Here is a 121,896-nt window from a genome sequence, read left to right as displayed (position 1 = left end):
GTTCCACTGCTCCTGACTGGAAGCGGGGGGTTGTGTGGTCCTCTATCACTGATCATGTAGAATGACAGGAGCTGCAGGTTTATTAGAACACATTGTGATGAAACCTTTAAAACGCCACATAATTAATGGCAGTCACTTTCCATAACAACAAACTTGGACTTCCTCTGCACTGGAAATATGATATGTATCACGTTTTGATAAATCCAAACAATTTGCACTAAGTGCAACATTAGACAAGTTATCAAACAGCCGACTGAACACTGAACCTCTGCTTTGTTGCAGATGCCAGAGAGAGAGAGAGAGAGAGAGAGAGAGGGAGGGAAGGGCAGTGGGGGTAGGAGGGAGGGGGGAAGGGGGGACTCTACTTCCCCATGTTGCTGCACACAGTGCAATGGGACAGCAGCAGAACCACAGGATCAGCTACCAGAATTTAGGAATAATCACCCAACAGGTCAGACACACGTTTAGTTTCTAAACATTTCTGTTTAAATGTTAAATTCTTATCATATGCTGGGTTTTCTACTTTTGTAAACAGATTTGTTAAATTGTGAACAAGTTTCAGTTTTCAGAATTGATGTGTAGACTTCTGATTTCATTTTTAAAGACAAAATTCAAGTTGAGTTTTTAATGTTTTGAACAGATACTGAGCTAGGATGCTGAGGTGGGCCCTATATGGGATAAATGAAAGCAAACAATATGGGTCCCAGAAGATTTTGACCATGGTTCCCATGGAGCCGTACATGGTTTTGCCAAGATAGATTGCTGCCCTCACCTATCCCATATGGGACCCATCTAGGTTTGCTGGCTGGGTAACAGCAAACTTTTTTAGCCAAAAGTATCTGGTGAGGATGATTAAGTGCTTGGTTTATATGTACAATTGAATCCAGATATTTACATGCATTGAGTAAAAAGACAAACACATTTTTTCTTACTGTTAGACATTAAATCAGATCAAACATTTCCTGTTTTAGTTTAGTTAGAATTACCAAAATTTTTTCTATTTGCTAAATGCCAGAACCTTGGCAAGAACAATTTTTTTAGAATTTTTTGTAAAAATTCTTGCAACCCATCAGCAGAAGGGGTATAATTAAATTGAATGAGTTGGTTTACTTGCACAAATGCAGCATTTAAGCAAAGTATTCAAAATGTTTAATACTGACAGGGTCAATTTAACTCCCATAGCTAAATAGTTTAGCTGTGGGAGCATTGATCAGAGTAAAAGTCAAAGAAATGCAAAGCCATGCACCCAAACATTTATTCAGTTCATTGTTTCAGTGGAATGTCGTATCATCATTTTCCGCTTCGGATCTAGACAGTAGGATCCAGACGTCTACATTAAGACTCAACGTGGGAAACAAGCAAATGTGCTTATGTTGCAATTCTGCAGATGATTGAACTTGCAGAGTCGACCCGGTGCAGCTCTGGCTCAGTGTTGAGGTCAAGAGTGAAGGTGACAGGGTTTGAGAAGATTAGTCGGCTTAGGCAGCTTTTCAAAAAGTGAATGCAGTGAAACAGAATGTAGAAGCAAAGCAGTGTCCACACCAGCTTCAACCATCCCCCAAAGAGGCACAGGTTGAATATTCATACTGCAACTGAAGACAAAACACGCAGCGGTGCATCAGCAAACTGAGTTTGTTTTTTAGAGCATAAAAGGTATGAAGTGCATTCGTTCCAAAAGGTGAAAAAACACAGAAGATATAAATAATGAATTATTTGAAAAATGATTTAAAATGAAGTAATATTAACTGACATTAACAGTCAGTTAATGTGGCTTGTTATGACGCCTGCTTGGTGAGGCATTCGGGTCACGTTTCACAGGAATGAAACCCAGAAGCAATTTCTTCATCAAATTCTGTTAGGTCATTACAAAATAGTTTGCATTAAAGTAGTTGGACCTGCTTCCCTATGATTCTGGCTTTTATGCCAAAAAACGGTCAGAAAAATGCTGCACATAACAACACAGAGTGTCAACACAACCAAATGTGTAGCACGATGGTGAAGAGATAAGGCTGCCATGCACTGACTGGCACCACCAGCTTTCTGACCAGCACCAGCAGGGAAGGTGTGTGAGATGTCTCGCCCAAGAACACAATGACAGAGGGAGCGGGGATTGAACTGGCAAACTCCAACCACAATCACCACCATCACCTATAGCTAATATTTCTATGTATTTATAATCTACTACTAAACCCTGTGGAATGCTTCATTTATGTTCTCTATCACCCCTGTTACTGCCTGTTGTGCTCTTCTACTTAGATGGCTCTATAAGACAGGAGGAGATGGCTTCCACAGAGAGTGGGCTCCGTAAGTCAAGTCAAACGTCTCATCCTCACATAATTTTAACAATAATGCATTTTATTGACTTCACTTACTAAACTAAGCATTCCTGTGTATGTGAATTCCCAGGAGGAGTGTGAACTTCATCTGAGCATCTCTGCTTTTCTTTTCTTCTCAGGTATTCAGGGGGATGAAAACCTGCAGTCCATGCTTGTGGGGACCGTTATGAGAAAAATTAAGTCTCGTACATGGAAAAAACAAAGATATTTCAAGCTCCAGGACGACTGCATGACCATCTGGTACAAATCCAAGAAAGCTGGCAAAGCTCACTCCACCTGTAAGAGTTGACAGTTTAACTATATTACAGATAGTTACAAAAAAGGCAATAGTTATCTTACTTTCGTCTGGTCATAGCTCTTGTTCTGGATAAAGAAAAAGCCAATTTTACATTCAGATCTTTGTCTGCATATTATATTTGCGGTCTATCCACGTGATACTTATACAGAGCTTTGTGTGCAGTTTCCATGAGGGATGTGGAGGTAGTGCGAGAGGGACATCAAAGCGAAGTACTTCTCAGCATCGCAGACGAGTTCCCTGCTAACCGATGCTTCACAGTGGTGTTCCACGGTCGCAGAGGAAACTTGGACCTGGTGGCCGAGTCAGCCGAGGAGGCCCAGTCTTGGATCAAAGGCATGAGGAAGCTAATTGAAAACCTGGAAAACATGGGAGAGAGGGAAAAACTAGACCAGTATCCTTTCTTATTTGGAATTTACTGATACAGAGTTTCTGCATTTTGCCTCAATGTATATTGCAAAAAGTACAAGGTCAGCAAATCATTCAGTTTATGAGTATTCAAATCACTTCTGTGGTCACAGATGTATAAAATCCAGAACCCTGAAGACTTATTTCAAAAATCTTTGAAAGAATGGATTGCTCTCAAGAGTTAAGTAAATTCAAGCACAACCAGTCGTGCAGTAAATTCAGTAATTAAATGTTGCTTCTAAAAATCGCAGGGCCAACTCGTGGTGTCATAGCAAAAACGAAGCAACGACAAAATACAGCAATTACAAAGTTGGAGAATTTGGTCACATGAAATCCCAGAGTTGGAACAAGACATTCTGATAAACGAATCTGTGTTTGTCAGGAAATTGGGAGAATGATTGTGGTTTTTGGGTGTTTGGGTGATTTCCAGGGTTGGTGTCAGCACCTTGTTTCCAGTAACAAGAAATCTAAATATGCTAAAGCAAAATGATTAATGTTTTCGGTACTATGCTCTTGACTATGTGGGAACTGTTATAGGGATGGTTTCTTCCTGTTCCAAATCCAAGTGTGAACTGATGAAGCAAACTCCAAAAGGAATTGATGTTGGGGCTGTTGTGGAGGAACTTGACCTCAACCAAACAGAAAACATTTGAACTCAATTAAAGAAACTTGTGAGATCTAGATTTTTGCCTCCAAAACATCTTCACAAACCTCACAAATGTTCCCATGGAGGAATAGTTTTCCTTATAAATTTAGAATAATTTCAAGAGTGATGCTTGGTATACAATTTCCCCAACTAACTGGATAAAAACACAGTGACTGTTGCTTCTTTAAGCACGATTCCCAGATGGATAGGTGACTGGTTCAAAAAGGCTGACAAGAACAATGATGGCAGGATGAACTTCAAGGAAGTGCGAGATCTCCTGAGGATGATGAATGTGGATATGAATGAACACCATGCTCACCGTCTGTTCACAGTGAGAGCCTTTTGATGATAAAAACCCAGGTACATTTTTGACAGTCATTGCAGACCCACACCCTGAACAATATTTTCCTTTCATCAGATGGCAGATAAATCACAGACTGGTGCTCTGGAAGGGGATGAGTTTGTCTTGTTCTACAAGATGTTAACCCAGAGAGAAGATATTTTGAAAATTTTCCAGGAGTACTCATCTGATGGTCAGAAGTTATCCCAGAGTGACATAGAGGACTTCCTGAGAGAGGAGCAGCTGGAGGATGTTGATATCCAACACCATGCTCAAGAGCTAATTAAATACTATGAGCCCTCAGATACAGGTACATACTTAGGAATACATGTTGCCTTTGCCTTCCAAACACAGAGCTGATCAATTCTTGTTGCATTCCAGCAAAACAACTGAAGGCTATGACATTTGATGGCTTCTTGATGTACCTGGGTTCTGCTGAAGGCTCTATCTTCAGTCCAAAGTGCAGGGGCATTTTTCAAGACATGAGTCAGCCACTGTGCCATTACTTCATCTCCTCCTCCCACAACACATATCTGATGGAGGACCAGCTCAGAGGACAAAGCAGTGTGGAAGGATACATCAGGTTGAAGAAATCATTTTTAACTGTACATTTGTATCACAGGAAGAGTAACGAGAGGCTGTGATTTTAAAATGTGATGAGATTTATTGTGAAATTAGAGTCACTCTGACCTTGCCCTTAACCTTAATAGTCCACCATTTTTATGAAAGCTTTGATGTCTAAATGCTCCAAGTTGATTAATTTTGTTTCATTACTCTGATATTGGGATTAACAGAAGAGATAAGCTCTGCAGAAGAGCTTTTCTTCTGATTAACGTTACCAAATGGATAAAAGATGGATTTGTCGTCATTGTTTAGGGCTCTTAATCGCGGCTGCAGGTGTGTGGAAGTAGACTGTTGGGACGGTGCCAATGGAGAGCCCATTGTCTATCATGGACATACATTCACCTCTAAGATCCTCTTCAAGGATGTGGTCAATGCAGTGGGAAAATATGCTTTCAAGGTAATGCTGTCTGTCATGTATTATCTTTGATGCAAATATTTGGCTGACTGAAATTATGCTATGCAAAAATATGCTTCCATGTAGGCAGGTTAAGGATTTAATGCTACTTCAAACTCACAGCTCCAATTCTCCTTTCCACCAGCATGTATCATATCTGTCTTACTTTTTCTATGATGTGTGAAGATATGCATCTCTAAGTGCATGGCCTTCCAATAAGTCTGATGATGCAGCAAATGTAAAAAGGTTCACAGGTTTTGGTGGAAGCTGTGTGATGGTGTGGGGTGGAACCACTCTTCCTAGAAAAATAAGGTTTGTCAACATAACTGGGCAAGCTCATTCCAGATAGATATTGAAATTAGATTTTGCAAGCACTTTGTGTTGCCTTGTTGCTGAAATGTGCTATTTAAATAAAATTACTGTTACTTTTAAATTGTAACCAGTAATCTTATATCTTCATAGTCTAAACTATTTGTCATCGTGTTAATTTTCACCCCCACTAAATGGGGTTCATCACAAACTACCTCTGGAATTGAGGAGAAAAGAGAATGGAAAAGCCATTCAACACTTCTGAGCTGAGGTGGGTCAGAGTGACAAACACAATCACATCGACTGACTTCCAACAAATGCTGGTTGAGGGATGGTGACCAACATGGCAACCAGCATGAGTGTGATGTTCCAGGTTGTGTATTGTGTATGGCTTTCCAACATACTACTGAGGTCCCTATAGGGTGAGTATCATGTTAAGCTATATTTGATATTTGTTGACTTTATTGTGCTATGAAATTGGAGTTTATGGCTTTAAAACACATTATACGGTCACCTTGAACTAATAAATTGATGTCAATCTGTAATCAACCAAACTAATAAACGATACTAACTGACTAAAAAGCAGAATATGATGTTTTTTTCCTTTGACAGAGAAGAGAGGGTAAAGCTGTGCAGTGACACACAACAGATAAAGCAAAAGCACTGGCCAGAAAAAAAAAAGCCAGCAGAATCATATTCATGTCAAACAGTATTTCAATCCAGCAGAAGATGCTGGCGATGTAACCGCTTGTGTTTCATCTTCAGGCCTCACAGTGAACAAGGCAATGTTGTGCACAGTTCATGAGTGGAGTTCACAGTTTTGGGAACATGGAATTGAACGATGCTGTTTGTCAAGCAATGAGAGTAATTAGCTCACCCTGACCTTATTAAACCGTATTCTGTTTGAGTGTGAATGAAAGACTGTCTGCATTTTTTCAGGATAAATAGTTCACAGAAAAAGAGTAGAAACATTTCTTTTGAGGCTTAGTTTCAAAAGAAATTCTTAGACTGGAAACAAATCTAGAGGTAGAATTGTTTCCAGGCTATAAGTTTTGCTTTCTTAGTGTGTTGAGTGAATAAGTGTGGATGGACATCCTGTTTTGCTCACATGGTTCTTCATTTACATCACCCTGATTTCACTTTTACCCTTGAAATGATAACTCTACAATGAGTGTTTAAAATGAATTTAGAGCTAGTTTCTGTTAAGAAGCTGCAAGTACAGAACTAACTGTACTAGCTGCTAGTTAGCTGTTAAGGAGCAGCTTGGAAATTTAGCTTGGGAAAGATCAATGGTTTCCATTTATGATTCTGCAATCCTTCTTTTACACTATATGCTTCCCATGTCTTCCTTTCTCCAGATATCAGAATATCCAGTTATCCTGTCAATCGAGAACCACTGCAGTGTTGACCAGCAGAGAGTCATGGCCCAACACCTCCAGCACATTCTTGGTGATAAGTTGCTTAGAGGAATGTTGGATGGCAGGGCTCCAGCTGGGCTTCCATCTCCTGAGGTGAGCTATCTGCCTCTGTTGATTAGGGAGAGTTTAGTGCAGATGTTCCTTTGCTGGGCATTAAAACGTGCAACAAGGTGCATTGATAGTGTGTTGGTTTAGTCAAAAAGAAATTGTGTAATCTTTTCTACTTCCTGTGCAATCAGAATTTTAACTTGCCTATCTGAGAGCATAGGATATATGCAGCTGTCCAGGTTTTTGCAGGTTTTTGGATCATTTGTTTTGTTTTGTTTGTTTTCTTAGTTTATTGTTCATTCCAAATCAGTAAGAATCAAATACAATGCAATATAATGTAAGTTCTTTAAACTTGATAAGAAAAGAAAACTAAATACAGAAAGAAACTAATATTTAAGTTTTATTTAAAAAGATAATTTGTCTATATCTGTCCATGACTTTAGCTTAAATTGTTAATCCTTTTTATTATACATTAAAATCCCTATAAGCATCACTTGGTAGAATATGGTGGTGTCATCCTAAAATGTGAATTTTTCTTAACGATTTAGATACATCAAATACATCATTGATATAATAATTGCATTTTCCTCTAAATTCAACAAAAAATTATTGTATTATTGTACTATTCAGTATTGTATCTTTTTCAGGAACTTAAAGGGAAGATTCTTCTGAAAGCCAAAAAAATTGGTGGCTTAGAGGAAACAGTCAATGGGACTGTTGAAGACTCCATGACAGGAGAGGTCAGTGATGAAGACGAAGCGGCAGAAATAGATGAAGATATTCTACATCGTGAGAGTATCCGGCGCAGAGTGAAGGTGGGTTTGCTCACATGTTCAGTTTCTTTTACACAGTCTGATGAACCTCTCAGAACCATCTGTTTTATTAATTTTTAAGCCGCTGTTGAGCTTTTAATCAGGAAGTGGCGTGTGATGAATGAATTAAACATTTGATAAATTAAGGTAATCCCCAATATATTCACCCTGTTTTGATAAAAGACATCAGAATAGTTGATTGCTGTCTGGCCCATTATATTTCCTGGACTAATTTAACGTTTTCTATCATTTTAGTATTTATGCAGGACATTGACTGTATTCACTTATGAGTATGAAAGTGAAGACTAAAACCCATGGAGCTCTGTAGCAATTGGAATTTCCCACATCTTGTCTTCAAATTTAAATTCTTGTAACAATAATAAACCTGGGTGGATTTTATTGAAGTTTAAAGTGACTATAACTAAGCCACACTTTTTCACAGCAATTTACATAAATAAGAATGTGAAAAGTCATTTCTATTTAGCTCAGTAGCATCATCCTGAAGTTCTTCTGAAGGAACACAAAAACATGTCAGAATTGATGGAGTGAAATCCAGGAGAATCTTTGATGAAAACTTGTTACATTCTACAAAAAACTTGAGCCTTGTGTAGAGATTTACCTTCCAGGACAATGACTCTAAATATACAACCAGAGCTACAATGGAATGGTTCTGATCCAAGCACATTTATATGTCAAAATGGACTAGTCCAAGTCCAGGTCTTTCAAATTTACATATGACAAATATGTAAAAAAATCTGAAAAATTTAAAAATCCTGCCCTCCGTCGGCACTATCACCTTCACCTGTCTAAAGACAGGGACACAGACACCTAAACCATGAGCAGAGACACTGCAGAGCTTATGTCACTGTCCAAAGCCTCGTCTCTGAGGAAGGTGCAAACGAGTCTCAGTAGCAGTTCCTGTTACTAAAATCTTTGGAAACTCATAACATTTTAAAAAATGTTTGAGTTGGTGCATGAGTAAAGGAATTCAAAAGTTTAATTTCTAAAAGCAGAAAACAGAAAGTTTTACATTAAACTAAATTATATTGTTACATTTCATTATAAATATTATTTCCACATTGGACATGGGAAAAAAACCAAGAACAACATACTCAGCATCCAGATGTATGCCAGACGTAAAGAAGGTGAGTGAACTATTGATAAGTCATAATCTCTGTTACTACAGATAAGTGGAGGTAGAGTTCAGGGGATGAGAGGCAGGTCAGACACCCATCCTTATACACAGACTCATACAGTAACTAAAGGCAGTATAAAGCAACAAGTTAACCCAAAAGTTAAGTATTGTAAACTGTACCAGAGAACCTAGGTATGAGGACAGAACCTGCAACCTCTTCAAAGACAGACCTCAAGCTGGGATTCCTTCTTGCAAGGAAGCAGCATGAACCACTATGCCACTGGGTAATCCCTCCCTACCCTCTCATGAAAAATAAAAAAGGTTTGAAAGGCAGAGAACAGAGACAGGCTGTTACATGATGTGATCAACTTGCACACTGGTGACCCACAGATGCAGAACAAGCTTTACTCCAGACTATGACATGTGACAATATATTTAGCAAAACCAAAGAAATAACCAAACTATGATAACAGCAAAAATGACAGGCACCTTAATCTTTCAGACTTAAATGCCTTAAACATCTAGATGCCATTTAGTTCTGAGACGGTGTCTGGTTAGGTGAAGGTTTGAAAGAGAAGACTTACCTTCTCTAAAATTTGTAAGTTGGAATAACAGTGCTAAAAAACATATTCAGTTCTTGAATCTCTTATTTTATCTTTAGGTTCTCTTCTGCAAAGAACTGTGCCTCTTTGAGTCCCAAACTCACTCACTCAACTTGTTTTGTTAAGCTGTGGGTAAATGCATCTATTTCAGCAGACACAAACCCACTGAGCTGTCACAGTCCTGTTTGGTAAAAAGCATCAGAACATAACAGGAACTGCTACTGAGACTCGTTTGCACATTCCTCAGAGACGAGGCTTTGGACAGTGACATAAGCTCTGCAGTGTCTCTGCTCATGGTTTAGGTGTCTGTGTCTCTGTCTTTAGACAGGTGAAGGTGATAGTGCCGGAGAGGGCAGGAATGCCCTCCCAGATTGGTTTACATGTGAAAGCAGCCAGGAAGCCATGCATACAGAGGTGCTCTGACAGTCTCACTGTGCAGAACCTTTGATCTGAACAGTCATGACAGGAACCATGCCGACACACCTCCTTCACATTGCACTGGGGTATCACTTCCACTCACCATGGGATTTGTTTTCAGCACAAGGGTTCATGCTATCATGTGATTGGACTGAAATAACAGTCAGGTGATGTTAATGTACAGCTAGTTCATGGGTATAATAGAGAAACCTCGTGCTGTGAGAGCGATTGAACATTCAAAGTTGGGAGATCAGACAGGATGGCTTTGTGACGTAAATATTCACATTAATGACGGGAACATGCATGAGTTGTATGAGTTTTTCACATTTTCTCTCCCGATTTGTTCTTATTGAGTTGAATAGTACAATATGAGCTGCAATGGCTGCTTGTACATTTCAGTCAAAGCGACTATAGAATTTCAGTTTCTTCTGGTTTATGTTTATTAGTTTGGTTTTTAGCTGACATGTTCCACCATGTGCCACATAAAGTTTGAAAGAAAATACACTGTTTTTTTTTCAAAAAAAAATTATTTAAATAAATATTTACAACAAAAAAGTAAAGGTGAGCTTTACTTTTATCTTTCAGCAGATATAAAAAAATTCTTAAGTCTTGCACAGCATTTCACAAATAAAGGTCAAAAATCAGTATGGAACCAAATTAACATCCATTTTATTCCTGATCTGGCATGCAGCACTTTTTCAAGTATTTCCACTAGGTGGCGTTTTCACCTGGAAACGTACTAAAAGCAGATCTTTTCTAGCTAAAAAACAATCTAAATATACAAAAGGTATATTAATAATCATACTCAATAATTAGCAATGTTACAAAATGACCATTTTGTCTCATACATAAATGTTTCCATATGTGGAAAGTTTGTAAATAATTTAGTTAAATTTCAAACCCCTGGCACTTTAACTGTGGTATGTTGACCAATGACAGGGAGCAATGCAGGGATTAAAAGCCGTATATTTTTCTCTCTGCTACCAAAGTAAAAGTAAGCTGTGATTTACTGTTACAGTTGTATTTCTGTCATTTGTTCCTGTCCATAGAAGTCAAAGCAGCGTTTGTCTAAAGAGCTTTCAGACTGTGTGGTCTACTGCAAGAGCGTCCACTTCAGGAGCTTCAAACATGCCCGCATCCACTCCAAGTTCTACGAAGTGGCTTCTTTCACAGAGTCCAAAGCTCGCAAGCATCTACGAGAGGCTGGTTAGTTCCATGCATCCATCATAAATATCATACATTTTTCATATTTAGCATTGATGTCTGGACAAAATATCTTAGTTTTTGTGTTGTTGTGAATTGCACTGGATCATTTCCTTTCCAGGAGCAGAGTTTGTGCACCATAATGCCCGGCAGCTGACCAGAGTATATCCCACTGGGTTCCGAACTGACTCTTCCAATTTCAATCCCCAGGAAATGTGGAATGCTGGGTGCCAAATAGGTGACTACAACCAAAAGATTACTGGTCCTGATCACACAAATCACACGATGTGTTCTGCCTGCTATGTGTGTGCTTATGACTGAACGAAGTGCAGTTTTGTATGATGATATCTTCTGCAGGACTTTTATTTCTAGGGTTCTGTACCAAGGTCTTGTGTGGTATGCACAAGACCGAGCCTTTAAAGGGATCTTAAAGAGATCCACAATTAGTTGAACATGTTGGCCTGAAATAGCTGTTTGTTATACGTGAAAAAACTCGGAATTATTTAAAAAAAAATCTTTCATGTTTTTCACCCATTAATGTCACAATTTTTTCACCTGTGCAATGCATAATGGGTTAATGACGCAGTTGCATCTGTCCTGGAATCTACAGAGTAAAGGCTAGAAGACTAACTGTACCACACTTTGTTATATTGCTCTAACCGGTGTAAATTTCGACAGTATCACACTGCATCACTGTTGGCTGTAATTTGACAAAAGAAATAGTCAGGTGAGTTTGGATTATTTCTCACATTAAAAAAAACGACAGTGCAGGAGAGAGCCGAACGCAACTTCTGAAGGACATTTATGTCCTCAACATTTTTCTCCAGAAGATTTTGAACCCTTTGTTTGTTGCTGGCTACCAAGGGAAAGTCGCTGGGCAGAACAGCAGAGACAGGCAGCACTGGGAACTATTTTAAATGATAATGAAGCTGTTGCTATTGCCATCGGTACTGAATGTGAAACCTGGGACCCGACACTGGCCTGGAGACTGGGTGACTGTGGTTGTGTGGCAGAGTTGTTGTCATGCAAACAGAAGGTTGTAGGTTCGATTCCAGCTTCCTCCTGCCACATGTCGATGTGCCTCTGGGCAAGGCACTTAATCCCAAATTGCTGACCGGTCTGCGTATCGGTGTATGAATGTGTGTGTGAATGTGACTCTAGTGTAAAGCGCTTTGAGTGATCAAAATGACCGGAAAAGCGCTACATAAGTTCAGTCCATTTACCATTTTACCCATAAACAGCTACATACACCAGACGGTATGTAGAACTTACTCGATCACAGTCCGATCAGAGGTTTGTGCCGTTCATGGTTTCATTTTATGATTCATTGTGTCATTTATGAAGCTGAAGGTGACAAACACCAACTACTTCTGCCAACACTTTCCTCTTCCTCCGTTTGGTCCTCTTCATCTTCATCTTGTGATTTCTACATTTCTGTCGGTTGCAGTGTGCTCTGGTTCAATTTGAAAAGGTTTCATGACATTACTCATTGCTGTTTTGGCTGGACGGAGTTAGCGTCCAGCCAACTGGACTTCTACTTGGTTAAGTAGAAGTCATTTGCACAGAACACATTGCTGTGTACACTACATGATAATGTTGGTGTGACAATATTTTATTAAAATTAATCAAAACTAAACAGCCTACAATATGACTGTATTGTTTTCACATCTAAAATAAATATTTCTGAAATAAATCTATTGTTACAACTAATAGTGGATCCCTTTAAGTCCCTGTTGAATCATCAGAGTTTTAACCACCATAAAACTTGAAAACACACTCAAAAGAGAGCTCTCTTTCCCAAACTTGGTTTTTATTAGCCAAAATGTTGACTTCAAACTGGATGCACAGACCTTACCAACAAGGTGAAAAGTCTGACTACTGACTTTGCATTCTGACCTTTGACCTTCTTTTCAAACTGTCTTGCAGTCCCAGACCAACATCAACTGTTTCTCTATAAATGCCTGAGAACTCTGTGTGAACTTGCCAGCATTCCAGCAAGGATTTGGTGTTAATCAACTGAATTTCTTTCAACATGATGAAGCAATGAGGGACAAGACCAAAGTGATGATCTAGTGTCTCAGGGATCAAAACTTTGAAGATCCATGTTAGGAAGCTTTCCTGATTTTAGTTGAAGTGACGTCCATTTAGCACTTTTCACTAACTTAATGTACAATCTCAATACAACCCTGTGAAATAGTGCTGGGTGATATAATAAGTATATCACACTCTGAAATATGATAGTCCTAGATATGAATAGTTTACTTAGGTTTCTGGCCACATTGTTATGAGTCAATTTTACATTTGAAAAGAATCTGTGTATTTACATGGCTGTTCTTCCTCCCACTGGTTCATGAACATTGTTTCAATGCTTAGGTTGTTTGTGTGCTATTATACTGTCAACTGCTTTTGTTCAGTTTTTGTGTGTTCTTTGCCAATAAATTTGTGGGTCTTGTCACTTTTGCATGGTCTAATGATTAGTCAGAGGGATTTGTATTTGTCTCATATGGTTGTAGTGTATTTTTGTAGAAAACAGCTGCAAAATGTGTTTCAGGATTGGAGTTTGAGTTTACAGCTGGATTTAAGGTTAAACATCGTTCTAGTTATGAACCACACATTTTTTAACATTGTAGTACAAATATTATGTCTGGTGTTAAATACAAACTACATCCTGATTATTGTGGGCAATATCATCCAGCTGTACTTTGAATCATCATTTTTTAATTAAGGAACTTCATCATTAAAAAGCAATATCTTGTAAATATATCTACAAACAACAACACTCACTGATTTTGGGGGGAACAAATCAGAATTTCTCAAAAATGTTGGTCATGACAGCCCAGTTCCACCTTGTGTTCGGTCTGGATCAGCTTTATGTGATCTACTGGGAATTAGAATGAGTAACATTGTACATTTCACCACTTGTCCATCCAGTTGCACTGAATTTCCAGACAGCTGGAGAGGGGATGGATTTAAATGATGGTCTGTTCAGTCAGAATGGCCGCTGTGGCTACGTCCTGAAGCCAGCCTTCATGAGAGACAAAGCTGACAGGTTTGACCCGGAGCTGCCTCAGAAACGAGATGACTACCAACCCATCGTCCTCACCATTCAGGTATGATTTTTGTTCTCTGGAGTTGGCTTCATGGGCTGCACAGAATCCTGCATTGACTGCATGTGTTTTACTGCCCTCTCATAAAGGTGATAAGTGGCCAGCAGTTGCCTAAAGTCAACATCAAAGAGGATTCTATAGTGGATCCTCTAGTCAGAGTGGAGATCCATGGAGTTCTGATGGACCAGGCCAAACAGGAAACCAGACACATTGAAAACAATGGTATGACATGTTGAGCTCTGCACTGTTCATATTCCAGTGACCCTACTGCTAGAAATTCAGAATTAAGTTTTTGTTAAAATAATACAACATTGTATATTTCTTAAGAACATGTTATAAAAAACAGAAAGGAAAAGAATATATATGTCTTGAGCAAACTTTTCTGATAGGAGCTTCTCCTACATTAAACTAATTGGAAAATAAGTAAAAAACAAAACAGACAAGAAAACAAAACAATTTTCATTAGACTCGCAACGCAAAATCCTGTAAAGTTCTTCAAATTCTATGGACTTTTTCACAGTTTGTGTTTCACTCTTAATATGTGATAGAACATCACAAAGCAGTCCATAATTATAACTGGAATGAAAGTGGCTCATGTATAGAAAACGTCTGTAATCATCAGTTTTCAATTCTAGCCACAGTTTCTCCGTTGAAGTTAAGTCTGGACTTTGATTAAGCCATGCTTTGTACCTCTGAGGCCTTAAAGGACAAGAGGATTTATATTCAGATTACATCGCACATGGACTCTGTTCACTATAGTTGATGACTGGGGGTAATTGGTTGGATTTTGCTCCAAGGTATTATTGTAAAGGGAACTAATTACACATTGCTTTGGTTAAATAATAGTAGAAAATCTCGTATCAAGTTCTTTCCAATTTATATTGGTTGGAGACATGAAAATCATTGAAGTTTTTGCTTTTTATCCAACAAAAGGTCTAAACAGAATAGATGAGAATACTTTTATTAGGTTCTGTTTTTCTAATGAGACTTTTGTTCCTCACAAGCTGAGTGATATGTGTTGCAAAATATACCAGTTGATTTGTTTTCCAGGATTTAATCCCCTGTGGAATGATACTCTGCGCTTCACCATCCACACACCAGAACTGGCTCTGGTCCGCTTTGTGGTGGAAGACTACGACAAGACATCCAAAAACGACTTTGTGGGGCAATTTACACTCCCACTCAGCTGCATGCAAAAAGGTCAATCTTTTTAATCACCTTGTTCTAACCTTCCTCTTAAATTGAAGAACAAAAGGAGGAGAGGTTACCATCAAATGTGTTGTTGTATGAAAAATTCCAATGTTATTTTTCCACCAGTTTTGCCAGTATTTGGTCATGAAAAGGATTTCCAACAGAGAATAATAAAGTAGACAGAGCACTGTCCGCCTGAAGGATTATTAGACGCAGTTATTCTTCCTGAAGTTGGATTTTTAAAACAACTGAAGTGTTTCTGTCAGACAAACAGCTGTTTCCACTCCTGGTACCTAACGTCCATGGTTTGGTTTTGTGTTCTTTAGGTTATCGTCACATTCACCTTCTGTCCAGAGATGGAACCAGGATTTCTCCCTCATCCTTGTTCGTTCATGTCAGGATCACAGATCTGGAATGACCTGAAAGAAGAATCTTCTGCAAAGAACAGCTTTCCACATTTTATTTAATAATGGGAGTCCATTTATATTTGTCTCATAAAGCATTAGATTAAATGTTAGTTTTGCAATATTCTTATTTGAAGTGAATTGAAATTTTATGCCAAATGTGAAGAGATTCTAAAGACCTGATGCAAGGATGACTGCTCTCCGTCTTATAGTGTGTGTGTGCGTGTGTGAGTATGTATGTGTGTTGGGTTGTTAGCGACTGAATCCATGTGCTTTTTTGCTGTTCATGTTTATTGTGCTGTAGTGGAGAATGTGCCACCAGATATTGGAGTCAGGAAATTCACTCCCTTGCTTCATGTTTCTGTCTGCATTCCTCCTGTCTTCAGGTTCTCACACAGTGTCAGTGGACAGGCTTTTTCCACCTTCTCTTTGAAGCACGTTGGTCTGAGTTGAAGCTGAAGTGAGGAAGTCCTCATGGTTCAGGGTGTGTACATAATAAATAGTTGTGTGAATTTATTTTTGTATTTATACCATAATATTTATAGCAAACTGTAAACCTTTTTGTTTGTTTTGTATTGGACATATTTCCATTGAGCAAAATCAAGAAGAAATAAAAGACTTTCAGTGAATAGTTTATTTTCTTTATAAGGTGGATCAAATTTGATGTCACTGTTATCTTGGTTAATGCAACAGGGCTTGAAGTTTCTCAGAAACTGCTCTGGGTGACAGTGAGACCCTGAGTCCAGTGAGATTCCGCTGCTGAATTAGATGTAAAAAAAAAAAAAAAAAGAATTAAATATCCTTTCAAATCCTAAAGCAGAAATCACAATTCTCCATATTCCTCATACAATGTAGCTAATTCAAACGTCTGAATCAGCCTTTCATTAAATGCAGCTGCTTCATCAATCTAATGATGCTGGCAAAGTCCATGAGACAAACTATATGGTAACTAAACTTTGAAGAACCTCAAATTTTGTGTTCCAGGTTACATTGTAAATTCAGCTTATTGTATTTAGCAGAACTTTGAACTTCTGGTCCAAGAAAACAATTTAATATTCTTTTGGAATCTCATCAGAAAACATAAATGGAAAACGTTCCACATGCTTTTTCCTAAAAAGTCCCGAAAAAAAAGTCTTCAGAATAAGTTCTGAAGAACAAGAATGTTCTTCGGAATAAGAAGAACATCATCTTTTATTATTATTATTATTATTATTATTATTATCAGTAGTAGTAGTAGTAGTACTAGCGGTGTTACACATTCTGCCCTGTGACAACATTTTATGCTGGGCATGCGGAACGTTTTTAATTTGTTTCCTATCGACGGAGCAAAACGTGGCACAATTGGCGTCAGGTTGAACTCAACACAACACTTCCGTTAACTGTTGTCAAAATAAAAGATCTTGTATTTTTGTGCTTTCTGTAACGGTTTTAGTATCTTTCTCATTTCCAAATCGTGTTGCTAAACATGTGTAAAGTAAAAATATGATTCACTCTGAAACCACCAGAAATGAATTTAGCTAATATTCGTATGAAGGAAGTACACACGCGACATTTAAAATGTAAAACATGAACTTCCGATAGTTCAGACAGTCAGACCCCACGTGGTCTGCAACGCGCCGTTGTAGAGTAGAAACGACAAGTCCAAGAAGTCTGATCGACACAAAAGAAAAAGCTGGAGGTGCTGGAGATGTTAACATGGTTGGAAAGGTGAAACATGTCCGTCAGAAGCTCCATCAGGAGGCCGTGAAGCTCCACGGTTCCCACATCATCACTCAGCCCAGCGGGACGGAGCGGTCCCAAAGTCCGCCAGAGCTCCACAACACACCGCCGGGGCCCCGCAACACACCGCCGGGGCCCCGCAACACACCGCCGGGGCCGCGCAACACACCGCCGAGGCCAGAGGACAAAGAACCGAGCCGAGGCGAAGGACAGGTCAAACATCATCTGTCAGAATGTCAGCTTTTAAAAGCCATCGCCAGGAAAAGATCAAATCTTATATTGTTATAAATCAACTTAGGGAAACATCAAGTGATATTCTGCTGAAATTGTATAACAAGGTTTGGAAAAAGGGGAAATACAATCTATTAACAATCTATTGCATGAACTTCTAATATGTGCACAAACAACGAAGGTTGTATAGAAAGTAAACAACATCTACATTATAAAGTAGTTTCAGAAAAGGAAGGAAATGTGTGGTTCTGTCTGAGTGTGGACCATAAGATTAATAAAGCTTTATAAGCAGAGAAAGTGGCTGAACTTTTGATAGAACTGGAGAACTGATGATCAAACTGTCCAGGTTGGCTGTTAAAGCTCAAATGTACAGCTGGTTAAAAGATTTTATAAGCCTAAAACAAAAAATAGGATAAAACTAGTCAATAAAATGTATTATTGAAAATGGAGCCTCCAAACATTCATCATAATCCCTTTCCTCTACAATGATAGTAATGTGTTTTGATGTCATTACATTTTTCCAGGCTGTTTCTCAGAGCTTCTTTCCTTCTGGGATATTTTCTGCCACAAAGATCTCTGCAGAGTCCCTGGTCCAAACACTCAGCTTTGAGGAACGCCCAAAAGTACAACCCAGCAACACAGGTAAGATTGACGCTCTGCTGCACCTTACTGAACTACACTATTGCCAAATGTATTTTGTCACCCATGCAAATTATGGATATCAGATGCTCTAATCACTTCCAAAGCACCTATACCTGCAGACTGCTTTTACAAACATTTGTGAAATAATTGACTGAGTTCTCTCTGGAGCTCAGTCAATTCCAGCATGAAACTGTGATAGGATGCCACCTGTGCAACAAATCCAGTCATGATATCTCTTTGTTCCTAAATATTCCAGAGTCAACTGTCAGCTGTATTATAAGTAGAAGGCAGAGTTTGGGAACGACAGCAACTCAAAGTGGTAGGCCATGTAAGCTGACGGTGTGAGGTCAGCAGATTCTGAAGCTCATTGTGCAAAGAGGTCCCCAACTTTCTGCAGAGTCAGTCACTAAGACCTCCAAACTTCACGTGGCCTTCAGATTAGCTCTGGAACAGAGCACAGAAAGCTTCATGAAATGGGTTTCCATGGTGACCAACTGCATCCCAGCTGTACATCAACAAGTGCTATCAAAGCATCAGATGCAGTGATATGGAAGGCTGCCACTGGAGGCATGTTCTCTGGAGTGATGAATCGGGCTTCTCCATCTGGCAATTTGATGGATGAGTCGAGTTTGATGAGGACAATGGTACTTATCTGACTGTAAAGTTTGGTGGAGGAGGGATCATGGTGTGGGCTTGTTTTCCAGGACCTGGCCTTGGCCCCTTATTTCCAGTGAAAGGAACTCTGAATGCTTCAGTTTACTGAGATATTTTGGACAATTCCATGCTCTCCACTTTGTGGGAACAGATTGGAACTGGCCCCTTCCTCTTCCAGCTGACTGTGCATCAGAGCACAAAGCAAGGTCCATAAAGACATGATGGCAGAGTCTGGTGTGGATGAACTTAACTGGCCTGCACAGAGTCCTGACCTCAACCCGATAAGATAGCTTTGGGATGAATCAGAGCAGAGACTGAGAGTCAGGCCTTCTCAGTATGTGACATCAAAAATATGTTTCTGGAAGAATGGTCAAAAATTCCCACAATCACTCCTAATCCATGTGGAGAGCCTTCCCAGAAGAGTTGAAGCTGCTCGAGCTGCAAAGGTGGACCACAAAGATCTCTGGGTTCAATATGACAATATATCACTTAAATTCATATTTCAGTGACAGGTGACAGGTGAGCGAATCCTTCTGGTAACATAGTGTGCAATGTACTGTCTCCTTATAACCACAAATCACAACTGATTTTATGTGATAGACCAACACAAATTGGTGCCTAACTATAATCCTTTGGATTTTACACATATTCATAACATTTTCAACATTGTTTTTCCTAAGAAAAGTCTGAAATCTGTGACTTGAATTTGTATTCAGCAAACCTAAATGGGTCACCCTAAGAACTCCAGAACTGCTGATAATCTTCAGAAATCATCTAGTCAGTAAAGAGTCCAGCTTGTCTAAGAATATTAGCAAACATCAACATCTGGTTCGGTGAGTCCAAATTGAAGATTGAAATGTCGTTATTGTCTTACAGTTTGCTTGGCAGTCTGTGTTCCAGTTTGGGATATAATAATGTAGAGACAAAGTTTTCTCTGGATGTCAAAAAAGATCAGAATTTTTATGCCATTGATACTCAGGGCCTGGTGCAGCAGAAAACCGTTCAGATTTTCTCCTCAAGAAGGAATCGCAACAAACCATTACAGTCTTTGTTTTAGACAGAATAATGCTCTTCTAGATGTTTTTCCAACTGTAATATCTACAAAAAAAGCCAACACATTTTAAAATCCAGGTTTATTTAAATATTTCATTCCTGTGAATGGTCTGACTGGAAGAATCCAGCAGGGGGCACCAGCAGGCTGGTCACTGAACCTATGACTATTTGAGGGCTTTGCCTGAACTCCACACATTTCAACATCACAATCAGCAGAAATGGTTCATTTTAAGGGTGAAATGGTTCATAAAATCATCTGTTTTGCTCTGTCAGTGGTTCTTAAGCCACCCTTTGATTCACTCACTGTTTGATTCTGTTTCTGGATTGAAGGATTCAAAGTTATTGAGTGATTTGTTTTTAGGATTCAGTTGTCTTTATTGTCTTTGAGGCTTGTTTTTCTATTGCAAGTGCAATAGAAGTTTTATCACAAAATGTCTATTGTCCTCTCTTAAAACAGCTCTCAAGGTGCAGCATGTGTGTTGAATTTGCTTGCAGTCCAGAGCTGCAGACAGTAAACATGAAGTTGTTTGCTGATGAAGACCACTGCTGTAAAAGTCAGCATACACAAATGATGCTGAAACATAATGAAGCCAAACAAGTCAAGGTGTTTGTGTGCATTTAGTGTGAAATAAAATGAGTTCATTTCAGCCTTTCTTCATATCTTGCAACCAGTGAACCTTCTATACACTTCAGATGGTATTTCTCTGTTTGTTGTTGATGAAGCGACAATTCTGAAATATGGTTCGGCATATTTCTTATCTGGTGACTGTCAATAAAGACGTCTAGAGCCAATAAGTGTCTTTAGTCCCAGTGTTTGGTTTCATTAATGAAATGAGTGTTAATCTGTCTACCTGTGATCTGTCCAGAGTGCTCCAGTCCAAACTTGACTCCATATGGTGAGCTTTTAAAGCTCATCTGATTCTAGGTGGTCCTCTTTGTCTTTCCTCTAAATGGCTAACTAAACAAATGACCCAGACATGAAGCACATTGGCAGATTAAAGACTTTAATGCATCTTTAATTCGTGTCATTTTTTCCATTGAAACAATTGGAGGGTCGCCTTGTGTCCATTCAGCCAGAATCACAGCAGGTATCCATTTCATCTAACAGTAGAAAGCTGACCCTCCTCATGGGAGCAGAGTGGTGGTAAACCCCCCCACCCCTCCTATCTATCCCAGTTTCTGTAGTCAGCATCAGATGCTTATCTTTGCCTGTTCTGACTGCAAACACTTGTGTTGTTTGGTTCTGTGGTGGCAGATAAAAACCCAGCAGGTGCAGAGGACTTAACTACTGGAACCATTTTAGCCTGAACCTGCTTAGCTTTTTTAACACTATTTTTTTTATTTTATGCACCTCAATTATTACTTAACAGAACACTGAGTGTTTTTTTTTTTTGGGTGTAACAGTTTCTGTTCAAAAAATCAACAATGGCCAATATGAAATGCTATATTTACATTATTATTCGTCTAGAGAGGGCAGTTCTTCTTTATCACCGGCAGTTTTTAAGTTAATCGTCTGTTTTCTAAATTGAGTAAAAGTTGCTGGATGTTTGTAGTCCTGTTTACTTTTAATTGAAATTGAAAGAAAAAGTGATTAAAACACTAGATAATTACTACAGCATCCAGCTGCCTGCAGGTCAATGTGTGGCCCAAACAAGATGATGTACAGATCTCCAAATGGCCCCTGTGCCACACTTTGAACCTTCTTTATCTAGATAATTGAGTGCAGGTCAGCTCCATTCTCTCCTGTTCAACCAGGTTTTATATGTGCTACCATGTAACTGTAATTCTGTTTCCACAGGACCAGAGACAAAGAAACTCAAGACAAAGAAAGAGAAGATGAAGGAAAGAAGAGAACGATGGCTCAGCAGTAAGTTCATCAGATGAACATGTTTCAACCCTGAGGACCTGCTGTTCTTCACTGAAAGCACACATGCTTTAATGTCTGTCTTCATTCATAAAACTTGATTTCTCCACATTCAGCTGAAAGCACATATTTACATTAACGTTTTAAGATTGAAATCAAGCAAAGCATGTTTCTGTTTTAGCTCCCATTCTACGTTTTATTTGCTAAATGCCAGAATAATGATGACTTTCTTTAAATTCAAAGTTTTCCACATTATTTGTCCTTTAAATGATCTATCAGTGCAAACTAATCTGGTTTTTATGTTGCTGTTTGAGTCCTGGCTTCTTCCTCTCAGAGTGGCCTTTCAGCCTAGGACCTGATTCACTGTGGGTCCAAATCAGACGCAGTAAATGACATTTGAAAATTGTCTATTCTAATGTTCAGAAACTCCAGAAAAATGAATTTATCAAAACTTTGCTGTATGACAACACATCCAGTCTGCATGTCAGAACAATCGGGGTCGCTGATATCTGTAGAGTTTTTTCTTAGCTTCAAAAATAGCACTGTTAGTGCTAACGTTGTTTTCCTCTTTAAAATCCATCCATAAATGTGACACATGCTGGCTGCATGAGTGGGTTTGGATTCACGGCCGTTATTGTCTCTGTAATTATTGCTGCTCTCTAACTCTGCGGTCATCATCTCCAGTAATTGACATGAAGCCTGGAACCAAAGCCTTCTGCTGAGCCGATCAATTCCTCAGTAACACAACCTGCAGCTTCTTCACACGTATAATTAGGTGCTAATGGCTGCTGCCTCAGACCCGCTGAAATCCGAGCCCGGCTCCACAGAGGACGCTTTTCCAGAATTAGGGAAGAAATTAGAAGGACAGCTTGTTCCAGGTCCGTCTACAAAGAATGAATATATGAAAGGACAAAAGAAAACCTAACAGTTTTACTGAAATATTTATTAATTTTATAGTAATTCAACAAAAAAAATTGCACTCTTGTGGTTGCTTATATAGTTGGGAAAATAAATATTTTATCTAGCTCTGATTTTTCAAGTTTCACCACTTAGAAAGAATGGCGAGGTCATAGGTACCCAAAAAATTCTAATCATAATATGACTTTTGAATAATTATCATTTTCTTGCATGAAATAAGTATTTGATATAGTAGAAAAATAAAAGGAATATTTAGTACAGTAACTATTGCTGGACAGTTTTATCAACTTATAGATTTTGAGGTTTAAGAATTAGATTTTTGGAAAACCTGTAGGCTTTTGAAAAATGTCCGTAGTTCAGTCAATGTTTTTCTTCTTGTCATCGTTGTTTCTGTTCTCACAGAGATCAGCTTCATCAGGCAGACCAAGGAGAAGCAGGCGGCAGAGGCCCGGCGGCGGGCCACCCCTGTGGTGGGAGACCTCAGGCCGCTGGTGGACGCCCTGCCGGAGCTCTGCCAGCTCATTAGGCCCCCTGCTGCCTTGGGATCCCGTCGTAAGACGAGGAAGAACAAAACGTAAGTTACAGCTCAGAGCTTAGTCTGTTCAGCTGTTAATGACAGGTCCAAGAAAGCGCAGGAAGGTTCATCAGAAGGAAAATACAAAACTTGTCTTCAGACACTGCTAAATCAAAGAGAAGGTTGTGAGATGTGTCACTGTAACATGTTTTTGTTCATCTGTTTCAGGCCCATGAAGAGGCCTGAGCCGACGGACTTCAGCCAGATGAAGCAGTCCCAGAAGCGTAAACTGCTGTAAGCATTGCTTTTCCATTCGATGAAGGCAGTGTGTCTCACACTGCGGTAGCCCCCAGTGATCCGCAAGGTTTTGCATTCGCTGTGACATGATCTGAAAGTGTGTACAGTTAGCTTACTTGAGGATTGTGTTTAAAAATTAGAATGAATAAGTGTCTTGAATTCAAAAGCTGAGTATACCGGTGGAAAGAAAACAAAACCCTGACTGCTTGCATGATTGGAAGAATTTATGTCTGCAGGAATATTTTTCAGTTTGTTTTTGCGGGTGAGAAGCAGAACGTTTGTTTTTAGAAGAGACCTGGACTGTGGCCAGGTCTGACCTTGACCTGGAGCTGCTCTGCTGCCGCTGTGCTGAGTGAGATATGACAGCGACGAGGCAGTGAGCAGCGCTGCACACCATGCTGACTAACCACACTGACTAACTACATATGAAACAATTATTTAACTTTCTTAGGGCTAAAAGAAAATATTTGTTTCTGCCATAATAACTAATGTCTTTTTTTTGTGATCCTTCTAATTTACAATTGACTTTAAACTTTCAGTAATGCACACAGCATTTGAATTTTTCGGAGTTTTTCATCATTGGGAAACTTAGAATCTGCTCTTTGAGAATCTATAAATAACTCCAAACACCCGGACTGGACTCACTCATGGTTCTGTTTTGACCAGACACATTTACAAAATAGCATCACTTGTCATTAAGACAAACAAAGAAGACAACAATACATCAGTTAAGACTTCAGGTTGTAAGATGAGTGTTTGTTAAATGGGGAGAGTGATCTTCAGCCTGAAAACATTTGTTAAACACTGGACTAGGGACAAAGGGCCAGGTCACTGAAGGTCAACCTGTTCTCTGCTTCCACAGGGAAACCGAAAGCAGCCGCTTCAGCGACGCAGTCAGGATACTCTCCGGCAAACAGAACCCACTGCTGGACATTGGAGAGCAGCTAAAGAAGAGGATGAGGCATGAGGAAGAGCAGGGCCCCAGTTAGTAGCAGGTGGACGCTCAGACTGGACCCCCTGATGACTGTAGTCTTATGCTTTCTGTTGTGACTCTGAGTATTATCAAAAATGACTTTCCAGTAAGAGTCCACTTCTGCTTGTCCCTCTCAAACATCTTTAGAGGATCTTCTTGTTCTTTTGTTGTTCACCAATAAGAGTCCTCCGTGTTTCTGGAGAGGATGATGATGGCCACAAAGCCATCATCATCCTCAAAGATGTTCAGCATCTCAATTGGTTCCTCTGGAAATGTCATGCTGAACTTCTTCACAGCTGGAAGTTCTAAGACCCTGAGCATTGTCTGGGTGGTAAGCTGTGGTTAGATCAGAGGTAAGACAAACCTAATCAATAGGAGCTTCAGGGCTCATGTGGACCATTAGTGCTCATTAATAATGGATGCTACAGGAAGAGCAGAGGCTCAAATAAAGTCATTAGAGCTTTGCAAAACCAAACATTGACTTTCTGAACTTAGAGCTTGCTAACGTCTGACGATGTTGTGTTATGTTGTCATTTTGGTATGATTGGAAGCTTCAACAACAGCTTTTATTGGGGTTAATGTTGAGCGGTGACGGTATCCTAAGCCAGTGTGTCTCAGCCCTGGTCCTCCACCCCCTGCATGTATGAGCTGCTGCTTTTCTTCAGCCCAACTGATTTCAGGTATTTGCTGAACTGCATTCACCTGAATCAGGGTACTAAAGCAGGGAGATGTCTAAAACATGCAGCACAGTGTGACTTGAAGACCAGGCTTGGGAAATGCTGCCTTTAAACTCCACAACTTTCTCCCTGCTGTCTGTTTTCACATCAAGTTCACTGAAGTTTGGAAAACACAGAATCATGGCAATAAACTGATGAACATGTTTTTTTTAACTAATTTGTATAAGATGTGGTGCAGATATGCTGAATGAAGCTGAAGAGATAATCAACACCTTCCTCAAAGAATGATGATGATGATGATGATGATGATGATGATGATGACGGGACGGGCTTTAAGAGTAAACGAGTAAATAAAGGAGCAGCTCATTGATGACTGGAGTCATTTCCACTGAAACTGGAGTATGTTGGTGTTGTGCTCCTGAAAAATTAGAGTTTATATTTATGACCTGAACTCAACTGCAAATTTGGCTCCAGCTTTAATAAGCCTTCATCGTACAGAAAGCCAAACAAGAATGAGCTATGCAGTGTTAATCTAGCTAATATAGTCTAAATGAAGAAATAGGCAGTTACCCTGTTGACAAAAACAGTAAGGTGAAGATGTTCATTAGATTTGAACATAATTAGCATTAGTGACCCCACAGTTGCCAACTCAACAATTGTCTTGCTTCATTGAGCAACAGTTCCGTAAAAAAAAAAAAGGTATTTCCCAAAATCGGAATTGGAAGGTTAAGGTTTTTAAAAGATCGGTGATTGGCCAGAAAACTGCAATCGGTGCAGCCCTGAGTTACAATTAGATCAGCCTTAGTTTGGTTCTTAGCTGTTTTAGTGTATGTTCATTTCTTCCCTATGTCTAGTTATTTGTTAAATTCATTTTGCAAATAAATTTAATAAATATTTCTTTGTAAATATTTTTGCTATGGTCTCCCCTCACATCTGCAGCTCCTTTCTAATGAGCCATCTGTTCCTTGTTCTGTAAATCAAGTTCCTCATTATGTCATTTATTCAGTCTCACTTTGCTGCCCCCTCTCAACAGCTACCTTCCTGTTTCTTCCATGTAATAACCTGCTGTCTTTCCACCCTGGATTCCTGATTTTGTTCTGCTCTGGCTTTGTGTGTGTGTGTGTGTGTGTGTATGTGTGTGTGGGTGTGTGTGTGTGTGTGGGGGAGGGGGGTATGTTTTTTTTTAAGTATTCATGTCTCTGCTGCTCCTACATTTGGGTCTTCCTCCACCACAACATCATGATATTTCTATTGCAAATGTGAGCAAAATGTTCTCAATTTGCCGCTAATGAAAAAACCCCCACAATTTTGTAATTGCCGTGTTTCTATTAAATAAGAGACACAAATTATGCGTGAATAAGTTTGTTCATGTGATTAGTAATTAGAAAACATGTTCCTCCTGTCTGCTGGTATCATCTGGTCGTTCAACCTCCAGTTGATCATATTTTGTTACGACCAAAGAACCACTGCATCCTTGTGCAAATATATATATATTTTTTTAATTAAAAAATCTTTTTTTGAAATTGATATGTTTCCATTAAGCAAATTTATTTTTCTAATTCCCATTTCTGCAGCTTTTAGAAATATCTCATTCTTCCTGGGAGAGAAAATATATCTATGTGGCGTTTAGAGAAAATGACAGTGGGCAGTTTTGCAGAACAGCTATGGATTCAATACTTTCAAATGACTCGATGTTAGACCTCTGGTGCAGCCTGCGGCGTTTCGTCCTACAAATAAGCTCCTGTCTCATCAGACACACTGCTGCTTTATCCTCCCACCCCTTTTCTTCTTAACCTGTCTCCTCCTCTCCAGTCCTCAGTTCTCAGATAAGACAGGCAGGTCCTGGAGGAAAGGACGAACCAGCCGGTGCCGGGATCTGCAGAGCATCTGGAACCTCCTGCACACAGTAAGTACCAGAGCATGGCTCACCTCTTGTAGTGGTTCTGGTTCTGAAGACTCACATATGTGAAAATTCAGCTTGAACAATGTTCTGGATTTGAACTGGACTAGAACCCAGAGCTCAGTGTGGTTCTACTGAATGTTCAGATGAATCTAAAAGAACTTTATTCTGCGTTGATCCACCACACAGAGCAGCAGTATTTACTGAACCGTCCAGTAACGGCGCCGATAAAACAAACTTGTTGGACTTAAGCATAAAAAGCTGGGATGCATATTTCTGCATTCCTGAAGATGAATACACACTTCAGTCAATTCATTTCCAGAAAATATTTTTTTATGAGTGAGTGATTAGATTAATCTAAACTGACACATTTTTTCCTTGCTTAAAAAAAGGCAAATGTCAATTCTATTAAAAAGCCGAGCAGCAGAGCAACGATTATTAGACTCCTATTGTTACAGCATAACGACGGGTGACATTTGTATAAAAATTGATAAAAAAAAGTGGCTTATGTGACGGTTTCAGTAGGTGTTGTTTTAAATAAAGTTCAAGTTAAATGTAGATGGAGAAGAAATGTGACTTGACAAGAAAACATGATCATAATCATCATATAATGCACATTTAGGCAGATCCTTGGTATTTTCTGTATTAAAATTACTTTCAAAAGGAAAGAAAAACAAAGTGAACCAGAGCAGTGGGATCGTCATAACAACCACACAGTAATTACAAAGGATTTTTCAATTAATATATTATTAAAAGTGACAACTATTAAAAGAAAATATACTGACAGTGATCTGATAAAGAAGGTACTGATTTGTTCATTTCTCATAAATCCTGTTGAACTGATGGAACCAAAATGGCTCCAATCTGCAAATGAGAACTTTAACATGAATGATGCAGCTCATCAGGGTTACATATTGTTTTAGAAATATAGAAATCATTTTTTGGGAAGGGGAATTTGTGTCAGTGTACCATGTAAATTGTAGCGATAAACATAGAAAAGTCACCAAATATACAGTTAAGCTAAAAATGATTCATATTTTCATCAGATATTGGATTTTAATGGAATTTAAATTAGTTGGTAGATAAAATCCACATTAATTAGCATTTTTGTAAATGTGTCAGAATTAGCCTTAAGACTGTCAAAGGTTCACTAAAAACAAAAGTTATGCAAACAAAATTAAAATGAAAAGTTAGTCAATAAATGCAAACAGTAAATACACAAAAGGGAAACTACAGTTATTATAAAAACGTAGAAATGTTTGCACAGATTATTGCTCAGGGTCATTTTAAATGAACTATCAGAATGTGAATACAGACTGGCTCCTGCATCGTACCGCGTTGTTATTGTGCTCCAGTTTTTTTTTTCTGTTTTTTTTTATTCACTAATTAAAACTAAATTCACCACTTAACCAGAAAGTGTCTGTGAGGTCTTTGTCTCTTCAAGACAATAAAACACATAAGCATCATTAACAGATTTAGTTTTGTTATTATATTTATTCCATTAATTATTTGTTATGTTAAGATTTTATTCCCTGTTCTGACAATTTAATCTTTATGGAATGGACAACTACACTTTAAACACTTGAGTTCAGACAGTTAAAATAGAAGTAATAGCAGTTATTTCATTTTATGGTTCAGCCTAATAAAATAAAATGATTTTATTAAAGAGGAGCATCATGGTCAAACTTATCCAGGAAGGAGCCTGGATTTATTTCAGTTTTATAGAATTGTTTAAAACTTCTCAATGAGCATTTATGCATCTTTTCTCCAAAAGCCTCAAGTTTCAACATCTGGATGTTGTGCAGTGTGAATGTGTCTACGACCGTGTAATAATCATTTCAAACACTGAAGCAAAACTTCAGTCTGGCAAAAAGGTTAAAAAAGATTAAATATTTCCAATGTCAAGCTGTATATATATTTGAATGTTTAATGTATTTTTCCCATAAGAGTCATAATCCTTCAATATGTTGTTAAGGAGACATTTTGAGTTAAATCAAGTTTCAAGTAACATTAAACATTAAAACCTCTGCATATGGGTTTATGAGGGAAGTATGTTTGTGTAGTTGAGTCTAAGGAGATCATTTAAATGTCGAGAATATTTTTTTGTTTTTAGTTGTTTTTCTTTCTCATTCTGCCCAGTAATGATGAAAACAGACATTGGAACGACTGAGTTGACAGAACTGAACTAAAGAAAGAAAATGAAAAGAAAAATTAGATGTGAGTTCAGTTCATCAGCTCAGCAGAATATTTTATTTCAACTTTAATCACTTCAAGTCATCGTAGTTCTGATCAACTCGACTAAATCTCACACCTCCATTGACTAAATTGAACTGACTACAGTTAGTCACGGTGGGATATTTTTGGGGCAAAATGACCTCATTAAAGAAGATTTATTCTCACATAAAAAATGTTTCCTCTGGATCGGATGGAGATTGAGTTATATTTTATAAAACACTGGGACAGATTAACGTTTAGTTTCTAATGTTATTTTATGTTTTTCAATGTTGTTGACAAATGAGAATCCCATCAGATCCAAACTAAAAATGAAAAATAGAAGCAAATCTGATCACAGAAGTAATTGTGTTTGCCCCGTGAGTAACATTTATATTTATGGAATATGAGCATTTTTCTTGCAAGTATCACTTTGCTGTGAAATTCAGAAGAGTGACTTTAAGATATTTGACAAAAATAAAAATGCAGCCAGGAAGCTGAAATATCTGCGATTTGCAACCTGTAAAAAAATTTATCTATGTTAACTGCTGTTTGTCAATAAGTGCGTTACATGACGGTAGCTAAGGACTTATTTATAGGTTATTTATTTTTTTCCAACAATCTACATAAAATGTCCTGGCAGTTTATACATATTTTTATTTTATAAGTTTGAGGTTTAAATTGAGATTTATCATAACTCTTTGAACTATACTACTGGTTATTGTTATAATGCATCTTAGTTCAAAATCTTTCCAAACTGAGTGCTGCACATCTGATAAAGCGGCATTTTAAATTAAGTAGACAAGTTTTGATTTCATTATTGAATTAAACACAGATGCCAGGTCAGGTCATTCTAATAACGTTGGAAAGGCCTGACTCCACTCCTCTGTGTTTCACCACAGCGTCTGCTGCTGTTCATCAATATTGCTTTTACCATCTCTGAGACGCTGACTGGAATATTTCTGCAGTCCTTCGTTCAGTCAGCATTTCCTTGTGGGTTTTTCCCGTTTCTTCGTGTTTTATTACTCTATTCAGTTTCCATGCTTCCAGAAGCAGGATTTATGTCTCTCTGCTGCTTTATGAAACCCAAAGAGTAACTCATGGACAGCAGTCAGGTGATTATCATTTCGTCCTCATGTCTTTCTGATGTCCTCACTGAGCCTGCACTCAGTGCTGCCTCCTGCTGGGACTTTAGCAAAGAGTCCTGAGCTGCAGAAGCATCGCCGCTCCATGCTGCTCCGAGTTTGACTGGTTTCTTAAAATAAGGTCCAGATTGACTGGAGATGTTTTTCTTTGCCTTTGGCACAGTTTGGCTTCATCCTTTCATTACTGGGAGCTCAACTGATGTATAAAAGAACAAAAAACTCGAACTGCAAACAGTTATAATGTGTTCCTGGCCCGACTCAGCAGGTTTCCCTGTGCAGCGCCCCCATCAACCACACATCACAACCCAGATTGGAACCTGCAGCCTTCCGATTCAGAGCAGTGTTTGATTAACTGTTATGTTGTAATTAGGCAGAAAGAAAATCTAAAATCCGCTGCAATAACTTTTTTTTGTTTCTCTTTTAGGTTATATTGTGCCAAGTTTTATTGGGCTCAGAGTTGAACTTAGGGGGTGATATTAGTTTGGCTAATGCATTCTTCATGGCTCTTTGCTGGAAAATTTTTTTAAAAATTGCACATGGACTCATCTGTTGAAGAATCTTTCTTGGAAACTTTGCCCATATCAATTTTGTTTTGATTTGCCCATATCAATTGGCATGCCAATTTTGAGTTATAAGCATAAACAATTATTTTCTACCATAGCGCCACCTGCAGGTGCTCATACCTGAATCAGTGTATCTGAGTAGGAATACCAGGACAGTCTCCCATTCTGACCACAGTGTATCGTTCCTTAACCCGCTTTCCCCCTGTGTTCTTGTATTAGCATTTATCGTGCGAGGTGAGTGTGTGTGGCCCAACACACACACTTTGACCCCACTGCTTCCATCAAGACTGACATTTTCTAATGCGGAAAAAGACAACCAATCACACGGTTTCAATCAAGAGTTCTCTGGGGACTCGTTCAGAGGAGATGCTGTCCAGATAAACGATCCCAGCATGTAGAGAAAAGCCTGAAGGACGAGACTGACGCGTCTACATGAAGAGAACTGAAGACATCTGTCAGCCAGAGGACAAAACGAAGAAGCAGTTGTTCCCTGAACACTTTGAATCCCTGAATATCTTGGAGCCTTCGAGCTTTATGTCCAGCAGCTACATGTTTGTCGGCTGTAAGACTTGGATGACATCTTGTGGATCAAGAACAGCCTCCCATCAGAACATGATGAAGGAGACTTTTATTTATTTATGCCTGTGTTCTCTAACAGATTCATTTCTAAACTTTGATTAGCCAGCTCCAAAACATTAATATTACTTCTTGTCAGATGAAACATATTGATCTGATTGAAAGATCAATATGTTGATATCTGAATCATTTGTACTGAACTGCATACTTTACTAGTAAAAGCATTAGGTTAGTTCCCTTCACACATGCAGTGTGAAGTTGTGTGGCGTCCCATTCCTGATCCACAGCGTTAAACAGAAAACATGCACACCCTGCACAGCTATCGCAACTTCAGGAACATTCAGATTTGGTGTAGACATTTTGACCATGTTTTCAGAAGTGTATATGTGAGGTCAAGCACTGATGTTGGACAAGAAGGCGTAGCACACAGTTTCTACTGTAATTCTATAAGGTTGAGTTCAGGAATCTGTACAGAACAGTCAAATTCCTTCACACCAACCTGGCTGATCTATTTATTTGTGGACTGATGGTCAGTTATGTTGAAACAGGAAAAGATCATCTCCAAACTGTTCCAACAAGGTTGGATAATGAAACTGTTCAAAATATTTTGGTATGATAGGATAACTAAGAGTTGCTTTCAGTGGAACAAACAGAGTGAAGGACATGCTCCCATGGTGGTCCTCCCTCCACCAAACTTTACCACTGAGGTCAGACAAATCCTGTCAAATCAAAAGTCACAGAGTAACAAACGGCTTGTTATGTGGAACAATGGAACAATAATGCATTATTAATAAAGTAGGATTTTTGATGGATGGAAAAAAAAACATATCAAAGGTCCTAATAAAGGTATTTTAATCAGAGGAGCAGCATCAGCATTTACAGTAAGTACAGAAATTCATCAAACTCAGTAAATCTGCAGAAACTGATTTCAGTTCAGAGTTGGGACTTGTTGAAGTGAACAGTAGGTGGCGCAATTTGTCCAGTTATACTGGAAGTGTGACAGCAGGAGGCTGCTCTCTGACGTTTTCAACTTTAAACAAACATGAACTTCAATGGTTTGCAAGGATTTTGTGGAAAAAACCCCTGAATGGTGTGGCATGCATTTTTATTTAGCCAGCCTGATTCAATGCTTTGTGGAAGCACATTTTTCTGCAATTCCAGCTGCAGCTCTCTGGGGTTTGTCTACAAGTTTTGAGCATCTATAGACTAAAGTTTTGGCCAATTGTTCTCAGTGAGATTGTTTGGAGAATAAATATTAATCTCAGTTTTTAGCTTTTCACACAGATCTGGTCATTTTAGGTCTGGACCGATTGGTTTCTCTGTACAAGAGAATCTTAAAGTTCATTACACAAATAATCTTTTGTCTTAAATATTGAATAAGGTTCATCAAACTTAAAATCAGTTTTTTAATATTTTTATCCATAACTTTATTTGTAGGCTAGCCTAACTATTTTTTGTGCAGATTTATTCGACTGGTAAATTCAATCTGAATCTCTGCTTAAACATTAGAAATATTTAAGCAGAGATAAAAGATGTTTAATGCTTATTTTACCAGCTGTTTTTGTAGCTTCTCATTTTAAAGTATGCTGTCTGGTGGGTTACTGGGTCAGATTGATCCCACATGAAAACAGTTTTTTGCTGAACAAGCTCTATGAAAATGTAATAATTTATTGATAACTTTTAAAGTTCACAGCTAGATTTATTTTGAAACTGGTGCTTTAAATGTAAGGGAGCTTCATTGCGTGAGGCCTATGTTAAAGAGATTGGATTTACTGGTTTAAAAAAACTGTTAGACAATTTTAAATAAGTTCAGTAAATTTGCCTTACTGTGGAAAATATAAAAATCTGCGTGACTTTCAATTTTCTTTTTTAACATTTGGACCAGACAGTAGTTGTGGTTTAGAGCAGCCGTAGACTCACTGCTTGAACTTTTCTTCAACATAAGATCTGCTTCTGCTTGATGTTTCTTCCTGTTAAAACAGAACCTTGTTCTCTCTGAGGAAATATGAGGAAAGTCAATGACACAATGGAAGCTAATGGTGCAGTGATGACTTGGATCAATACATGTATAACAAAATAAGACCTTTTTGAAGTAATTCAGTAATTCAGTTCACTGTCAAAGTGAAATGTGATCTAGATTATTTCTACTCCGATGTCTTTCAGAACAAAAATAAAATTCAAGGCTTTAGTAAAATAAATAATTTATTTTGATAAATCAGTCTCATTAGAATGCATATTTAAATTTTTTTAATGTGACTGTACTTTTAAGCCTTAGTCTTTTTTTGAATGCACTACATAAGTTGGATATTGTTTTATTTGTAACATGTCTTGAGACAGTTATTATGAATTGATGCTCTATTATCCTCCCAAACAAACACGTTTGAACATGGTGGTTTAGTTCAGCCAGCTGGGCCTGTAAGCTGCAGACGGATGTTGAATCTTACATTATGTTGACATAACCCTTCAGTATTTTAGCTATAATCCACTGCAGGCTATATCATTCATCCTCTTATCTCATGTTTAATTTTCCTTCTCATGTCTGTTAGATATCTTCATATATAAAGCTTTATCTCAGGTTTTCCTTTTCATCTGTTTTAGAAATTGGATCTGTTTCATTTGCTTGGAATGTTCTCTGGTTTTAAGCAGTAAATAAAAATCCCAACACATTAATCTTCATCCCTCCAGGTAACAATGATGCTCTACTTTGTGCTGTTCTGTGAAAAGGGACAAAATGTCATCAGGTTACATCAAAATGTTGATCTCAACTGGAGCAAAACAAATCGGCGATAAGGAGAAAATGAAATGAAAGAAGGTGGAGGGGAGCTAATCCACAGGTCACTAGTACTGTTAGCAGCAACCTTTGATCCATGTGTGGGTTAAGAAGAGTCAGTGTGGCAGGCGGAGGAAGGAGGTGGAGAGATATCGCAGCCCATTCATCTGACAGCCGTTTACCACAGCAGTCTTCTGCTCCTCCTCCCTGTTCGGTCCAAAGTTGTCGACAGTCTTCCAGAGCCTGCAGGGGACGGATCAGCCATGGCTCTGCTGCCAGATGTGGCTGCACACTGCTGCCTGATCCGCCGGCGGTTCAGGAGGAGGAGGAAGAAACGCTCAGAGCGTAAAGGTAGGAGTCTACCTGCTGCTCCAGTTTCATGCTGTCTGCATGAGTTTAGAAGATGCTCTTCACTTCATAGGAGTTTCAGTTGTATTTGTGCTGCGCTGTAGCAAAGCCAGTGTCTTTTAGTCATCATTTATTAAGGTGTGTCTTGTTCAGAGGAATATATCTGTCATTGCTCATGTTTAATGAGTGCTGCTGCTCTAGTTGAACCATTGAGCACAAAGTCAGGATGGATCTGAGGATGAGATGTTTCTGTCTTTCTTCTAAAGTCAGGCAGAAAGAAATGTTTGATGTTTGATCCACAGCTGCAGTTTGACCAGTTTCTGTCTGTTTCTTTAGACTCTTGTTTCCTTTCGTGGCGATAGTTTGCTGCAGTTCTGCTGTAAACCTCCATCTCAGGTTTACAGGGTCTTGCAGGTTTTCGTCCAGAAATGTGCTGCATTTATAGAGTAGTGATTCTGCAATCTCAAAGTTGGTGGTTTAAACTTAGCTTCTTCCTGGCACATGTTGATGAGCAAGGCACTTAGCCCCAAGTTCCCTTTTGATCTGTATCCAGATATGAATGGAACGTTGTAGATAGCAGATCCAGGGTTAGTTCTACTTGTCCTTCCACTTCAGCCATCATAAGGAATCTGGGAATTTATTCCAGATGTTGTTCTGAATGTGTTCTTAACTAAGACAGAAACATCAGTCATTGTCAAACATGGATGTTTCTACTGGAAGCTGTTGAACTTCTAGGATACAGAATCGTACAGCATCATCAGCTGCTTCCTCTTCATTCATATTCATTGGCTTTGAGTGAGATTACAAGCAACAACTACTATCCACTGGGAGCAAATGCTCACGTTTACTTAATCCCCACATTTATTCCAATTGTAGCTGCTGTACCAAAAGCCAAGGCAGCAGATGTATCGTGCTTCCTCTTCCCTTTATTAGTCTAATGATAATTCATGCAGTGTGGTAAACAGCAACATCGTATGAAAAAAGAAAAACATACTCAGCCATACTTTGCATGCGGGGAGAGTATAAAGCCCATTATTTTCATGTCCCTGCTAAGCGAGGTGTTGGGAGATGAACTGAAGTGTGAGTTTAATCTACTGGGAGCAAAAGTGATTTTCAGACGAGCTCTAAGCCGATGTGCTCTGTGAGGCGTGCATGCCATGCCGCTTCCATGAGATGTGCTTGTCGGCCCAAAACTTGATCTGTCTCGCACACAGGTGATGTGCAGGAACTGATATCGTCCTCACTCCTCCCTTCCTCCACCCTGCTGCTCAGCTCTGTCATCAAACTCTGGCTTTAATCAACAGGTCTGTTAGACTTCCTCCATGACAGCCCATCAGAATGCCTGTTAAATCTCAGAGCCACTTTTCATTTCAATCATTTGTTAAAACAAACATTAATCTGATTGGTACCTGAAATTTTTCTTCTGGAAAAAAAGTGCCCTTCTGAAATCTTTTGACTGTTCTGATATTCCCTGCTTGTTAGGCTTCAGTAAACAGCTTTTCCTGCCCTTCCACCAGCTACTGCTGGCCTTAGAGCCAAAGCCTCGGAGTGTGAAATTCAACATCAGTCCATCACAAGCTGCAGGGGAACAGGAGTGGACCCGGCCTGGCCGTGTCTCGGCCCGGGAGAGCAGAGATAACATCTGTGCTCAGTGATGCAGGGAGAACAGGGAAGAGATGGGTCAGTGGATGGCAGCAGGAATCTGAAATCACTCCTAGAAACTTCTCCATCTTTATTAAAAAGCTGAGGTGAAGGCGAGCGGCACGCCTGCACCTTTTTGGATTGTTAGTATTCCACTATATGATTCCCCTTCGTCAACTTGTTATCACACAGATTGAGATTTTACAGGCGAACTTTCTCTGTCAATCTGCTCCTTAACCAGCAACACATGCTGCAGCTTTGAAGGCTGTGATGAAACTGTGCTGGATGGGAGTCCAGCAACTCTTCTGACTCTGTGCGTCCGTCGCTATAACAACGGAGATGTGCAGTGATAATTCACAAGACACAATCCAAAAATGCATATACTTGCAAACTCCTTAATAATTTATGTTTTATGAAGAAGGAAACATCTTTTTAAGAATTATTGTAAACTTTTTTTTATAACTTTTTGCTCTTCAGTATTTTCAGGTTTTTCTATGAAACGTGACTCAACAAGATTTGTTCAAAATCCCCCTTGTATTGGATTTTTGTCATAGAGCATATCTATAAAATATAGCTTGGGAAGCGTAAATACCAAAGCACAGCTCACTGGCTGCTGAGTGCGAAGCAGTAAACCCAGGAGTGTCATTTGTTTTCCTAACTGGCTGAACCCCAAACACAGCAATAAGGAAAACTTCAGATATTCTGCACTTCCTATTAATGAATCTATTGTGCATGTTAAGGTATATTTGGGGTTTGAACTGTTAAAATTGGCACTTATATGCATTTTTAGGCAGAGTCTCAAATCAACCAAGACTTTAGGTTTTTGTGGTTGGCAGTGATTCTTAACTCCAGCTGATATTGAGGGTTTGCTGGAGCACATGTTCATACCTTCATAGTCCATCAAAGTGTTCTCTGTCTGCATCTTCTAAAGGTAATCTGCTTGTCAAAAAGTTGCTCAGTCCTCCTCAGCGCTGTAAAGAGTCCACTACAGCGTTTTAACTCAGTTGCTGTCAGCAGCACTAATACCTGTAGGTGGGGGTTCTGGTTTGGGGCCAAAGTGACTGCATGGCTTTAAGTGTCATTAGTACCTGAAAATGACTCTGGCCCTGCAGCCACTTCCAGAGTCACACAACAAATTAAAGCTGTCATAAAGATTTCACAGAGCAGAAGTTTGGAGGATTGTGTTCTGAGTCTAAACAAGCAAAGAAACTCAGAAGTCATTGAAATATATCAGCTCAACCTAAATTGGAGAAAATTAATCTAACATTCCTGTTTTTGGACTGCTGCCGCAGTTTTCACCTGCTTTCTTAGTCATTTGTAGAATTGCCTTGTAAGCTGCAGGATTTGGGTCAAATGTTTCAAGCTTTCAACCACTTGAAATACCTGAGTGGGCTTGTTCATCAAGCTTGACAGCCTGCCACACTGGCCAAACCGCCCTGAAACTGAGTCTGTTGCAGTCTGTCTGCATTTGATAGATTGTGATGTTTCCAACTGTCAGTAAGTATTTTAGCTTAGGAAGTTGTAATAAATGTTTTCTGTCTTTTGCTGAATCTTTCATTCTGGTTTCCCTAAAATCTGCAGTAAATGTCACATTTCCATCCAAATCTAAAAAGCCTGTGAAAAGTTAAGTGCATTTTAAACAGAAGCTTCCTGTGAACTGCAGGTTAATCAGCTTTCTTTTTGTCCCGTTTCAGCTGAAAAGGTCAGGCAGTAATCAAGGAGAATTAACTCAGCTTTACAGAAATATGTTTCTTTGCAATATTTTTCTTCATTACTTAAATGTCACATTTCAAACATTTGTTTTATTTACATTGTAATTAAATGTCAAACCATAGATATTATGATTGGATTTAGAAAAGTGTGTAAGACTTTATTTGAAGGGGTATGTGTGAGACTGATGCCGTGATAAACATAGCAACACCTGTTATGAATATGAAGGGTACTTTGTCAATGTTTGTGACTGATAAAATGAAGTAATATTTGGTGAAAATATGACTTTAAAGACAAAGATACCAGTGTTGTAGTCAAGACCACCTCACCCTAGACCAGACCGCCTTGAGACCGATTAAAGACCAAGACCAGAGCGCCGCGCTACCTGACACAATAAAATGTGAAATATGACCAAAGTTGCTTCTTAAATTGATCTGAAAGATTCACATTCCCATAAAAGGACCCAGATATTAAATGCTTAGAGCTGAAGTAAATTAAAATGACCAATTCAAACTTTTCTTTATTCTGCTTTGCTACCATCTCTGTGCCACAATCTGCAGAGGTCTCATGTTGCCCCTGACAATATCACGCCCTGGGAGGTTGCTCATATGGCCCACCACTGTCTGCTCCATTAAACATAACAATGCACTAAAGGTAAACTATGAACACTGACCAATGAGCACCAAGCAAGAAGTAACCATTGTTGTTGTCCCTCTGTCTGTCTGCATGAACCCAGGTGCCAAAAATAATCACAGAGCAATGTGCTGCGCTGTGGCTCATCTTAGTTCTTGTATTTTATTTATTTGATGATTAAATAAATATATAAAATCGAATGATTAAAACAATGCATTGTGCATTGCAAAAACTAAGAACGGTTCTCAGTGAGGCTTCGGTCCTATTGTTCTCAGAATGATAGGAGAATCGGATCGTTCATAAATGACCGGATCCGATACATGCAGGCATCTCTATATTGCAGACTTTAGTCACGTCGTAGCACAAGTGTGACACGTCAGTGCGACACACCAGTCAACACCTTCGCACAGCAAACACAGTGACAGCATTATCATCACAATTGAAACATATCGGTCCCTGTAGCTAACTTTGCTAACATCACTTCACAGAGCTTACCATTCATTGAGCTTCATTACAAAATCACACTAAAAGTTGAATGTAGTCCCACCGTCTCTGAAAGCGAAGCGCTGCTGATGTTTTCTTATGATTTTTGTAAGTAAATTTAGTCTCCTCACTCTGAGATGAGTACTGCATGTCCTAGAGAGAGTTAAAGGGCCGATGACGCTTTATAGGGGGACAGAAACACTAATTACCAAGTCAAGTTACTCTATCCAGTGAAAACCAGGATGTTACCAAATAAGCTGGACAATCTAGTGACATTTTTACAGTTGTGGTTTTGACCGAGTAAAATCCTGAGTCCTCAATGACTGAGACCAACACAAGATTGAGACTGGTCTCGAATATTACAACATTAAAAGAGGCATCAAGTTGTAGTTGGCAACATGAGAAACGAGAGAATCCAAAGAAAGCTGACTGAAGTTTGTGTTTCCTGCAGGTGGATCAGGGAACCGGCCAATCCGAACCCAGCAGAGGGAGCCCGTCACAGAGCGGATGGAAACACAAAGCATGAGTGAGTCCATTTTACATCTGATATCTTTAAGTCAAGTTCTGATTTATTGGGGAATTAAAGGGACTCTTTGCATGCTAACTCTCTGTTAGCTTGCAAAGATTCTTAGCAGAATATCATCACAAAATGTACCATTGAAATTGTTTCAGGGGAAAGAAATAGATTTCAATTATGTATGGTTTCAGACTATTGTTATGTTACAATCTAACCTCCATATTTAGTACAAAAATAAAATACAAGCTGTGATGAACAATGACTTATTTTGGAACATGTAGGGGATTTAATCAGCATTCATTGGGGCTAATGTCCATTCTACCGTAGATAACACTCATGATAGTTCCAACTGGTGATCACGTTCCCATATTTTCACCTGACACAATGTGAATTTTGAGGTCCGTTAACAGAAGGAAGATGTTTAATCTGACATATAATCCAGCTCAACCCAGTGCAACAGACTGAGACAGTCAGGGAAATGTAAGTGAAAGATGATTGCTTTCAGTGTAAGACTGATAGTGCAGTTATTCTCCTCTGTGGTGTTGCTGAGCCAACAGCTTATTTGGTTCAACACTAACACAAGCAGCCTCCTTACACTGGTTATTAGTGCTGGGTAGTAATAATCCCATCCCTGTTGGAGGAACATGTGGATTATGGCTGACAGTGGAGGAGCTCAAGGTTATTGAAGGGCTCAATGCAGCAGTTTGTACAGGTTTCACTCAATGTGAATCATATTGTTAAACATGGTTTGACAATATTAACATATTGTTTCACAATAATTTCACAGTTTTCTTGCTGAGCTATCCAGCTGTTTATCTAAGAGGAATGACTTCCCCTCCCCCTCTTGTTGCTTAGGGCTTTGCCCTTTTTGTCGTTCAGTTCCATCCAGCCCTGCTGTCTTTATCATTGTCTTTGCATGCTGTCCATTTTGCTGCTAAAACCCAAACTTTGTCTTGTTCAGTTCCTCCACTCCTGTAATTTAGAGTTCTTATTGGATTACATGAAGCTGAACTGGTAATGAGTTTTGGTTAGAAACTGGTCTCAGTCCCATTTGATCAATCTGGACCCAACGGGTCAAAACAGGACATTAACCTTTAGTAGTGGAAATAAAAGGGCAGCAGTTTCAGAAGATGTGACTTTTTTCCACTTTCAGGTTAAACAGTTTGAACAGAATAACTTGATGATTGTTTCCTTCCTGGACAACAAATTTATAATGTCAAATCATTACTTTTCTCAAGATGAAGCTTGAATTAAACTGAAGGATATTTTTAAAATCTAGATTGCATTGTAATTATTTGCTATAACAATTTTAATGTTGTGCAATGTGTAATTGTTTAATGTGAAAGGTTTTTATACAGTTAAAATTTGAACTCTGATCCCTGATGACTCCATCCAGTGGATGTTGACTGATGAACTGATCTGTTGTTGCTGAAGTGACGAGGATTTCCAGAACACAGAGGCTTCTTCTGCTAAGAAACAGAAAAAAACTGTTAAATAATTTAGTTTCATTCCAAACAAATCTTGGAATTTATCCATGAGGATTGATAATGTTTAAATGTTACAGAGTTGATACATTTAGTTTTATCCTGAATTTTTCCTGACAAGCACCAAAAGCAGTAACCTATCAAGCTTTTGCTAGAGGATGTTATAAATGGAAATTTATGTAGCATTCCAAGGACTTTGTTAACAGGGTCTGGTGATATGTGTTCCTAAATGCCATGAATGTCTTAAGAAAGAAGAAACAATTCAATTGGAGTTTGGAGCTTTAATGTTGATATGAACTTTACAGTTTAGGTGCAAATGAGATAGAGGCAGCATTATTTTTGTCTTAAAGAATAACTTGCTGGTTGTAAGTTTTATCAGTCATAAATTAAGAAAATACTGTTACACTTCAGTTGTAAATTTAATTCTAAATATGAAGTCAGACTTTCATGTTTCCTAAAACTTCTGGAACACACATCACTGAACTCAGTTGCACAGAGATAATAACGGACTCTAAATTTTACATTTACAAGATCCTGCAACGAAGGCATTGTAAGTTACTCTTTCTGGGCACCGCAGGTTCATGCAGCACAGATGTTAAGGAAAATCACAACTTGGACAACCTCTTCTCAAAAGAAGGGGTTGCATCTGTTGCTGTTCAGCTCCGCAGTGGAAGGACGGGCAGAGGTAGGAAACGTCCCTTAGCGGAGGGTAACAATGGCCGCACAGCCTGCAAGTACTGGCCGAAAAAGCGTAAAAAGGTCTCAGGACCCATTGTGCCCAAGAATGCCCTCATGCAGCTGAATGAAATAAAGCCTGGACTTCAATACAAGCTGCTTTCTCAGTCTGGCCCAGTCCATGCGCCTGTGTTTGTGATGACTGTGGAGGTCAATGGGCAGGTATTTGATGGCTCAGGTCAGACCAAAAAGAAGGCCAAGCTAAGCGCTGCGGAGAAGGCTCTGCGTTCCTTTGTCCAGTTCCCTAACGCGTCTGAAGCCCACATGGCCATGGGTCGCACTCTGGCTGTTCACACAGACTTCACCTCAGACCAGGGGGACTTTCCTGATGAGCTCTTCAATGCCTTTGAGACATCCAGAGCTTTAGGTGACCCTTTATACCTGGCCCCCAGCAGCAGGAGATCGTTCACAACTCTGGGAATAGAAAACCCATTTCTCTCTCCTCCTACGTCAAACATTGTTCAGTCTCCCCTAACCCATAATTCATTTGGCTTCACTTCCTTGACAAGTGGCAAGAACCCTGTAATGATTCTTAATGAAATGAGGCCAGGACTCAAATTTAATACTGTGTCTGAGAGCGGGGAGAGCCACGCCAAAAACTTTGTCATGTCAGTGACGGTGGACGCTCAGAACTTCCAGGGTTCTGGGCGGAACAAGAGGCTGGCCAAAGCTCGAGCCGCCCAGGCTGCCCTGTCTGCACTCTTTCATATTGAGCCGGACCGGGTATCGTCCCGGCAACCCAGACCCAAAGAGGGATTGCAGCTTCATCAACCACAGGTGAGCAGGATTTTACTTTGTTTTACTGTCGGTTACTATAAACCAGGGATGAAAGAATTTATCATGGGGAATCAATTATTGAAATAATTGTCAACTAACGTAGTAATCAATTAATTGTTAACAGACTTTAAAAACAACCATTTGCTGCAAGACCAACTAGTCAGAGCTGTAATTAAGCTAACTAAAACTGTCTAATGTAGCATAAAAGTGGTTTCAATGAGAAATCTGCAGATTGAATGTCCATTGAATGTCCATAGTGAGTTATTACAAACTGATTTTCACTTCTAGCTCTGTGCTGCTGCATCAGCACCTTCAGCTGCTTGGTATCTTGTTTCTGATCACATATATGATTTAAATACATAGAATTAAAGTAAGAAAACTTTATTTAAATAGCATCCTCTTCATCCACAAACTGTATTCTAAAAAAATGAATGCAAAATTAAAGTCTGTGCCTCATCATTGACATTTATCAATAAAGAAAATCTAGTTACCTACTATAAACAACTTAACACTTTGGAAACATTTATGTTTTAAATCATTTTATGTTTTATAAAATTGTAAAATAACTATAATTTTTTTCTTTAATTTGTTAATGAAGTTAATATTTCAATTATTATGTCAATATCCCCTTAATTTAGCCAAAGTCTGATTTGCCAACAGCAAATTGAACTGATGCTGATTTCTCTTTAAGAACTTTTTTCTAGTCTTTCTGCAGTGATTAATTATTAATATAAGCTATTCATCCATATCAGCACTTTCTGTCAGTTTTAATTGATTCATAGACGTTGTGGCAAACTATAGAAGTTTATTTCCAGGAGATGAGCATTGAAAAAGAAAATACACCTAAAAATATTTGCATATGAGAAATGAAAAGTTGTGTGTTTCCTTCCTGGTTTTCTGTCAGGTTTCATATAAACTCCACCTCCTGTAGAAACATCCATGGATTTTTATGAAACTGAAGGAAAACTGGAAATTTGTGTATGGGAATGTATGGAATTACTAATTATTATTACAATCATGAAGAGATACCTTCAACTGATGATAGTTTTATTGTAAAAAAGCTTTTGTTGTGACCAGTTTGACAAAACATGATTAAAGGTGACTTCAGGAAAGACGAGTTCAATTCACTGAGAATCTATTTACACATAAACTGATCCATACCTGTAATCCCTGCACACTGATAATGAAGCTGTTATCTTAATTAGTATCTCTGTCATGGCTGAGTGCTGTTCACACACTGTTGTTCATCAAGCTGCAGCTCTCAAAGCGTTTCGAGTGGAGAACCTGCCTGTCATTTACACCAGCAAAAAAACTTTCCATTCAAATAAAGTGCAGAAGAACTGCCATAGCTTTTTACCTCGTCCAGCTTGTTGTCTACTGCTGCTTCATAATGGACATTAGTTGTAATGAGATGCGAGTTCTTTCTTTCAGAGCTTTGTGTCTTGTGTTGCTTTAGGTTCTGGCCGACGCCGTCTCTCGTTTGGTTGTCCAAAAGTTCAGTGAACTAACTGATAACTTCAAGTCTCCACATGCTCGAAGGAAAGTCTTGGCAGGTGTTGTCATGACAACAGGTATTTTCATTTTCTCCACATACAGTCAACCCAGTTTGATTAAATCTGTGTTCCTTGTTAAAGTACTCTGTCCTTCATCAGGCACTCTGTCAAGAATAAAGAAAATGTAAAAGATAAACAATGGTTTGAGCTTTTGTACAAACCGATGTTATCTGAGATTTTGATTTTCCCCACCCAGGTTCAGATGTGAAGGAGGCACAGGTTATCTGTGTATCCACAGGGACAAAGTGCATCAATGGTGAATACATGAGTGACAGAGGACTCTCCCTGAATGACTGCCATGCTGAAATTATAGCTCGGCGCTCTCTCATCAGGTTTCTGTACTCCCAGCTGGAACACTTTCTCAGGTGATTTCTGCTGAGTTGAAGAAAAAGCAAAAAATGAAATTATGACCAATATTCCCACTGGCCAATATTAATAGAAGAGAGCTATGATCTTTGCCTTGCATCTTATGTGTTGACTCAGTTTCATATAAGCTGATACCAGTTTGAAGCTATACTTCCTGTCTGTTGTATGAATTTGAATCTTTAGTCCTAATGAAGAGGATCATCACAAATCTCTCTTCACCTGCTGTGACAACAAACAAGGTTTCAGACTGAATACAGACGTCCAGTTCCACCTGTACATCAGTACCTCGCCCTGTGGCGATGCCCGCATCTTTTCACCTCATGAAGCTGCTGCAGACGGTGAGGACGGCTTCTTCAGCTGCCTTTAGCAAAAGCTTTTCTCCTCATTCCTCAGAGGTTGTTGCTCCAGTTTCCTTGTTTCTCTCTTTGAATCTCTCAGACCAGAGCGACAGACACCCTAACAGGAAGGCCCGCGGGCAGCTGCGGACGAAGATTGAGTCTGGTGAAGGAACCATCCCGGTGCGCTCTGGTAGCATCATCCAGACATGGGATGGGGTTCTTCAGGGTGAGAGGCTGCTCACCATGTCCTGCAGCGACAAGATTGCCAGGTCTGTCTTCTGGCCCCCACACACAGACAACTGACTAACTCACTTTTGCTGTAAAGTTTTTTCACACCTTGGGATTCATCAGACTCTGTACCTAGATGTCAGTACCCTCTGTGTGGCATTTTAATTGCCCACCTTTTGTTCAAATTCTAGCGTAGTATGCCTTGTGAAAGTATTCAAACCTATAAGACTTTCTTAACCAAAATGGTTGGCCACTAACGTTTGTAGACCAGGTTATTGCATGCATCATGTAGGGATGATGAATTAATCATTCTTACTCTGAAATGATGAAATAATGTCAGTCTTACATAGTGCTTTTCAGGACACCAAAAGATGCTTCACATGATTGTGCTATATCACACAGCTAGCCCTTATGAACACCAACAGGTAAGGCAGGTGAAGTGTCTTACCTGGGGATCGAACCCAACAGGTTGAAAAGTGAACTCATTGTGTCTCTAGACTTTGTGCAACATGTTCTCGGATTATGCTTTTTGATGAGTCAGCAGAAATGTTATTACAACTACCTTACCCTGTCAGAATTTCTAAGATACATTTTCATGGCAAGAATGTTCAATGGGTGTTGTAGATCTGTAATTTTTCTTGAGCTTCTTTTCTGTATTTGTCTTTTGCGATCATAAAAAGGTGGAATGTGATTGGATTCCAAGGCTCTTTGATGACCTACTTCACTCAGCCCATCTACTTCTCCAGCATCATCCTGGGCAGCTTGTACCATGCGGACCATCTGTCCAGAGCCATGTACCAGAGACTTACTGAGATGGAGGCGCTACTGCCACCTTTCAGCCTGAACAAGCCTCTACTCAGTGGTAACAGAGTCAGACTTACCATCCCACAGTCCTCCAGAGGCGGCCATGTCTGCAGCTACTATTCTGCTACTTTTTAAAGCAATCCTTCTCCAACACTCCAGAAGCAAATGAATGACTCTTTTCCAGTCCTCTGTAGAGCTAAAGGTCTGCTGATGAGGGAATTCAGATATGTTGGAGAAGATGATAGTTCTTCTCAAGGACTGGTCTTCCTTACAGATTCCTGTAAATTTAGTGGCAATTTGTGAAAACTTAAAAATAACCAACTAGTTGCCATAGTATTAACTCACACTGAAACTCAATTACAATTCAATATCAATTAACTTTATTGATAGTGCCAACTTTCTATACAATCATACATACATTCCAAATGATCCCACTTATCAAACTGTGCAGTCAAATTCAATGTATCATTCAAATTCATATAAAATTGCTCTGTCTAAACAAAACCAGTATACTGAATCAATCGACTCACACTAAGCAGGCATGAAGTCTTGTCCATGTAAATCTGCTGTCATGATGTAAAGTGCAAGTGCAATGAGCAAGCAGGACCAAGACAGTAAGGAGAAGGTTTTGTTCACTGCTGGAGACATTTTTAGTGTGAAATGATGATACTGTACTGTATCATTACCTGTTTTATACCTGTCACTATACTGATTGATTTCTAGTTTCCATAAAAATCAGAATACTTATGAGTTGAGGGAACATTTCTAGTTTGAGCCTTGCTTTGAAAATCATCAACAAATCTAATCAAATTTGTAAGCTGTGCAGTTAACTTTTTTATAATGCTTTTAGATCTAACCTGTACAAAAGATAGTCTGATGAAGAACCAGAATGAGCAACACCCTGATTTTCTCCAGGAATTAGTAACACAGAGGCTCGTCAGCCTGGAAAAGCCCCAAACTTCAGTGTGAACTGGACCATCGGAGACCAGGGTTTGGAGGTGATTAACGCCACCACAGGGAAGGATGACCTAGGCCGACCCTCAAGACTCTGCAAGCATGCTCTGTTTACCCGCTGGATTGACTTGCACAGCAAGGTAACATACTGACCTAGGAGACAGAACACTGCATGTATTGTGACAGAACAATACATCTGAGCAGATCACATACAGAGGTGATCCCAATGCATTTTATCTTGCAGGGTAACAATAGCTCACCTGAACTGAAGCATGTGTTAGCAAAGCCAGTGAACATTACAAGGCTTATCCTGTTTAACTACTTTGTATTCATCACTGATGTTGTGCTTTTTATGCAAGAGCAGACTCTGTGAAATCATTAATCTTTTATGAACTTTTCTTTAAAACATCTCTTTTGTTTCTGTGCTTAACAGCTGTCCTCCACCCTGCGCATTCAAACACTGCAGCCCAGGAGCTACCATGAGGCTAAGCAGGCCGCAGTGCAGTACAACTCAGCCAAGCAGACTCTGTTCAGAGCCTTCCTCCAGGCCGGACTCGGCGCCTGGGTTAAGAAACCTGTAGAGCAGGACCAGTTCTCTTTCAGCAATTGTGTGTGAGCTGCTCATGGATCTTAGGTAGAGAAGTATGTTCCCTATTGATGTTCTATAAACTGAACTCTTAAATTATTCCATTTGTCATTATTAGTATGTTCAATGGAAAATAGAACAGAGGGAAAGTTGAAAATAAGATGCAGTCTGCAGAAACAGAATATAGCTCTGTTCTGCGACATATTTGACTGCACATCCTCAGTGGATGCAGCTTCACATTTAAGGGAACAACAGGACAGTGGAACCATGAATTTGAAGAAAGTAGTAAAATGCCTCTCTCTGATTTAGCATTTACCAAATAGAAATAGTTTTGTAATATTAACTGCCCTAAAACAGGGGAAAGAAATACAGGGTTTCACATAAGAAAAAGAGAAACTATTTGTGTATGGTGGATGATTGGTTCCAGTTGTGTGCAAGGCAGGTGGAAATCCTGTAACCTTAATATTATGACAGTGAAAGATGATGTCTTATTGACTGAATCTATTTTAGGCTAATCAACATCACATGAATCATATATGATTATTATTTGCTATAAACTAAAATTTAATGCTAAATATGTCTTCTTTGTGGTGGACAGACTCCAGACTGACTCAAATATACAAAAAAAAACAAAAAACAATTAAATTTAAGTTTTTATCTAGTTGTCCACTCAGATGTGATTTTCACAGACTTAAAAAAATGGTTTCATAAAACCAGTGATCAGCCCTGATGGAAAGTTGAACACATGTAGGAGGAATTCTAAATGATTTTCAAGGAGTTAGAACAAGAGCCATGAGGGTTAACAGGGAGGATTTTAGACGTCTTCTGCTCACCGTCATCTAGATGCTCTAATCAAACATTTGTTATCCATGAGGTTTGACCTCCAGTTTTTGTGACTCTTCAACCTAACAGGACTAATCTCAGCCAGAAATGTAGAGTTCTCTATAAGAACCATAATTATACATAAACGGTGTTCAAAATATTTTCTTTCAGCCTTCCAAGCAGTCATCAGTGATTTACTTCAGAAACCAAGGCAACATCACAATGTGCATGATAATAGTAGTTACTGGAAAATTATGTTTTATGATTTCAGAACAGAGACTAACTGATTAAACTGATATCTAAAGCTTCATTAGCATTTTATGTTAGCATTCTGTGCCACTTTCATGGTAAACAGCAGAGCAGTGGCTCTGCGATGAGGTAAAGGATGCCAACATGTCTAAAAGTTACAAGATGGCAAATGAGCTATCTTATTATTTAATTAAATTATTACTCCTAAAAAGTCCCTTCACAGTTTTAGGATAACATTTGGGTAGAAATTTTATTAGGATGGACCAAACATTTTAAAGTATTTCTGTTGATTAAAATATTTATAAAAATTTTATGTCTGTTTTTGTGTTTAACTTATTTTACAAACTCACCAAAAGTGATGCAATGATCATTACATCATGAATCCTCATCTTCCTTGTTTTTATTAATGTTTTCTGTCTTTAACAATAATTTGTGAAACTTTTTATATGTGATGTGGATTTTCATGTAGTCTGATTTACCCCCTAAAACATTAAAAGTTGGAATGAAACAATCTTGTATTTCCTTGAGCATGTTTTACTTTGCCTTTGCAGGACATATTTTATTTCTAAATTAATTCCTATTTGATATTTGTATTTAATATATTTCAGTCCTTTATCCTCTTGTTTCTAACTATTTTCTTTTTGTAGTCCTGTTTTCTTCTGTAGGCATAAGCTGGATATTTGCACAAACTCAATGACTCTAATGGCATTGTGCTTGGCAGGGTGATGCGTTCCCTACTGTAGCAAAGTGCACTGGAGTGGGTGAAGTGAAGGGAGAACGATGGTTATCTGTGCGTCGGTTCTTCATTAGCAGAAATAATATCTCTGTTGCTCAGAACCTGCTGTACCTTTGTGGATGAGTCAGAAAACTTTGCTGATGATTGTTTTTTCAGCGACATGATAAAGTCAAACTGTGAGGCACAATGCATGAGCTATACATGTAAAGCACAAAAATCCTAATATAACAGAATATGTAAAAACTGACAAAATGTTTAATAAAATATATTACTGTTATTTTCTCTGGTTTTGTTTTTTTTGACTAGTTGTACTTTGAAACAAATCTAAAAATATGTATTCATTAAAATATTTATTTATCCATTCATTTTCTGAACACCCTTGACCCTGGTGGGGTCAGGAGGGGTGCTGGTGCCTCAATAGGAAGATATTTCGGGCGAGAGGCGGGATCAACCTGGGCAGGTCGCCAGTCTGTCGCAGGTTAACACAGAGACACACAGGACCAACAATCACACACACACATAGCTAGGGAGAATTTAGAGAGACCAATTCGCCTGACAGACACAATTAACCTTAAATTTGAACTGTGGGAGGAAACCAGAGTACCCAGAGAGAACCCAGTATGCACAGGGAGAACATGCAAACTCCATGCAGAAAGCCCCCAGGTGGATGGCCATGCTTGGCCATCCAGGAAGAAAGAAGGGATAGTGGGAGTGGGCATAGATGATGATTGGATGAATTGAATGTCTATTAATTGCAATTTATAGCCAAACCACTGATGCCATTTCCAAGAATTTAAAAATTTGGATTTGGAGTCCAAACTGCCTTCAAAGTGATGGTAGCAGATGAGTTTGATTTTTAATTTATTTCATTTTGGCCATGGGAAAGGTACTATCTCAATAGGGTAATGTATAACGGTAGAGAAGCTGCAGAGAGGCAATTTTTCTTTGATTTCTCCAATGCATTTAACATAATTCAGCCTGATTTGCTTTGTCAGAAATTCCAGAAGACACAGGTGAAGGCCTCAACAATCACTTACTTCATGACTACCTCACAGACAAACCACAGTTTGTGAGGTGTGTCTAACCAGGTGATCAGCAACAAAGGAGCACCACGGGGAGCTGCTCTCTCAATGTTGATTTTCACTCTGTACACTTCATACTTCCAGCACAAGGTAAGGCTTATGGGTCTGCAGGTCTCGGCGTATCAGAGATGGACAAGAGGCTGAGTACAACAAGTGGACTGAAACAATCATTTAATTGTGAATGTAGACAAAACAAAGGAGATGATTGTTGATTTCTGGAGAAACAAGGTTTGATCAAACCCTATTTCCATCATGGGAGAAGAATACCTTGGTATTCACCCGGACAACAGACTGGACTGGATTTGCAACTATTAAGTGTCTATAAGAAGGGACAGAGCAGACTGTACCGCTTGAGGAAGCTAAGATCTTTCAAGAGACAGATCTTCTATAAGTGTGTTTTCTCAGCATCATCTCTTCTGTTGTCGTCTGTTGGGGCAGCAGCATCAGAGCCAGGAACCAAAAAAGGCTCAACAGCAAGTTAAAAAAACTTGGTTCTGTTGTTGGAGGATTCTTCATAAAATCAACCGTGACCATCCTCTTCATCAGATTGTCTTGGAAAGGCAGAGTCTTTTCAGTAAGAGGCTTCTTCAAATTTTCTTTAACACAATTTACAATAAGAGATCTGCTCCACAGCAATCACTATCAACAACAATTATTGAAGAATCTGTGTTAATATGACTTACAACAACTTTTGATTTTCCTTTGGGATTAATAAAGTATTTTTGGATTGAATTGAATAATTTATGCTTCAGGACATCACATGACAACAGTGCAAAGGCTTAAATGTGTTAAAAAGCATAAGAATGACCTAATCAAAGTCCAGGACTAAATCTAATTGAGGGTCTGTGGAAGGACTTGAAACTGATGTTCTCCATCCAATCTAATTGAACGAGAGCATTTTTTTTTAATGAAGGAAGGACAAAACCGTTCAGTCTGTAGATGTAATTTGTAGATAATTTTACACATCAATCACTAAGGGGGGCGAATATAAATGTGGACTATTTAATGGTTCTGGTTGAAGTGTCAGTAAGTTGGATGTTCCAGGCTGCATCAAGGTTATGTAAGCAGTTATCACAAATTATAAAATCATGCAACACAGGTCAGAGGAATCCTTGACACTGTGAAGGCTTAAATTTCCATTTTAATTTTCTGCTCAGTGAAGATGATGCATGCAGGGACACAGTGAGTGGCCAGACTCTTTGCTCTCATCTATCCATTAATAAATTACAATGACCTTTGCTTTCTGACTCCATGGATACTCCAATCCCTCATATCACCATACTGACATAAGAGATTCCTCTGCTAGAGACAAGAAAGATCAGACATCATGTGGAGGGAGATCCTTTTATTGTAGCACCTTGATGTTTTCCTCCACTGTAACATCAACTAGTGGAGTTCATCTCTGTAAATAATATGATATAATATTCGTTCTATGATTGAACAAGTGTTTAAAATAACCCACCATGATCCGTCATTGGGACTAGTTTAACTGTCATGTTATCGCCATCTTGTGGTCGTTGGGCAGTACTGCGCTGTTTTGTTGATTCGTCAGCGGATTGGTTCACGTCCTTTGTTTCCAATAATTGCGTCAGGACGCATAGTTTGAACTGCGGAAGCGCGCTGCTGTTTGCACCAAGTTATACGGACATTGTTGGCAAGGTAATTTATGGCGTTTTGTATTCCTAAATGTTTATTATCATTATTGTACCGAATGTGTTGTTTCATTGTTAGTTACAGATGCTATTCGGTTCGGTTTCCCTTTAGCTTTAGCTACCTGAACTCACCAGAGCCAGAGCTTGAAGGCGTCGCCTTTAAGGTCCGTTTCTCTTTTAAGACGGTTAAAACTTTAAATATATTAGTAAAAAGCTCATTAAAGGAACGACCTTAAAATTCAGCTTATAATTCAATGGTATCAGGTGTTACGTAAACTGACTGTTTAGAATTAGTCTCATTCCAAGAGTTTTTCTTCTAGAGTGGCTCCATGTAAAATCCGCTCTGTACTCTTTACACTCGAAGGCATCACGCTAAAAGACGGCTGAGTGTTGACCCCGCTGCTTCTGCTGTGTTTCCAGCTGGAATGTAAAGAGGATGAAGCCGGTAAGATTCACTCACCTTTCAGTGTGTGTGTGCGTGTGTGTATGGGTGAGTGTGTGTGTGGGTGAAGGATCACCTTTCCTCCATCTCAGAGATAGGATCACTGACAGGAGGGTCAGCTCCTTTACACATTGAAACATCTTTACACATTTATCCAGGAGTCAAACTGGTAACAGCTGCATGCTGCTTCAGAATGGCTACAGAATCCAGAACAACGCATTTTCCATGCTTTACAAATAAGACTTATGTTTATCTATGGACCTATGGGCAGTTTCAGGTACCACTTCAATCTTCACTATGTATGTGCAGCAGGTTTGACTGATGCTGACTGTGGCTGTGTGTTGCAGCAGGAGCAGGTAGAGTGGGATGACGTGAATAAACTGCTGCAGCATCACGGCTTTAAGCCTGTGTTCTTTGCAGACCCTGTGGAGAATAGGAACCTCACAGGTGAGACTTGTTTCTGAATTGAATGTTTCACAGCTGCAATGTGTGCTGTGGTTTTTCTTTTTGCACATTTCTTGATGATGGGATCTGTATGTGTGCCACAGATTTGGTCCTGTTGGACAAGAAGTCAGCGAATGAGTTGAGGATGACTCTGAGGATGATGCTGATGGACTCTGAGAGGAGACAGACGCTCATCCAGGAGCTCGTCAAGTCTAACAACCAGCTCAAGTACGGCTGTTATTCAAATCACCATGTTGGTAATTCACTACTAACTGTACCGCTCATGGCAGCAGCATGTCTGAGTACAATTTGTTCCGATGATATTTGTGAATTGTTCAAACACTGAATGTTTGGACAATTTATAAAAATAATTCCTTCTGGTGTTTTACAAGTCTTTTTTTGACTTTAGGACAGTTATTATTCTGTATAAGCATGGCAACATCGGTTTTTTTGTTTTGTTTTTTTTTTACAACTGGGAGCCACGTATTAGAATCTCAAAAGCTCAAATAACATCTCAACCACAAGACAAAATCCTAGCTGAGCCAGAAAAGACATCTTCAGTCTTCAGTTCTTGAGATTTGTTGACTGACTGGTACTGGAGTCAGTACCAGTCATGGATCTTTTCTCACTGCATTCATAACAACTCTTTGAAGACACTTGAATATGAGTTGAGGTAACATTTCATTTTCCTTTCAGATAAATCAGGTATTTTTGAATTTAACCAGAAGAGCACCAGTAACTGGAGGAGCTGCAGAGATTCACACCATGTTTGAACAGATGCTCTCAAACACACAGTGAAACAAGTTGTGCAGATGTTCTAGCCTTATTAAGCATTATATATGCAATTTCTGGCAGGACTTGTGAGAAAGCACAGCTTTAAACTCCAATAAGTAGAATTTGTGTTTAATCAGCTGCATTTTTTCTATGTTATGCCTTAAATTTGATAGCAATACCTTGCTGGGCACAAAAAACATTTTTGCAACTCCATGTCTTCTCCAGTATTTAATCTACAATATGAAGTAACTGAAACCATCAGTTTGGTTGGCAGATTTCATCCTGCAGGTAGTGTTCTACCAAGCTCTGGCTCTTTAATAATGGATCTGGTTCTGTGTGGACCACCTGTCTTCTTGTCATCCAATCTCATCAGCATCTGATGGGCATTGAGCGGTGACCATGGAAATCAGCAATATACTCTGCAACCTTCAATGCAACCATCTCTCACTCTAATAATCTGTCAAATATTTAATTTCCTCTTCATTAAAACCATTTAATCAAGATATGGGGACATTACAGAGTAAACTAAGTGACACTTTTCTGTGTGTGTGTTGTTAGAGAGGAGGTACAGAAGCACATGAGTCATGCAGCTCAGCAGTCCCAAAGAGCCACTGAGCTGCAGGGTCTGCTGGATGAGGTGAAGAGCAGAGTTCAGCAGCTGGAGGAACGCTGCCTGGGGAAGGCGGTCCAGCAGCACAGCCACACCCAGCAGCTGCAGAAGGAAAACAAAGAGGCTAAGGTGGTTTACTGAGTTTTTCTTCTTCTTTGGCACATATATGTTGACTGTTGGCAAGAAAAAATGGAGGCACAGAATTAGGCCTGTCCCAATAAAACATTTTGCTGGACGTTAACTTACTCACAGATGTTTTTACGATAAACGATAATATTTGTTTTGTTTTGAGGCCATTTTGAAGTGATATTATTGCAATAGCACAATAATGCAATAATCCCTTTTGAAGATAAACTTTAAATTCTAATCAACATTTAACACTGAAACTTGAAGTCTTTTCAAATGTCCAAAATAAATAAAACAAAAGAAACAACAAATGAAATGAATTATAAAGTCTTTGCAAACAAACTCGTGCTTCAAAAAAGGCTGGTTAAGACTTTGTTATCCAGTTTTGGTAGAAAGACAGACAAAAGAGAAAAAGGATAAATCATGAAAATTGAAATTATTGAGCTTGTTTTAATTTATCATGTGGTTAATTGATGCAGCTGGTATACTGAGATGTCCAAAGTCTTCTTTTCATTTACTCAGCTGTGACAATTGGTAGTTCGGATGACACCTGTTTGTTTTTAGAGGAGGTATCTGTTGCTGGAAAAGAAGGTGGCCAATCTGGAGGAAGAAACAGCCCAGCTCAGGAAGAAACTGTATTTGACTGTCAAAGAAGAGGAACAGCGACTGGCTCGACAGAGTCGATTACAAGAGTCCAAACATTTGGATCAAGCTACTAAGAGGACCTCCGCCTCTGTCTCCCCGTCTTTCAAAACCATGCTCAAGGTGATTCCCTAAGCCGTTCCTGTTGTTCAGGTTGTTAATGCAGGTCTGATTCCTCAGCTTGTGTCCAGACATATCAGGATCAGCAGAATGAAAGCAGCTCTCGCATACAAGAGTTGGAGGAAGAGGTGGAACGGCTCAAGACAGAACTGGACACAAGGTGTGTTTGTCACCAAAGATGGTTTTGAACTAGACTTCATGTGACTGTGTGTTTAGGCCAAGAAAAGAGACACGAGGTAAAGTGAACATCTATGAATAGAGTGGAATAATATTTTTATTGGTCAAAAAGGTTATGTAAAGGTAATAGTATTCACAGAGGCTAGGAATCACATTTATGAATATCTATTTCAATAGTTCAAACAACAAATAAAAACACTAATACACACAACTTTGCATATTAATACTTAATATGCAAAGCGTAAGCCACCTTGGCTTGACAGCAGCTAACACTTATGCTTCGTTATCGGCCAATCAGTACCAAAGAAAATAAACAACGCTTCTGGATTAGCCGCTATGTAAACACCAACCAATAGCATGTTTATTATCAGTATTGCTCTTAGGTATTTCAGCTTTCCAAGATACATTTTCTTTTACATGTATTAAATAAGCTCCATGGAAGAATCTGCAAATGTCATCAATAATTTACTTTCCACTGCAACAGCTGATTGATTCAAAATGTGTTTGACTGAAGAGGGATTTATCTAGAGCTCAGTACTGAAGCAGGAAATAGTTTTGTTTTAAAGCAATTTGCTTTATTTGTGCTGATTAGATGTAGAAGTGACATCACTGGGAACAGCAGGGACCAGACCAAAACCTCCAGGCAGTGGGTCCAGTATCACCACGTAAATGAGCTATTCTCTGAGATCTGCTCAGTTTGTGGTAACTTCCTGTCTGTCAACGCTTTGTTCCAATTTTTCTGCTCTTCAGCTGTTGACTGAGATCAACACGCTCGTTATCAATCCCAGGCTGCACCAGTATCAACACAGACCCAGAGAATTGGAGGAAGCAGAATTCCAGGCTGTCCTTCCCACTCTGGAGCTGTGGTCCCAGCAGCTCCACATGCTCAGGGTAAATACTCTGACAGCCTCGGTATTTACTCAGTGCTGGAAGCTGCTTTGACCAGACTGTTCCTGTGTTCAGGATCTTCATTGCCGACTGAATAAACTTAGTGCCACATTGATGCCACTGCAGCCCTGTGCTGTTGATGCAAAAGCACTTAAGGTGGAGGACATGATGCTGCTGGTGGAGGCGCTGCTGGAGAATGCCTCTTCTGACGATAAGCAGGTTAATCTTTACATTTCTGAGACCTGAGATTAGAACTCAGCTTTTTGTTCCTGGTGCTGAAGTCTTCATGATTGTCCTGCCAGAAGCTCAGGAGTCCCACTCGATACACCTTGGCTTCCATGGTGGCTCACTTCCAGAAACTGTTTGACGTTCCCTCCCTCAGCGGAGTTTACCCTCGAATGAACGAGGTCTACACCCGACTGGGCGAGTTGACCAACACTATGAGGAACCTCCAAAATGTTCTGGACCTAGGTGACTTTCAAACATCTGCTTTAGTTGTCCATGTTTTATGTAAAGCCTCGCTAACCTTTCCATTGGATGTTAGACAGCAAAGCTTCTCCTACTGAAGTTGTGAACCAGGTCTCCAGGCTGGTCTTGGTGGATCCAGGACTGGGACAGGCTGACATTGACAGGTTCAGTGCTCCACTAGCAGCACCGTGTTGTTTCTTGTTACAGGTTGTGTGCTGGTCTTCATGAAGCTGCTTTTCTGTTGTCTCCTTTTGTTTTTCAGCATCATTATCAAAGTGAAGCAACATGATGAGTTTTTTCCTGCTTTCCACAACCTTGTGACAGAAATCTTAAAGATTCTTGGTATAAAAGTACTTTGCTTTACTATAGCCAAACCTTAAAGTGACTACTTGGTTTTCTTTCCTCTGCATGATCTGCTGACATGGTTCTCTGTGTGTTGCAGGTGTGAATCACCTGGACGACATACTTCCTGCTCTGCAGTCTCTGAAACAGATGGCTCAGTGATCCGCCTTTCTCCACTGGACATCTGCTACTTACTTATTATGTTGTCATCACAACTGCAACCATTGAGTTTCAGACATTGATGGCTGTGGAACCACCCACTGAGGCCAGTAGTATGTTTCTCATCATCAGATGGCAGCACACAATGACTATGTGCCTAAAATAAAGCAGAAATCCAACTGAAAATGTTTCGTTTCAGATACTGAGACAGGAATTACCTTTCCCAGGAACTACAATCTGTACAGGATTAAATTCCTGTGAATCACTGTAACCTCTAATCCAACCAGGACTGCACCACAGTCTGGAACAACATGGTCATAATATTTAGTCATTTCAGTGGTGAAATGATGAAAAAATCTTGAAAGCAAGTTTATAAACATGAGTAAAATATTCTTACATTATTTTACTCTACATAACATGCATTTTACGAACAGGTGTGACGGGTTCTCTTATGACTTGGGCAACCCACAAAAAAAAAGACTTCCCCAGGCGGGAGATCACTTCAGTCAATTTTATTATCTATTCAGTGAACAAAGATGGCAATAATTAATTAATCAATAAGAAAAAAAAATAAACTTGTAATCCAAAAAATACAATAATCAATTTAACAGCATTGATTATGCTGTTAAATATAATCAAGAAACAATGATGACCCTAACGTCATCATTACGTTAGGGTTAGGGTTCTGATGACGCCACCACATCACGCAACTCTCTCCCGGTACGTCACAATCCGGAAACAAGCCAATTGAAAATAAAGCCGGGAAAATGTTTGAAAACAGATAAGGATTAATGTGAATTAATTAATGTGTGTGTATGTTGGTGTGTGTGTGTATGTTGGTCCGTGTGTGTTGGTGGGGGTGTGTGTGTATGTTAGTGCGTGTGTGTATGTGTATGTTGGTGTGTGTGTGCATGTTGGTGTGTGTATGCTAACACAGGTTGTAGCTCATGACGGCTCCTCCATCACATCAGGGTTTTCTCTTTGCCTGGAAAGTTGTGTGACAGTTCCCAGACAATGCTGAGATAAATTGGCACCATAGACAGTGCTGTGCTTGAATGAGTAAAGATTTTAAATCTTAAGCAATGTTTTCCAGAGCTCATCTGGCTGATAAAATAGTTTTAATAAATGAAGAACGCATGTTGATATCTGCTCCTCATTTCTTTTAAAGAATTTGTTATAATTTCATTGTTGGCAATGAGCCATAAAATGCTGACCAGTCATTGTGAAAGCCTAATTGGAAAAACATCTAAGTTGGAAATTATATTTTTCACCCATGTGGAGAAACTGGAGCAGCTGGGCTTATTGCCTCTAAAGACTGATTCACAGGTCTGTGAGGAGGAATGCTAACACACCCTGTCTGCAGGTTAATGCCACCTGCAAGCATAGCTGGTTGTGACAGAGCAACCAACCAGCCATGTTTCCTCACAACAAACAGCTGCTACAAGCACTGAAGTTATCCACTGAATTGGCATGAGGCTCAGCTTCATGTCCACTTTGACATGCTTCTCCAGTTCTAGGCCACCTTCTCTTTTTTTGCATTTTCTCCCACTTGGCTTTAAACTAGGAAAATATGGAATTGTTTTCCATTTGTATGCAACTCTGAGGTCTATATGAGAATAAATAAATAAAAGGCACATACTCTGTCCAGACTTTAATGACTTTATGTTATTAAAACATTAAAGCCTGGATAGCATTTAGCTTCCTAAATATTAAATCAATCTTTTTACCTTGATACACTTTGAGATGTTCATTTCAATTAGTTCTGTTATTTTGTCATATGGCTATATGCAACTTCAGCTTATGTTTTTTAATGTGTGTGTTTTTTATTGATTTTATGGAATCATTTTGATTTAAATTGTATACAAACAAATTTTCTACATGAATTCTCTTATAATTGAAGTTGTCCTGGATTGGTTTGGGATGTTTTCAGTCATTACACAAAATTAAAGCGTTTCTGTTTGAGGACATAAATGAAGTGAAAACTATCATAATTATTCTAAGATGATGTCATCAACATTTTAGACAAGCTTTAGAATAAAACGTATTTTCTAGGTTTTGGTTAGAAGATCAAATGTTTCCCACTTCATCATTCATTTGGAAACAAACTATTAAGAGCTAAAACAAATCAAATATGGAATAAATAAGATGGGATGATTTTGCTAGATATTCGGAGGCTTTACTATTATTTCTCTAGTAAAACTAAAACTATTTCGAAGATAAAAACCAGCCCTCGTAATGAGTTCACAGTAATGTTTTTCAGTTTGTTACTGAGAAACTGGCTTTGACCATATAAGGCCTGGACCGGAAGTGTCCCGTTGCTAGGAGGCGGAGAACGCTGGGACGAAATGCTGCTTTCTGCTCTGCTGCGTGGAGCTTCGGGTTGATTCGGGTGATTCGGGTCTCAGGCTGTTCGTGGTCCTCATGGCCAGCGGTTTCAGCCAGGACTCCATAGCGGACTTCCTGAGGCAGAGAGGAGGCGCCGTCCCGAGCGCGGAGCTACTGCAGCATTTTAAAGCCGCGTTCCCTCAAGAGCCGCACAGCAGGGCTGCTGTCCGCAGCGTCTTTAAGTCTTGTGTGGACAGCGTGGCATTCGTGAAGACAGACAGCGGAGTCAAACATGTCTGTCTGAAGAGACAGTTCCGTTACTGCGCTGCGTCCCCCTCACCTGACGACCAGGTGAGCCGCGATGACGCAGCCGCGACGGCTCAGGTACAGCAGAAATCAGCGCGCGACTCAGGTTACGGAAATGACTGCAAGACAGTTCCGCATATTATCGCTGCAGAGAGCTACCAGCGGGTCAAACCAGAGCAGGACTGTGGACATCAGGACTTTGTTGGGGTTCTGGATGAGGAGGCCAGCAGCTCAGCTCACATGGGGAACTCTGGGAGCTTCAGGACGCAGAGGAAGGACTTCAGCAAGGAGAAGGTCGGGAAACTTGCCATTCCACAAATCACAGTGATTCAGGCTTCGCCGCTCCCTGTGAACGGATCTGTCTTCATCCTGCCTGGGCCTGAGAGTTCTGCAGCTGCAGCTGACTTACACACTGATTGGACGCCTGAGGGCCTGAAAGAGGAAGAGCAACAAGGTCCTGCCTCTCAGCAGAAGTTCCTGTCCACCAAGGAGGACTCTGAGGACAAGGAGGATGAACGCAGCAGCTTGTCTGGCAGTGAGGACAGCTGCAGTCCCACGGGCAGCCGGAGGCACTTCATCCAGGTGATGATGAACAGTTCTCCTGAAGTGAGGAAGAGTATAGAACTCCGCAGCCCCGTCTGCCTCACCCCCAGGAGCGACGGTGACGCTGCCTCGGTGGGTTCCGGCAGCCTGGATGTGGACAGGACCTCCGTGACCCTGGACCCTGTGGAACACGAGTGGATGATGTGCGCATCGGATGCGGAGTGGGACAGCCTCCACACCCTTCTCAGCAGCGAACCCAACCTGGTCCTGAAGAAGGACTTTGTCACTGGTTTCACCTGCCTGCACTGGGCTGCTAAGCACGGCAAGCAAGAGCTGATCGCGCTGATCATCAACTTCGCCAAACATCACAACCTTCCCATTAGCGTGGATGTTCGCTCCAACATGGGCTACACGCCGCTGCACATAGCTGCCATCCACAACCACATGGAGGTGCTGAAGCTCCTGGTGGGGGCTTACAACGCAGACGTGGAAATCAGGGACTACAGCGGGAGGAAGGCCTGTCACTACCTCACCAACGTGAGTGTGGACATTAGAGACATCATAGGAGCAAATGAGCTCGCTGAATCAAAAGGTGCAGAGCCTCAGGTTGGAGGACGCTGGAGGTTGTCCAAAGTCCTTCAGAACAACCTGAAACCCATCCATCGGCTCAGCCTCGGAGACAGCGATCTTATGGGCGGGGAGGACCATCTCAGGAGCAAACCTGTCCGGAGGAGGTCTTCGCTTAGCAGGATGAAGCCCAACCTGCAGAAGATACGCCAGAGGGCGTCCCAGCTCGTTCACAGCACTTCTTTCCGGGATAAACAGGGGCAGGATGAATCAGAGGAGAAACCCTCGAGGTCCAGACCTAAAACCCATTTCCTAGGTTGAGCCCAAGTCTGCTACATGATGCTTCTGATGGATTTGGGTTATTCGTATTAGCAGGACTCTTTGATTACTACCTTCAGTGGTGTCCCTCTCTCCCTGATGTGTTTTTCAGCCAGCTGCCCAGCCGGCCAGCAAGCTGAATGTAGGCTTCCCATTTATTCCTTGCATACAACAAAATCATCTGCATCTGATTCATCATCTGATTCATCTGCATAGTAATATTTCCAGGCGTGAAAAGCAGGAAGCACCACTCTTTATGACAACTGACTGTAGACTTCAACAGAGCAGATAGCCTGACTAAATAAACAACTATCAGCTACTTGTCTTACTTTATGAAGAGCAGAATACATAAATGAAACTCAGTCCTGTAGTTCTATATCAACTAGTTTCTGATGGTATTTTAATGGGGATTTTACTTTTTGTCCTAACTGGTTTTGCTTACAGTCCAAAGTTTAAGTGACCCATAAGAAGCTGAAAAAACTAATCCAGATTAGCTCGCTGTGACATTCTGACCCGGCTCTGAGTTGGCCTGCTTCCTTTTATCCGTCCTCAGCTGACAGCCTCTGTGTGCAACCTGGAGCAGGAGCATCGGGGCTAATCTGGACTTCATAGGGTTCATTAGCTCTGACACGTTAGGTAACATGATTTTTCTGTGCCCCTGCACATTTTGAACCTGAACTGACCAAAGTTAGGTCAGCCAAAGAAAAGTTGGTTCACAGCTAATGCTTTAGGTCTAGAGAGGCTCATAATTAAGAATGCTTGTTTACAGAAATTAGTTTTAAAAAGTTGTAAGGTACAGGACACAGTGTTGGCTAATGTACAGTGTCCTGTTTGGCTAGGGCTGGGCAATAAATCATTGACAATATAAATCATGATAAACAAATCAACAGAAAATACATTCAACAGAATATTCCAATAATTTCAATGAACTTCAATTTAGAACCGCAGTGCATTCTGGGCGATGTGGGCAGAGGAAAGATGCTTGCTGGCCAACTGCTCACCCATTGGTAAGCTAGCAAACTTATTTGCGCAGCAGCAGTTTGTTGTTTTGCCACTGTGCCTCTCGCCTGGCTTTTGGATGTGAATAGATGAGAATATTTTTTATTTGAACCTCCATGGAAAAGTACAGACAGAAAGTAGTGAAATAACCATAGTTTAAAATTTTTTAAGCATTCCTGCAGCATGATTCCCCCACCACCTTGTTTCACTATAGTGTATCTAGAGCTATGTGCAGGATTAGTTTTTGTCCACTTCAATGTTTTGCATTTGGGCCAGAAAGTTCCATTTTGTTCTCCTCAGACCAGAACACATTCTTTCACATGTTTGCAGCAAACTGCAGTCAGAAGTTCTGGGGACTTTGTTTTATGCTGGATTCCTCATCATTATGGTGTTGTGAGACAAAATGTGTCCTTCTCTGAGCTAACAGCTCCACTTGAACAAATTCATTATTCACCAACATGCTGCGTCATGTCAGATCAGCCTCGCCCTCCACTGCACCGACTTCTCATTCCACATACCAGCGACTCACCTGGAACTTTCCACAACCAGCCTTCAAAAACACAATATTTTCCGGCAGAAAGGACTTCCTCTATTGTAGACATTTTAACGCCACCTGTGACAAACTGGATCAGACATTTGGCCCTCAGGCTCAGGGTGTTTCTGAGTAAGGATTTAAGGTTTCTGCTGCCCTCTCAAGCTTATGTTTACATGTTTTACAATTATGCTTATAAGGGCTTAATGTGTCTTTTTGGGAGCACAGATAAAAATATCTACTTTATGGGGTGAGAATTTATGAGTTATCTCTGAAGAGGTTTTGATGAAAATCTATACGGTTTAAAAAAATTATTTGAAGATAAAACAAATCATCTACTTTGCTGTTGTGTTTCTTCTTTAAAAGTTCTTTAAGTTTGTTGCTGTTATAAATGATATATGAAAATAAATGAAATATTTCAGCTTCATTCTCAGTTGTAATCCCAGGATCCCCCCCTAGATGTCAGTGTAGGACAGCAGTGGAACGACAGTGCTGAGACTGAAGAAGATCACATTCTGATGAATAAGTGAATATTGATTATTAGAGGAATACGTGATACTGACCTACACTGACATCGAGTGAGAGATCCTGAGAGTACAACTCAGAATGAAGCTACAATATTTCATTTTTACACGCCCACACACACACAAAAGAAGAACATTAAAACAGTTTGAAACTTACAGTTTTTAAAAGTTCAATTATTTTGACTTTAAGTTAAATAGTCTTTACCATAAAAACAGGCTTTCTGTATCCTGGATTCAAATGCAAGGCCATTTACAATACAATTAAAAAAACTATTTCAGGCTTGAAGTTCAAACTGAAATGCTGAGACATTCAGATGGCATATGTGGAAATAATGGTCTGCAAACTTTATTCAAAATGACAGTATGTGTGTCAAAGTGGCAGACATCATCTTAAGGCAACAGGATCTTTGTCCTCAGAAGAATAAATCAGGCTGTAAAGGCTTCTGAAGCACTGTGGTATGTAACTGAAGAGTTTTACAGTCAAAGGTCAAGTCACTCTGGAAGTAAGGTCAGTTAAAATCATGAGGCTGCATAATTGCTGGCTTGTGAAAAAAAAGGTACATATTTGATTTCTCTGCATAATTAGTGGGATTTGTTTGAGTCACATTGAACAGAACATGAGCATAAAATCACCACAGAGATTAAAGCTGGCAGTAGTTCAGTATGATCTTTTGACCCTTTGCATGAGATGCCGTGCTCTTAGGCATGATGGATATCAAAATAACTTCTCTGTATATTGACTCCTGTAGAGATTGTCCAAAAAAAATCAAAAATCACTCAGTTGATGTCACAGTCCAATAGTCACAGATGCTGCTCAGATTAGGATCCAAACCAAACTTTTGATGGATTTGAAACAAGATGGCGATGATAGCAAGTGTTGCTTGACATTAATCTTCTTGCTGCAAGAAGATTAATGTTCATTTACACTTTGTAATTAAGCAGTATTAGTAAGATGCAATGAAATGTTGTACTATGGAAAGAATGTATCCTTCTAATCATTAGCAACCATCAAGGAAAAACATAATGTAGCCAACCACGTACCAAAAAAACTGATAAGAATCTAGATTTTACACTGTTAAAGGGAAATGCCCTTTACGACATAGTTGCATAAGTCATGTGCTATGACTTCAGGCAAAGTCGGCAATTGATCAAATCAACAAACACGTCAGGAGGGAGAAGGCATGGGCCGATTTCTAAGCTAGCCGTTTCCAACTTTCATAAATACCACCATCTTTACAGCCTGATTCATTCTTCTGGGAACAATCAGGTTCTGCAGAACTTGACTGGACACTTTGAACTGCCTGGTTGCTGAAGAAGTGCAACATAAATAAAATGTCTTCTTCTGAACAACTAGAAGTCATGTCTGTATTGGCAAGAACAATTTGGGAAACAATCAAAGTTGCTCCTGATGTGATTTCCGACAATCGTCATAGTGCCTCAACGTGATTGGATGACATAGCTGCGAAGGGTCAATAAAGGAGGACCATTGCGGACATGGGAGACCTCCAAGTCAATTATTTGAATTTCTTTCTTAGACAGGAACCCAGTTCCTCCATTATTATTATTATTATCATCATCAACATAGTCAAAGTTCTGATTACAGACACTCTCAGTGAGTGGTGGTTGGAGACATCCTCAAAGGAAGCAGATCCACATGGAAAACCGTTTGGACCAACCCATCTGCATCAGAGGAAGGCCTCAGGCTCCCTCTGTTTGCGTAAGGTATCAGGCCTGGAGTCCCACAAGCTCGCAGCTCTTTGTCCACAGCTTGGCCTGCAGCTCAGAGTCGTAGGACAGATCAGAGGACTGCGTCTTCTGACCATTGTACAGGTAACAGCTGCCCACTCCTTCCATCTCAGAGGCAGCTGCAGCATACACCGATATGGAGGCTCCCTCTGCTGGAGTCTGAGGACAACAGTACAACCCGTTCTAAACTAGTCTTTACAAAGTTAGATTAAGGTTTTAAAGACATACCCTGAACAGAACACTGGCCACTGGTTTCTTCATCATCTGTGCTAATGTCCAGAGGTTATCGTACAGTGCTGTGTCCACCATCCCAGGGTCCACAGCATTGACAGTGACAGAGAATCCCCCAGACGTCAGCTGCTCTTGAAGATAGTAGGTGAAGAGGACCAGGGCCAACTTGCTTTGGCAGTAGGCACCATGGGAGCTGTAGACAGCTCTGCTGGGAACGGAGTAATAAACAAGATTATGTACAACAAATATTTTACTGTTCATGGAGTCTATGGTGGTTTCAGTGTACCTCTTGTTCAGGTCGTCTAGGTTTATTTCTCCTACGTAGTGTGTGGCAGAGGCCATGTTGATAATTCTGGAGCAGCGACCCTTCCTTCCAGACGTCTTCAGCAGGTCCAGCAGCATGTTGGTCAGCAGGAAGTGGCTCAAGTAGTTCAGGCAGAAGTGGAATTCAAAGCCGTCCTCTGTCCGTCTCTCAGGAACCAGCATGGTTCCAGCTGCATCAAGGCACAACATGTCAGAAAGGCGCAGGCTGTCATTAGTCAGACCACAAAGCGCCTGCTGTCATTAACTGTGACCATCTGAGGAAAGATGTGTGGAGCCTACCATTGTTAATGAGAACATGCAGAGGCAGAGATCTGTCTCTGAACTTCTGGACAAACTGCCTGACTGATTTCAGGGAGGTCAGGTCCACAAAGACAAACTCAGCTGGAAGCAGAAAAGAAATGTTTCAGTACCATAGTTCTGACAGAACACTGCTGAGCTCTCTGTACAACATTTTGGGCTAAAATCCCAATCACTGGCAAAAGAATTATTAAGCAAGCAGAATGTCTGATCCACTGTGGGGATCTTCAAGTAGTGGCTCAGAAAAAATGCAGTGGTTCTGCATTTATCAAGAAGACCATGATTTTTCCATGGCATGCATCAAAGTACTTGTCAGTGCATCATCCAGCTGTGGCCCGGGGCCGAGCTCAACCAGAGCATTTCAGCTGGGTCTGGCAACCACTTCCCTCTGAATGTTCCTCCTCTCCTCCTCCTGTGGGTTAGCCCACAAGCTGCCTGAGTTAAATGCAGTCCCACAGATCACACCCGTTCACGCTTGTTTTCATTTTCAAAACTTGTTCTTAAAGTTTGCCCAGGTTAGGTTTTGGAGTCTTGAGTTTCAATTCACAGAAAAGGCATTTCTATCTTCTATTGGTTTGCTAAGATATCAGTAGTTACACCTCGTGTCAGTTATGTCATGTGAACATCATGATTAATTACATTGTTATTAATATTGTAGGACATTCATTCTGACACGCAGAATGAATGTCCACCACTTGACTGTCTTTGTATGCTTATCATTAAAATTAGTAATTGATTACCTTCTCCTTCATTGCATTCTTCATTTATCTTCCTGACAGCTGCAGCGCCCTCTTCTGGCTCGTTCCCAGCTGGAGATCATAGAGATCATAAAGGGGCTTGGTGGGCTGATGTCCAGTATGTGGTTTACTTTAACTAAACCCTTCTGTCTGAGGCATCAAACTGATCGCATTTATGACAAGACTTCAACTAAAAAATAACTTAAGAACAAATGTCACAAAAAAAATCACACATTTTCTGTCATCTCCTTGCTTCTGCTTTACAAGAATTAGTCACTGTGACTTCTAGATCTATAAGTTATAATGACTTCTAGATCTATAAGTTATAGTGACTTTTTCATAGTGGTTTATAGATCATAAGTTGTTATGGCTTATAGATCATAAGTCATTATGGCTTATAGATCATAAGTCGTTATAGTTTATAGATCTGACAAAAGAAGCATCTCATTGGTGAGGCAGCAGCCTACCTATGATCACATGCATGCCCAGGTTTGCCAGGTGTCTTGCAGTCTCAAACCCCATTCCTCTGGTAGCTCCAGTCACTATGGCAACCCTTCCCTTTTGCTTTGGTAAGGCTAAGAAAAGAACGTGATTAGAAGCCATTCATTTCTAGATTAAAACATGGAGTTAAATCTCAGGTGCAGCAAACTGTTTAGGTTTTTTTCTGTTCAGGGTTTTATTGGGATGAAACTCTGAATTTCTCACTCACCCTCCAAAGTTAAGATGACAAAAGAAAATGTGATCTAGATTTATAAAAACCAACTGGACACCAGCAGCTCCAGGTTGGACAGAACAGAAAACGGAACCGACCACTGATGGGTAAATCAGTTTGTAAGAAGCCAGCCGACTTGTCTTTGTGTTTGTTGCATCATGTCACACTTGTTCCATCTGATTGTGAAATGTATCAGGAACACGAATGGATCAGATGTTGATCCAGTGGTTTTGATCGTCTTACTATTTCTATAGTTGATTAAAACTTTAAGAAAGGTCAAACCAGTTAAGAAGACTGCATGGTGGGATCACATGTTCTGTAACTTCACAACAGAACATTTAACCCTTTGTTTTATCATCTGTGTGTATACAGTCAAGCTCAAAAACATGAATCAAACTAAAATCTTTATCCCATTGACACGGCAGTAAAACGGTTGGAAAATTCCCCCATTCATATTCAGCTCTGACATTCTTGGGAAGATTTGTAGGGATAAAGGAAACAGTTCTTTCTTTGTTTCCATCGGGACACGCAAGAACTTTCTCTTAATCCAAATTCAAATAATGAAATCAAAATTCTCCAGTCTTATTACTATGAAAACGATTTTAGTCTGATTCATTAAAGTGTTCCTTACAGAACATATACATTTATATTTTAAAGTATATTAATGTTGATGTACAGCAGGAATCATTCTTATTGCCACATCAGTGGCAGTTCGAGTTTTTATTACTGCAGGTCCTGAGGGCGAGGGGTCAAGGGTCAGGATTAGGAACTCAGCTGTTCAGGATCATTTGTTCTCAACACACAAAATCACAAACAGAGAACTCAAACATCTACAACAGTCAAACAGCAATACAAGTTCATTTCATTTCCTGTTGCAGTTCAAACGGGGAAGAGAAACAGAGTCTGGTTCTGACCTGGCATCGCGAAGGTTCGGTTGAACATTTGGTAGAGCAGAACTTTGATCCCACACAGATACAACCTGAGGAGAGGAATCAGCACTGACAGCAACCCCATCCTGCAGCCTGTGGAAGCCGGAGTGACGTAACGCGGCGCAGTGCTGAAATGAGTCCGGCTTTCCGATCCAACACTATAACATCTCTGTAGTTCCGCCCCCACGCAATACCGCGTAACACTGTGGCATTTCCGCACTTTTTTTCCTGCCCTGCATCAAAACAAAACGTCAAAACAAAATATCAAAACAAAACGTCAAACAAAACATCAAAACAAAACACCAAATAAAAACATCAAAACAAAACATAAAAACAAAACGTTAAAACAAAACATCAAAACAAAACACCAAAACAAAACATCAAAACAAAACACCAAAACAAAACACCAAAACAAAACATCAAAACAAAACGTTAAAACAAAACATCAAAACAAAACGTCAAAAGAAAATATCAAAACAAAACGTCAAAACAAAATATCAAAACAAAATGTCCAAAGACAACATCAAAACAAAACGTCAAAACAAAAGGTCAAAACAAAACATCAAAACAAAACACCAAAACAAAACATCAAAACAAAACAACAAAACAAAACATCAAAACAAAACAACAAAACAAAACACCAAAACAAAACATCAAAACAAAACATCAAAACAAAACACCAAAACAAAACATCAAAACAAAACAACAAAACAAAACATCAAAACAAAACACCAAAACACCAGAAAAAAACACCAAAACAAAACACCAAAACAAAACAACAAAACAAAACAACAAAACAAAACAACAAAACAAAACGTCAAAACAAAACATCAAAACAAAACACCAAAACAAAACGTCAAAACAAAACGTCAAACAAAACGTCAAAACAAAACACCAAAACAAAACACCAAAACAAAACATCAAAACAAAACGTCATTATGATCGTAAAGTAAAGAAATGCAGTATTGACCATCAGATATGGTCTGGTACCATTTATCTGGCGCTATTTCATTTTGGACCAATTCATTGCTAAATTATTTCTTTAAACTTCAGAACGAAGACATTCATTTGTTACCTTGGGGCAAAAAAAAGGATTGATTCCGAGGTCATAAAATCTAGAAAATGTCAGCAAAGGATTTATTATTTATTTATTATTTATTATGCTGCTGAAAAAACACTAAACATTTTGTATGATTTGACGTAGAAGTGATTCCTTGTGTTCTTCTGCCCCGAGTATAAAACTTTTGTTCAGAACAGAACTGTGAGAAAGTGATCACATGAAACAACAGAAATGTTGTGAGGTTACAAATTGGATTGCGCAACCACAAGGAGAGGACATCAGTGCCATGACTGAGTGTGTGTGTGTGTGTGTGTGTGTGTGTGTGTGTGTGTGTGTGTGTGTGTGTTTGGTGTGGGTGGGTGTGTGTGTGTGTGCGTGTATGTGTGTGTTCAACACCATCTTTTGCCAATAACAAACCTGGGATCAGCAGTGAACTAACTACTGAACAGAAGGCAGGGCTGTGTGGGGCAGGCAAGGTGTGTGACATGTCTTGTTCAAGGATACGACAACAGAGGCTGATAGAGCAGGAATCAAACCGACAACCTCTGATTGAATGACAAACTCCTATCACTGCCTCCACTATCGCCCCAAGGAATTGTTAAAAAGAGCTTTCAGGGAGGGAGACACATAATTATTAAAGAGTGCATGGAGGCAGCAAGAAGATGCACAGGAAGAAGAAGGAGAGCAAATTGTAAGGGAACAATATCAAAGATGTGTGGTCTGGCATGAAGAAGATCAAAGGTTTCAAGCAAAAGGAGGATCAGATTGATGGAATCTGAATCAGCTGACTTGACTTTGTCTAGGTGAACCAGTGAACTGAACCAGTAAGAACCCAGTGGCTGCTCACAGCCTCTGCAACAACAATTTGAAGAACTTCAAGTTACAACATTGGTTTTTCCTTTGGAATTATTTTTGAATTGAATTGTATTGAATTAATATTTACCTTTAAAATTGTATTATGTAACTGACAGAACATCTTGTTATGGGCTGCACAGTGGAGGTTCACTGTTGCCTTGCAGAAAGAAGGTTCTGGGGTCGATTCCCAGCCCAAGGTCTTTCTGCATGGAGTTAGCATGTAATCCCTGTGCATGGTGGCTTCTCTCTGGGTTCTCCGGCTTCTTCCCAGACCAGAAACATCAGTGTCAGGTGAATTTGTTCCCCTAAATTCTCCTGAGGTGTGTGTGTGTGTGGTTGTTTGTTCTGTCTGTCTCTGTGGTGACCTGTACAGGAAGAAGGAGAGCAAAACATTTGCTGGAGAGGCACCAGAACCCCTCCTGACCCCATTAGGGACATGGGCGAACTAGATGCATGGATCCTTGTTGTTATTGTCGGCAGCAGCACAACATGTACAAACCAAAGTGATGGTTTCACAGGATCTGATTTTAGTGAGATAAAACACTCTCTTCTTTGGATACTATTTACTGCTCTTTAGATTGTGATTTTGATGAATAAATCGGAAAAGTGTGATGTGTGGTTGTCATCTATACTAAAGGGACAGAGTGTTACTAATGCAGCAACAGATGGTTTCTAGCAGTGGGGTTTATACACACTGAAGCAAAGACAAACTTAATTGAAAACAGAGAACACTATAGTCCTTGCTACATTTGTGGGACACTATGCTCCATCAGATGTTCCCTCATTCTGCCTGTTGCATGTGGTTTTAGTTAGTCATATCAAACAGTAATCACTTGGGATAAACGTCACAGCTTCTTGAGTTTCTTTAAGTGTGAAATGACACGCAAATAACAAAACTGTGTTTCAGTGACTTGTGTCATGAGACCAGGAAGTCCAGATACGGCGTGTTCTCTTATTTGACCAAGGTTTGTAATGCAAACCTTGGTAAGCTTCAAATTTGCACTCAATAATTCAACAGATACTATGATTAATGAACGATGGAGGTTTAATACTTTTTAAGTGACTAATTTACAGTGTTATATGATTTTGACTTATCACATACACAAACTTATTCACGTTAATTTAATTGCATTTCTTATTGAAAGACTTAACTTCTTAAAGGAAAGACCACAGTTGTGAAATTGTGTTTTTGACATTAGAGGAATATTGGCAAAAATTTACAGCATTTCCATTTGGGATGGAAATGCAGCTACTGTCCCTAGACCTGCACAGTTCATCAGTCTTTGTTTGGCTAATGAACAACTTGTATATGTTTATCCTTTTCTTGTTCTTAGGCCAACGGACAAACATTGTCCCTCCAGCATGTCATGAGTCCCCAGGTCCTCCCCCAATGGGATGTGACCAGAACACCTCATCCTACCCAGACGCCCGAGCCTCAACTGGCTCCTCTCGATGGGGAGGAGCAGCGGCTCTACTCTGAGTCCCTCCTGGATGACCGAGCCTCTCACCCTATCTCTAAGGGAGAGCCCAGACACCCTACGGAGAAAACCCATTTAGACCACTTCTATTTGAGATCTCGTTCTTTCGGCCCAAAGCTGATGACAATAGATGAGAGTAGGAACGTAGATCCACTGGTAAATCAAGAGTATAGCTTTTTGACTGAGTTCTCTCTTCACCATGACAGACCGGTACAGCGCCGCTTCACTGCAGACGCTGTGCCAATCCGCCTGTCGACCTCCTGCTCCCTTCTTCCCTCATTTGTAACAACATCCTGAGATACTTGCAATGTGTATCCAAAATGTTCAGTCCTCAAACATGCAGTCAGCAAGCAAAGGCAAAGGGGACCTTAATTTCCTTAATTTCTAGAAGTTCAGTTATCAGTTATCCTTTTGTGGATCTGGAGAAACTTTATGACCCATGAAATATTTTGTGTACGATTCTGTAGAAGAATAATACTCATACCTGTAGGCCCAAAGCTGGAGCCGTTTTGCTGGCTGAAATTCTTCAAGATGGCTCATAGTTCTTGAACTAATCTGAACTGAAGGTTTTGTTGCTGACTTCTGATATTGATATCAGATTTATTAAGCTAAACTAATTTTATTGTCAGACAAAAAATAACGTGGATGTAATTTGAAAAACTGACTGTTCTAGAAAACCTGTGAGATTTGTTAACTTTTGAGATCCAGACCAAGACAACTACTATAAGCTAATATAGCAAAATATTCATGTGTGTCCATTCAAACACCAAAGGAAAACTCCTTCTGTCTTTCAATGGACACTTGAGAATACATTATTTCATATACAACTGTCAGTGAAAATGTGCTTCCATTTTCAAATGCTTTCATCCTTTAAAGTGCATCTTTCCATTTCAATATAAAATTTTTGTATCAGTCAGTCAACTATTTCTTGAAGACAGAATATACTGTAAGAACACACATAGTGATATCATCTTGCTTTCCTGACTGCTTTGTTGTCTCGCTCCTGTTTAGGCCAGCAGCTGACCGGTTCTAAGACCCATAATTCATAGCTAATCTTTATAGACAAAGACTTTCATTTTTCTGACGTCCTGTTTAACTCCAAATGACATATTTTCAGTCATCCGGTCAATGGTAATTTGCTTGATGGAGGAATCTGTGTGTCTATCCTCTATCCTCCTTGACCCGTTGTGAAGTACTGACTGTTCCTTTTCTCAGGTCTGAAACAGAACCTGGTTTTGAACCGAGTCAAACAATGGAATGGTAAGAAAACAAACAGCCAACACTTATTTGTTTCAGTTGTTTTTGAATACCAGAGCAAATCAGTATGTAACAGGGTGAAAGCTGAAACTAACTGGAACTCCACAGTGACTGATCATGTTGTATTGCTGGCAGCCAGTGGTGATACAACAGTGTTTGAGCAAACTTAGTGACTAATCCAGACCTCCATTAAGTCTACATTTCCTAACATGAGTTTGTTAGTTTGCAAAAGCCTCAAATCCTCTGTGGGTTTTATTCCAACTGAATCTGGGAGTGAAAGGTTGGAAGCTAACAGTGTGTTTTCCTTAAACAGCTTGTTTGATTCTTTTTGTGGCAAAGGTGAGTAAACTATCTAATGTTTAAATATGGTGGCCTTCAAAGATATTCAGTGATTTCCTTCAAAAATCACTGACTGTGGGTCATCCACCCTTCCATCCATCCATATTCTGATTATTAGATACAGAGTAACTTGCCAAACATCCCCATCCTCAGTAACAATATCCAGTTCATTCTGGGAGTTTCCAAGGTGTCCCCAGGCCAGAAGATGTGAACAGCCTGTTCATCAAGCGTCTTCCTGTCCGTGGACATTCCCAGGAAATTCCCACAAGGAAACTCATGAGGTTAAAGGATCTCCTGATGGAACAGTGAGACTGATTTCAGCCACTCTAATCAAGTATTTCTCTTCCTGGATCATGATCCTATCACATGTGACTATAGCTGAGGAAGTGAATGCAAGCTGACTAAAAACAGGAGAAGTTTTCCTTTGGATCAGTTTATTTTTTACATCGACATTTTAGGAATACTCAGATTACTCATAAAGGGTTATTCAGAGTTTTTTTGGTTGGCAATTCCCAATATTCTTAATAAAGTCTACTGAACTGCAAAGTTATGCTTAGAACAATTTAGCAATGTGACTCAGCACATGGTTGACAGCAGACACATTTCAATGTTTTTCCTTTGCAAAAAGAGAAAAGTGCAAAGGGGCAAATCATCTGTGAAAAAGTAAACGTTTCACATAAAAAAAAAACATAAAATACTAAATGAACTTTCAATCATTTTGAGAAAAACTTGGCTTACTCTCATATAAGAGACAACATCTTATGATCTGGACTATGACTAGAAACAACAATCTTAAGTACTAGAAACAACAGCAACTGCAGTTTTTTCTTGTCCATTGTGGAAATAATTGTTGAATTCAGTTGAAACCGAGATGAACAGAATACACAACATACATTTGTTTTTCTCAAATTCAGACATTTTCAAATAATTTAGCAGAACTGTTCTGTTTCCTTCCACAAGTTTCTCCCAATAGTTTTCTGGAATTTGAGAACATTCCTCCTGATAAACATGGTGGGGTCATGTTTGCTCACACAGACCTTTTCATATTTTCTGACCATACATGCTGTATTGATATTTTCACATCATCGTCTTTCCTTATAATGCCACTCTTTATGGTGAAGTGCACCAGTCCCTCATGATATAAACCAACTGGTGTTTGTATAATTGTTGATTTTGGGTTCTCCTTTTTTACTCCAAATGTAACAATTTTCAATTTGACTTTCAGCAGAGGACATCTCTCCAAAAGAGCTAAGTCTTTGTCCCTGAGTGCAATTAAAAACTGTGATCTGTGTTTTTATGCTGCTTTTAAAGGACTGACCTCTGATGGTTGTTGCTATTTAAAAGGGGATTAATATGTGACACCTACTGCAAGACAAACCAAGCCTCGGTCTGCTATAGCCAGAGAGGAGAAGTGTAATTACTGAGCTTATAAAAGAACAGCTGTTGCGTGTTCTTCTGAGCTGGCAGTGACTCAAAATGTTTCTCTAAGACATTTCTATTTTACAGGACACTCCTCAGTGACCAAGCCAACTGACCCCCTGACAGCAGGTCAGTGAATCCAACAGCGTTTAATCTAACTTGACTTTTGGTCAAAGGATTCATTCCTCTCTAAATGTGTTCTTTTTAAAAATCTCCTTCATGTTCAGCTAGGTCTGGATTCAATCCGGCAGACGCTCTAAAACCAGGTAAATCCCACTGATTAGTTTTTGATGTTTCATGTTCCTGAAGGACGGGATGGGAGATGAATATGGATGAAGATGTGCTTCACTGCTGCAGTTTGGATTAACATCATGTGAAACTGACCCAGTCTGTTCTTGTTCTCAGGTCCCCAAACTTCTGAGGCATCTGGAGGAAGTGAGTCTGATCTCCTTCAGATGATATTAGATAAATCAGGACACACCTGTTTCACCCTCATCCTGACTCTTGCACAGTGGTTTGAGTCTGTGCATGCCAATGCTCTGTCACTTAATCCGAGATGAAGGGTGCCATCACGTTGACATATGGAAGGATATTAAAACTCAACTCAACCAAAAAGGTATAGTAAAATACCTCTAAAATATTTATCTATTCTGATTATAATTTGCATTCCAAATTCTAATCAGAATATAATTGCCTTTTTTTTTTCTTTTTTACCAAACAGAAACACCAAGAAACTTGCTGGTGGAATTTCGGAGACTGCAACATGGATGACAAACACACAATTCAGGCCAGGTCCTGAACTGTGTGCTGACCACAGCTGAAGGAGTAGGGTTGGAGGAACTGTGCCTTTATAGTTCAAAGTTTACAATATTTTATGACTTTAATTTTTGAAAACCCTATGTAAAAGAAATGTATTTTGAACAAGGTACTGTGGTCTATGTAGCAGTTATGTTTTATGTGGCAACATTTTATGTGGCTGTGAGTCATCAGGTAAAGTAAATGCTGTAGAATTTACATATTTATGTTTCATTTGTATATTTATTTTTCCTTAAACAGGTGTGGCTCTGGTGCTTTAGTGGTTTCAGCCATGGAAAATTAAAGTGAGGCTGGATATCTTTCATAATATGAGACGATTCACAACCAGTCTCAAAGCAGAACATGGAACTTTCTGTTCCAAGTTGTCCTGTTGCATTTTTGAATGGGATCAAGATGATGTCAGCTGTCTTAAGAAGCTTCTGCACAGAGGTCAGAGCTGAAGAAAAAATATGCTGGTCATCCACCCAGAGACGCCCAAGTTTTGGCCAGCATTAATTCCAGTGAGCTTGCAAAACGTTACAGAAGAAAGACAGGAGGGGTAGAAGAAACACAGATCCATCCATCCATCCATCCATCCATCCATCCATCCATCCATCCATCCATCCATCCATCCATCCATCCATCCATCCATCCATCCATCCATCCATCCATCCATCCATCCATCCATCCATCCATCCATCCATACATACATACATACATACATACATACATAAGTCAAAAATGCACCAATGTATAATTTTCTGCAAATTCATGAAAGTTCAGCTTCATAATCTTTGAAACAGCATAGAAGTACTGATAAGCAGTATAGTTTAGTGTTTTGAACAATTACAGTGTTGATCTCAGTGAAATAAGTCAAAAATGCACCACTGTGACTTATTGGTGCATTATGGTGATGATGATGCTGGGGCAGCATCATCATCACCATCATATTAGGCTACTCAAAAATAAGCAGTGTATTTTAGTGTTTTGAACAAAAGAAGCCTAGGCGTAAATTCAAGCTGGGAGACACAACAAAGCTGATCCCCATCACTCACGACACGCCGCAGCCAACCAGGATCGGCGACTTGCGCCGCACCACCCAATCAAAGATTATCAAAATGAACTTTCATGAATTTGCAGAAAATTACACAGTGGTGCATTATTGACTTTTTTCACTGAGAGAAAGCTTTTTTCGTCTTAGTCTTACTTTTTGACTTCTTTCACTGAGATCAACACTGGAATTGTTCAAAAAACTAAAATATACTGATTCTCAGTACTTCTATGCTGTTTCAAAGATTATAAAGCTGAACTTTCATGAATTTGCAGAAAATTACAAATTGGTGCATTTTTGACTTATTTCACTGAGAGAAAGCTTTTTTCGTCTTAGTCTTATTTTTGACTTCTTTCACTAAGATCAACACTGGAATTGTTCAAAACACTAAAATATACTGCTTCTCAGTACTTCTAAGCTGTTTCAAAGATTATGAAGCTGAACTTTCATGAATTTGCAGAAAATTACACAGTGGTGCATTTTTGACTTATTTCACTGAGAGAAAGCTTTTTTCGTCTTAGTCTTATTTTTGACTTCTTTCACTGAGATCAACACTGGAATTGTTCAAAACACTAAATATACTGCTTCTCAGTACTTCCATGCTGTTTCAAAGATTATAAAGCTGAACTTTCATAAATTTGCAGAAAATTACACAGTGGTGCATTTTTCACTTATTTCACTGAGAGAAAGCTTTTTTCGTCTTAGTCTTATTTTTGACTTCTTTCACTGAGATCAACAATGGAATTGTTCAAAACACTAAAATATACTGCTTCTCAGTACTTCTATGCTGTTTCAAAGATTATAAAGCTGAACTTTCATGAATTTGCAGAAAATTACACAGTGGTGCATTTTGGACTTATTTCATTGAGAGAAAGCTTTTTTCGTCTTAGTCTTATTTTTGACTTCTTTCACTGAGATCAACACTGGAATTGTTCAAAACACTAAAATATACTGCTTCTCAGTACTTCTAAGCTGTTTCAAAAATTATGAAGCTGAACTTTCATGAATTTGCAGAAAATTACACAGTGGTGCATTTTGGACTTATTTCACTGAGAGAAAGCTTTTTTCGTCTTAGTCTTATTTTTGACTTCTTTCACTAAGATCAACACTGGAATTGTTCAAAACACTAAAATATACTGCTTCTCAGTACTTCTATGCTGTTTCAAAGATTATAAAGCTGAACTTTCATGAATTTGCAGAAAATTACACATTGGTGCATTTTTGACTTATTTCACTGAGATAAAGCTTTTTTCGTCTTAGTCTTATTTTTGACTTCTTTCACTGAGATCAACATTGGAATTGTTCAAAACACTAAAATATACTGCTTCTCAGTACTTCTAAGCTGTTTCAAAGATTATGAAGCTGAACTTTCATGAATTTGCAGAAAATTACACAGTGGTGCATTTTTGACTTATTTCAATGAGAGAAAGCTTTTTTTGTCTTAGTCTTATTTTTGACTTCTTTCACTAAGATTAACACTGGAATTGTTCAAAACACTAAAATATACTGCTTCTCAGTACTTCTAAGCTGTTTCAAAGATTATAAAGCTGAACTTTCATGAATTTGCAGAAAATTACAAATTGGTGCATTTTGACTTATTTCACTGAGAGAAAGCTTTTTATGTCTTAGTCTTATTTTTGACTTCTTTCACTGAGATCAACACTGAAATTGTTCAAAACACTAAAATATACTGCTTCTCAGTACTTCTATCTGTTTCAAAGATTTAAAGCTGCACTTTCATAAAGTTACAGAAAATTACAAATTGGTGCATTTTGACTTATTTCACTGAGAGAAAGCTTTTTTTGTCTTAGTCTTATTTTTGACTTCTTTCACTGAGAACAACACTGAAATTGTTCAAAACACTAAAATATACTGCTTCTCAGTACTTCTATGCTGTTTCAAAGATTATAAAGTTGAACTTTCATGAATTTGCAGAAAATTACACAGTGGTACATTTTTCACTTATTTCACTGAGAGAAAGCTTTTTTCGTCTTAGTCTTATTTTTGACTTCTTTCACTGAGATCAACACTGAAATTGTTCAAAACACTAAAATATACTGCTTCTCAGTACTTCTATGCTGTTTCAAAGATTATAAAGCTGAACTTTTATGAATTTGCAGAAAATTACACAGTGGTGCATTTTGGACTTATTTCACTGAGAGAAAGCTTTTTTCGTCTTAGTCTTATTTTTGACTTCTTTCACTGAGATCAACACTGGAATTGTTCAAAACACTAAAATATACTGCTTCTCAGTACTTCTATGCTGTTTCAAAGATTATGAAGCTGAACTTTCATGAATTTGCAGAAAATTACAAATTGGTGCATTTTTGACTTATTTCACTGAGAGAAAGCTTTTTTCGTCTTAGTCTTATTTTTGCCTTCTTTCACTAAGATCAACACTGGAATTGTTCAAAACACTAAAATATACTGCTTCTCAGTACTTCCATGCTGTTTCAAAGATTATAAAGCTGAACTTTCATGAATTTGCAGAAAATTACACAGTGGTGCATTTTTGACTTATTTCACTGAGAGAAAGCTTTTTTCGTCTTAGTCTTATTTTTGACTTCTTTCACTAAGATCAACACTGGAATTGTTCAAAACACTAAAATATACTGCTTCTCAGTACTTCTATGCTGTTTCAAAGATTATAAAGCTGAACTTTCATGAATTTGCAGAAAATTACAAATTGGTGCATTTTTGACTTATTTCACTGAGAGAAAGCTTTTTTCGTCTTAGTCTTATTTTTGACTTCTTTCACTGAGATCAACACTGAAATTGTTCAAAACACTAAAATATACTGCTTCTCAGTACTTCTAATCTGTTTCAAAGATTATAAAGCTGCACTTTCATAAAGTTGCAGAAAATTACAAATTGGTGCATTTTTGACTTATTTCACTGAGAGAAAGCTTTTTTGTCTTAGTCTTATTTTTGACTTCTTTCACTAAGATCAACACTGGAATTGTTCAAAACACTAAAATATACTGCTTCTCAGTACTTCTAAGCTGTTTCAAAGATTATGAAGCTGAACTTTCATGAATTTGCAGAAAATTACACATTGGTGCATTTTTGACTTATTTCACTGAGATAAAGCTTTTTTCGTCTTAGTCTTATTTTTGACTTCTTTCACTGAGATCAACATTGGAATTGTTCAAAACACTAAAATATACTGCTTCTCAGTACTTCTAAGCTGTTTCAAAGATTATGAAGCTGAACTTTCATGAATTTGCAGAAAATTACACAGTGGTGCATTTTGGACTTATTTCAATGAGAGAAAGCTTTTTTTGTCTTAGTCTTATTTTTGACTTCTTTCACTAAGATTAACACTGGAATTGTTCAAAAACTAAAATATACTGCTTCTCAGTACTTCTAAGCTGTTTCAAAGATTATGAAGCTGAACTTTCATGAATTTGCAGAAAATCAGAAATTGGTGCATTTTTGACTTATTTCACTGAGAGAAAGCTTTTTATGTCTTAGTCTTATTTTTGACTTCTTTCACTGAGATCAACATTGGAATTGTTCAAAACACTAAAATATACTGCTTCTCAGTACTTCTAAGCTGTTTCAAAGATTATGAAGCTGAACTTTCATGAATTTGCAGAAAATTACACAGTGGTGCATTTTGGACTTATTTCAATGAGAGAAAGCTTTTTTGTCTTAGTCTTATTTTTGACTTCTTTCACTAGATCAACACTGGAATTGTTCAAAACACTAAAATATACTGCTTCTCAGTACTTCTATGCTGTTTCAAAGATTATAAAGCTGAACTTTCATGAATTTGCAGAAAATTACACATTGGTGCATTTTTGACTTATTTCACTGAGATAAAGCTTTTTTCGTCTTAGTCTTATTTTTGACTTCTTTCACTGAGATCAACATTGGAATTGTTCAAAACACTAAAATATACTGCTTCTCAGTACTTCTAAGCTGTTTCAAAGATTATGAAGCTGAACTTTCATGAATTTGCAGAAAATTACACAGTGGTGCATTTTGGACTTATTTCAATGAGAGAAAGCTTTTTTTGTCTTAGTCTTATTTTTGACTTCTTTCACTAAGAAACACTGGAATTGTTCAAAACACTAAAATATACTGCTTCTCAGTACTTCTAAGCTGTTTCAAAGATTATAAAGCTGAACTTTCATGAATTTGCAGAAAATTACAAATTGGTGCATTTTTGACTTATTTCACTGAGAGAAAGCTTTTTTGTCTTAGTCTTATTTTTGACTTCTTTCACTGAGATCAACACTGAAATTGTTCAAAACACTAAAATATACTGCTTCTCAGTACTTCTATCTGTTTCAAAGATTTAAAGCTGCACTTTCATAAAGTTACAGAAAATTACAAATTGGTGCATTTTTGACTTATTATTTCAGAGAAAGCTTTTTGTCTTAGTCTTATTTTTGACTTCTTTCACTGAGATCACTGAATTGTTCAAAACACTAAAATATACTGCTTCTCAGTACTTCTATGCTGTTTCAAAGATTAAAGTTGAACTTTCATGAATTTGCAGAAAATTACACAGTGGTACATTTTTGACTTATTTCACTGAGAGAAAGCTTTTTTCGTCTTAGTCTTATTTTGACTTCTTTCACTGAGATCAACACTGAAATTGTTCAAAACACTAAAATATACTGCTTCTCAGTACTTCTATGCTGTTTCAAAGATTATAAGCTGAACTTTCATGAATTTGCAGAAAATTACACAGTGGTGCATTTTGGACTTATTTCACTGAGAGAAAGCTTTTTTCGTCTTAGTCTTATTTTTGACTTCTTTCACTGAGATCAACACTGGAATTGTTCAAAACACTAAAATATACTGCTTCTCAGTACTTCTATGCTGTTTCAAGATTATGAAGCTGAACTTTCATGAATTTGCAGAAAATTACAAATTGGTGCATTTTGACTTATTTCACTGAGAGAAAGCTTTTTTTCGTCTTAGTCTTATTTTTGACTTCTTTCACTGAGATCAACACTGGAATTGTTCAAAACACTAAAATATACTTTCTCAGTACTTCTGCTGTTTCAAAGATTATGAAGCTGAACTTTCATGAATTTGCAGAAAATTACACAGTGGTGCATTTTGACTTATTTCACTGAGAGAAAGCTTTTTTCGTCTTAGTCTTATTTTTGACTTCTTTCACTAAGATCAACACTGGAATTGTTCAAACACTAAAATATACTGCTTCTCAGTACTTCTAGCTGTTTCAAAGATTATAAAGCTGAACTTTCATGAATTTGCAGAAATTACAAAGGTGCATTTTTGACTTATTTCACTGAGAGAAAGCTTTTTTCGTCTTAGTCTTATTTTTGACTTCTTTCACTGAGATCAACACTGGAAATTGTTCAAAACACTAAAATATACTGCTTCTCAGTACTTCTAATCTGTTTCAAAGATTATAAGCTGAACTTTCAAATTTGCAGAAAATTACAAATTGGTGCATTTTTGACTTATTTCACTGAGAGAAAGCTTTTTTTGTCTTAGTCTTATTTTTGACTTCTTTCACTGAGATCAACACTGGAATTGTTCAAAACACTAAAATATACTGCTTCTCAGTACTTCTAAGCTGTTTCAAAGATTATGAAGCTGAACTTTCATGAATTTGCAGAAAATTACACATTGGTGCATTTTTGACTTATTTCACTGAGAGAAAGCTTTTTTCGTCTTAGTCTTATTTTTGACTTCTTTCACTGAGATCAACACTGGAATTGTTCAAACACTAAAATATACTGCTTCTCAGTACTTCTAAGCTGTTTCAAAGATTATGAAGCTGAACTTTCATGAATTTGCAGAAAATTACACAGTGGTGCATTTTGACTTATTTCACTGAGAGAAAGCTTTTTTCGTCTTAGTCTTATTTTTGACTTCTTTCACTGAGATCAACACTGGAATTGTTCAAAACACTAAAATACTGCTTCTCAGTACTTCTAAGCTGTTTCAAAGATTATGAAGCTGAACTTTCATGAATTTGCAGAAAATCACAGGTGCATTTTGACTTATTTCACTGAGAGAAAGCTTTTTTGTCTTAGTCTTATTTTTGACTTCTTTCACTGAGATAACTGGAATGTTCAAAACACTAAAATATACTGCTTCTCAGTACTTCTAAGCTGTTTCAAAGATTATGAAGCTGAACTTTCATGAATTTGCAGAAAATTACACAGTGGTGCATTTTGACTTATTTCACTGAGAGAAAGCTTTTTTTGTCTTAGTCTTATTTTTGACTTCTTTCACTGAGATCAACACTGGAATTGTTCAAAACTAAAATATACTGCTTCTCAGTACTTCTAAGCTGTTTCAAAGATTATGAAGCTGAACTTTCATGAATTTGCAGAAAATTACAATGGTGCATTTTTGACTTATTTCACTGAGAGAAAGCTTTTTTGTCTTAGTCTTATTTTTGACTTCTTTCACTGAGATCAACACTGAATTGTTCAAACACTAAAATATACTGCTTCTCAGTACTTCTAATCTGTTTCAAAGATTATAAAGCTGAACTTTCATAATTTGCAGAAAATTACACAGTGGTGCATTTTTGACTTATTTCACTGAGAGAAAGCTTTTTTTGTCTTAGTCTTATTTTTGACTTCTTTCACTGAGATCAAACACTGAAATTGTTCAAAACACTAAAATATACTGCTTCTCAGTACTTCTATGCTGTTTCAAAGATTATAAGCTGAACTTTCATGAATTTGCAGAAATTACACAGTGGTGCATTTTTGACTTATTTCACTGAGAGAAAGCTTTTTTCGTCTTAGTCTTATTTTTGACTTCTTTCACTGAGATCAACACTGAAATTGTTCAAAACACTAAAATATACTGCTTGTCAGTACTTCATGCTGTTTCAAAGATTATAAAGCTGAACTTTCATGAATTTGCAGAAATTACACAGTGGTGCATTTTGACTTATTTCACTGAGAGAAAGCTTTTTTTGTCTTAGTCTTACTTTTGACTTCTTTCACTGAGATCAACACTGAATTGTTCAAAAAACTAAAATATACTGATTCTCAGTACTTCTATGCTGTTTCAAAGATTATAAAGCTGAACTTTCATGAATTTGCAGAAAATTACAATTGGTGCATTTTTGACTTATTTCACTGAGAGAAAGCTTTTTTCGTCTTAGTCTTATTTTTGCCTTCTTTCACTGATCAACACTGGAATTGTTCAAAACACTAAAATATACTGCTTCTTAGTACTTCCATGCTGTTTCAAAGATTATAAAGTTGAACTTTCATGAATTTGCAGAAAATTACACAGTGGTGCATTTTTGACTTATTTCACTGAGAGAAAGCTTTTTTCGTCTTAGTCTTATTTTTGACTTCTTTCACTAAGATCAACACTGGAATTGTTCAAAACACTAAAATATACTGCTTCTCAGTACTTCTCTGTTTCAAAGATTAAAGCTGAACTTTCATGAATTTGCAGAAAATTACAAATGGTGCATTTTTGATTTATTTCACTGAGAGAAAGCTTTTTTCGTCTTAGTCTTATTTTTGACTTCTTTCACTGAGATCAACACTGGAATTGTTCAAAACACTAAAATATACTGCTTCTCAGTACTTCTATGCTGTTTCAAAGATTATAAAGCTGAACTTTCATGAATTTGCAGAAAATTACAAATTGTGCATTTTTGACTTATTTCACTGAGAGAAAGCTTTTTTTGTCTTAGTCTTATTTTTGACTTCTTTCACTGAGATCAACACTGGAATTGTTCAAAACACTAAAATATACTGCTTCTCAGTACTTCCATGCTGTTTCAAAGATTATAAAGCTGAACTTTCATGAATTTGCAGAAAATTACACAGTGGTGCATTTTGGACTTATTTCACTGAGAGAAAGCTTTTTTCTTCTTAGTCTTATTTTTGACTTCTTTCACTGAGATCAACACTGGAATTGTTCAAAACACTAAAATATACTGCTTCTCAGTACTTCTAAGCTGTTTCAAAGATTATGAAGCTGAACTTTCATGAATTTGCAGAAAATTACACAGTGGTGCATTTTTGACTTATTTCACTGAGAGAAAGCTTTTTCGTCTTAGTCTTATTTTTGACTTCTTTAACTAAGATCAACACTGGAATTGTTCAAAACACTAAAATATACTGCTTCTCAGTACTTCTATGCTGTTTCAAAGATTATAAAGCTGAACTTTCATGAATTTGCAGAAAATTACACATGTGTGCATTTTTGACTTATTTCACTGAGAGAAAGCTTTTTTCGTCTTAGTCTTTTTTTTGACTTCTTTCACTGAGATCAACATTGGAATTGTTCAAAACACTAAAATATCTGCTACTCAGTACTTCTAAGCTGTTTCAAAGATTATGAAGCTGAACTTTCATGAATTTGCAGAAAATTACACAGTGGTGCATTTTGACTTATTTCACTGAGAGAAAGCTTTTTTCGTCTTAGTCTTATTTTTGACTTCTTTCACTAAGATCAACACTGGAATTGTTCAAAAACTAAAATATACTGCTTCTCAGTACTTCTAAGCTGTTTCAAAGATTATAAAGCTGAACTTTCATGAATTTGCAGAAAATTACACAGTGGTGCATTTTTCACTTATTTCACTGAGAGAAAGCTTTTTTCGTCTTAGTCTTATTTTTGACTTCTTTCACTGAGATCAACACTGGAATTGTTCAAAACACTAAAATATACTGCTTCTCAGTACTTCTATGCTGTTTCAAAGATTATGAAGCTGAACTTTCATGAATTTGCAGAAAATTACACAGTGGTGCATTTTTGACTTATTTCACTGAGAGAAAGCTTTTTTCGTCTTAGTCTTATTTTTGACTTCTTTCACTGAGATCAACACTGGAATTGTTCAAAAACTAAAATATACTGCTTCTCAGCACTTCTATGCTGTTTCAAAGATTATAAAGCTGAACTTTCATGAATTTGCAGAAAATTACACAGTGGTACATTTTTCACTTATTTCACTGAGAGAAAGCTTTTTTCGTCTTAGTCTTATTTTTGACTTCTTTCACTAAGATCAACACTGGAATTGTTCAAAACACTAAAATATACTGCTTCTCAGTACTTCTATGCTGTTTCAAAGATTATAAAGCTGAACTTTCATGAATTTGCAGAAAATTACACAGTGGTGCATTTTGGACTTATTTCACTGAGAGAAAGCTTTTTTCGTCTTAGTCTTATTTTTGACTTCTTTCACTAAGATCAACACTGGAATTGTTGAAAAACTAAAATATACTGCTTCTCAGTACTTCTATGCTGTTTCAAAGATTATAAAGCTGAACTTTCATGAATTTGCAGAAAATTACACAGTGGTACATTTTGACTTATTTCACTGAGAGAAAGCTTTTTTCGTCTTAGTCTTATTTTTGACTTCTTTCACTGAGATCAACACTGAATTGTTCAAAACACTAAAATATACTGCTTGTCAGTACTTCCATGCTGTTTCAAAGATTATGAAGCTGAACTTTCATGAATTTGCAGAAAATTACACAGTGGTGCATTTTGGACTTATTTCAATGAGAGAAAGCTTTTTTCGTCTTAGTCTTATTTTTGACTTCTTTCACTGAGATCAACACTGGAATTGTTCAAAACTAAAATATAATGCTTCTCAGTACTTCTAAGCTGTTTCAAAGATTATGAAGCTGAACTTTCATGAATTTGCAGAAAATTACACAGTGGTGCATTTTTGACTTATTTCACTGAGAGAAAGCTTTTTTGTCTTAGTCTTATTTTTGACTTCTTTCACTGAGATCAACACTGGAATTGTTCAAACACTAAAATATACTGCTTCTCAGTACTTCTAAGCTGTTTCAAAGATTATGAAGCTGAACTTTCATGAATTTGCAGAAAATTACACAGTGGTGCATTTTTGACTTATTTCACTGAGAGAAAGCTTTTTTCGTCTTAGTCTTATTTTTGACTTCTTTCACTAAGATCAACACTGGAATTGTTCAAAACACTAAAATATACTGCTTCTCAGTACTTCTAAGATGTTTCAAAGATTATGAAGCTGAACTTTCATGAATTTGCAGAAAATTACACAGTGGTGCATTTTTCACTTATTTCACTCAGAGAAAGCTTTTTTCGTCTTAGTCTTATTTTTGACTTCTTTCACTGAGATCAACACTGAATTGTTCAAAACACTAAAATATACTGCTTCTCAGTACTTCCATGCTGTTTCAAAGATTATAAAGCTGAACTTTCATGAATTTGCAGAAAATTACACAGTGGTGCATTTTGGACTTATTTCAATGAGAGAAAGCTTTTTTCGTCTTAGTCTTATTTTTGACTTCTTTCACTGAGATCAACACTGAATTGTTCAAAACACTAAAATATACTGCTTCTCAGTACTTCTATGCTGTTTCAAAGATTATGAAGCTGAACTTTCATGAATTTGCAGAAAATTACACAGTGGTGCATTTTTGACTTATTTCACTGAGAGAAAGCTTTTTTCGTCTTAGTCTTATTTTTGACTTCTTTCACTGAGATCAACACTGGAATTGTTCAAAAAACTAAAATATACTGCTTCTCAGCTTCTATGCTGTTTCAAAGATTATAAAGCTGAACTTTCATGAATTTGCAGAAAATTACACAGTGGTACATTTTTCACTTATTTCACTGAGAGAAAGCTTTTTTCGTCTTAGTCTTATTTTTGACTTCTTTCACTAAGATCAACACTGGAATTGTTCAAAACACTAAAATATACTGCTTCTCAGTACTTCTATGCTGTTTCAAAGATTATAAAGCTGAACTTTCATGAATTTGCAGAAAATTACACAGTGGTGTATTTTGGACTTATTTCACTGAGAGAAAGCTTTTTTCGTCTTAGTCTTATTTTTGACTTCTTTCACTAAGATCAACACTGGAATTGTTCAAAACACTAAAATATACTGCTTCTCAGTACTTCTAAGCTGTTTCAAAGATTATGAAGCTGAACTTTCATGAATTTGCAGAAAATTACAAATTAGTGCATTTTTGACTTATTTCACTGAGAGTAAGCTTTTTTCGTATTAGTCTTATTTTTGACTTCTTTCACTAAGATTAACACTGGAATTGTTGAAAACTAAAATATACTGCTTCTCAGTACTTCTATGCTGTTTCAAAGATTATAAGCTGAACTTTCATGAATTTGCAGAAAATTACACAGTGGTACATTTTTCACTTATTTCAATCAGAGAAAGCTTTTTTCGTCTTAGTCTTATTTTTGACTTCTTTCACTGAGATCAACACTGAAATTGTTCAAAACACTAAAATATACTGCTTGTAGTACTTCCATGCTGTTTCAAAGATTATGAAGCTGAACTTTCATGAATTTGCAGAAAATTACACAGTGGTGCATTTTGGACTTATTTCAGAGAGAAAGCTTTTTTCGTCTTAGTCTTATTTTTGACTTCTTTCACTGAGATCAACACTGGAATTGTTCAAAACACTAAAATATAATGCTTCTCAGTACTTCTAAGCTGTTTCAAAGATTATGAAGCTGAACTTTCATGAATTTGCAGAAAATAACACAGTGGTGCATTTTTGACTTATTTCACTGAGAGAAAGCTTTTTTCGTCTTAGTCTTATTTTTGACTTCTTTCACTGAGATCAACTGGAATTGTTCAAAACACTAAAATATACTGCTTCTCAGTACTTCTAAGCTGTTTCAAAGATTATGAAGCTGAACTTTCATGAATTTGCAGAAATTACACAGTGGTGCATTTTGACTTATTTCACTGAGAGAAAGCTTTTTTTGTCTTAGTCTTATTTTGACTTCTTTCACTAAGATCAACACTGGAATTGTTCAAAACACTAAAATATACTGCTTCTCAGTACTTCTAAGATGTTTCAAAGATTATGAAGCTGAACTTTCATGAATTTGCAGAAAATTACAAATTAGTGCATTTTTGACTTATTTCACTGAGAGAAAGCTTTTTTTGTCTTAGTCTTATTTTTGACTTCTTTCACTGAGATCAACACTGGAATTGTTCAAAACACTAAAATATACTGCTTCTCAGTACTTCTATGCTGTTTCAAAGATTATAAAGCTGAACTTTCATGAATTTGCAGAAAATTACAAATTAGTGCATTTTTGACTTATTTCACTGAGAGAAAGCTTTTTTCGTCTTAGTCTTATTTTTGACTTCTTTCACTAAGATTAACATTGGAATTGTTGAAAAAACTAAAATATACTGCTTCTCAGTACTTCTAAGCTGTTTCAAAGATTATAAAGCTGAACTTTCATGAATTTTCAGAAAATTACAAATTGGTGCATTTTTGACTTATTTCACTCAGAGAAAGCTTTTTTCGTCTTAGTCTTATTTTGACTTCTTTCACTGAGATCAACACTGAATTGTTCAAAACACTAAAATATACTGCTTGTAGGTACTTCCATGCTGTTTCAAAGATTATGAAGCTGAACTTCATGAATTTGCAGAAAATTACACAGTGGTGCATTTTAGACTTATTTCAATGAGAGAAAGCTTTTTTCGTCTTAGTCTTATTTTTGACTTCTTTCACTGAGATCAACACTGGAATTGTTCAAAACACTAAAATATACTGCTTCTCAGTACTTCTAAGCTGTTTCAAAGATTATGAAGCTGAACTTTCATGAATTTGCAGAAAATTACACAGTGGTGCACTTTTGACTTATTTCACTGAGAGAAAGCTTTTCGTCTTAGTCTTATTTTTGACTTCTTTCACTGAGATCAACACTGAAATTGTTCAAAACACTAAAATATACTGCTTCTCAGTACTTCTAATCTGTTTCAAAGATTATAAAGCTGCACTTTCATAAAGTTGCAGAAAATTACACAGTGGTGCATTTTGGACTTATTTCACTGAGAGAAAGCTTTTTTGTCTTAGTCTTATTTTTGACTTCTTTCACTGAGATCAACACTGGAATTGTTCAAAACACTAAAATATACTGCTTCTCAGTACTTCTAAGCTGTTTCAAAGATTATGAAGCTGAACTTTCATGAATTTGCAGAAAATTACACAGTGGTACATTTTTCACTTATTCACTGAGAGAAAGCTTTTTTCGTCTTAGTCTTATTTTTGACTTCTTTCACTAGATCAACACTGGAATTGTTCAAAACACTAAAATATACTGCTTCTCAGTACTTCTAATCTGTTTCAAAGATTATAAAGCTGCACTTTCATAAAGTTGCAGAAAATTACACAGTGGTGCATTTTGGACTTATTTCACTGAGAGAAAGCTTTTTTTGTCTTCGTCTTATTTTTGACTTCTTTCACTGAGATCAACACTGGAATTGTTCAAAACACTAAAATATACTGCTTCTCAGTACTTCTAAGCTGTTTCAAAGATTATGAAGCTGAACTTTCATGAATTTGCAGAAAATTACACAGTGGTGCATTTTGGACTTATTTCACTGAGAGAAAGCTTTTTTCGTCTTAGTCTTATTTTTGACTTCTTTCACTAAGATCAACACTGGAATTGTTCAAAACACTAAAATATACTGCTTCTCAGTACTTCTAAGCTGTTTCAAAGATTATGAAGCTGAACTTTCATGAATTTGCAGAAAATTACACAGTGGTGCATTTTTGACTTATTTCAATGAGAGAAAGCTTTTTTTGTCTTAGTCTTATTTTTGACTTCTTTCACTGAGATCAACACTGGAATTGTTCAAAACACTAAAATATACTGCTTCTCAGTACTTCTATGCTGTTTCAAAGATTATAAAGCTGAACTGTCATGAATTTGCAGAAAATTACAAATTAGTGCATTTTTGACTTATTTCACTGAGAGAAAGCTTTTTTGTCTTAGTCTTATTTTTGACTTCTTTCACTGAGATCAACACTGGAATTGTTCAAAACACTAAAATATACTGCTTCTCAGTACTTCTATGCTGTTTCAAAGATTATGAAGCTGAACTTTCATGAATTTGCAGAAAATTAGACAGTGATGCATTTTGACTTATTTCACTGAGAGAAAGCTTTTTTCGTCTTAGTCTTACTTTTTGACTTCTTTCACTGAGATCAACACTGGAATTGTTCAAAATACTAAAATATACTGCTTCTCAGTACTTCTAAGCTGTTTCAAAGATTATGAAGCTGAACTTTCATGAATTTGCAGAAAATTACACAGTGGTGCATTTTTGACTTATTTCACTGAGAGAAAGCTTTTTCGTCTTAGTCTTATTTTTGACTTCTTTCACTGAGATCAACACTGAATTGTTCAAAACACTAAAATATACTGCTTCTCAGTACTTCTAATCTGTTTCAAAGATTATAAAGCTGCACTTTCATAAAGTTGCAGAAAATTACACAGTGGTGCATTTTGGACTTATTTCACTGAGAGAAAGCTTTTTTTGTCTTAGTCTTATTTTTGACTTCTTTCACTGAGATCAACACTGGAATTGTTCAAAACACTAAAATATACTGCTTCTCAGTACTTCTAAGCTGTTTCAAAGATTATGAAGCTGAACTTTCATGAATTTGCAGAAAATTACACAGTGGTGCATTTTTGACTTATTTCACTGACAGAAAGCTTTTTTCGTCTTAGTCTTATTTTTGACTTCTTTCACTAAGATCAACACTGGAATTGTTCAAAACACTAAAATATACTGCTTCTCAGTACTTCTAAGATGTTTCAAAGATTATGAAGCTGAACTTTCATGAATTTGCAGAAAATTACAAATTAGTGCATTTTTGACTTATTTCACAGAGAGAAAGCTTTTTTGTCTTAGTCTTATTTTTGACTTCTTTCACTGAGATCAACACTGGAATTGTTGAAAAAACTAAAATATACTGCTTCTCAGTACTTCTAAGCTGTTTCAAAGATTATAAAGCTGAACTTTCATGAATTTGCAGAAAATTACAAATTGGTGCATTTTTGACTTATTTCACTCAGAGAAAGCTTTTTTCGTCTTAGTCTTATTTTTGACTTCTTTCACTGAGATCAACACTGGAATTGTTCAAAACACTAAAATATACTGCTTCTCAGTACTTCTATGCTGTTTCAAAGATTATAAAGCTGAACTTTCATGAATTTGCAGAAAATTACAAATTAGTGCATTTTTGACTTATTTCACTGAGAGAAAGCTTTTTTCGTCTTAGTCTTATTTTTGACTTCTTTCACTAAGATTAACACTGGAATTGTTGAAAAACTAAAATATACTGCTTCTCAGTACTTCTAAGCTGTTTCAAAGATTATAAAGCTGAACTTTCATGAATTTGCAGAAAATTACAAATTGGTGCATTTTTGACTTATTTCACTCAGAGAAAGCTTTTTTCGTCTTAGTCTTATTTTTGACTTCTTTCACTGAGATCAACACTGAATTGTTCAAAACACTAAAATATACTGCTTGTAGGTACTTCCATGCTGTTTCAAAGATTATGAAGCTGAACTTTCATGAATTTGCAGAAAATTACACAGTGGTGCATTTTGGACTTATTTCAATGAGAAAGCTTTTTTCGTCTTAGTCTTATTTTTGACTTCTTTCACTGAGATCAACACTGAATTGTTCAAAACACTAAAATATACTGCTTCTCAGTACTTCTAAGCTGTTTCAAAGATTATGAAGCTGAACTTTCATGAATTTGCAGAAAATTACACAGTGGTGCACTTTTGACTTATTTCACTGAGAGAAAGCTTTTTTCGTCTTAGTCTTATTTTTGACTTCTTTCACTGAGATCAACACTGGAATTGTTCAAAACACTAAAATATACTGCTTCTCAGTACTTCTAATCTGTTTCAAAGATTATAAAGCTGAACTTTCATAAATTTGCAGAAAATTACACAGTGGTGCATTTTGGACTTATTTCACTGAGAGAAAGCTTTTTTGTCTTAGTCTTATTTTTGACTTCTTTCACTGAGATCAACACTGGAATTGTTCAAAACACTAAAATATACTGCTTCTCAGTACTTCTAAGCTGTTTCAAAGATTATGAAGCTGAACTTTCATGAATTTGCAGAAAATTACACAGTGGTACATTTTTCACTTATTTCACTGAGAGAAAGCTTTTTTCGTCTTAGTCTTATTTTTGACTTCTTTCACTAAGATCAACACTGGAATTGTTCAAAACACTAAAATATACTGCTTCTCAGTACTTCTAATCTGTTTCAAAGATTATAAAGCTGTACTTTCATAAAGTTGCAGAAAATTACACAGTGGTGCATTTTTGACTTATTTCACTGAGAGAAAGCTTTTTTCGTCTTCGTCTTATTTTTGACTTCTTTCACTGAGATCAACACTGGAATTGTTCAAAACACTAAAATATACTGCTTCTCAGTACTTCTAAGCTGTTTCAAAGATTATGAAGCTGAACTTTCATGAATTTGCAGAAAATTACACAGTGGTGCATTTTGGACTTATTTCACTGAGAGAAAGCTTTTTTCGTCTTAGTCTTATTTTTGACTTCTTTCACTAAGATCAACACTGGAATTGTTCAAAACACTAAAATATACTGCTTCTCAGTACTTCTAAGCTGTTTCAAAGATTATGAAGCTGAACTTTCATGAATTTGCAGAAAATTACACAGTGGTGCATTTTGGACTTATTTCAATGAGAGAAAGCTTTTTTTGTCTTAGTCTTATTTTTGACTTCTTTCACTGAGATCAACACTGGAATTGTTCAAAACACTAAAATATACTGCTTCTCAGTACTTCTATGCTGTTTCAAAGATTATAAAGCTGAACTTTCATGAATTTGCAGAAAATTACAAATTAGTGCATTTTTGACTTATTTCACTGAGAGAAAGCTTTTTTGTCTTAGTCTTATTTTTGACTTCTTTCACTGAGATCAACACTGGAATTGTTCAAAACACTAAAATATACTGCTTCTCAGTACTTCTATGCTGTTTCAAAGATTATGAAGCTGAACTTTCATGAATTTGCAGAAAATTAGACAGTGATGCATTTTTGACTTATTTCACTGAGAGAAAGCTTTTTTCGTCTTAGTCTTGCTTTTTGACTTCTTTCACTGAGATCAACACTGGAATTGTTCAAAACTAAAATATACTGCTTCTCAGTACTTCTAAGCTGTTTCAAAGATTATGAAGCTGAACTTTCATGAATTTGCAGAAAATTACACAGTGGTGCATTTTTGACTTATTTCACTGAGAGAAAGCTTTTTTCGTCTTAGTCTTATTTTTGACTTCTTTCACTGAGATCAACACTGAATTGTTCAAAACACTAAAATATACTGCTTCTCAGTACTTCTAATCTGTTTCAAAGATTATAAGCTGACTTTCATAAAGTTGCAGAAAATTACACAGTGGTGCATTTTGGACTTATTTCACTGAGAGAAAGCTTTTTTTGTCTTAGTCTTATTTTTGACTTCTTTCACTGAGATCAACACTGGAATTGTTCAAAACACTAAAATATACTGCTTCTCAGTACTTCTAAGCTGTTTCAAAGATTATGAAGCTGAACTTTCATGAATTTGCAGAAAATTACACAGTGGTGCATTTTGGACTTATTTCACTGAGAGAAAGCTTTTTTCGTCTTAGTCTTATTTTTGACTTCTTTCACTAAGATCAACACTGGAATTGTTCAAAACACTAAAATATACTGCTTCTCAGTACTTCTAAGCTGTTTCAAAGATTATGAAGCTGAACTTTCATGAATTTGCAGAAAATTACACAGTGGTGCATTTTTGACTTATTTCAATGAGAGAAAGCTTTTTTTGTCTTAGTCTTATTTTTGACTTCTTTCACTGAGATCAACACTGGAATTGTTCAAAACACTAAAATATACTGCTTCTCAGTACTTCTATGCTGTTTCAAAGATTATAAGCTGAACTTTCATGAATTTGCAGAAAATTACACAGTGTGCATTTTTGACTTATTTCACTGAGAGAAAGCTTTTTTCGTCTTAGTCTTACTTTTTGACTTCTTTCACTGAGATCATCACTGGAATTGTTCAAAACACTAAAATATACTGCTTCTCAGTACTTCTAAGCTGTTTCAAAGATTATGAGCTGAACTTTCATGAATTTGCAGAAAATTACACAGTGGTGCATTTTTGACTTATTTCACTGAGAGAAAGCTTTTTTCGTCTTATCTTACTTTTTGACTTCTTTCACTGAGATCAACACTGGAATTGTTCAAAACACTAAAATATACTGCTTCTCAGTACTTCTAAGCTGTTTCAAAGTTTATGAAGCTGAACTTTCATGAATTTGCAGAAAATTACACAGTGGTGCATTTTTGACTTATTTCACTGAGAAAAGCTTTTTTCGTCTTAGTCTTATTTTTGACTTCTTTCACTGAGATCAACACTGGAATTGTTCAAAACACTAAAATATACTGCTTCTCAGTACTTCTAAGCTGTTTCAAAGATTATGAAGCTGAACTTTCATGAATTTGCAGAAAATTACACAGTGGTGCATTTTTGACTTATTTCACTGAGAGAAAGCTTTTTTCGTCTTAGTCTTATTTTTGACTTCTTTCACTGAGATCAACACTGGAATTGTTCAAAACACTAAAATATACTGCTTCTCAGTACTTCTAGCTGTTTCAAAGATTATGAAGCTGAACTTTCATGAATTTGCAGAAAATTACACAGTGGTGCATTTTTGACTTATTTCACTGAGAGAAAGCTTTTTTCGTCTTAGTCTTATTTTTGACTTCTTTCACTGAGATCAACACTGGAATTGTTCAAAACACTAAAATATACTGCTTCTCAGTACTTCTAAGCTGTTTCAAAGATTATGAAGCTGAACTTTCATGAATTTGCAGAAAATTACACAGTGGTGCATTTTTGACTTATTTCACTGAGAGAAAGCTTTTTTCGTCTTAGTCTTATTTTTGACTTCTTTCACTGAGATCAACACTGGAATTGTTCAAAACACTAAAATATACTGCTTCTTAGTACTTCTAAGCTGTTTCAAAGATTATGAAGCTGAACTTTCATGAATTTGCAGAAAATTACACAGTGGTGCATTTTTGACTTATTTCACTGAGAGAAAGCTTTTTTCGTCTTAGTCTTATTTTTGACTTCTTTCACTGAGATCAACACTGGAATTGTTCAAAACACTAAAATATACTGCTTCTCAGTACTTCTAAGCTGTTTCAAAGATTATGAAGCTGAACTTTCATGAATTTGCAGAAAATTACACAGTGGTGCATTTTTGACTTATTTCACTGAGAGAAAGCTTTTTTCGTCTTAGTCTTACTTTTTGACTTCTTTCACTGAGATCAACACTGGAATTGTTCAAAACACTAAAATATACTGCTTCTCAGTACTTCTAAATTGTTTCAAAGATTATGAAGCTGAACTTTCATGAATTTGCAGAAAATTACACAGTGGTGCATTTTTGACTTATTTCACTGAGAGAAAGCTTTTTTCGTCTTAGTCTTAAATTTGACTTCTTTCACTGAGATCAACACTGGAATTGTTCAAAACACTAAAATATACTGCTTCTCAGTACTTCTAAGCTGTTTCAAAGATTATGAAGCTGAACTTTCATGAATTTGCAGAAAATTACACAGTGGTGCATTTTTGACTTATTTCACTGAGAGAAGCTTTTTCGTCTTAGTCTTATTTTTGACTTCTTTCACTGAGATCAACACTGGAATTGTTCAAAACACTAAAATATACTGCTTCTCAGTACTTCTAAGCTGTTTCAAAGATTATGAAGCTGAACTTCATGAATTTGCAGAAAATTACACAGTGGTGCATTTTTGACTTATTTCACTGAGAGAAAGCTTTTTCGTCTTAGTCTTACTTTTTTCTTCTTTCACTGAGATCAACACTGGAAATTGTTCAAAACACTTACTGCTCTCTTCTACTTTAAGCTGTTTCAAAGATTATGAAGCTGACTTGTTTGCAGAAAATTACACAGTGGTGCATTTTTGACTTATTTCACTGAGAGAAGCTTTTTCGTCTTAGTCTTACTTTTTGACTTCTTTCACTGAGATCAACACTGGAATTGTTCAAAACACTAAAATATACTGCTTCTCAGACTTCTAAATTGTTTCAAAGATTATGAAGCTGAACTTTCATGAATTTGCAGAAAATTACACAGTGGTGCATTTTTGACTTATTTCACTGAGAAAAGCTTTTTCGTCTTAGTCTTAAATTTGACTTCTTTCACTGAGATCAACACTGGAATTGTTCAAAACACTAAAATATACTGCTTCTCAGTACTTCTAAGCTGTTTCAAAGATTATGAAGCTGAACTTTCATGAATTTGCAGAAAATTACACAGTGGTGCATTTTTGACTTATTTCACTGAGAGAAAGCTTTTTTTCGTCTTAGTCTTATTTTTGACTTCTTTCACTGAGATCAACACTGGAATTGTTCAAAACACTAAAATATACTGCTTCTCAGTACTTCTAATCTGTTTCAAAGATTATGAAGCTGAACTTTCATGAATTTGCAGAAATTACAACAGTGGTGCATTTTGACTTATTTCACTGAGAGAAAGCTTTTTTCGTCTTAGTCTTACTTTTTGACTTCTTTCACTGGATCACACTGGAAATGTTCAAACACTAAATATACTGCTTCTCAGTACTTCTAAGCTGTTTCAAAGATTATTAAGCTGAACTTTCATGAATTTGCAGAAAATTAAATATACTGCTTCTCAGTACTTCAAGCTTTTCAAAGATTATGAAGCTGAACTTTCATGAATTTGCAGAAAATTACACAGTGGTGCATTTTTGACTTATTTCACTGAGAGAAAGCTTTTTTCGTCTTAGTCTTAAATTTTGACTTCTTTCACTGAGATCAACACTGGAATTGTTCAAAACCACTAAATATACTGCTTCTCAGTACTTCTAAGCTGTTTCAAAGATATGAAGCTGAACTTTCATGAATTTGCAGAAATTACACAGTGGTGCATTTTTGACTTATTTCACTGAGAGAAAGCTTTTTTCGTCTTAGTCTTATTTTTGACTTCTTTCACTGAGATCAACACTGGAATTGTTCAAAACACTAAAATATACTGCTTCTCAGTACTTCTAAGCTGTTTCAAAGATTATAAAGCTGAACTTTCATGAATTTTGCAGAAAATTACACAGTGGTGCATTTTTGACTTATTTCACTGAGAAAAAGCTTTTTTCGTCTTAGTCTTACTTTTTGACTTCTTTCACTGAGATCAACACTGGAAATGTTCAAAACACTAAAATATACTGCTTCTCAGTACTTCTAAGCTGTTTCAAAGATTATGAAGCTGAACTTTCATGAATTTGCAGAAAATTACATATACTGCTTCTCAGTACTTCTAAGCTGTTTCAAAGATTATGAAGCTGAACTTTCATGAATTTGCAGAAAATTACACAGTGGTGCATTTTGACTTATTTCACTGAGAGAAGCTTTTTTCGTCTTAGTCTTAAATTTGACTTCTTTCACTGAGATCAACACTGGAATTGTTCAAAACACTAAAATATACTGCTTCTCAGTACTTCTAAGCTGTTTCAAAGATTATGAAGCTGAACTTTCATGAATTTGCAGAAAATTACACAGTGGTGCATTTTTGACTTATTTCACTGAGAGAAAGCTTTTTTCGTCTTAGTCTTATTTTTGACTTCTTTCACTGAGATCAACACTGGAATTGTTCAAAACACTAAAATATACTGCTTCTCAGTACTTCTAATCTGTTTCAAAGATTATGAAAGCTGAACTTTCATGAATTTGCAGAAAATTTACACAGTGGTGCATTTTTGACTTATTTTCAATGAGAGAAAGCTTTTTTCGTCTTAGTCTTACTTTTTGACTTCTTTCACTGAGATCAACACTGGAAATGTTCAAAACACTAAAATATACTGCTTCTCAGTACTTCTAGCTGTTTCAAAGATTATGAAGCTGAACTTTCATGAATTTGCAGAAAATTACACAGTGGTGCATTTTTGACTTATTTCACTGAGAGAAAGCTTTTTTCGTCTTAGTCTTATTTTGACTTCTTTCCTGAGATCAACACTGGAATTGTCAAAAACACTAAAATATACTTCTTCTCAGTACTTCAAAGCTGTTTCAAAGATTATGAAGCTGAACTTTCATGAATTTGCAGAAAATTACACAGTGGTGCATTTTTGACTTATTTCACTGAGAGAAAAGCTTTTTTCGTCTTAGTCTTATTTTTGACTTCTTTCACTGAGATCAACACTGGATAGTTCAAAACACTAAAATATACTGCTTCTCAGTACTTCTAAGCTGTTTCAAAAGATTAAGAAGCTGAACTTTCATGAATTTGCAGAAAATTACACAGTGGTGCATTTTTGACTTATTTCACTGAGAGAAAGCTTTTTTCGTCTTAGTCTTAAATTTGACTTCTTTCACTGAGATCAACACTGGAATTGTTCAAAACACTAAAATATACTGCTTCTCAGTACTTCTAAGCTGTTTCAAAGATTATGAAGCTGAACTTTCATGAATTTGCAGAAAATTACACAGTGGTGCATTTTTGACTTATTTCACTGAGAGAAAGCTTTTTTCGTCTTAGTCTTATTTTTGACTTCTTTCACTGAGATCAACACTGGAATTGTTCAAAACACTAAAATATACTGCTTCTCAGTACTTCTAAGCTGTTTCAAAGATTATAAGCTGAACTTTCATGAATTTGCAGAAAATTACACAGTGTGCATTTTTGACTTATTTCACTGAGAGAAAGCTTTTTTCGTCTTAGTCTTACTTTTTGACTTCTTTCACTGAGATCAACACTGGAAATGTTCAAAACACTAAAATATACTGCTTCTCATACTTCTAAGCTGTTTCAAAGATTATGAAGCTGAACTTTCATGAATTTGCAGAAAATTAAATATACTGCTTCTCAGTACTTCAAGCTGTTTCAAAGATTATGAAGCTGAACTTTCATGAATTTGCAGAAATTACACAGTGGTGCATTTTTGACTTATTTCACTGAGAGAAAGCTTTTTTCGTCTTAGTCTTATTTTTGACTTCTTTCACTGAGATCAACACTGAATTGTTCAAAAACACTAAAATATACTGCTTCTCAGTACTTCTAAGCTGTTTCAAGATTATGAAGCTGAACTTTCATGAATTTGCAGAAAATTACACAGTGGTGCATTTTTGACTTATTTCACTGAGAGAAAGCTTTTTTCGTCTTAGTCTTATTTTTGACTTCTTTCACTGAGATCAACACTGGAATTGTTCAAAACACTAAATATACTGCTTCTCAGTACTTCTAAGCTGTTTCAAAGATTATAAAGCTGAACTTTCATGAATTTGCAGAAATACACAGTGGTGCATTTTTGACTTATTTCACTGAGAGAAAGCTTTTTTCGTCTTAGTCTTACTTTTTGACTTCTTTCACTGAGACAACACTGGAAATGTTCAAAACACTAAAATATACTGCTTCTCAGTACTTCTAAGCTGTTTCAAAGATTATGAAGCTGAACTTTCATGAATTGTTCAAAACACTAAAATATACTGCTTCTCAGTACTTCTAAGCTGTTTCAAAGATTATGAAGCTGAACTTTCATGAATTTGCAGAAAATTACAAGTGGTGCATTTTTGACTTATTTCACTGAGAGAAAGCTTTTTTCGTCTTAGTCTTACTTTTTGACTCTTTCACTGAGATCAACACTGGAAATGTTCAAAACACTAAAATATACTGCTTCTCAGTACTTCTAAGCTGTTTCAAAGATTATGAAGCTGAACTTTCATGAATTTGCAGAAAATTAAATATACTGCTTCTCAGTACTTCAAAGCTGTTTCATAAGATTATGAAGCTGAACTTTCATGAATTTGCAGAAAATTACACAGTGGTGCATTTTTTGACTTATTTCACTGAGAGAAAGCTTTTTTTCGTCTTAGTCTTAAATTTGACTTCTTTCACTGAGATCAACACTGGAATTGTTCAAAACACTAAAATATACTGCTTCTCAGTACTTCTAAGCTGTTTCAAAGATTATGAAGCTGAACTTTCATGAATTTGCAGAAAAATTACACAGTGGTGCATTTTTGACTTATTTCACTGAGAAAGCTTTTTTCGTCTTAGTCTTATTTTTGACTTCTTTCACTGAGATCAACACTGGAATTTTCAAAACACTAAAATATACTGCTTCTCAGTACTTCTAAGCTGTTTCAAAGATTATAAAGCTGAACTTTCATGAATTTGCAGAAAATTACACAGTGGTGCATTTTTGACTTATTTCACTGAGAGAAGCTTTTTTCGTCTTAGTCTTACTTTTTGACTTCTTTCACTGAGATCAACACTGAAATGTTCAAAACACTAAAATATACTGCTTCTCAGTACTCTAAGCTGTTTCAAAGATTATGAAGCTGACTTCATGAATTTGCAGAAAATTAAATACTGCTTCTCAGTACTTCAAAGCTGTTTCAAAGATTATGAAGCTGAACTTTCATGAATTTGCAGAAAATTACACAGTGGTGCATTTTGACTTATTTCACTGAGAGAAAGCTTTTTTCGTCTTAGTCTTATTTTTGACTTCTTTCACTGAGATCAACACTGGAATTGTTCAAAATACTAAAATATACTGCTTCTCAGTACTTCTAAGCTGTTTCAAAGATTATGAAGCTGAACTTTCATGAATTTGCAGAAAATTACACAGTGGTGCATTTTTGACTTATTTCACTGAGAGAAAGCTTTTTTCGTCTTAGTCTTATTTTTGACTTCTTTCACTGAGATCAACACTGGAATTGTTCAAAACACTAAAATATACTGCTTCTCAGTATTTCTGAGCTGTTTCAAAGATTATGAAGCTGAACTTTCATGAATTTGCAGAAAATTACACAGTGGTGCATTTTTGACTTATTTCACTGAGAGAAAGCTTTTTTCATCTTAGTCTTATTTTTGACTTCTTTCACTGAGATCAACACTGGAATTGTTCAAAACACTAAAATATACTGCTTCTCAGTACTTCAAAGCTGTTTCAAAGATTATGAAGCTGAACTTTCATAAATTTGCAGAAAATACACAGTGGTGCATTTTTGACTTATTTCACTGAGAGAAAGCTTTTTTCGTCTTAGTCTTAAATTTGAACTTCTTTCACTGAGATCAACACTGGAATTGTTCAAAACACTAAAAATATACTGCTTCTCAGTACTTCTAAGCTGTTTCAAAGATTATGAAGCTGAACTTTCATGAATTTGCAGAAAATTACACAGTGGTGCATTTTTGACCTTATTTCACTGAGAGAAAGCTTTTTTCGTCTTAGTCTTATTTTGACTTCTTTCACTGAGATCAACACTGGAATTGTTCAAAACACTAAAATATACTGCTTCTCAGTACTTCTAAGCTGTTTCAAAGATTATGAAGCTGAACTTTCATGAATTTGCAGAAAATTACACAGTGGTGCATTTTTGACTTATTTCACTGAGAGAAAGCTTTTTTCGTCTTAGTCTTATTTTGACTTCTTTCACTGAGATCAACACTGGAATTGTTCAAAACACTAAATATACTGCTTCTCAGTACTTCTAAGCTGTTTCAAAGATTATAAAGCTGAACTTTCATGAATTTGCAGAAAATTACACAGTGTGCATTTTTGACTTATTTCACTGAGAGAAAGCTTTTTTCGTCTTAGTCTTATTTTTGACTTCTTTCACTGAGATCAACACTGGAATTTGTTCAAAACACTAAAATATACTGCTTCTCAGTATTTCTGAGCTGTTTCAAAGATTATGAAGCTGAACTTTCATGAATTTGCAGAAAATTACACAGTGGTGCATTTTTGACTTATTTCACTGAGAGAAAGCTTTTTTCGTCTTAGTCTTATTTTTGACTTATTTCACTGAGAGAAAGCTTTTTTCGTCTTAGTCTTATTTTTGACTTCTTTCACTGAGATCAACACTGGAATTGTTCAAAACACTAAAATATACTGCTTCTCAGTATTTCTGAGCTGTTTCAAAGATTATGAAGCTGAACTTTCATGAATTTGAAAATTAACACAGTGGTGCATTTTTGACTTATTCACTGAGAGAAAGCTTTTTTCGTCTTAGTCTTACTTTTTGACTTCTTTCACTGAGATCAACACTGGAATTGTTCAAACACTAAAATATACTGCTTCTCAGTACTTCTAAGCTGTTTCAAAGATTATGAAGCTGAACTTTCATGAATTTGCAGAAATTACACAGTGGTGCATTTTTGACTTATTTCACTGAGAGAAAGCTTTTTCGTCTTAGTCTTAAATTTGACTTCTTTCACTGAGATCAACACTGGAATTGTTCAAAACACTAAAATATACTGCTTCTCAGTACTTCTAAGCTGTTTCAAAGATTATGAAGCTGAACTTTCATGAATTTGCAGAAAATTACACAGTGGTGCATTTTTGACTTATTTCACTGAGAGAAAGCTTTTTTTCGTCTTAGTCTTATTTTTGACTTCTTTCACTGAGATCAACACTGGAATTGTTCAAAACACTAAAATATACTGCTTCTCAGTACTTCTAAGCTGTTTCAAAAGATTATGAAGCTGAACTTTCATGAATTTGCAGAAAATTACACAGTGGTGCATTTTTGACTTATTTCACTGAGAGAAAGCTTTTTTCGTCTTAGTCTTATTTTTTGACTTCTTTCACTGAGATCAACACTGGAATTGTTCAAAACACTAAAATATACTGCTTCTCAGTACTTCTGACTGTTTCAAAGATTATGAAGCTGAACTTTCATGAATTTGCAGAAAATTACACAGTGGTGCATTTTTGACTTATTTCACTGAGAGAAAGCTTTTTTCGTCTTAGTCTTATTTTTGACTTCTTTCACTGAGATCAACACTGGAATTGTTCAAAACACTAAAATATACTGCTTCTCAGTATTTCTGAGCTGTTTCAAAGATTATGAAGCTGAACTTTCATGAATTTGCAGAAAATTACACAGTGGTGCATTTTTGACTTATTTCACTGAGAGAAAGCTTTTTTCGTCTTAGTCTTATTTTTGACTTCTTTCACTGAGATCAACACTGGAATTGTTCAAAACACTAAAATATACTGCTTCTCAGTACTTCTATGCTGTTTCAAAGATTATGAAGCTGAACTTTCATGAATTTGCAGAAAATTACACAGTGGTGCATTTTTGACTTATTTCACTGAGAGAAAGCTTTTTTCGTCTTAGTCTTAAATTTGACTTCTTTCACTGAGATCAACACTGGAATTGTTCAAAATACTAAAATATACTGCTTCTCAGTACTTCTAAGCTGTTTCAAAGATTATGAAGCTGAACTTTCATGAATTTGCAGAAAATTACACAGGTGCATTTTTGACTTATTTCACTGAGAGAAAGCTTTTTTCGTCTTAGTCTTATTTTTGACTTCTTTCACTGAGATCAACACTGGAATTGTTCAAAACACTAAAATATACTGCTTCTCAGTATTTCTGAGCTGTTTCAAAGATTATGAAGCTGAACTTTCATGAATTTGCAGAAAATTACACAGTGGTGCATTTTTGACTTATTTCACTGAGAGAAAGCTTTTTTCGTCTTAGTCTTATTTTTGACTTCTTTCACTGAGATCAACACTGGAATTGTTCAAAACACTAAAATATACTGCTTCTCAGTACTTCTAAGCTGTGTTTCAAAGATTATGAAGCTGAACTTTCATGAATTTGCAGAAAATTACACAGTGGTGCATTTTGACTTATTTCACTGAGAGAAAGCTTTTTTCGTCTTAGTCTTATTTTTGACTTCTTTCACTGAGATCAACACTGGAATTGTTCAAAACACTAAAATATACTGCTTCTCAGTACTTCTAAGCTGTTTCAAAGATTATGAAGCTGAACTTTCATGAATTTGCAGAAAATTACACAGTGGTGCATTTTTGACTTATTTCACTGAGAGAAAGCTTTTTTCGTCTTAGTCTTATTTGACTTCTTTCACTGAGATCAACACTGGAATTGTTCAAAACACTAAAATATACTGCTTCTCAGTACTTCTAAGCTGTTTCAAAGATTATGAAGCTGAACTTTCATGAATTTGCAGAAAATTACACAGTGGTGCATTTTTGACTTATTTCACTGAGAGAAAGCTTTTTTCGTCTTAGTCTTATTTTTGACTTCTTTCACTGAGATCAACACTGGAATTGTTCAAAACACTAAAATATACTGCTTCTCAGTACTTCTAAGCTGTTTCAAAGATTATGAAGCTGAACTTTCATGAATTTGCAGAAAATTACACAGTGGTGCATTTTTGACTTATTTCACTGAGAGAAAGCTTTTTCGTCTTAGTCTTATTTTGACTTCTTTCACTGAGATCAACACTGGAAATGTTCAAAACACTAAAATATACTGCTTCTCAGTACTTCTAAGCTGTTTCAAAGATTATGAAGCTGAACTTTCATGAATTTGCAGAAAATTACACAGTGGTGCATTTTGACTTATTTCACTGAGAGAAAGCTTTTTTCGTCTTAGTCTTATTTTTGACTTCTTTCACTGAGATCAACACTGGAATTGTTCAAAACACTAAAATATACTGCTTCTCAGTACTTCTAAGCTGTTTCAAAGATTATGAAGCTGAACTTTCATGAATTTGCAGAAAATTACACAGTGGTGCATTTTTGACTTATTTCACTGAGAGAAAGCTTTTTTTCGTCTTAGTCTTATTTTTGACTTCTTTCACTGAGATCAACACTGGAATGTTCAAAACACTAAAATATACTGCTTCTCAGTACTTCTAAGCTGTTTCAAAGATTATGAAGCTGAACTTTCATGAATTTGCAGAAAATTACACAGTGGTGCATTTTGACTTATTTCACTGAGAGAAAGCTTTTTTCGTCTTAGTCTTATTTTGACTTCTTTCACTGAGATCAACACTGGAATTGTTCAAAACACTAAAATATACTGCTTCTCAGTACTTCAAAGCTGTTTCAAAGATTATGAAGCTGAACTTTCATGAATTTGCAGAAAATTACACATGGTGCATTTTTGACTTATTTCACTGAGAGAAAGCTTTTTTCGTCTTAGTCTTATTTTTGACTTCTTTCACTGAGATCAACACTGGAATTGTTCAAAACACTAAAATATACTGCTTCTCAGTACTTCTAAGCTGTTTCAAAGATTATGAAGCTGAACTTTCATGAATTTGCAGAAAATTACACAGTGGTGCATTTTTGACTTATTTCACTGAGAGAAAGCTTTTTTCGTCTTAGTCTTATTTTTGACTTCTTTCACTGAGATCAACACTGGAATTGTTCAAAACACTAAAATATACTGCTTCTCAGTACTTCTAAGCTGTTTCAAAGATTATGAAGCTGAACTTTCATGAATTTGCAGAAAATTACACATGGTGCATTTTTGACTTATTTCACTGAGAGAAAGCTTTTTTCGTCTTAGTCTTATTTGACTTCTTTCACTGAGATCAACACTGGAATTGTTCAAAACACTAAAATATACTGCTTCTCAGTACTTCTAAGCTGTTTCAAAGATTATGAAGCTGAACTTTCATGAATTTGCAGAAAATTACACAGTGGTGCATTTTTGACTTATTTCACTGAGAGAAAGCTTTTTTCGTCTTAGTCTTATTTTTGACTTCTTTCACTGAGATCAACACTGGAATTGTTCAAAAACACTAAAATATGCTGCTTCTCAGTACTTCTAAGCTGTTTCAAAGATTATGAAGCTGAACTTTCATGAATTTGCAGAAAATTACACAGTGGTGCATTTTTGACTTATTTCACTGAGAGAAAGCTTTTTTCGTCTTAGTCTTATTTTTGACTTCTTTCACTGAGATCAACATGGAATTGTTCAAAACACTAAAATATACTGCTTCTCAGTACTTCTAAGCTGTTTCAAAGATTATGAAGCTGAACTTTCATGAATTTGCAGAAAATTACACAGTGGTGCATTTTTGACTTATTTCACTGAGAGAAAGCTTTTTTCGTCTTAGTCTTATTTTTGACTTCTTTCACTGAGATCAACACTGGAATTGTTCAAAACACTAAAATATACTGCTTCTCAGTACTTCAAGCTGTTTCAAAGATTATGAAGCTGAACTTTCATGAATTTGCAGAAAATTACACAGTGGTGCATTTTTGACTTATTTCACTGAGAGAAAGCTTTTTTCGTCTTAGTCTTATTTTTGACTTCTTTCACTGAGATCAACACTGGAATTGTTCAAAACACTAAAATATACTGCTTCTCAGTACTTCTAAGCTGTTTCAAAGATTATGAGCTGAACTTTCATGAATTTGCAGAAAATTACACAGTGGTGCATTTTTGACTTATTTCACTGAGAGAAAGCTTTTTTCGTCTTAGTCTTATTTTTGACTTCTTTCACTGAGATCAACACTGAATTGTTCAAAACACTAAAATATACTGCTTCTCAGTACTTCTATGCTGTTTCAAAGATTATGAAGCTGAACTTTCATGAATTTGCAGAAAATTACACAGTGGTGCATTTTTGACTTATTTCACTGAGAGAAAGCTTTTTTCGTCTTAGTCTTATTTTTGACTTCTTTCACTGAGATCAACACTGAATTGTTCAAAACACTAAAATATACTGCTTCTCAGTACTTCTAAGCTGTTTCAAAGATTATAAGCTGAACTTTCATGAATTTGCAGAAAATTACACAGTGGTGCATTTTGACTTATTTCACTGAGAGAAAGCTTTTTTCGTCTTAGTCTTATTTTGACTTCTTTCACTGAGATCAACACTGGAATTGTTCAAAACACTAAAATATACTGCTTCTCAGTACTTCTATGCTGTTTCAAAGATTATGAAGCTGAACTTTCATGAATTTGCAGAAAATTACACAGTGGTGCATTTTTGACTTATTTCACTGAGAGAAAGCTTTTTTCGTCTTAGTCTTATTTTTGACTTCTTTCACTGAGATCAACACTGGAATTGTTCAAAACACTAAAATATACTGCTTCTCAGTACTTCTATGCTGTTTCAAAGATTATAAGCTGAACTTTCATGAATTTGCAGAAAATTACACAGTGGTGCATTTTTGACTTATTTCACTGAGAGAAAGCTTTTTTCGTCTTAGTCTTATTTTTGACTTCTTTCACTGAGATCAACACTGGAATTGTTCAAAACACTAAAATATACTGCTTCTCAGTACTTCTATGCTGTTTCAAAGATTATAAAGCTGAACTTTCATGAATTTGCAGAAAATTACACAGTGGTGCATTTTTGACTTATTTCACTGAGAGAAAGCTTTTTTCGTCTTAGTCTTATTTTTGACTTCTTTCACTGAGATCAACACTGGAAATTGTTCAAAACACTAAAATATACTGCTTCTCAGTACTTCTAAGCTGTTTCAAAGATTATAAAGCTGAACTTTCATGAATTTGCAGAAATTACAAAGTGGTGCATTTTTGACTTATTTCACTGAGAGAAAGCTTTTTTTGTCTTAGTCTTATTTTTGACTTCTTTCACTGAGATCAACACTGGAATTGTTCAAAACACTAAAATATACTGCTTCTCAGTACTTCTAAGCTGTTTCAAAGATTATGAAGCTGAACTTTCATGAATTTGCAGAAAATTACACATGGTGCATTTTTGACTTATTTCACTGAGAGAAAGCTTTTTTCGTCTTAGTCTTATTTTTGACTTCTTTCACTGAGATCAACACTGGAATTGTTCAAAACACTAAAATATACTGCTTCTCAGTACTTCTAAGCTGTTTCAAAGATTATGAAGCTGAACTTTCATGAATTTGCAGAAAATTACACAGTGGTGCATTTTGACTTATTTCAATGAGAGAAAGCTTTTTTCGTCTTAGTCTTATTTTTGACTTCTTTCACTGAGATCAACACTGGAATTGTTCAAAACACTAAAATATACTGCTTCTCAGTACTTCTAAGCTGTTTCAAAGATTATGAAGCTGAACTTTCATGAATTTGCAGAAAATTACACAGTGGTGCATTTTGACTTATTTCACTGAGAGAAAGCTTTTTTGTCTTAGTCTTATTTTTGACTTCTTTCACTGAGATCAACACTGGAATTGTTCAAAACACTAAAATATACTGCTTCTCAGTACTTCTAAGCTGTTTCAAAGATTATGAAGCTGAACTTTCATGAATTTGCAGAAAATTACACAGTGGTGCATTTTGACTTATTTCACTGAGAGAAAGCTTTTTTTGTCTTAGTCTTATTTGACTTCTTTCACTGAGATCAACACTGAAATGTTCAAAACACTAAAATACTGCTTCTCAGTACTTGTTCAAAACTAAAACCTGCTTCTCAGTACTTCTAAGCTGTTTCAAAGATTGAAGCTGAACTTTCATGAATTTGCAGAAAATTACACAGTGGTGCATTTTTGACTTATTTCACTGAGAGAAAGCTTTTTTCGTCTTAGTCTTATTTTTGACTTCTTTCACTGAGATCAACACTGAATTGTTCAAAACACTAAAATATACTGCTTCTCAGTACTTCTAAGCTGTTTCAAAGATTATAAGCTGAACTTTCATGAATTTGCAGAAAATTACACAGTGGTGCATTTTTGACTTATTTCACTGAGAGAAAGCTTTTTTGTCTTAGTCTTATTTTTGACTTCTTTCACTGAGATCAACACTGAATTGTTCAAAACACTAAAATATACTGCTTCTCAGTACTTCTAAGCTGTTTCAAAGATTATGAAGCTGAACTTTCATGAATTTGCAGAAAATTACACAGTGGTGCATTTTTGACTTATTTCACTGAGAGAAAGCTTTTTTCGTCTTAGTCTTATTTTTGACTTCTTTCACTGAGATCAACACTGAATTGTTCAAAACACTAAAATATACTGCTTCTCAGTACTTCCGCTGTTTCAAAGATTATAAAGCTGAACTTTCATGAATTTGCAGAAAATTACACAGTGGTGCATTTTGACTTATTTCACTGAGAGAAAGCTTTTTTCGTCTTAGTCTTACTTTTTGACTTCTTTCACTGAGATCAACACTGGAATTGTTCAAAACACTAAAATATACTGCTTCTCAGTACTTCTATGCTGTTTCAAAGATTATAAAGCTGAACTTTCATGAATTTGCAGAAAATTACACATTGGTGCATTTTTGACTTATTTCACTGAGAGAAAGCTTTTTTCGTCTTAGTCTTATTTTTGACTTCTTTCACTGAGATCAACACTGGAATTGTTCAAAACACTAAAATATACTGCTTCTCAGTACTTCATGCTGTTTCAAAGATTATAAGCTGAACTTTCATGAATTTGCAGAAAATTACACAGTGGTGCATTTTTGACTTATTTCACTGAGAGAAAGCTTTTTTCGTCTTAGTCTTATTTTTGACTTCTTTCACTAAGATCAACACTGGAATTGTTCAAAACACTAAAATATACTGCTTCTCAGTACTTCTATGCTGTTTCAAAGATTATAAGCTGAACTTTCATGAATTTGCAGAAAATTACATGGTGCATTTTGACTTATTTCACTGAGAGAAAGCTTTTTTCGTCTTAGTCTTATTTTTGACTTCTTTCACTGAGATCAACACTGGAATTGTTCAAAACACTAAAATATACTGCTTCTCAGTACTTCTAAGCTGTTTCAAAGATTATGAAGCTGAACTTTCATGAATTTGCAGAAAATTACACAGTGGTGCATTTTTGACTTATTTCACTGAGAGAAAGCTTTTTTCGTCTTAGTCTTATTTTTGACTTCTTTCACTGAGATCAACACTGGAATTGTTCAAAACACTAAAATATACTGCTTCTCAGTACTTCTATGCTGTTTCAAAGATTATAAGCTGAACTTTCATGAATTTGCAGAAAATTACACAGTGGTGCATTTTTGACTTATTTCACTGAGAGAAAGCTTTTTTCTCTTAGTCTTATTTTTGACTTCTTTCACTGAGATCAACACTGGAATTGTTCAAAACACTAAAATATACTGCTTCTCAGTACTTCAAGCTGTTTCAAAGATTATGAAGCTGAACTTTCATGAATTTGCAGAAAATTACACAGTGGTGCATTTTTGACTTATTTCACTGAGAGAAAGCTTTTTTCGTCTTAGTCTTATTTTTGACTTCTTTCACTGAGATCAACACTGGAATTGTTCAAAACACTAAAATATACTGCTTCTCAGTACTTCTAAGCTGTTTCAAAGATTATGAAGCTGAACTTTCATGAATTTGCAGAAAATTACACAGTGGTGCATTTTTGACTTATTTCACTGAGAGAAAGCTTTTTTCGTCTTAGTCTTATTTTTGACTTCTTTCACTGAGATCAACACTGGAATTGTTCAAAACACTAAAATATACTGCTTCTCAGTACTTCTAAGCTGTTTCAAAGATTATGAAGCTGAACTTTCATGAATTTGCAGAAAATTACACAGTGGTGCATTTTGACTTATTTCACTGAGAGAAAGCTTTTTTCGTCTTAGTCTTATTTTGACTTCTTTCACTGAGATCAACACTGGAATTGTTCAAAACACTAAAATATACTGCTTCTCAGTACTTCTAAGCTGTTTCAAAGATTATAAGCTGAACTTTCATGAATTTGCAGAAAATTACACAGTGGTGCATTTTTGACTTATTTCACTGAGAGAAAGCTTTTTTCGTCTTAGTCTTATTTTTGACTTCTTTCACTGAGATCAACACTGGAATTGTTCAAAACACTAAAATATACTGCTTCTCAGTACTTCTAGCTGTTTCAAAGATTATGAAGCTGAACTTTCATGAATTTGCAGAAAATTACACAGTGGTGCATTTTGGACTTATTTCACTGAGAGAAAGCTTTTTTCGTCTTAGTCTTATTTTTGACTTCTTTCACTGAGATCAACACTGGAATTGTTCAAAACACTAAAATATACTGCTTCTCAGTACTTCTATGCTGTTTCAAAGATTATGAAGCTGAACTTTCATGAATTTGCAGAAAATTACACAGTGGTGCATTTTTGACTTATTTCACTGAGAGAAAGCTTTTTTCGTCTTAGTCTTATTTTTGACTTCTTTCACTGAGATCAACACTGGAATTGTTCAAAAAACTAAAATATACTGCTTCTCAGTACTTCTATGCTGTTTCAAAGATTATAAAGCTGAACTTTCATGAATTTGCAGAAAATTACACAGTGGTGCATTTTTGACTTATTTCACTGAGAGAAAGCTTTTTTCGTCTTAGTCTTATTTTTGACTTCTTTCACTAAGATCAACACTGGAATTGTTCAAAAAACTAAAATATACTGCTTCTCAGTACTTCTATGCTGTTTCAAAGATTATAAAGCTGAACTTTCATGAATTTGCAGAAAATTACACAGTGGTGCATTTTGACTTATTTCACTGAGAGAAAGCTTTTTTCGTCTTAGTCTTATTTTTGACTTCTTTCACTGAGATCAACACTGGAATTGTTCAAAACACTAAAATATACTGCTTCTCAGTACTTCTATGCTGTTTCAAAGATTATGAAGCTGAACTTTCATGAATTTGCAGAAAATTACACAGTGGTGCATTTTGGACTTATTTCACTGAGAGAAAGCTTTTTTCGTCTTAGTCTTATTTTTGACTTCTTTCACTGAGATCAACACTGGAATTGTTCAAAACACTAAAATATACTGCTTCTCAGTACTTCTAAGCTGTTTCAAAGATTATGAAGCTGAACTTTCATGAATTTGCAGAAAATTACACAGTGGCATTTTTGACTTATTTCACTGAGAGAAAGCTTTTTTCGTTTAGTCTTATTTTTGACTTCTTTCACTGAGATCAACACTGGAATTGTTCAAAAACTAAAATATACTGCTTCTCAGTACTTCTAAGCTGTTTCAAAGATTATAAAGCTGAACTTTCATGAATTTGCAGAAAATTACACAGTGGTGCATTTTTGACTTATTTCAGAGAGAAAGCTTTTTTCGTCTTAGTCTTATTTTTGACTTCTTTCACTGAGATCAACACTGGAATTGTTCAAAACACTAAAATATACTGCTTCTCAGTACTTCTGCTGTTTCAAAGATTATGAAGCTGAACTTTCATGAATTTGCAGAAAATTACACAGTGGTGCATTTTTGACTTATTTCAATGAGAGAAAGCTTTTTTTCGTCTTAGTCTTATTTTTGACTTCTTTCACTGAGATCAACACTGAATTGTTCAAAACACTAAAATATACTGCTTCTCAGTACTTCTATGCTGTTTCAAAGATTATAAGCTGAACTTTCATGAATTTGCAGAAAATTACACAGTGGTGCATTTTGGACTTATTTCACTGAGAGAAAGCTTTTTTCGTCTTAGTCTTATTTTTGACTTCTTTCACTGAGATCAACACTGAATTGTTCAAAACACTAAAATATACTGCTTCTCAGTACTTCTATGCTGTTTCAAAGATTATGAAGCTGAACTTTCATGAATTTGCAGAAAATTACACAGTGGTGCATTTTGACTTATTTCACTGAGAGAAAGCTTTTTTCGTCTTAGTCTTATTTTTGACTTCTTTCACTGAGATCAACACTGGAATTGTTCAAAAACTAAAATATACTGCTTCTCAGCACTTCTATGCTGTTTCAAAGATTATAAAGCTGAACTTTCATGAATTTGCAGAAAATTACACAGTGGTACATTTTTCACTTATTTCACTGAGAGAAAGCTTTTTTCGTCTTAGTCTTATTTTGACTTCTTTCACTAAGATCAACACTGGAATTGTTCAAAACACTAAAATATACTGCTTCTCAGTACTTCTATGCTGTTTCAAAGATTATAAAGCTGAACTTTCATGAATTTGCAGAAAATTACACAGTGGTGCATTTTGGACTTATTTCACTGAGAGAAAGCTTTTTTCGTCTTAGTCTTATTTTTGACTTCTTTCACTAAGATCAACACTGGAATTGTTCAAAACACTAAAATATACTGCTTCTCAGTACTTCTAAGCTGTTTCAAAGATTATGAAGCTGAACTTTCATGAATTTGCAGAAAATTACAAATTAGTGCATTTTTGACTTATTTCACTGAGAGAAGCTTTTTTCGTATTAGTCTTATTTTTGACTTCTTTCACTAAGATTAACACTGGAATTGTTGAAAAACTAAAATATACTGCTTCTCAGTACTTCTATGCTGTTTCAAAGATTATAAAGCTGAACTTTCATGAATTTGCAGAAAATTACACAGTGGTACATTTTTCACTTATTTCAATCAGAGAAAGCTTTTTTCGTCTTAGTCTTTTTTTTGACTTCTTTCACTATCAACACTGAATTGTTCAAAACACTAAAATATACTGCTTGTAGGTACTTCCATGCTGTTTCAAAGATTATGAAGCTGAACTTTCATGAATTTGCAGAAAATTACACAGTGGTGCATTTTTGACTTATTTCAATGAGAGAAAGCTTTTTTCGTCTTAGTCTTATTTTTGACTTCTTTCACTGAGATCAACACTGGAATTGTTCAAAACACTAAAATATAATGCTTCTCAGTACTTCTAAGCTGTTTCAAAGATTATGAAGCTGAACTTTCATGAATTTGCAGAAAATAACACAGTGGTGCATTTTGGACTTATTTCACTGAGAGAAAGCTTTTTTCGTCTTAGTCTTATTTTTGACTTCTTTCACTGAGATCAACACTGGAATTGTTCAAAACACTAAAATATACTGCTTCTCAGTACTTCTAAGCTGTTTCAAAGATTATGAAGCTGAACTTTCATGAATTTGCAGAAAATTACACAGTGGTGCATTTTTGACTTATTTCACTGAGAGAAAGCTTTTTTTGTCTTAGTCTTATTTTTGACTTCTTTCACTGAGATCAACACTGGAATTGTTCAAAACACTAAATATACTGCTTCTCAGTACTTCTAAGCTGTTTCAAAGATTATGAAGCTGAACTTTCATGAATTTGCAGAAAATTACACAGTGGTGCATTTTTGACTTATTTCACTGAGAGAAAGCTTTTTTCGTCTTAGTCTTATTTTTGACTTCTTTCACTAAGATCAACACTGGAATTGTTCAAAACACTAAAATATACTGCTTCTCAGTACTTCTAAGCTGTTTCAAAGATTATGAAGCTGAACTTTCATGAATTTGCAGAAAATTACAAATTAGTGCATTTTTGACTTATTTCACTGAGAGAAAGCTTTTTTGTCTTAGTCTTATTTTTGACTTCTTTCACTGAGATCAACACTGGAATTGTTCAAAACACTAAAATATACTGCTTCTCAGTACTTCTAAGCTGTTTCAAAGATTATAAAGCTGAACTTTCATGAATTTGCAGAAAATTACAAATTAGTGCATTTTTGACTTATTTCACTGAGAGAAAGCTTTTTTCGTCTTAGTCTTATTTTTGACTTCTTTCACTAAGATTAACACTGGAATTGTTGAAAACTAAAATATACTGCTTCTCAGTACTTCTAAGCTGTTTCAAAGATTATAAAGCTGAACTTTCATGAATTTTCAGAAAATTACAAATTGGTGCATTTTTGACTTATTTCACTGAGAGAAAGCTTTTTTCGTCTTAGTCTTATTTTTGACTTCTTTCACTGAGATCAACACTGGAATTGTTCAAAACACTAAAATATACTGCTTCTAAGTACTTCTAAGCTGTTTCAAAGATTATGAAGCTGAACTTTCATGAATTTGCAGAAAATTACACAGTGGTGCATTTTGACTTATTTCAATGAGAGAAAGCTTTTTTCGTCTTAGTCTTATTTTTGACTTCTTTCACTGAGATCAACACTGGAATTGTTCAAAACACTAAAATATACTGCTTCTCAGTACTTCTAAGCTGTTTCAAAGATTATAAGCTGAACTTTCATGAATTTGCAGAAAATTACACAGTGGTGCATTTTAGACTTATTTCACTGAGAGAAAGCTTTTTTTGTCTTAGTCTTATTTTTGACTTCTTTCACTGAGATCAACACTGGAAATTGTTCAAAACACTAAAATATACTGCTTCTCAGTACTTCTAAGCTGTTTCAAAGATTATAAAGCTGACTTTCATGAATTGCAGAAAATTACACAGTGGTGCATTTTGGACTTATTTCACTGAGAGAAAGCTTTTTTGTCTTAGTCTTATTTTTGACTTCTTTCACTGAGATCAACACTGGAATTGTTCAAAACACTAAAATATACTGCTTCTCAGTACTTCTAAGCTGTTTCAAAGATTATGAAGCTGAACTTTCATGAATTTGCAGAAAATTACACAGTGGTGCATTTTTCACTTATTTCACTGAGAGAAAGCTTTTTTCGTCTTAGTCTTATTTTTGACTTCTTTCACTGAGATCAACACTGGAATTGTTCAAAACACTAAAATATACTGCTTCTCAGTACTTCTAATCTGTTTCAAAGATTATAAGCTGAACTTTCATGAATTTGCAGAAAATTACACAGTGGTGCATTTTGGACTTATTTCACTGAGAGAAAGCTTTTTTGTCTTAGTCTTATTTTTGACTTCTTTCACTGAGATCAACACTGGAATTGTTCAAAACACTAAAATATACTGCTTCTCAGTACTTCTAAGCTGTTTCAAAGATTATGAAGCTGAACTTTCATGAATTTGCAGAAAATTACACAGTGGTGCATTTTGGACTTATTTCACTGAGAGAAAGCTTTTTTTGTCTTAGTCTTATTTTTGACTTCTTTCACTAGATCAACACTGGAATTGTTCAAAACACTAAAATATACTGCTTCTCAGTACTTCTAAGCTGTTTCAAAGATTATGAAGCTGAACTTTCATGAATTTGCAGAAAATTACACAGTGGTGCATTTTGACTTATTTCAATGAGAGAAAGCTTTTTTTGTCTTAGTCTTATTTTTGACTTCTTTCACTGAGATCAACACTGGAATTGTTCAAAACACTAAAATATACTGCTTCTCAGTACTTCTATGCTGTTTCAAAGATTATAAAGCTGAACTTCATGAATTTGCAGAAAATTACAAATTAGTGCATTTTTGACTTATTTCACTGAGAGAAAGCTTTTTTGTCTTAGTCTTATTTTTGACTTCACTGAGATCAACACTGGAATTGTTCAAAACACTAAAATATACTGCTTCTCAGTACTTCTAAGCTGTTTCAAAGATTATGAAGCTGAACTTTCATGAATTTGCAGAAAATTACACAGTGATGCATTTTTGACTTATTTCACTGAGAGAAAGCTTTTTCGTCTTAGTCTTATTTTTGACTTCTTTCACTGAGATCAACACTGGAATTGTTCAAAATACTAAAATATACTGCTTCTCAGTACTTCTAAGCTGTTTCAAAGATTATGAAGCTGAACTTTCATGAATTTGCAGAAAATTACACAGTGGTGCATTTTGACTTATTTCACTGAGAGAAAGCTTTTTTCGTCTTAGTCTTATTTTTGACTTCTTTCACTGAGATCAACACTGGAATTGTTCAAAACACTAAAATATACTGCTTCTCAGTACTTCTAAGCTGTTTCAAAGATTATAAAGCTGAACTTTCATAATTTGCAGAAAATTACACAGTGGTGCATTTTGGACTTATTTCACTGAGAGAAAGCTTTTTTTGTCTTAGTCTTATTTTTGACTTCTTTCACTGAGATCAACACTGGAATTGTTCAAAACACTAAAATATACTGCTTCTCAGTACTTCTAAGCTGTTTCAAAGATTATGAAGCTGAACTTTCATGAATTTGCAGAAAATTACAAGTGGTGCATTTTTGACTTATTTCACTGACAGAGAAGCTTTTTTGTCTTAGTCTTATTTTTGACTTCTTTCACTAAGATCAACACTGGAATTGTTCAAAACAACTAAAATATACTGCTTCTCAGTACTTCTAAGCTGTTTCAAAGATTATAAGCTGAACTTTCATGAATTTGCAGAAAATTACAAATTAGTGCATTTTTGACTTATTTCACAGAGAAAAGCTTTTTTCGTCTTAGTCTTATTTTTGACTTCTTTCACTGAGATCAACACTGGAATTGTTGAAAAACTAAAATATACTGCTTCTCAGTACTTCTAAGCTGTTTCAAAGATTATAAAGCTGAACTTTCATGAATTTGCAGAAAATTACAAATTGGTGCATTTTTGACTTATTTCACTCAGAGAAAGCTTTTTTCGTCTTAGTCTTATTTTTGACTTCTTTCACTGAGATCAACACTGGAATTGTTCAAAAACTAAAATATACTGCTTCTCAGTACTTCTAAGCTGTTTCAAAGATTATAAAGCTGAACTTTCATGAATTTGCAGAAAATTACAAATTGGTGCATTTTTGACTTATTTCACTGAGAGAAAGCTTTTTCGTCTTAGTCTTATTTTTGACTTCTTTCACTAGATCAACACTGGAATTGTTGAAAAACTAAAATATACTGCTTCTCAGTACTTCTAAGCTGTTTCAAAGATTATAAAGCTGAACTTTCATGAATTTGCAGAAAATTACAAATGGTGCATTTTTGACTTATTTCACTGAGAGAAAGCTTTTTTCGTCTTAGTCTTATTTTTGACTTCTTTCACTGAGATCAACACTGAATTGTTCAAAACACTAAAATATACTGCTTGTAGTACTTCCATGCTGTTTCAAAGATTATGAAGCTGAACTTTCATGAATTTGCAGAAAATTACACAGTGGTGCATTTTGGACTTATTTCACTGAGAGAAAGCTTTTTTCGTCTTAGTCTTATTTTTGACTTCTTTCACTGAGATCAACACTGAATTGTTCAAAACACTAAAATATACTGCTTCTCAGTACTTCTAAGCTGTTTCAAAGATTATGAAGCTGAACTTTCATGAATTGCAGAAAATTACACAGTGGTGCATTTTGACTTATTTCACTGAGAGAAAGCTTTTTTCGTCTTAGTCTTATTTTTGACTTCTTTCACTGAGATCAACACTGAAATTGTTCAAAACACTAAAATATACTGCTTCTCAGTACTTCTAAGCTGTTTCAAAGATTATAAAGCTGAACTTTCATAATTGCAGAAAATTACACAGTGGTGCATTTTGGACTTATTTCACTGAGAGAAAGCTTTTTTGTCTTAGTCTTATTTTTGACTTCTTTCACTGAGATCAACACTGGAATTGTTCAAAACACTAAAATATACTGCTTCTCAGTACTTCTAAGCTGTTTCAAAGATTATGAAAGCTGACTTTCATGAATTTGCAGAAAATTACACAGTGGTGCATTTTGGACTTATTTCACTGAGAGAAAGCTTTTTTTGTCTTAGTCTTATTTTTGACTTCTTTCACTGAGATCAACACTGGAATTGTTCAAAACACTAAAATATACTGCTTCTCAGTACTTCTAAGCTGTTTCAAAGATTATGAAGCTGAACTTTCATGAATTGCAGAAAATTACACAGTGGTGCATTTTGGACTTATTTCACTGAGAGAAAGCTTTTTTTGTCTTCGTCTTATTTTTGACTTCTTTCACTGAGATCAACACTGGAATTGTTCAAAACACTAAAATATACTGCTTCTCAGTACTTCTAAGCTGTTTCAAAGATTATGAAGCTGAACTTTCATGAATTTGCAGAAAATTACACAGTGGTGCATTTTGGACTTATTTCACTGAGAGAAAGCTTTTTTCGTCTTAGTCTTATTTTTGACTTCTTTCACTAGATCAACACTGGAATTGTTCAAAACACTAAAATATACTGCTTCTCAGTACTTCTAAGCTGTTTCAAAGATTATGAAGCTGAACTTTCATGAATTTGCAGAAAATTACACAGTGGTGCATTTTGGACTTATTTCACTGAGAGAAAGCTTTTTTTGTCTTAGTCTTATTTTTGACTTCTTTCACTGAGATCAACACTGGAATTGTTCAAAACACTAAAATATACTGCTTCTCAGTACTTCTATGCTGTTTCAAAGATTATAAGCTGAACTTTCATGAATTTGCAGAAAATTACACAGTGATGCATTTTTGACTTATTTCACTGAGAGAAAGCTTTTTTCGTCTTAGTCTTACTTTTTGACTTCTTTCACTGAGATCAACACTGGAATTGTTCAAAATACTAAAATATACTGCTTCTCAGTACTTCTAAGCTGTTTCAAAGATTATGAAGCTGAACTTTCATGAATTTGCAGAAAATTACACAGTGGTGCATTTTTGACTTATTTCACTGAGAGAAAGCTTTTTTCGTCTTAGTCTTATTTTTGACTTCTTTCACTGAGATCAACACTGAATTGTTCAAAACACTAAAATATACTGCTTCTCAGTACTTCTAATCTGTTTCAAAGATTATAAAGCTGCACTTTCATAAAGTTGCAGAAAATTACACAGTGGTGCATTTTGGACTTATTTCACTGAGAGAAAGCTTTTTTTGTCTTAGTCTTATTTTTGACTTCTTTCACTGAGATCAACACTGGAATTGTTCAAAACACTAAAATATACTGCTTCTCAGTACTTCTAAGCTGTTTCAAAGATTATGAAGCTGAACTTTCATGAATTTGCAGAAAATTACACAGTGGTGCATTTTGGACTTATTTCACTGAGAGAAAGCTTTTTTCGTCTTAGTCTTATTTTTGACTTCTTTCACTAAGATCAACACTGGAATTGTTCAAAACACTAAAATATACTGCTTCTCAGTACTTCTAAGCTGTTTCAAAGATTATGAAGCTGAACTTTCATGAATTTGCAGAAAATTACACAGTGGTGCATTTTGGACTTATTTCAATGAGAGAAAGCTTTTTTGTCTTAGTCTTATTTTTGACTTCTTTCACTGAGATCAACACTGGAATTGTTCAAAACACTAAAATATACTGCTTCTCAGTACTTCTAAGCTGTTTCAAAGATTATGAAAGCTGAACTTTCATGAATTTGCAGAAAATTACACAGTGTGCATTTTTGACTTATTTCACTGAGAGAAAGCTTTTTTCGTCTTAGTCTTACTTTTTGACTTCTTTCACTGAGATCAACACTGGAATTGTTCAAAACACTAAAATATACTGCTTCTCAGTACTTCTAAGCTGTTTCAAAGATTATGAAGCTGAACTTTCATGAATTTGCAGAAAATTACACAGTGGTGCATTTTGACTTATTTCACTGAGAGAAAGCTTTTTTCGTCTTCTTATTTTGACTTCTTTCACTGAGATCAACACTGGAATTGTTCAAAACACTAAAATATACTGCTTCTCAGTACTTCTAAGCTGTTTCAAAGATTATGAAGCTGAACTTTCATGAATTTGCAGAAAATTACACAGTGGTGCATTTTTGACTTATTTCACTGAGAGAAAGCTTTTTTCGTCTTAGTCTTATTTTTGACTTCTTTCACTGAGATCAACACTGGAATTGTTCAAAACACTAAAATATACTGCTTGTCAGTACTTCTAAGCTGTTTCAAAGATTATGAAGCTGAACTTTCATGAATTTGCAGAAAATTACACAGTGGTGCATTTTTGACTTATTTCACTGAGAGAAAGCTTTTTTCGTCTTAGTCTTATTTTTGACTTCTTTCACTGAGATCAACACTGGAATTGTTCAAAACACTAAAATATACTGCTTAGTACTTCTACTGTTTCAAAGATTATGAAGCTGAACTTTCATGAATTTGCAGAAAATTACACAGTGGTGCATTTTTGACTTATTTCACTGAGAGAAAGCTTTTTTCGTCTTAGTCTTATTTTTGACTTCTTTCACTGAGATCAACACTGGAATTGTTCAAAACACTAAAATATACTGCTTCTCAGTACTTCTAAGCTGTTTCAAAGATTATGAAGCTGAACTTTCATGAATTTGCAGAAAATTACACAGTGGTGCATTTTTGACTTATTTCACTGAGAGAAAGCTTTTTCGTCTTAGTCTTATTTTTGACTTCTTTCACTGAGATCAACACTGGAATTGTTCAAAACACTAAAATATACTGCTTCTCAGTACTTCTAAGCTGTTTCAAAGATTATGAAGCTGAACTTTCATGAATTTGCAGAAAATTACACAGTGGTGCATTTTTGACTTATTTCACTGAGAGAAAGCTTTTTTCGTCTTAGTCTTATTTTTGACTTCTTTCACTGAGATCAACACTGGAATTGTTCAAAACACTAAAATATACTGCTTCTCAGTACTTCTAAGCTGTTTCAAAGATTATGAAGCTGAACTTTCATGAATTTGCAGAAAATTACACAGTGGTGCATTTTTGACTTATTTCACTGAGAGAAAGCTTTTTTCGTCTTAGTCTTACTTTTTGACTTCTTTCACTGAGATCAACACTGGAATTGTTCAAAACACTAAAATATACTGCTTCTCAGTACTTCTAAGCTGTTTCAAAGATTATGAAGCTGAACTTTCATGAATTTGCAGAAAATTACACAGTGGTGCATTTTTGACTTATTTCACTGAGAGAAAGCTTTTTTCGTCTTAGTCTTACTTTTTGACTTCTTTCACTGAGATCAACACTGGAATTGTTCAAAACACTAAAATATACTGCTTCTCAGTACTTCTAAGCTGTTTCAAAGATTATGAAGCTGAACTTTCATGAATTTGCAGAAAATTACACAGTGGTGCATTTTTGACTTATTTCACTGAGAGAAAGCTTTTTTCGTCTTAGTCTTATTTTTGACTTCTTTCACTGAGATCAACACTGGAATTGTTCAAAACACTAAAATATACTGCTTCTCAGTACTTCTAAGCTGTTTCAAAGATTATGAAGCT

At 36.7% G+C, this 121,896-nt stretch overlaps 6 protein-coding genes across 11 annotated transcripts; 5 read left to right on the top strand and 1 right to left on the bottom strand.

Moving 5' to 3' along the window:
- Positions 1 to 358: 358 nt before the first annotated feature.
- On the top strand, positions 359 to 16,318 carry plcd4a (phospholipase C, delta 4a). Of its 2 annotated transcripts, XM_055026029.1 has the most exons (16): positions 359 to 451; positions 2,257 to 2,304; positions 2,456 to 2,614; positions 2,797 to 3,025; positions 3,887 to 4,016; positions 4,104 to 4,335; positions 4,407 to 4,608; positions 4,902 to 5,046; positions 6,711 to 6,863; positions 7,466 to 7,633; positions 10,834 to 10,990; positions 11,109 to 11,225; positions 13,919 to 14,097; positions 14,184 to 14,316; positions 15,145 to 15,294; positions 15,612 to 16,318. In XM_055026029.1, the coding sequence occupies exons 2-16, from the start codon at positions 2,280 to 2,282 to the stop codon at positions 15,701 to 15,703; spliced, it is 2,271 nt and encodes a 756-aa protein (XP_054882004.1). In that variant the 5' UTR covers positions 359 to 451; positions 2,257 to 2,279; the 3' UTR covers positions 15,704 to 16,318. The 2 variants fall into 2 exon arrangements, with proteins under 2 accessions (XP_054882004.1, XP_054882003.1); XM_055026028.1 differs by lacking the exons at positions 359 to 451; positions 2,257 to 2,304 and having other exon boundaries at positions 2,488 to 2,576.
- An 819-nt stretch (positions 16,319 to 17,137) lies between these two features.
- Positions 17,138 to 26,139, top strand: slx9 (SLX9 ribosome biogenesis factor). The gene is made up of 6 exons (XM_055026037.1): positions 17,138 to 17,621; positions 18,164 to 18,281; positions 21,787 to 21,855; positions 23,173 to 23,344; positions 23,513 to 23,578; positions 24,444 to 26,139. The coding sequence occupies exons 1-6, from the start codon at positions 17,385 to 17,387 to the stop codon at positions 24,568 to 24,570; spliced, it is 789 nt and encodes a 262-aa protein (XP_054882012.1). The 5' UTR covers positions 17,138 to 17,384; the 3' UTR covers positions 24,571 to 26,139.
- Positions 26,140 to 34,659: 8,520 nt separating this feature from the next.
- On the top strand, positions 34,660 to 49,602 carry LOC129356465 (double-stranded RNA-specific editase 1-like). The gene is made up of 10 exons (XM_055026049.1): positions 34,660 to 34,747; positions 39,663 to 39,737; positions 41,790 to 42,724; positions 44,181 to 44,295; positions 44,474 to 44,642; positions 44,827 to 44,981; positions 45,082 to 45,250; positions 45,890 to 46,071; positions 46,929 to 47,107; positions 47,401 to 49,602. Exons 1-10 carry the CDS (start codon positions 34,660 to 34,662, stop codon positions 47,581 to 47,583), a joined length of 2,250 nt encoding a protein of 749 aa, XP_054882024.1. The 3' UTR covers positions 47,584 to 49,602.
- Positions 49,603 to 52,018: 2,416 nt separating this feature from the next.
- On the top strand, positions 52,019 to 57,472 carry cep70 (centrosomal protein 70). 4 transcript variants are annotated; one of them, XM_055026046.1, is made up of 15 exons: positions 52,019 to 52,101; positions 52,207 to 52,258; positions 52,459 to 52,539; positions 52,884 to 52,983; positions 53,085 to 53,208; positions 54,313 to 54,493; positions 55,055 to 55,255; positions 55,324 to 55,412; positions 56,022 to 56,094; positions 56,180 to 56,320; positions 56,393 to 56,536; positions 56,623 to 56,788; positions 56,862 to 56,949; positions 57,048 to 57,127; positions 57,228 to 57,472. In XM_055026046.1, the coding sequence occupies exons 3-15, from the start codon at positions 52,531 to 52,533 to the stop codon at positions 57,287 to 57,289; spliced, it is 1,458 nt and encodes a 485-aa protein (XP_054882021.1). In that variant the 5' UTR covers positions 52,019 to 52,101; positions 52,207 to 52,258; positions 52,459 to 52,530; the 3' UTR covers positions 57,290 to 57,472. The 4 variants fall into 4 exon arrangements, with proteins under 4 accessions (XP_054882021.1, XP_054882018.1, XP_054882020.1 ...); XM_055026043.1 differs by having other exon boundaries at positions 56,620 to 56,788; XM_055026044.1 differs by having other exon boundaries at positions 52,070 to 52,101; positions 52,180 to 52,258; positions 56,620 to 56,788.
- A 2,144-nt stretch (positions 57,473 to 59,616) lies between these two features.
- Positions 59,617 to 63,122, top strand: LOC129356462 (ankyrin repeat domain-containing protein SOWAHC-like). Its single transcript, XM_055026042.1, has one exon. The coding sequence runs from the start codon at positions 59,708 to 59,710 to the stop codon at positions 61,346 to 61,348; it is 1,641 nt and encodes a 546-aa protein (XP_054882017.1). The 5' UTR covers positions 59,617 to 59,707; the 3' UTR covers positions 61,349 to 63,122.
- A 598-nt stretch (positions 63,123 to 63,720) lies between these two features.
- LOC129356464 (dehydrogenase/reductase SDR family member on chromosome X-like) lies at positions 63,721 to 68,493 on the bottom strand. 2 transcript variants are annotated; one of them, XM_055026047.1, is made up of 7 exons: positions 68,362 to 68,493; positions 67,203 to 67,310; positions 66,739 to 66,807; positions 65,981 to 66,082; positions 65,664 to 65,871; positions 65,375 to 65,585; positions 63,721 to 65,305 (listed from the first exon to the last, which is right to left on the bottom strand). In XM_055026047.1, the coding sequence occupies exons 1-7, from the start codon at positions 68,459 to 68,461 to the stop codon at positions 65,126 to 65,128; spliced, it is 978 nt and encodes a 325-aa protein (XP_054882022.1). In that variant the 5' UTR covers positions 68,462 to 68,493; the 3' UTR covers positions 63,721 to 65,125. The 2 variants fall into 2 exon arrangements, with proteins under 2 accessions (XP_054882022.1, XP_054882023.1); XM_055026048.1 differs by having other exon boundaries at positions 65,375 to 65,582.
- Between the last annotated feature and the right edge of the window lie 53,403 nt (positions 68,494 to 121,896).

This window comes from Poeciliopsis prolifica, unplaced genomic scaffold (assembly GCF_027474105.1).
Source record: "Poeciliopsis prolifica strain line A6 unplaced genomic scaffold, Auburn_PproV2 SCAFFOLD172, whole genome shotgun sequence".
Taxonomy (NCBI): domain Eukaryota; kingdom Metazoa; phylum Chordata; class Actinopteri; order Cyprinodontiformes; family Poeciliidae; genus Poeciliopsis; species Poeciliopsis prolifica.
Note: the sequence above shows the minus strand (reverse complement) of the source record. Positions and strands in the feature narration are given on the sequence as shown.

Bases quoted from the DNA above. Each gene is read 5' to 3' on its own strand.
- plcd4a (XM_055026029.1), top strand. From the start codon at position 2,280: ATGGCTTCCACAGAGAGTGGGCTCC. The intron at 4,336-4,406 runs GTACATACTTAG...GTTGCATTCCAG, and splicing joins CTATGAGCCCTCAGATACAG to CAAAACAACTGAAGGCTATG. The intron at 4,609-4,901 runs GTTGAAGAAATC...GTCATTGTTTAG, and splicing joins AGTGTGGAAGGATACATCAG to GGCTCTTAATCGCGGCTGCA.
- slx9 (XM_055026037.1), top strand. From the start codon at position 17,385: ATGGTTGGAAAGGTGAAACATGTCCGTCAGAAGCTCCATCAGGAGGCC. The intron at 17,622-18,163 runs GTCAAACATCAT...ACATTTTTCCAG, and splicing joins CGAGCCGAGGCGAAGGACAG to GCTGTTTCTCAGAGCTTCTT. The intron at 23,345-23,512 runs GTAAGTTACAGC...CATCTGTTTCAG, and splicing joins AAGACGAGGAAGAACAAAAC to GCCCATGAAGAGGCCTGAGC.
- LOC129356465 (XM_055026049.1), top strand. From the start codon at position 34,660: ATGGCTCTGCTGCCAGATGTGGCTGCACACTGCTGCCTGATCCGCCGG. The intron at 45,251-45,889 runs GTCTGTCTTCTG...GATCATAAAAAG, and splicing joins TGCAGCGACAAGATTGCCAG to GTGGAATGTGATTGGATTCC. The intron at 46,072-46,928 runs GTAACAGAGTCA...GATTTTCTCCAG, and splicing joins GAACAAGCCTCTACTCAGTG to GAATTAGTAACACAGAGGCT.
- cep70 (XM_055026043.1), top strand. The intron at 55,256-55,323 runs GTGATTCCCTAA...GCTTGTGTCCAG, and splicing joins CTTTCAAAACCATGCTCAAG to ACATATCAGGATCAGCAGAA. The intron at 55,413-56,021 runs GTGTGTTTGTCA...TGTGCTGATTAG, and splicing joins AAGACAGAACTGGACACAAG to ATGTAGAAGTGACATCACTG.
- LOC129356462 (XM_055026042.1), top strand. From the start codon at position 59,708: ATGGCCAGCGGTTTCAGCCAGGACTCCATAGCGGACTTCCTGAGGCAG.
- LOC129356464 (XM_055026047.1), bottom strand. From the start codon at position 68,461: ATGGGGTTGCTGTCAGTGCTGATTCCTCTCCTCAGGTTGTATCTGTGT. The intron at 66,083-66,738 runs GTAATCAATTAC...TTCTGCTTCCAG, and splicing joins AGAATGCAATGAAGGAGAAG to CTGAGTTTGTCTTTGTGGAC. The intron at 65,872-65,980 runs GTAGGCTCCACA...GCCTTGATGCAG, and splicing joins GCATGTTCTCATTAACAATG to CTGGAACCATGCTGGTTCCT.